This window comes from Alligator mississippiensis, chromosome 4 (assembly GCF_030867095.1).
Source record: "Alligator mississippiensis isolate rAllMis1 chromosome 4, rAllMis1, whole genome shotgun sequence".
Taxonomy (NCBI): Eukaryota; Metazoa; Chordata; order Crocodylia; family Alligatoridae; genus Alligator; species Alligator mississippiensis.
Window position 1 is genome coordinate 131,328,800 of NC_081827.1, and position 106,790 is coordinate 131,435,589.

The following is a 106,790-nucleotide window of genomic DNA, read 5'->3' on the forward strand; positions in this document are numbered from 1 at the left end:
GCCTCAATATGGGGGAGTAGGCAGCCTTCAGTTGGCTGCTCCCTTGTCTGCGCGTGCCTCAGGCACGTGGAGATGAAGGAACAGGTAGCCCTGGGTTGCCTGCTCCCCTGTCTCAATGCATTGTGCCCCAGCACGGGGGCTCTGCAGAGCACAAAGACAGGGGAGCAGACAGCCCTGGGCTGCCTACTACCCCATCTCCACATGCTGCTTCCCAGCTGGCTGGGGCACAGGGTGCCTCAGCACAGGGGCTGCCTACTGGTTAGCCCCACACTGAGGAAACTGAAGCCCCAGTCAGCCCCCTGCAGCACATGGAGCAGTGGAATGATGCGTCTTGCTGCAAAGCACATGGGTGTGCACTCCACCACAAAGTAGCAGCACAAATTTGTGCTGCTACTATTTGTGCTGCACGCCCCTGCTCATGTGGATGTAGCCATTATGGGTAACTGTGGAATAATCTGTTACTGGGGGACATTCCTTCATAATCATTTTTGTAGCTCACATTCCCCTCCTGCATGGTGGTCATACTCCAGTCTCATTATCCGTATAAGTATCAATCCCTATTTCCCTGGGATTGTTCTTTTCTTACAGTTTCCTTTGGACTTTCAGGACAGTTCCACCAGCTCAAAAATGGCAGGTCCCTCCCCCACCTAGCTTTCCTTGCTCATCCATCTCCAGCATCCACCTGTCTCTCCCCACACTATTCCTGATTGCAGAGATGAGAATGAGAGGGGCTTTACCTGCACAGTCAGTGCTGCCCCAGCCCTGGCTGGGAGGCCCTGGGGATGCTGCACTCCCCTGGGAAGGATTACACTGGCTCCTCCCTGCAGGCTGGATAGGTCTCACTGTCTCCAAACTTCTCTCTTTCAGGTGACTTGTTTCTAAGACACTGTTGCTGTAGCAACAGGATTTGCTTCTCATTGCTCAGAAGGCACTGACTGTGTAGTAACAATAAGCCTGTCCCTTATTGGACTCTAGAGTAGGAAATACACACATAGGAGTCAGCAAGGTTGGAAGGAGGGGAGGTTTGCAAGTTTCCAGGTGTATTGTTTTGCTGCTGACTAACACCACCCAGAGAAATGGCAAGAATTCTCTCTAATGTATAGGTAACTAGAAACCACTCAGAGCAGGAGGCAGACAAGGTTCTTTGGGTAAATTCAATGTCTTTTACTAGACCAACTCAAATAGTTGGAAAATCAGTAGTGTGTATGTGTGTGTGTGTTTATAAAATTTCTATATATAAATATGTATAAAAGAAAGAGCTAAGTTCTTCACATTCCCAAAGCATAAACTTTAAGAACAATGCCAAAAATCATGAGAGTTGGCAACACATTGTTCTTTGCAAGGTTTTTGGTGTTTGTACCCCAAAACTTGCAAAGAACAATTTTTTTTTTATTTAGTTGGTCTAATAAAAGGTGTCACATTTACCCAAAGAACCTTGTCTGCCTATGTCCTTAGACAAACATGGCTACAACCAACAGCCTCAGAGCAGGAAGCCTTTTGAGCAGGAGCTGAAGACAGTAATGTGCAAGGGGAGCAATGTGCTCCCCAGGGAGGAAAATCCCAAGGGGGCTGACTGCAAAAGGAGTTCTGCCCTCCCCTTGGAGGCTTGCAGCTTCAGTGGACTTCAACACCTGCACCAAGCCTCTCTAGCCCCTGCTGCCATTGTGGGTGGGTGGGTAGGTGCAAAGGAACCAATAAGACAGTGTGTCACCATCTCCCCTGTACAATAAAACCACTGTCATTTGCAACCCCAAGTCGGGCCATGTTTTACCGAATCCCAGTCCCTTCCTTATCTTAAATTCTAACCTCATTCTCTCTCTCTCTCTCAGCTCCAGCCCCCACCCCTCTCCACTAGTTTCCCGATCTCCTCTCAATTCTTACTGCCTTTTCCCTGTTACTTTCTGCTGCCTCTCTGCTTTCCCACTGCCCCTGCTGCCTTTCAGTCTCTCCTGCTGCTTTTCCTGTGATTTTCTGCTGTCGGTCTCTCTGTTTTCAGACTTCCCCTGCACCTTCTGTAGTCCTCGCCCGACCCCTGTAGCTTCTCAGCTCCTCGTGGCTGTCCTGCAGTTTTCTCCAGCTCCCAGCACCTACTGCCACTCCCTGCAACTTCTCTAGCTGCCCCAGAGCCATCTTCTGGCTCCCCACACCCAGAGCCCCTCTTTAACACCCACACTTTCCCTTAGTCCCATTTTCCCTCTCCCCACCTACCTTTTCAGCTGCCCCATAGCTCTGGCTCCAGTCCCAGCCTCTATGCCAGCATCACTCCCCTGTTCTGCAGGCTTGGGGCATTGTCTTTTAATCAATTAAGATCAATTAACCTAAAGTTACCCCCAGCCTCAGTTCTTCAGCCCAGGCCCCTCTAGTCTACCAGTTCTAATCCCAGTCCTGGTGGCTTTCACTCCCAGCAACTTTCACTCCCTACACTTCTACTTTCTTACTTTAACCTTTCCCCAGGTATCCCAAGTACACCAAGCACGTACATACATACATACATATACATCACAACACCCAACTTAGGAACTCACCTGTGTGTATGTGTAGGTGGGTTGTATGTGTGTGAACTGGTGAATGTGTGTGTGTGTGTGTGTGGGTGTGTGTATAATATGGTATTGTGTGCAGGATATACAAATTAGTGATCTGTGTCTAATTTTGGGGGTGTATAGTGTATGTGCTTGAATTGGTGGTAGGTATGCATGTGCCTAGGCTGGTTTGGATGTGTATGTGCCTGAGCTGGTAGTATGCGTGTGTATGCACCTAATTGATTTGTGTGTTTGTATATGTGCAATTGTGTCACATCCTTCTGTCTAACAGCGCAATATTGAGATCCTGAGCATTGGCCTGACCCCTCAGGGCAACAGAAGCAAAGCTTAACTCTGACAACTTTTGCTGCCATTTCTTGGAACCCTTAGAACAGCCCAGAATCCTGACATTTCAAAGACAAACTAAAGCTATCTTTGCCTCCATATGACCTAGGCTGCATTCTGGCACAAGCATACACCAACAGAATGCAGCACTGAATTTGTCTTTGTATTAGTGTCTCCCATACCCCACACACATGCTAGGACATCCTACATCTAAGCTGATCCTCCTAACAATACCAGTGTTAACCAGACAGCAGGTTCCAATCTTAAACTACTGCTGATAGCAAAGGGTTATGTGACAGGCTTACCAATTACATGCTTTGTTAAGGACTTTATTCAAGCTCAATGAAATCAATGTAAAGACTCACCTCTTCCTGCGGTGGGGTTTGGATCAGGCCCATGATGATAAATTCCACTTACTGATGAAGAAATTCCTATTAAATGGATCCTTAAGTATAGCGTACAATGGTCACAAAAAGTGGACTGTATCTCTACATTGAGGAGTATGCAGTAGAGTTACTAGGAGTGGGTAAAAAGAGCACTAGCTCCAGGCACTGACTTAGAGGGAGCATAAGGGTGCTCTTACGGGTTACTATTATTATGTTTTAAATCTGCAGAATGCTATGCCATCATCAAGTTAGAGCAGTTTCAGAGCAGTCAAAGGTTAAGGCTTAATGCCATCTCAGGCTTGCACAACTATGACATGTCACTAGAAGGCCTAGCAAGCAGAAGCATGGACAGGCATCAGGACTCTCTTGTTTCTCTGTTTAAACTATGGAATCTTATCTGAAAGCTCTGGGTCTATCTTGTGAGTCATGTTTATAAATTTAACAATTAACCCCTGCAGGCTCTACTCTCAGTGCAGAACTGCCACATCAGTTTCAGCAAGACCAAATAGCTGGGGAGCCTTGGTTCCACTGAAATTAGCTCCGTACCTAGACACCAAGTGGCCAGGGCAAACTTTTAGTGTAGGGCCCCTGTCACAGAGCATTGAGGTGCCCTGCTCCTAAAGAGGGGAAAACTGCTAGGGAAAGAGCCCTGGCAGTGAATAAGGAGCCCAGCTGTTGGTTGCCAGGGCAACTGGAGGGAGCAAGAGGTCACACCTGCCAGTGGTCAGCTGATTGAAAGGGGCAGGGCCTGGCTCCTTTATAAACCTAGGAGCTGAGGCCAGAGGGAGTTCCCTGCCAGCGGCCAAGGAGGAAGGAGCTCTCTGTCAGGGAAGAGAGGAGAAACCTGATGAAGGAGCAGTGTCTGACACGGTGATGAGATGAAGAATCCCCGGGTAGGCTTGAATGATGTTTTGGCCGGGCAGCTTCTGTTTATGTTAAAGCCAAGAGGCTTTTGTTTGTGTTGCTGTTTATGACCGGTGGTTTGGGTGAGGCTATTAGGGGTTGGAGGAGGCCTCATAGGGGACCCACAGCAGAGTGGGGACCCCAGTGAGGGCGCAGCATTGTGGTGAAGCCCCAGAGAAGGGGGCAGCATTGTGGAGGAGCCCCAGTGTGGGTACGGTGAGCCCTGGAGAGGGGTGGCATTACTGAGGAACCCCAGAGAGGGGGCACTGCTAAGAAGCCCCAGTGTGGGCATGTTAAGCCCAGAGAAGGGCAGTTAAGGAGCCCCAGAGAGGGGACACCACTGAGGAGCCCCAGTGTGGGTGCGGTGAGCCCCAAGAGAGGGCAGCATTACTGAGGAGGCCCCGAGAGAGGGCGGCATTACTGAGGAGGCCCTGGAGAGAGGGCATGGAGAGAGACAGGGGTGTGGAGAGCCCAAGTGCCAGAGAGGGCGTGGAGACAGAGAGACAGACAGAACAACGTCTGTTACACCTGCGAGGCGTGGGGCGTGGTATAGGGGTGGTAGGAGCCACGCATAGCCCATAAGGCTGGGGTGTACGGAACACCCAAGACAGGAGAACCGTGGTCAAGTAGACAGAAAGCAGACTCCCTACAGAAATATATAAAATCAAAGTCATGGCAGGTGAGAATTGGAGGGTACGAGTCGGCAGCTTGGCATGGTAAAGGAGGTGGCAGGGGAGACCACGATGACCCTGACCACCCTCCTGTTACAGCCCCCCTTCACCAGAGATAATGATAATAATAATCAGACAATAGGGAAAAAAAAATCATTTTGGGTCCCCTTTCTGTCTGGGCCCCAGGCAGGCACCCGGTTCACCCATGCCTGTGTCCAGCCATGGTTAAAATTGACATTGCGGCTCCACATTAGGATGGAGCCACTTGGGTTTAGTCCACCAGGGTTTAATCCACTCTCAGCAGGGGGATGCCATGGTTTGGCAAAACCAGACAGCCCAGGGAAGTATGCTTGCCCAGCTCTCTGGTCTCGCTGAAACTGATATGGAGGCTCTATTCTGAAAGCCACCCAGGATTCAGCCTGGCTGAGGACAGAGCCCTCGGGCAGCAAGATCATCCCCAGAATTTCCTGCACTGTCTCCCTTGAGACAGTGGTCTCATGGCAGCAAAACTCTGCAATGCAGGGAAGCTTGCTTCCCCTAGTTGCACTATCTCCCTTGAATTGAGTCCCAGGGGCAGTGAGATCCTACAGCCAGGGGAAGCTTGCTTTTCCCACTTCAGGATCTCTCTTGAATACAGCCCTTGGGCAGGGCCAGATGAACCCTTTAGTTGGCCCTAGGCAAACAAACTATGCTCTTAGTTGCTTCACATAGGGCACAGCAGCAGTCAGTGGCGGGGCTTGAAGCTGCAGTGTGCAGCCCTATAAGGGAAAAGGAGCTGGACACAACTGCAGCAGCATGGCAGCAGCAATGCTGTGGCAAAATAAGCAAAGGTGGTCCCCTTCTTCACTTTAGGCCCTAGGCATGTGCCTAGTTTGCCTAGCATTAATCCAGCCCTACCCCTGGGCAGTGAGATAATGAGGCCCGTGGAAGCACGCTTCCCCTAGCTACATGCTTGCTCTGCAATTATGCACTCAGGGCATCTGTTTTCAGCATGGCGGGCGGGGGGGGGGGAGGGGAGACCAGTAGAGATTTGGAGGGTTGGAAGGGGTAGAGAAGCTGGGAGCTGTACATCCTGGGATGCTAGAGGAATGAAAGTAAAGGGTGCCTATATACATGAGCCACAAAGCTGCTGTTAACTATTGTAATTACAACTCATTAAAGCAGATGCAATTAATCGAGTCTGCTGGAGTGTGGTAATTACCACACCCCAGCAGCCTCCAGCATCTTGTGTATCAGTGTCCCCGCACTTCAAAATGGTAGCAGGGGTGCTTTATCTAAAGCTCGTTGGACAAGCTTTAGATAAAGCACCCTCACAGCCACTTTGAAGCATGAGGCTGCTGATACAAAAGCCACTCCAGGCACTTTAATTACAGTGGCTGTCAGAGCCAGCTCTTCTGATGTAAACAGTCCCTTCGGCATTGGTGATGTGTAGGGGATGCATAGGGCAGCAGCAGCCCCCCTGAGATTGGTTGCTGCCAACGCTGCTGGTGGTGTCTGGGCAGTCACCGCTTGCCACCCCCTTACCCCCGCTGCTGATCACCACTTGGTGCCTGCCACCCCCCTAACCCCCGCCCCCAACACTGCTGTGGCCACCTGTGGGTGGTCCCCGCTCGGCCCGCCCTTGCTGCCAATATCACCGCAACCACCTGCAGGTGGTCCCCGCTTGCTAATGCCATGCCCCTGCCACCACCACTGTTGCCACAGCCTGTGGATGGTCACCGTGCCCCCCCAGTCTCGAGAGGCATGAGACGTTCATGCCCTTTGGTTTCGGTGAACTTATTTGTGTGAATAAAGACAGTTCTCAAAAGGAAGAATTTCATGATGAAGAGCAAGTCACCTTGAGTCAACATGGAACCAAAAAGGTATTTTCAAATATACAAAAAAGATAGAAAATGCTACCAGCAATACTGCATAAATGGAGAGAAGCTTCTGTTAAAATCCAAAACTGCATGATACTAATGTAGTTGCATTGCTATTATTCGTTAGCAAAATGAAATTTTGGGACCAGATCCTAATTCTGCATGCATATCCTTTAGTATCTTTAGTCAAGCTATTCACATGAGTACAAATTGTAAGACTGGGCTCCTGAACCTTGATTCAATATAAAACATCTAGCTTTCACAGCGTGGGAACATTACTAAAATGCAAGGTAAAGCCTCAAAAGTGTGTTTTTTCTTCATGATTTATGGGGAGTTAAACTCTATTTTTATTAACACTAACCTAAATTTTTTAAAAATAGTGTGTTTTGTCAAGTAGAAGAAAATTCATATGTGCTCATGCACACAAACAAGTGGTCAGTCTCCTTTATCTTCCGAGTGCCAGAAATTTGCCAAATATTCCAAGAGTTGTTGCTTGAGACTAACTTCCAGAAGACCTGTGGATATGACCTAAAGGCCTGAGCCTGCAAATACTTATGCACTTAGGTATCTTTATGTAGCCCCTTTGAATTAAATGGACTTGCCCATGTGAATGAAATTACTCCAGAATTTTTATGTAAGATTGCAGTCATAAATTTGCTTTAAAGAGACATAACAGCTCAGTTATTCTTTCTAAAATAAAGACAGCTGAAAACATGGCTTTAAAAATGACCAGTTGTGTCTGAGTACTTCAGTGATTAACTAGAAATCTAATAGGATCCGTCGCAGGGCACCTCGGTGCTCTGCTCCTAGAGAGGAGAAACTGCCAGGGAGAGAGCCCTGGCAGAACATAATGAGCATAGTTGCGGGTTGCCGGGGCAACTAATAAGAATCAGCTGGCCAGAAGGGGGCAGGGCCTGGCCCTCATAAAGCCCAGGGCTGAGGACAGGCTAGTAGTTCCCTGCCAGCAGCCAGAGGGGCAGGAGCTCCAGCAGTTAGGATGCGAGGTGAAGCCTAACAGCAAGTATAGCTTGTGAGAGCTCCAGAGGCTGGAGTGGTGATGTTGAATTGCAGCCAGGAGGCTTATGTTGTTATGGCCCAGTGCCTTAGGTTTGAGTTATATTGAGGCTCGAGTTTGTTTGGCTTTGATATTACACTGGTGGCTTGGGTGAGGCTATAGGGGTTGGAGGAGGCCTCATAGGGACCCACAGGGGGTGGGACCCTAGCGCCAGGAGGGCACAGTATTCGCAGGGGGAACCCCAGTGGTATGGGAACCCCGGCGCCAGGGAGGGCGCAACTTGTGGGGTGCGTAGACCCCAGCCCCAGAGAGGGGCAGCTTTGAGAAGCCCAGCATTGGCGTGGCGAGCCCCAGAGAGGGGGCCATATTATTAGGAAGCCCAGTAGGGGCACAGCAAGCCCCAGAGAGGGGGCCATATTTTCAGGAAGCCCAGTGCGGGCGTGGTGAGCCTCTGAAACAGGGCTAGTGCTGTGGAAAACCCTGCAGCAGGGTAGAGTGCTGCGTTGCCCCCAGAGAGAGGGGGTAGTGGCACGGTGAGCCCTGGGAGAAGGGGGTAGCAGCGCGGTGGGCCTGAGAGTCGGGGGGCGTTACCGAGAAGTCCCCAGAGTGGGCGTGGAGAGCCCTAGATGGGGGGCTGTATTTTAGAAGCCCGAGTTCAGGCAACATTGTAGGGAAAGCCCCAGGAGGGGGCGCTATTGTGAAGGCCCCAGACAGGGGGTGACACTATAGAGAAGACCCCCAGCATCTATCCCATCAGCGAGGCTTGGGGCGTGGTATTAGGGGTGGTAGGAGCCACGCGTAGCTCATAAGGCTAGGGTGCCCCAAGGCACCCATGGGTGCAGGATAAGACCCACAAGGGGTCCAGGAGTTTACGTGCCCAAGGAGACGCAAGGCAGCCTCCCGAACCTACTGAACATCAAAGACATGGCGGGCGAGAATAGAGGGTGCCCTTGGGCCGAATTGGCACGGAGAGAGGGCCTTAAGGAGATCGCGGCCCTCCTGAAGGACCCCGCCGTGACAGGTTCCTTCTATTCAGGTCTGAATCCTATTAACTATAGAGCTTTAGACTGATAATTATATGAAAAACCCTCTCATGACATTTCTAGTAATTCCTGTTTCCAAGAAGTTAAATTCTGCTTCATTTTTGGCTTTGGGTAGAGAGATGTCTTCATTATCCTCGTAACTGCCATTATATTATCATCATTACTATAATTCTTTGTTGTCTTTGGTGTCATCCTCATCGGCATCAGCATAATGTATTATCACTTATTTTTTAAGTCACCCATATGTGACTTAGAACTAAAATAAGAATCTCTTTCCTGTGCTGCTCAAATTTTTAAGACTTTTGGTTGGTTCTTATTTTATACCATTTGGCTCCCTCACACTGAGTTCTTAGCTCTTAATTATGGATGACTTCCAGAGTGGTGATGAAGCAGATGTAAGGACTGTCAGGCCTATCTTCTTATCATGTTGCTATGCCAGCTAGGTTATGGTTAGCCAAATGCAAGGATTAAATTGCCATTTTATGGTCAGCATTGGCAAAGGCTTAGTATGTCAGTGTTTGTGACTGTGAATTCGGTCTGCATGTGGCACGAGCTTCCAATACCACTTACATCAGGCTGAGCAGTGTGCTGCTTGCTTCTTCTACTAGAAGGGAACCTGAGCCTGCTTAGCTCTCTGTCTGTATTTCATAATTTTAAAAGGTATGAATGTGCAACTGGGCTACAGCCTTTTGGTTGCTAGAAATTAGCCACTCTGGCCCTCATTGTTACAAAGCTTAAGTAGCCAGGGAATTATCATTGCTTCTGCATTAAAAACAGTTGCCTCCCACAGCAGTGATAGGATCCCATTCTACAGAACATCTCTCTTTCAAAAGCGGATCCATTCCTTGCTAAGTATGTGGTGGACCAGTAGGGGGCACTTCTGCATTGAGCCACCCACCTCACTGCGCCCGACCACCTTCCAGGCTGAGTACCTCCCTGGGGGCGCCTCACGTCTGGCCAACCCCCTTCCTGGAGCAGACCCGCTAACCTGGGGGTAACACTGCCACCATCCAGGGACTGGCTTGATTCTGGCTCTGAGCACCCTGGGAAACACAGGCCTAGTAGCTCTCGAGGGTACTTGATTCACTTCAAGACCTTGGGATGCTTCCCTCAGTCGGAAGCACAAGTAGTGGTCTCCCTTAGTCAGCTGAAACAACGGGACCCCAAGGCATAATCTAGACCCACTCCCAATAAGTCTCCCATGCTAGGTACAAAGAAGAACTTTATTGGTTACAAGGGGTAGGGTTGCAATAGGGTACAGGGTAGAGCAATATCGGAGAAATCCCAGAGAACAAACTGGCATGGCTGGGTAGCCTTTGATCATGCATCTGAGTTACTGCAAGTTATATATCTAGTTAGATCTCTAGTAGCTTACTCACAAGTATCATCCAGAGGCAGGTGGAGATTCCCTCTGGAGGCAGGCAGTTCCTTGATCATGAGTTTTGAGAGAGAGAGCAAGTTTCAGATGGTCCAGCTCTTCTCTCTCTGAGTCTTCCTTATGGCTGCTGCCCCTTCCTCCTGGGCAGTCCTTAACTTATATAGCCCTTATGACCTCATTTACCTGGTCCAATGGAGGCCAGGACCTGTTGGCTGTTAGCCAACCAATTTGAAATGCATCACTAGTTGCTGGGCAGACTGGCAGTTCCTAGCTCCCCAGGGAGCCCAAGCCCCTCACCCAGGTATGTGATGCCAGTTACGTAGGCAGAGGGAGCAGGTTTCCCCCCTCCCTCAGGAATGTATCCAGCTCAGGTTACCTAAAGAGATAGGGTAAGGTGTGTACCTTCTGCAGGGCTCATCTTAACCAGACTGTCACAGAGCAGAGTTTTTGGGGAGAAACAGAGGTGGCCTTCTGCCACAAAGCACATGGACCTCTTTCTCTCACTTCTTCTTTATCCAAGCACTTACAGAAAGGCCTCATTCCTTCTAGGCAGGCAGAGTTCCATGGATGACTCTCACAATTCTTGTTTGGACCAGACAAATATGAGTAGGTGTCAAGCACAGGACACATTCTTTAGGTCTTGTGTTGCATGCATGATGGGAACTCCACTCCACTAAAATGCAAGGACACAACCATTCCAATTTGATAAAACAGCAGTGAGAGCAGAGATGGCTCCTCTTGCACTGTATGTTATTGGCGGAGCATGCTCTCTCTCTCTCTCTCTCTCTCTCTTTCCCTTTCCGTCTGCTTGAATAGGACCCAGGGCTGGAGATTGAACCCTATAGAGAACATAAGAAAGATCAGGGAAAGACTTCTTAGGGAAAATAAAAGTCAGGAGTAAAGCCTGCCAGAGAAAGGGACTGAATGAATGACCTTTGGATTTAGCAAACCAAAGCAAAGCTCTCCCAGATAAGCCACACTGGCCTCTGGCCTCCAGATGTACTCCCTGAGGCACAAATGCTTTCAAGGGGTTGTGTTGTCCAACTGTAGGGGGAGAAAGAGCTCCTGAGGCATGATGCTGAGGCAAGTCAAATCCACCTACCTGCCAAAAAGGCTCTTGCTCTGTTGGAATAGAACATAAGGCTTGAGGTTGAAGAGGAAAGAGGGCACAAGAAATGTGAGTGAAAGTTTTCTTTAGAAAGTGAAACTCAGGAGTAAAGCATGCCAGAGGTAGGAATTGAATCGGATAAGCCACATTGTCCTTCAGCTTACCAAGGGACTCCCTGGGGGTTGGCTGCTTTAAAGGGTTGGTGTTGTCCAGATATAGAGTGAAAAAGAGGTTCTGGCCGCAATCCTGATGCAATTCATACTCCTCCACCTGCCTGCCAGGCTTCCTCTCTCTCAGCTTGAATAGGACCCAGGGCTTGAAGTTGAACAAGAAAAAGGACACAGGAAACATCACGGAAAGGCTTGTTTGAGAAAGCTAGACTCGGGACTAAAGCTGTTCAGAGGCAGGGATTGAGGCAACAACTTTGCATTTGCAGATCAATGGTCACCCAGTGGAGCCACACTGTTCTTTGTCCTACAGAAGTGCTCCATGAGGGATGGCTGCTTTCAAGGGGTGGTATCGTCCAGCTGTAGGGGGGAAAAGCATGATGCTAAGGCAAGTCATTCTCCTCCCCCTACCGAAAGGTCTCTCTCTCTCTCTCTCTCTCTCAGCTTGAATGGCACCCAGGGTTTGAGGTTGAATGATAAAGAGGAACCTTTGGCCTACAGAGTTGCTCCCTGAGGGATGGCTGCTTTCAAGGGGTGGTGTTGATCAGCTGTAGGGCAAGAAAGAGCTCCAGAGTCAAGCCGTACTCCTCCACCTGCCAGAAGCACTCTATCTCTCTCTCAGCTTGACTAGGACCCAGGGCTTGAGGCTGAACAGTCAAGAGGACACAAGAAACATCAGGGAAAGGCTTGTTTGGGAAAGCAAAACTCAGGAGTAAAGTCTGCCCAGAGGTAGGTGTGCGGGCCGAGCCGAAACCCGGGCCCTTTCGTCGCTCTGCACGCGGGCTGTGGCCGGCAGCCCGGGCAGGCCGGGTTGGAGAGGGCGGGCGCCGAGCTAGAATTAGGCACAGACACGTAACGGTTGATTTTAAGATTGTTTACTTACACCGAGATGGTCGCGGTGCAGGCTGAGAACTTGCTTGAGTTGCGGTTACAAACAGAAAACACGAACAATCACATGGAGTTTGCTAGGCTCCACGCAGACAGAACTCCGGATGTCCAGGACAAGCGCGCATAAAACGCGTTGATACGTCTTATAGAAGGTTCCGTTCGAAGACGGGAAGAGGTGGGCGGTGGATCAGGCCGCCAAACTCCTCTGAGCAACACACAGGGTTTCTATTACCCTGCCGCGCACACCCAGAGTCCCCACGAGATGGATGTGGAGTCCTCTTCGGCTTGGGCGGAGACTGCTCAAGCCTCTTATACGGCTAGCAGGCCAATCGCTAGCCGCCACGTGGGAATAATTTAGCACTAGCCAATAGCGGGACACAAATTTGCAAACGAAGAGCGGGAACTCCTTTGCACCGTGCATTTCTGTGTTGCAAAGAAAATGCACCCTGCAAAGACAGCTGCAAAGTGGCGGGAACTCTCTCCTTTGCACGCGGGTTCTCTGTGCAGCAGAACTCCACCGTGCAATGAAGCTGTAAACCCACGGGGATAATTCTTAGTGCCGAAGCACACACAAAAAATCAGACCTTTGGGTCATGACAGTAGGGATCGAAACAATGACATTTATATTTGCACACCAGTTCTGCATCCAAACTGGGACAAAGAAATCTTGCTTCTTTTGCTACACAAGCACCTTTTTACTTTGAGAAAACTTGGAGCTATAATGGTGCTAAAAGGTATGGAAAATTTATGACGCCCACCTCATACACAGAAGCCAAACCCTCCCCATGAAATTGTACCATATGTAAGCATAAAAATGACTGGAAAACATTCAAACTTCAACTAAAAAAATGGGGTGTGGTTTAAGGAAATAGTGGAGTCAAGGTAATATGAGAACACTTCACGTGCTACCCTGGAAAAACAATTTATTGTACTTTGTTACAAATATGAAACAAACAAACAAAGTGTTGGCAGAGATCATCACCTCCATGTAGCACAGGAGCAAAGTCTAGCCCACAGGCCAGATTGTGCCTGTGGCAGACTCCATTTCCCAGCAGCTTCTCCCCACGTTGCTGTGGCTGGTTGCCATGGAGACCCCAGCAGTGGTGGGGCTATGACAGTGTGGGGCCAGGATTTCCATGAAGACCAACCCCAGAAGCACTGGCAGGGTGTGCGGTGGGCGGGGAGCTGCTCCAGGGCTGGGATCTTGTGGCGGTGACAGTGTGGTCCAGATTTGGGGCAGAAGTGTGCAGGCAGCAGATCATGGCTCTACCCCAGCTGTGGACCACACTGTCACCACTGCAAAAGCCCAGCCCTGGCCTTGGAGCAGCTCCCTGCCTAGCTGCATTTCCTGCCAGCACTGCTTTCCATGGAAACCCTGGCCCCATGCTGTCATGGCACCACTGCACCTGGGGTCTCCATGGAAACTGGCCACAGTGACATGGGGCGGGGGCTGGTGGGAAATGGAGTCCAGCCAGTGGCTGGATCTGCCATTTTGCCTACCCTGTTGTAGCACCTTAGAAATAGTAAATACCAAAGAAATATAAGACACATCTGAGAAAAGTTGGGCTGCATGGGCTTCATTTAAAAACTAGCCAGTTGCCCATCAAGAATGATGGTGGGGTGGGGGCTGGGATGGAGTGCTACCACAATGCCCTATGCTGCCACTGTTCTGCCTCTTGCAGTGAGTGGGGTGGGGAAACCAAGGCCAGCACTGCTGGCCTTGGCTCCCCCACCTTCTGTCCAGTCCTCAGCACGGCTTCAGAATCATGGCAGCACTCCTCCATGCGTGGAGCACTCTGATTGGCTGTTTCCGTCAGCCCATCAGAGTGCAAATAAAGCGTTATGGACAGACAGACAGACAGACTTAGGCTTTTATAATATTAGAATGTAAGCGATTTAGGGAACTGCATTCTCCACTGTAGCCTTTCATTGCAGATACTATTATTTTGTAGCAGTGCAGGACTCCTGATTATAAATATTATTTTTCTCATGAATGGCCATCACTTTTTGCAGCTCACTTTTGTAATCAAATTCCCTCGGGGCACAACTGTGTCCTGGTGCCCTTGTGCATGGTGCTGATCTATTGGACCTGCTTGCCTTGGGCATTGCTAAAATTAGCAGAACCTAAATCTCCATGAACAAGGATTCCATTTGGTAAAGGAAATCTGGGGAAGGATCATATTACTTTGTAACAAGGCTACTGGGTAAGTGGATTCCTTAAAGGAGTGGCTCTTCCCAAAAAGAAAAGTGCACATTTTTTAAAGCAGCTCTGAAAGGAACCTGAAGTTTGCTTCCTGTTTTGGGGAGAAAATGAAACTGCACCAACAACATATTTAAGGAAGCTCATTAGTGTAGATCTGGACAGATACAGTCAGAGAAGAGAATCGGCTTTGCTGAGTGACTCTGCCCTTCCATCTTTGGAAGAAAGCATAGGCAAGCAGCATGCACACACGTTTCTACAGTTGGTACAAATGAACATTACCCATCATTGTAAGGGTGACCAAAGTTTGCACATCTTGAGAATTAATTTTGCAGGAGATTCCCTCATTCTTACATGAAAAAGCTTATTTTCATGAACTCTCTCTCCATTATCAGCTAATATGCCACCATCATGTCCAAATACCCAGTTTATCATTATCTGGAAAGATAATGGTTTATATTTATTCTGCATCATCTGTTTTTCAAAAGGGAACAGAATCATACATGTGCGGGCCGGGCACCAACCCAGGCCCTTTGTTGCGCTGCACGCGGGCTGTGGCCGGCAGCCCAGGCACACCGGGTCGGAGAGGGCAGGCGCCAAGCTAGAATTAGGCACGGACACATAACGGTTGATTTTAAGATTGTTTACTTACACCGAGATGGTCGCGGTGCAGGCTGAGAACTTGCTTGAGTTGCGGTTACAAACAAAAAGAACACGAACAATCACGTGGAGTTTGCTAGGCTCCACGCAGACAGAACTCCGGATGTCCAGGACAAGCGCGCCTCAAAACTCGTCGATACGTCTTATAAAAGGTTACCGCTCGAAGACGGGAAGAGGTGGGCGGTGGATCAGGCCGCCAGACTCCTCTGAGTAACACACAGGGCTTCTATGACCCTGCCGCGCACCCAGAGTCCCCACGAGATGGATGTGGAGTCCTCTCCGGCTTGGGCGGAAACTGCTCAAGCCTCTTATACGGCTAGCAGGCCAATCGCTAGCCGCCACGTGGGAATAATTTAGCACTAGCCAATAGCGGGACACAAATTTACATCTGAATGGCGGGAACTCTTTGCACCGTGCATTTCTGTGTTGCAAAGAAAATGCACCCTGCAAAGACAGCTGCAAAATGGCGGGAACTCTCTCCTTTGCACGCGGGTTCTCTGTGCAGCAAAACTCCACCGTGCAATGAAGCTGCAATCCCACGGGGATAATTCTAGTGCTGAAGCACACACAAAAATCAGACCTTTGGGTCATGACAATACACAGCTGCAAAATTTGTGATTCAACCACTGGAGGGCACCAGGCTATACATTTTATACAAACAAGATGATGGATGATTTAGTGAGAAAATACACGGAGTACAATAATACTATTTATAACATTTCTGCTGTTTGTCCCCCAGCAACAATTTACATTTCCTGATGTAGGGACTCTTCTTTTTCCAGTGGTCATTGATTTTTTTACTATTAAATTTAGCTGAGTCTCTTTTTAGCCTTCCCCCTTTGATTATAGAGACTAGATCCATTTTAAAGCCTTTCTAAATATCTTCTTTTAGCCACTAAGTGGGGCTTTTTATAACATGGGCAAGCTTGAAGGAAGAATCTGAATGATCAACGGTACTAACAAATCAGAGCATTTATAATTATAGTCCAAGCAACTGAGCCTCAGTAGTGATTGCCGTATTATTATATATTTCCCCACAAAAAAGGACTGAACACTAGCAAAATATGAAAGTGTGAAAATTTCTCACACTGTTCTTTTTTCTGTATGTACCTGTAATGCTTAATTTAAAATCTAGTGACCATTTAAATCGTTCCTAGGCATGTGAGATTTTGCAAAATTACTTCAACTGTGCTAACATGCAGTGAGCTCCATGGTGGTAGCACTGTTGGGAGTCCTAGTTCAAGAAGGCTTCTGGTTGCTCCTGGCATGTAAACACTTTTAATTAAACCTGCTTTGAGCAGTTAGATAACAAGGAGCTGAAACCTGAGATATGCTGTAACAGAGCCTCATTTCAGCCCTGGGCCCTTTTGGGAGCTGTTTCATCTCTTTAAGGAAGCCTCAGTGTGGTTCTAAGGGCAGGTAAAGGCACGATGAGATGTAATGTAAAGTCCACACAATAGCGCCTCCTGCCATGCCACACATGCATGGCACGAGGCTTGATTGTGATATAATGAATCCGATCCCATCATGCCTCATTGCTGGTGCAGGGGGAGCCCGAGCTTAGGCTAAACCCTGCACCAACAAAAAGCAAGATCCTGTGGCTGGGAGCCCCCTCCACTGACAGGGTTCCCAGCTGTAGGGGCACCCCACGGGGTCCCCATGGCAGGGTGACTGCAGCTGATATTGTGTCCCAGCTGTGGTGCCCCAGCCATGCTTCATGCACTTCTGAAGCTGGAAGACCACAAATGATGCAGTGTCCCAGCCATGGGGTGCTCCATGTCATGGGGATGTCATCCATACTTGTGACCCCTCACAGCTGGGAGCTCCAATTTGCTGACAGGGCTCCCAGTTACAGGGGTCCCTGGCCACACATTCAATTAATAGCAGGATAGGAGGCAGCAACAAAATTATTACACATTTTGTGGAATAACTTTGTAGCTTGTTCCTCTTTTTATTATGCCTATAATTGAACAAACGTACGGCTGTGCAACCACTTAAGGCCTGATTAACTGGTGTAGATGGGGCCTAAATTACAGCAGCTTGGCATGGCCTCCTGTACAACTGGGATTAGAAATCAGACCCCCACACCCAGTTTTGTGCCTTAACCATGTTTACTCTGTCATACTTTATTTTCTAGATCAGGTTTGACTGTTTGAAAACTGCGCCCAGATCAAGGCCCTCTGGACCAATGCATAATGCATATCTGCTCAGTGGTGGACAGACTCTCTGAGGTGCCAACTGGCTTCAATTCCCATTAGGTTTCACCAAAGTTGAGGATGTCCGGTGTCTGCTAGGATGTGGGTCCTGAGAAAACCAGACTGCCATTTTATCTGTTAGTATATTTGTAGTATCACTATAATTACCGGTGTGAGACATCCAACTTCTTTTCCTGTGCTCTGCAAAATTATAACATTAAATGCTTCCCAAGTTGCATACATAAATTACAATGAAATTCATCAAAACTGACTTCTAATTGCTGTTCCAAGCTAGTAGAATGCTCTTTCAACATGAGATGAAAATATAGTTGTTTATAAAATGTTACTGGAATGATTGAGAAAATTTCTCCAAATACTCTGTTGATTTTTATAAACCTTTTTTCCTATTCCCCTCTTCTGTTGTCATCAGTTTTATTATATTTGGCTCAGAGAGGCATTCTCTGTGGAGAAAATTCAGAAAGCCATTGTGAAGACTATGCATTACCCCTATTTGGATTACACCTCAGAACCCAGATCCTCAGAAGTATTTGAGCACTTCAGGGTAAGTACCTAAATACCTTTCAGGATCTGGGCCACAGTGCTTAAAGGACAGTTTGAGGTTATTCTGGGCACAAGTTTTGAGCTGGTTCTCTTCTCAAGGATGAATTCTGACTAACACTGCAAAAATGAGATCAAGGACCATGATGTAGGAAAGAGGAGCTCAGGGCAACACTCCCCAGCCCAAGTCCTGGAGACAACACTCTTGCGTACAGCAGGTTACTTGAGTCAGAAATAAAGTCCTCCTGGACAGTAGGAGGAGGATGGTATTTCCTTAACAAAGAGAGTTGGTCTGTCTTTGAGGGGTAGCTTGTTTTTGACTTTCCTCCTTCCACCCCCCCATCAACATCACTGTCACTGGCCCTCTGTGTAGGCTGAATCTTTTAGCTACCAATGCAGTATATATGTGCCTCTGGCCTTTTGATACTTGACAAGAAAAGTGATCTCAAATGGCACTTACACATGTACCAGACACCTGCTCTGATGTGTGTTAATTAGCATGCGTTGGAGCAGACTCAATTAACCAGGTCTTCTGGAGCATGCCAATTAGCATGCTCCAGCAGCCTGAGCATCACAGGTATGCAGCATCCCCACGCTTCAAAATGGTGGCAGGGGCACTTTAACTAAAGCTCGCCAAACAAACTTTAGTTAAAGTTCCCCTGCCACTGTTTTGAAGTGTGGGATGCTGAATACACAAAATGCTGCAAGCACTTTAATTAGAGCAGCTCCTGAGAGCTGCTGCAATCAAAGCACCACCCCCACCCCCATCACCCTGGACCATGTGAAAAGCTACCCAAAGGGTAGATGTTTTTCAGCCTATACATTTTCATGAAACAAATGAACAAAACACCATGCATGGAACATGTCTTTATTAAATAAGCAAGCAAGCACAGAAGTATAATGTATAGTGCTTAATATTCATACAGTACTAAAAATATAAAAATAGAAATAAAGTTTCACTGATAGCAGTTTCACTCACAAATATACAAGGAAAAGTGCTGTCAAGCGACATCATGCTACACAATTTACCAACTGCTGTATCAACAGGTTATTTTCCAATAGAACTAAAATATTAAAATCTGCTAGTCCTTTGTCACAGCTTTTATTGAGCCAGAATCTAGGGCTAGTAAAATAGGGCCTCCTGCAGCTGAAAATGTAAAAATATAAATGCAATTAACTGAGGATCAAAAGTAAAATGATTCTGGAGAATCTCACAGTAATGGTAGACTGCTCCAGGCTAGGTATGTAACTACCTGATGGCAAGTTAGGGAACTAAAAAGACATACAGAAATAAACTTGAATCCTGATTAGAATTCAAACTGTTCATGGCTGACAATCAGTAACTGCAACTGTATCCTGCACTGCTGCTTGTGTTCTACTCCCCTCTACTGGAATATTTATCAAATATCTTCTCTACTGCTATTTCATTTATGTATTTGTACCAGCCTAGACATCCATCAACTTATGTCTAAATGGGTCCCATAGCGCAAAAACACTGAGTGCCCTCAAGTGCTGTGATTTCATTGAGATGAGAAAGCACTGTTCGTCTTGACATGTTCATTCTCAAACTCATGTCTCTACAGAAAACCAGGAAAGGGCATAGAAAACCGCAGGAAAAAGGGCCTTGTGAGCATAAGTCCTTCACAAGGTCTGTGCACCACTTAAATCACACTATTGTGAATGCCTGCATGAGACTCAAGTGGCAAAAGGATTCTTTTAATGGCCTTCTGCCCAAGGACAAACCTCATTGCGATGAATACAACTACATGTTGTCAGCTGTGAAAGCATGTGTAAGTGTATGTGTTGGGGGGGGGGGGGGGGGGCAGTGACCACAGCTGTGTCTCATGAACTGGCCAGTCTCGCCAGTAAATGGTATCCCCTCAGAAACCACAGAGATAATGGAAGTGCAGAAATTAAATGAAGTCCCCATCTTTGTCCATTACCATTTTGGGACAGGGTTATTTTGTACTTGTTACTCCAGCTATAAAAATAAATGTGACAACAAACCCCTGAGATCACTCTCGCATACAGTTTTGGCCTGTTACTCATTTCCCTCTGAAATAAACTTTTATTTGGTTTTCTAAAAGTTAATTAGGTTCCAATGAAAAGCTTTTATAAAATACATTAATAGTTGTGGGACTGAAAAGGTGTACATTCTAGCTGCATATATGATACATACCTTATATAATACATTCCATAACAGCTGAGTATTCTAATATTATCTAGGAGGTTCTTGAATGTGAATGAAGGATTAAAAGTACTAAAAGATAAACAGGTGTTCCAGATCAGAATCATATTCCCTGTGGTTCAAACTTTTTTGTTTTTAAATCTTGTTACACACAATAGCTACAGTAGTTTGTCCAGCAAGTAATAAATGAATGCATAAAGCACTTCTAGCTAGTATTTGAATATTGTATGCATGCATTTTTATAAATAAAAGTCAAATGTGAGGTCACACTTTCCCATCTTCTGTTTATAAACTAAATCAAACTTCTCATTCATTGAAACAGTGAAGATGTCTTTCCATAGTCCAACTCGTCCTGAAACACAGAGAAGGAACACAAGTCAGACTGCTGACATAGGGCAGAACACCAGCTTTTCTAAAAATTGGGTGTGCATGTCAGGCACCAAACATCTCCTATAAACTGCTGATCTCATTTAACTTAAATAAGACTCAAGAGTTTTCAGCCTCTGCCAGGAGGTATGATTCAGAATCAAATCATAATTAGTATCAGGCAACCCTTCAAAATAGGAACCCAAGCCTTGAGCTGATTGGGTGAATTATATCCAAAAGCTATTCAGTGGGCGTTTCTACATGAGACATTTATTGCGGAGTAGACTAATTAGCTCTGCAGTAAACATCTCCTGTCTACATGTACAGCCCTATTAAGCCACAGGAAACTAATTAATACAAGTACTATCCTGCTGCAGAGTTTTTCCATGAGCAGCAGCACGTGTGTAGATGTGACATGACTGGCTGTGGCAGGAGGGTGCTTCAGTGCAGGGCCTGTCTGCTGGCTAGCCCCACACTGGATAACCCTCATGGCCCAGCCAGACCCTCCGCAGCACACTGAGCTGGGTCAGAGATGCACTGAGCTGGCAGGCTGAACCACCCCGCCCTGGGTCCCTACCAACTGGGGCTGCTCTGACCCAGCTCAACATGCTACAATCCTGGGCACACATGTAAACATGGCATCCAGGAGCAATAAACTCTGGCATGACAAGCACTAGACTTTATTGCTTTACCTTAACAGCATGTGTAGATGCACCCAGCATCTTGCAAGATTAGTCCCAACATACTTAGAAAACAATGATGGATACTGAATTTAGCTTAAATATTAATTTACATGTGGATTTCAGACAATGGAATACAATGGTGGTTTAATTGTCTTATTAATGAACAAGAAAAGCATTTATATCAGTAAAATCATCATGTATTGATAGAACATAGGTAGAAGACAATAACATATCAAAGTTTATTATTAAGTTTATTATGTTATCTATCACAGGCATTTATAGCAATATACAATGCAGTAAAGCAGTTGATCAAATATGAGTGAGCCTAGATTGTATGCCAAATATGGTAGAGACCTGATTTTTGCACAGAAATTTGAGTTTTGTGTACACAATAACTGCATGCACATTTTTTGTAGGTGCAATTTAGGCATTCATGTTTGAAAAATTATTTCCTCATATTATTACTGCCCTGCTGAATTCAACTAACAAATGCATTAGAAAATAATGACAAAGTTGTCAATAAAATGCTCTAATTCTGATATACCACTGCATTTTTCCAGTTTAAGCCATATAAAATTACCTGGGGCAACACAATGGTGAATCAGGGCCATAAATTAAACCACCTCAAGTTGGGACTTCAAAAGCATGATTTCCCTCTAACTTACACTAACATGTATGAAGAGAGGCGCCATTAAAATTTAGAGTTATCAGGCAAAACTGAAGTAAAAACACAACCATGCTACTACATAAATAACTCATACTGTACTAACAAGAAAAACATAACAAGCACAAAACCTGATTGTGGATTTGACACACTGGAAAAACTCCCTTTTACCTTCATGCAAGTTGCTTATATACAGTGGCAAGGACAAAAACTGGCCTCCAGGATGGTCTGTAAGTTTTGCCAGAAAGCTATAGAACAGAGTCTCTCTCTGAACACACCTTGACTTTAGTCCAGAGGAAGCTTTGGTTAAGTCTGAGGGTTTCGGCAGATAAATATCAGTGCTCTCTCTCTGAGTCAAGCAGGCCAGACAGTACTATTATTAAAAACATTCTTGTAGTCATAAGACTGGTAGAAAATGCAGTTGTGACCTAGCAACTCTTTTAGGATACATACTGTATAGTGTGCAATATGAAATCATATGTTATCCTTTAAATCGTTTTTTTTTTTAATATCTTCCTTTGTTTAGCAAAGATAGACAAGAAACCTTGTTATTCCTGAATGTCTAATGATACCTTAGAGCCAAATTACAAGCTTGATAAATGAAAAACTGCAACATATTTTCTGAGCATCTATTTGTCAACTATAAGGATTGAGAGCTTTTAAAAAAGTCACCCACCTGGTTTAGGATTTGAATCATGAAACTGTGTAATTTATGGCGTGATATGAAGCAAATCTAAGTAACATAACTAATCAATGCTCTGCTTTCACAGCAACTCAAGGTTATCTTCAGAGTAAAGATCAGAGTGCTATAAGAAAAAGAAATTAAAGAACCAAAATAAAGCAAAAATAATAAGGTGGATGTAACAGATGGTAAATCAAAAATATTTTAAACAAATTGCAGTAAGCTGTTGTGTTATTGCAGCTATTCTATATCAAATAAATGAAGAGTGGCAGAAAATATGTTAATGAAGCTGCATTTTAAAATAGCAAAATAATCCAAAAGCCAAAAACAACAAACAAAATTAACTCAGAATAAGGAACTTTAATAAAAAGTAGACAGCAAAAAAACATGAAGGTGTCTAATTGACTACTATAGCGTCTTTCTTTTCTACCACAAAATGGAGGCTTACTTCTGTAAATGTTTACATACAGCACCACCACACGGGGGCACGGATTCCTCAGCTCTACTGTGAAGCAAGAAATAATAACAATAGCAACAGAATGGCAACAAACTTCACATATACACGTGCACACACACAGAAGACAGTTTACTTTTGTGTCTACTGTGACCTCCAGCAAAATACCAGGCTACAGAGTTCATACTATAGTCTTGCTTTTTCTCTCTAACTCCCATTGGAAGGTGTGTTGTCTCTACAAAAGCCAGTCAGCGAGACAGAGGAAGCTGTGACGCCATCCCCTGACCTACTGAGCTACAGCTAGAGAATTAAAGGAAGAAGTTACTTTTGGCCCATCCTGGGCAAGCTGAATGACCAGCTAAATTTTAACTTAAATTTCTTATTATACCACAGGGAATGATGAGTTTCTCTCCAGATGACCTCTCTTTCAATTTGCTTTCCTGTTCTCAACCAGAATGTTGTCCAGCAGTTGCGGCCTCACCACATACTCTACCCATTATGGGTACTGCATGCAGCTGCCCCACAGGTGTCAGAGCAGTGTGTATTTTTCACATATTATATGTACTACACCATTCCAGGATATGGGGAGTGACTTGACAATACTTTTCTTTTAGCGTTTGTGCTTACATAATTAATTTCATCTATGGATCTCATTGAGTGTGTTATGCATCACACATCTCTGTGCTCTTCATCAGGGGAAAATTGTGTTAACCCAAATGAGCTGTCTTTCAACAGAGAAAGCCTATTAAAAACAAGGCAGACTGTAGTCTTCACACAAGATAATAGCCAGAGTAAAAGCTTGTTTTCGTTGTCTTCCCACAGTAGAAACTGCAATTTGCAGTGAAAATATTGCCATAGACTATGATGTAGCCTTTACTTTAATTCAAGCTATGAACTCCATTGTCACCATTAGTATTTCACCTTGAGTTAGTTCATTGAAATTAGCTGACTCAAGAACATGCCTTCATCCCTAGTTAAAGCCTAGTCTGAAAATGAGGTAAGAATTATTAGTATAACTATTTTAGAAACAAACATGAAAGATTAGAGTAAAACGATGCTCTAGCAGGAAATAATTCTTTGCAATGCTGGTTCTCAGTTCCTACCTCCTAAATGAAAGCATATATTGTATCTTTTCAAACCAGATTTGCAAAAGAACAGATATTATAGACAAAAAAGAGGAGCTTTGGATACCAGCTGTTGCTTGAAGAGACCAATGCTGATTTTTTAGTAAGGTAGTACAAGTGGAATGACCCTAATAATGTATTTTAGGTGAAATAATGGGAAAGTTGACACAGAATTATTGAATAACAGTAACAAATTAAGGAAAGGAACAAAATTAATGCCAGTCAATATGATTTATGGAATACTGATCATGTCAAATAAATTTGGTTTCAGTTTAATGAGATTAAAATTTGGTTCGAATTGACTTTTGTAAGGTACTTAATGTTGCACCATATATAACCAATAAAGCACCCATTAAATAAATTAAGACCAACTATTAAAAACTAGCTGTCAATGGTGAAAACCCATAAATAAGGGTGCTTGTGGTAGAGTTCTGAGGAGACCAGGATTTACCCAATCCTAGTCAATAATTGTATCCATCATCTGACAGTAAATATATAATCAAGGAAGCTTGATTATATATATCAATTATATACATTATTACATATTACATATACATACATATATATTATATATACAATATTATATACATCTGTAGACACCACAAATACCATATTTACTCAAATCCAAGACAAGGTATTATTCCCCTACCACATGGGGAGAAAAAGCCTTGTCTTGGATTTGAACAACAGCTTGGGAAGGCAGTTGCTGTGGCTCCAGCCCCAATCTGGCCCCAGACCCAGCTGCCACTGCCACCTGTCCTGGGCTAGGGCCAGGCCTGGGGACAGAGCTGTCACCACCATTGCTGCCTGGCCAAAGTTGGGGGTGGCTCAAGGAGGCTTATGCGGAGTGGGGAGGGGGGGAGAAAGGGCTTGCAGTGCAGAAGCTCAGGGGGGACTGCATGGTGCACAGGGAGAACATGTGGGAGACCATGTAGTGTGGGAGCAGGGAGTACAGGGAAGACTGAGCAGTGTAGTGCACAGGAGCATGGGGTAGAGTACATGGTGCAGGGCGGAGTGTGGGTGAAACTGCACAGCGGCAGAGGATCTGTTACAGTTCCAGCTCTGCTGCCTGCCCCAGGCTGGTGCTGGGGCTGAGCTGGAGTAGAGTGGCTTCGGCCGCCACTGCACGGTGGGGGCCAGGGCTGGGGCCCCTGTATAGGATAAGCAAGAGCTGAGGTGTGAGGGAAAGGGCACGTGGTAGGGAGGCAAGTGTTAGGTCACCTGCCCCTCCACTGCTGTTTTCCCAGGTGCTTGCCTCCCCCCCACCTCTACTTTCCCTACTGCAGCAGTGAGGGGGATGAATTTAAGACAACTCTCTAATAATTAGATTCTATTCATGGAAAATTATAACAAAGTTATAGAATCTAATTATGGAGGGGTCTTCTTAAATGCAAAATCATCTTAGATGCAGGTAAATATGACTGTTGGCTACAAAGGACCAACTCATGGGATCATAATTAATTCTAGTCTATTGGACGGGATGTGAGGTTAACAATAAAATCATAAATGCAAACTTTGAGTTATGGGTGGTACTGGTCACCTTAGCACATACACACACACATGCACTCACTCATTCAAACCCATGTTATTCTAACCCATGTAGTATACTGTATAGTAGCTGCTGTACTGATTGTGAGAGCACTGGTGTCAGTATATCTACCTATCCAAGGCCCTGGAGTCTGCTGCTGATGGTCAGCTTCCTTCAAGGTGATGTAATCTCCAGAAGGGGGTCGCCTGCTTGTCCTTCTGTCTCGGTAGGTCAGGTGCTGGATGAGAGGGTGCCACTGAGGATCACACTTCACTGCCTTTTATCCCTTTTTGGCAGACTTGTGTGATCCCCCAGCATCATCTTGGCTAGCCAATTCCGGAGGTCGCTGTTGCAAGTGGGTCTTGAGTAGTACCTGACAGCTGTTAGTCACAGGGGTCTCTGCCTGCTGGTACTTGAAGTTTCAGGAGTCCACCCTTGACTTATTGACTTAATGGCTGTATTGTCATGGGTTACAGGAATAGTCCATAGGGTGAGTACTCAGTTCCAGGAATCAGTTCTTTAGCTTGATTAGCTTAAAATGGAGTTCCTTTGGCTAGGCTATTGTCTACTGATGATCATCATTCACTTGCATTCACTCAACAGATTTTATCACTTTACAATTACAATTTCAATGCAGTTTTAACAATGGTCCAGGGTGTAACTTCATTCTACAGGGAGTACATTCATTAAGGGTTTAAAAGTATAAAATATAAAATACAAAATGCCATGGTAAAAACAAGACAGATGAAATATGAAAATGCAGTGGGAAATATATAAAAATGCAATGTGAGGTAGTGAGGATCAAAGGTTACTGGGGACAGTAAGTGAGTTAAGTTAGCACAGGATATATTTACAGTCTTTGAAGTGGATATTTTAGTTCTTTTGTTTTCTTTAGTGACACTGAGCTTAATTGATATGTACATGTAGTTTCTAGGTTTCTCCAGCAGAAAGCCACTTCAGTTTTCTGGCTTGCTCTTAGCCTTGCCATATCTATGCAGTGAGTGTGCTAGGTCTCTGCCAATACTTAGAAAGAAAAGAAATGCACAAAATTGGCAGGTGCAGGCAAGAAGGGGCTTGTTATATCCATGTCCAGAAGGGAAATGTACAAAGGGGGCTACATGATAATAACAAAAAATGGATAGTCATTCACAGTGGACTGCCTGGTAGCCTAGCCCCACTCAAGCAAAGTGTATTTTAATATAGCCAAATGTAAGGCCATATATTTCATAAAGAATTTAGCCCATACCTACAGAATGAGCATCTCACATCAATGACTCTTAAAAGAACCGGGATGTCATAATGTACAAATAAAGTCAACAGGAGCTTCTGCTGTGATGCTATGGCAAAAAAGGGCTAAAATATTCATTGAATATACAAATGAGAATAATAAGTAGGAGCAGAGAAGTGGTTTTACTTCTGTATATGGCATGGTGAGCCTGATAATTGAAATCTGCATCCAGTTCTTATACCAATGTTTTAAAAAGGATGTTGAAATCTTGGAAAGCAATAACACCAGTGTGTGAAATGTAAAGTCAGATACATTCACAATGACAATGAGGCATATATTTTTAACAGTGTGGGTAAGTAACCATGAGAACTAACCATGGAATTGGTGAATTCTCCATCTCTTGGGGTCTTCTAATAAAGACCGGCTGTCTAGAAGGCATGCTTTGCTCAATCACAAATTATGGGGCTCTATACTCAGGTAACCCTGCAGGATTCTACAGCCTTCAAAAATAGATTTGATGATCTAATGATCTCCTCTGTCCTTAAAATGGACTCCTCTAGATTTCATTTCCCTGTTACACAAAGGTTGGTTAAGCAAACATCACTATGTAAGGAGGGTCAGCCCCCTTAAAGTTAAGCCTACCTCCATCAATGGTGAATTCTTTATCGTGCTAATGATAATTTTACCCACACAGTTTACATTCCAATGTTTTAGATTTAATTTTGTCTATTTTTATTTTGTCTAATTTGTCTATTTTACAGTCTATTTTTATTTTGACACTTTGTCGGCATGTTCTGGAAGATATTAAGCATTGTGAGTTCCACCTTAAAAAGGCACTCTGTATATTGCACGTACCTCTGCCAACAGGGAGGGCTTCTGCATTACAACACTGGTCAATGAGTTGGTGGCAATGTTCCACCATGGACTCCAGCTGGGCTTTGTCGTAAGAAACTCCCAAGAACCTCACCAGCTGCTCAACCATTGTCGCTAGGTCCTATAAGAGAATGTTTAAAACCCATTAAAAAAGTTAGGAGATGCCAAGATTAAAAGTAAAAATGCAAATGAATTTGTTGAACTAAGTTGCTGGGTTTTTGGTTGTAGCCATGTTGGTCTAAGAACATAGGCAGGCAAGGTTCTTTGGGAAGATATGACATCTTTTATTAGACCAACTGAGTAGCTGGAAAAAAGTTCTTAGCAAGCTTTCAGGTACAGTCACCCTTTGTCAAGCATGGGGATTCTCTGCTGGTCTGAGACTCCAAGGAATGAGAGAAGCTAAGTGTTGAGGGATGTCACAGTTTTACTGACATCCCTCCACACTTTTAGCTTCTCTCATTCCTTGGAGTCTCAGACCAGGAGAGACTCTGTATGCCTGAAGATGGGTGACTGCACCCGAAAACTTGCTAAGAACTTTTTCCAACTACTCAGTTGGTCTAATAAAAGTATCACATCTACCCAAAGAACCTTGCCGGCCTTGAACTATGTTGAACATTACAGAATAGCAGAACAGCATTTTGAGCTGTTCCTGAATGGAAAAATATGATTCCTCAAATTCTCATATATATGAAAATAAGGAAATACAAAGATAAGGACCCACCACATACTCTTCGCAGGACTATCAGAATTGTCATTAAGAAACAAAAACCCTACAAATACTAGAAGACAGGGAAGTGCAAAGTTAAGGTGTCACTTCCCATCTTAAACGACACCCCAGCATTAACTCTGTCCACATTGCAATGCCAGCATCTTGTTTGGGGAGTAGAAGATATGTATGTCTGTAATCTTTGAAAAGTAGAAGAAAGTAAAATTAAAACCATGCCTCCCACCCCATATTATTGTTGGCCTTCTTAATTGGATTTGTGTAGCTGGAGATTAAGAGAACACCTAGATGTGATCTTGTAGATCAGCAGTAATAGCATCAAGGATTAATGAGGCTCCCCATTTTGGAGAACCTTACTGAGCTGTATGGACAGGATTTCCATAGTTATACTGGGATTATCAGGAAGCACCAAGTTATTATAATGTTCGCTGTTCTGGCTGACCTCCCTAAAGAGGCAGAATTAAGACTGGGATCGTTTAATATGAGAGGCTGAAACTTATTCTGTAAGTGACCCATTAAATTTTGTTTGTTATTTTTTGTAATTCCATTGCATGTACCTTTATTATACAATTTTCTAATTCCCTAAATTATAATCGCTACCTATACCAGATAACAGAGAATTCCTTATAAAATCTGACTTGCCTTATGCATATCTTCATACTTGAGGAAAAGTACATTGGAATCCATGTGGTGTTCCCAGAATTCTTGTACATGCTCAAACCATGAACCATATCCTACTGCAGAGACAGAGGATATTATGACTGACAAAAAGAATGCGAGCAATTCTACTGTGAATATCTTTTGAAAAGAAACATATAAGGAAAACAAGCATTTTATACTTCCAAGAAAAATTTGGCTTACTTGCAAGCATTGAGGAAGTGACCTTACACATCCAAATATTGTTCTGGAAACAACAGTGAAAGTCAAAAGTGAAAATCTATATCCACGGTTAAATATTTCCCCACCCCAAAGAGCACAAAACTACTCTTTCTGTTAATTTTAGATGGTCTAGGAGTCCTTATGCTCATCCTTAGGAGTGGCAGCAACTTGCCTGAAGCATGACCTCTTACAACTCATGTAAATCCTGAACAGAAACATTGACTTTGGTCTGTTTACACCAGTGTACAGAAGATCAGATGGTGATCCTTGTTATCTAGATACACTAAGGAAAGAAATACATTTTTCAGCCAAAAGAAAGTGCATTCCGACACATGAGAAAATGTGTTTAGGTAAACAATCCAGCAAAAAATGCATGCTGAATATCTGAGTTTTTAGTTATAGCTGTGCTGGTCTAAAAACATAGGCAGGCAAGGTTCTTTGCTTAGATGTGATATCTTTTATTAGACCAACTGAGTAGTTGGAAAAAAGTTCTTAGTAAGCTTTCAGGCCCATTCACCCTTCTTCAGACATAGGAAGTCTCTGCTGGTCCATTTTATTTATAGCCTCCTGTTTACCTTATTATTACCACTGTAGTGTTTTCCCTTTGGCCTTTTTAGTCCCCTGTTTTTCTTTGCCCTCCCTTTCCTGCTTTACCTTTTGTTTTTCTAATTTCTGCCCTTTTATATTTTCACTGACATCCTGTCATGTTTTTAGCTTCTCTCATTCTTGCTTTCCTGATCTCCAACTATTCCCTTTTTCACAGACAGCCTCTTCTCCACCTTGTATTTTCACTGTTGTCTACCTCTGACCATTTTTTCCCCTCTTTCCCCCTGCTCTCTTTCCCCTCCCCTCCCCTACTTTATCTTTTGTCTTGCTTATCTCTACCTATTTACATTTTCACTGACATCCTACCACACTTTTAGCTTCTCTCATTCCTTGGAGTCTCAGACCAGCAGAGACTACCTATGCCTGAGGAAGGGTGACTGAGCATGCAAGCTTGCCAAGAACTTTTTTTCCAGCTATTCAGTTGGTGTAATAAAAGCATCACATCTAATGAAATAACCTTGCCTGCCTATGTTGAATATCTGCTATTCATTTATGACTTATCATTCATCTGTGATCTACCCTAATTCCCTATAAGTGTTAAAATCAAGCAGGAACTGTAAACATTAGGTGAATGTTTTTCCATGACATTTTATAGAAATATATTGTTAGCTAATTGTGGACAATTTATTTTCAAGTATTATTTTCCTTGAAGTTCTACAAAGCAGGTGTCAAAAACCTGCAAATGTCCCATTTTTGAACTTCGTTTTGAAGTCACCTTGCATTTAGCAAAAGCCTACACACATTTCCATTTCCACTTTAGCAAGGGACCCATTTTATGTGAAAATTTGCAAACCATGAGTAATTTCTTCTTTCCACAAAACAGACCCATTTTGAATCTCTAGAATGGCATAGGGAAAACTGGAACATTGAGCATTGTCTCATTTGTGATTACTTTTCCCCACACTTCTAAATAGGCAGTTTACATGTAGGCTGCAAATCATTTAAACAAAAACTGTTATATGGGGCTCCTAAACATGCCAAATACTTAAGATACAATGGTGCAGAGCAGGAGTCCATACAAAACAGTGCTGACATGGGCTACCATTTTGCTATGTGAGAAATTCCCTTGTGTTTTTTGAAGATGATGCCAAAGAATGATGTTGTTTCCTGATTCTGTCCTTTAACCCAACTAACCATGTGCCATGAAACAGTAGAGCCAGAAATGAACAGAATGTGTGTAAAGGGGAGCATCAGGAGGGGAGAAGGATGGAAAGAGTGATGTCATGTTTGCTCACTACTCCTTCCTCCAACATGACTCAGGCCAGATAAGCAGGTTTTATGCTCCTTTCATTCCACTTATGGAGGGAAAAAAACACCAGAGGATTCCTGAGTTAGATTTATTATTTTGTAAAAAGCCCCAGTTGTACAGCTGTAGAAAGACAGAATAGGCTGTAATATTTTACTGATTCTATGATGTTATGATAACCAATGCAATATCCACTGAACCCACTACAGGCACATGTACATTATATCTGTGAAGCTTCTGCCCACTAAAAAGGAGAGGTCCCCTTTCTCCCACCCCCTCACGAACCCCTTCACCAAACTCCATGCCAGTTTCCACCCTGAGGGTTTGAACAGAATAAAGTGCAATGCAAGTGGAATGGCACTTGAATAGAGTAGGGTTTGAATAGAATAAATTGCAAGTGGAATGGCACTTGCAGAAAACAGAAAAATTGTATATAAGAACCTGTTAATACCCTCCATTCACTCACTCTTAGGAACGTAAACTTGAAGGAACATCTTGGGTCACCAAGTCAAATCCTCTGATCCTGCAGGTACCACACCATGGGCATGTCTACATGCGCATTAATGTGCCGTTGTTACTGTGTATTAAGTTTAGTACCTCTAATATGCAGTAGTGCCAGTGCACAGTCATTAGCATGGCTTTTGCTGTGACATGCTAACGCACAGTAGAATTAATCTACTGCACATTAACTGTCTCGTGTAGATGCACCCCATATAATCTGTTTCACAGACTGATCAAACTCCATCTTAATACTAAAGACATTTTTCTCCTCTGCTATTTCTAATGGAAGGCTAGTATAGAACCTCACTGTTTTGATGGTAATAAACCTATTTTCTAACTTCCAGAGAAAATTTATTCATGATCAATTCACATCCAGTTGTTCTTGTGCCAAAAATATTCTTCAGGTAAAACAGCTCTTCTCCTTCACTGATATTCACCCTCAGATGTATTTACAGATGGCAATGCTGTCCCCTATTGGGCTTCAGTTTGCTAAACAAGCCAAACTCTTCTAGTCTTCTGTCATAAGACAGGCTCCCATTACCCTAATCATCTTAGTAGCCCTATCTGCACAGGATCCATTCTTTTACCCTGTGGAATCCCACATTAAATTTACAAGGTAGCTGCAACCAATACTATCTAGCTGTATAACCTGCTACCTGGGAGCTGTAGGTTATCTCTGTCAATGAATGATCACAGAGTCTTTGGTGCATTGTTAGGGGTTCATTCCATTGGATGAACTGTTGGAGCTCATGTTGTGCTTTCTTTACTGGATGAAGAGGAGGAATAAACCTCAGCACAATGGAAACATTCCTAACTTATTCAGAGTTGGACCCTTTCTCTTCCCAGCTTGAGTTATGTCTTTATAGAGTGTTCTTCCAAAAGGCACAATACCTCCAGCTCCTCCAAGACTATGCTGACAATACTCTTCTTCTGTGATTAACTCCACAGCAGGCTAATCTTGTAAAATACAAATACTACACTGCTGTGGAATTCTATTCAGCACATATGTAGATGCTGCCCCAGATGGCTGGGGAACGGGGTGCTTCAGTGTAGGGCTAGCTGGCAGGCAGCCCCCATGCTGATGCACACTCTACCCCAGCCAGCTGTGAGGATGGCTGCTTCGCCATCTCCACATATTGCTCTGTGGCTGGCTGGGGCTCAGCGTGCATCAGTACAGGGTCTGCCTGCTGGTTAGCCCTGCGCTGGCATGCTGTGCCCCAGCCAGCCTCCCTGCAGCACATGGAAGAACCCTGTTGGAGCAGCACTGGGCTGGCAGGCTTACCCCCTGGATGTCCGAACAGTCCAGACTGCTCCGACTGGGCTCCACGTGGTCTGCACAAATAATAAGATCCAGAGTTTATTAGTCTGCATTAACTGTCATGTAGACATGCCTGTTAGGGGCAAAGCTTTTGTTTTAGATTTTATTAACACTTCAGTGCCAACAAACCTAAAGAAACTGTCATAGTAAAACAAACTAGTGGCCAACCCGTTGTAGTTTCTTGTTTCCATCAGCAGCCAAATCCAGATATCTACATGGAGAAATGTCACCTGAACCCACCTAGCCCTGAGCAAAACACCTGTTTGCAGTGTCCATATAACATGAAAAATATCATCAAGAATACAAATGAACAGCAGTGCAATAGTAAAGTATGGAACACAGAGGTGACAGGTGACAATAAATGTTTAATGGCTTGTACTGTACCAAGAGAATAGTTCCTTACACTTGTCATTCATAAACCTCCTACAGAATTCTTGGAATGTTCCTCTGTAGCTCATGGTTCTAAGGGAGCGGTGAAACTGGTAATAGGAAACTACCAGGTCTTTGGGGTTGCGAGCCATGTATATTACCTGTGAAGTGAAAATAATACATCTTATTAAAATTACATTTCTTAAAGCACAGAAGTACCAGATGCTAGTGCAGATAATCCAATTTTCACTTGTTTTTACCTTGGAATTGCCATTATGGAGGTCTGAAGGCAAAAAACGATATGGTAGGTGGCTTTTTATGAGACGAGGACTGGTGAGCTCCTGAAACAAAATGGAAAGCAAAACCATTTCTCAATGCAGTTAAGCTGTCTGGTGTTATTTCCTAAATTGTCAAAATTAAGGTTCTTTACTGTACTACTTGACGCTCAGAAACATGCTGCTCAAATTAATGGAGACCTGAACTATTATATTTGTTTCTGAATGTCAAAATCATAAATATGAATCTTTGTAATAACTGGTCATTTGAAACCACTTACATATGGTTTACCAACTGTTTTTTTAAGATAATGGATGGGATATTGAAAAGCTCTCAAGGTTGGTCTAAAACCCTGCTCCCAATATTGTGTGCGCTCATGGAAACAAATAGCTGGAACAGGAGAGCTTTTGACAATACCAACTTGAGCTGCATTACTAAAATTACTTTTTTTTTTTAATTTCACTCATTCATTTTAAAATACATTCAAAAACAAGTCCAGGAAAAGCAGACAATCAAATGACTGTATTAATGTTTTCTGTCAATATTTTAACTTTTTATACCCTAATCTTTGAGACAATAATTATGCTAATAAATGAATAGCCTGCTGGCAGTTATACTTGTATGGCTATATATAATTCATGTACATAATTCTATGCAATCTAATAGCAAAAAGACTGAATGGTATTATTTATATCTTGGAAGCAGCTAGGACCTGCAGTCATGGACCAGGACCCCACTATTCTGGGTACTATACAAATACAGAACAAAAAGACAGTTTCTACCTCAAACAGCTTCCAGTCTGAAGCTGCAACTGCACTACATTCCCCACACTGACACACCTTCCTTGGCTCTGGGAGAGTAATCAGTGTAACAGCAGGAGCATACAGCTCAGCATGGAGCAGCCTCCTCAACACTTACCCATTCTCTCATGAGGAATTCGCAGTCAACCCTAGCCTCAAGAGAGCTACTGTAGCTACACTACCAGGAACACCCAAGCTAGCAGTTGGGACTAGCCCATATTTTAATACTATGAAAGCCTACGTCTGTCTGTCTGCCCATAATGCTTTATTCACACTCTGATTGGCTATTTCCGTCAGCCAATCAGAGTGCTTCAAGCATGGGGGAGCACCACTATGATTCTGAAGCTGTGGCAAGGACAGGACAGAGGATGGGGGAGCCAAGGCCAGCAGCACTGGCCTTGGCTCCCCCACCCCACTCCCTGCAAGAGGCAGAACAGCGGCAGCATAGAGCATTAGGTGGCAGCACTCCATCCCAGCTTCCTCTCCCCCACCACCCCCACCATTCTTGACTGGCAATATATGTACAAAGGTAGCAGCCACAAAAGTGACTGCAATGTAAACATTCCTTTAGTCACTAGTTTTCATAACTGCCTCTCAAGGACACAGGAGGTTTCTCAAACAAAATGCTCTGCACTCCAACTACTGGACAGAGATCACTGCAATAACTTCTTTGTAGAACCAGCAGGAGGAGAGACAGGACAGAGATGAGGGAGGATCTGCCTGATTTGGGTGTATACCTAAGCAAGTAGGAGAATTAGGAGCTTTCTATTTAGTATACTCCCTAGTCAAAGCATATAGGCCACTGAGGAACATGCCTAAAAACATCATAAAGTACACCACAAAATAATTAAATTAATTTAAAAACAACTTAATACAATTTGAAATCATTAAAACAAACTGACCAGGCCCAATGACAAAAAGGCAGAAAAATAACAAGATAGGAGGGAATGATAATAAATATAGAAGGTAAATAAAAACTACCTAACTGCTGGAAAACTTGCTGATAAATAATTTATACCTTGATAATGTCCAGACCAGGCTGAGGGTATTCCAGGACTGGAAGCTGTTCATCTATATTCATTAATCCAATTTCATCTGGATCAGCTCCCTGACTCACTAGATATACCACTTCCTGTAGTAAACCCGTGCCTGTAAAAAATAAACCGAACAGGAAGGAACATACTTGTATTACTGTCCTTATTTAAAGAGGGGTATATGAAAAGGAGCCCTATATATACAAATAATGATAATTTATGTCCTTGAGAATCTGCTGCAAGCTATTCTCTGTAGACACTATGAAGGTATTCTCTACAGATTCATATAACTTCAGTTGTCCTTTCATGTAAAATATATGAACTATTTCTTTACACTTCTTCATATAAATATGATAATCTCATTCCCAGCACTTTTAAGACTCTCATAGCACTTTACAAATTGATTAAAATTTGTAGCCTGAACATTATGTAGGTAAATATTATCGCCATTTTAGACATGAAAAATGGAGGTATGCTGTGTTTGTTCAGATTTAGTAAACCTCTCAGTAGCAGTAATATGAATAGAGCTCAAATGAATTAATATCCTTTTCTAAACATAAGGCAACTCTACCATTCTCATATAATAAAAGCCTAAGTCTGTCTGTCTGTAACACTTTATTTGCAGTCTGGTTGTCTTGGCTGCCAATCACAATGCTGAATGTAACAACCAATCAGAATGCTCTGCACAGACACACACACACACACACACACACACACACACACAGCGGAGTACTGCCATGACAGTGGGGACTGAGGGGCCGGAGCAGGGGCTGAGACCAGTGGTGCTGGCCTCGCCCCCCTCCCCACCAGCTCCTTGGAGGTGGCAGCACAGGGTGGTGGCAGAGCAGCGCTGGCCTTGAGCCCCCCACTCCAGCCTCGCCACTGCCAGGCCTCAACAAAAGCCGGCAGGAAAAGGGAGGTGGCGGGGGCAGGGGCAGTCGCGTTGCCCCGCCACTGCCGGGCCCTGAGAACAGCTGGGGGGGAGGAAGGAGAGCCAGTGGGGAGGTGGTTGTGTGTGGCTGGATGCACAGCAGCAGCAGTGCGGGGTGCTGGGTGGCGACTGTGGCCACTGAATGCAAGCTTTTCCCTCCTCCCCATGCCTGGGGGGCAGTGGTACCGAAGGGTGGAGAGGTGAGGGGCATGCATGGTGCCGGAGGCAAAGCAGCAGCAGCATGGGGCAGTGGGTGACAGCGCTCCATTCCACCCTCCCCCCCATCATTCTTGGTGGGCAATTGAATAATTGTATGTATATGGATGTCACAAGTTAGGAAATCTGCCTATGTACAACTTATGAATTCTAGTTAATTTTATGTCACTCATTCTGAATTCTGGTTAATTTTATGTGCGCTTAAATTAGTATGTCACTCAATATGTCAACATGTAGTGAGTCTGTCAACGGCTGGAAAGGACCTACTCATGTATGACCACAGTATCTGTTAGAAATAGAACAACAACTAAGAAAGAAATGTTTAACTCTCATGATTGTGCTTCCACTGAACAAGGAGTATTAAAAGAAAAAGGGAATGAACTGGAAAAAGAAGTTATCTGTAGTGAGGGAGTGTCACAGAGCATTGAGGTGCCCTGCTCCCAAAGAGGGGGAAAACTGCTAGGGAGGAAGCCCTAGCAGGAAATAAGGAGCCCAGCTGTGGGTTGCAGGGGCAACCAGGGAAGGTCAGCTGACCAGAAGGGGCAGGGCCTGGCTCTCATAAACCCTAGGGGCTGGGGCTAGAGGCAGTTCCCTGCCAGCTGCCAAAGAGGAAGGAGCTCTCTGTCCTAGGAGAGAGAGGAAATCTGATACAGGAGCTGCATCTGAGAGTTGAAGGATCACTGGTAGGACTGAATGTTGTTTGGGCCGGTTGGCTTCTGTTCATGTTATAGCCGAAGGGCTTGTGTTTATGTTGTTGTTTGTGACAGGTGGTTTGGGAGAGGCTATTAGGGGTTGGAGGAGGCCTCATAGGGAACTCACAGAGGAGTGTGAGGACCCCAGTGCCAGTGAGGGTGCAGCATTTGGGGTGCATAGAACCCAGCCCTAGAGAACAGCAGTTGAGAATCCCCAGAGAGGAGGCACTTACTGAGAGGCCCCAGTGAGGGGGCGGCCTTATTGAGAAGCCCAGTGTGGGCATGTTGAGCCCAGAGAGGGCGGCCTGACAGAGAAGGCCCTGAGAGAGGGTGGCCTGACAGAGAAGACCCTGACAGGGGGCAGCAGTATTGAGGAGCACCCAGAGAGGAGGAAAAAGCCCAGAGAAGGGGGCAGTTACTGAGAAGCCCCAGTGCAGGCGTGGTGAGCCCTGGAGAGGGGGCGGCACTACTGGGGAGCCCCAGAGAGGGGGCAGTTGCCGAGAAGCCCCAGAGGAGGGGGCATTATTGGGGAGCCCCAGAGGAGGGGGCAGCATAACTGAGGAGGCTCAGAGAGGACAAAAAGGGCATAGTTAGGAACATCTATTCCATTGGCGAGGTGTGGACTGTGGTGTAGGGGAGGAAATGGAGCTTCAGATAGTGCCCCCTGGCAGCGGGGCAGTACAAGGGCAGCCTCCTGCTAATTAACACCAATTAATTAATTAACAACAAGGCATGGCAGGTGAGTAGGTGGGCAGTTGCCCCTAGGAACAGGTGTGCGGGCCATGTTTAGGTCGGCCTAGATCGTGTACCTGTCACAGGGAGTAAATAAAATATTCCACAGAGGTGCTAGGTCAGGGGTCTAGAACAAGAAGGCCCTGACTTTGGTGAGAAGAAAATTTTTGTCTGCATGACCAGTCAAAGTTAAAGGAAGCTGGTTGCAGGATGCAGGGACTCTGTGAGTTGGAGGAGAAGCCATGTGCAAAAGGAGAATTCAGGATACCTTAGAGGACTCTGACCAAAACATAAAGAACATTCAACAGTGATGAGGAACCCAAGGCAGGAAATTATTTCACTTGTGTATTAATTTGTACATTACATTTCTATGCCATCCTTCCCAATAAAGGCTCAGGGTGGCTTGCAATAAGAGACAAAATAGCTTATAAAAGCTGAAAAAAATATTAAAATAAAATGTATAACAAAAACTCCCTAAAAAAGACTCAAGCTTTGCCTTACTTGATACTACTGAGAATAACATCCATGTTTCCATCAAGCGAACGTTCTGTGCTAGCTGCAGCTTCCAAACAGTCTTCAAGGGCAGCTTCACGTAGAGCACATTGAAGTAATCTAGCCTCAAGGTTACAGAGGCATGGGTGATGGTGGCCAGATCCCATTCTGAAAGAAAGGGATGCAGTCTTCTCACTATATGGGATTGGTGAAAGGCACTCCTTGCTATTGCCACCACCTGAAGATCCAGGTGCAGCAGATGATCCAGAAGCACCCTAAGGCTTCAAACCTGAAGTCAAGGGGTGGCTGAACCTCCTCAATGGTAGATGTCCCAATCCCCCAGAAGGTATGAGGTCTGTCCACCACCACTACCTCTGTACTCATCTTTAATTGGTTCACCTGCACACATCTAGTTCCCAAATGCAGTCAGGAACTGGGTGAAGACTATGTGGGCCAGGTGTAAAGGTATGAATGTAGATGCCCCTAAGCCTTATGTGACCAGCAATGGCTGCAAAGTTCCAACAAAATGGAAACACTCTCTGGTTTTCCCAGCACAGAAATGAAAGCAATGAATCCTCATTTAGGATTTCCCAACCCCAAATAAGAGGGGGAAAATGGTTGCTGCATTTTACGGCCTGCTGGGTAAATGCCTGACAAGTTTGACATCACCACAGGGGTTGCACAGTCCTGAGAATGGCTGTGCAAAATAAAGGTAGAAAGCAGGGTAAAGTTGCACCTTGTAGATTAACTAAATGAGAGATACATAAGCTTTTGTAACCAGAGGGCTTACTACACAGCAATATAAGTGTTAAGACTGATAACACTTGTTTCATCTGAGGAGTGGAGTGGAGGCTCAGGTGAAGAGCCTTTATGTTATGGTCACCCATGTGAGCCACAGTCCGACTACTCTTGTGCTCTATTCACATCAGACCTTCAAAACTGTTCAATCTGCACTCTAAAAAGTCCCAACCTGTATTTTTTTATATATGAAAATTAATGTGCACACTGTACTTCAGTATCAGCCTTTGTGACTCTGTGAGCATCACCCTTGTTCTCATTAAACATTTATGACAGGAAGCCTCCTGATTCTCTATAATTTATTTGTGTTTTTTCAGGTTCCACTATCAAAGAAAGATGCTATCTCAGTCCATAAGAGGAAAATGTATACCTGTCCTGGGATAAATATTAGCATCAGCACTTTGTAAACTCATCTCAAGCTCAACTACTCTCTAGGCAAACGAAGTCATGTTCACAGTGCCTGTATGAATTAGAGACAGACAGCCTGATCACGTGGAGGAGATACCTCCTATTAGACTCCTTTTAGGGCAGCAGGCAAGTAGCTGCAAGGAAAAGCAGCTAATAGCAATATAAATCCTGAAGCAGCCATGCTGCTATGGGAGATGGAGACCAGTAAGCTAGAGTAGGGCTTCCCTGGCAGTCCTGACTTCTCTTGAACTCTTAGCCATCCACTGATTTAAAGGGCCAAGCATTGTGCTTGTACCACGGGGCAGATCAGGAAAACACACTGTCCAATGAACAATGGTAAGTGGAAGAGAAAATCAAAATATCTTTGTTCTCTGCCTGAGCTGTACTATATGGCTCCTGCTTCCCCCATGAGCCCTTAGTAATGCAAGGACAGTAGCCACAAAGTAGCCGCTTAACATGGAAAAGTGGGAAAGTGGATCAAGCATAAAAGATTCCTTGAAATCTCTGAATTTCAGTGATAATAACACATCCATGGTGCTATGCATTTTCAAAGCACCATTTACATGGCAAACAACTCTGATGTAGTATAAGAGTGATGTGCTCAGGACTGTCCTGAAATTATGCAAGAGGCAAGGATTTCTCAGGGTGATATTTTTTTTGCACCAACAGTATAGTTGGGATAGTGTTAAAGAAGCTTTTGAATGCAAGACAATCTTCATCAAATCTAATAATTCTGATGACATTCCTGCCCTTGTGTTACAGATGGGGAAAAAATGGAGACAGCAAATATGTGGACTGGCTCCATACAGCCCTAGAACTCACAACTGTGTGGTCCCTAGACTTATACTGAACCAAGTTGTCTCTCTTTTAGAACCTTATAATAATTTTTGTTTTAATTTTCCAGGCCGTGGATCTAATTCTCATTTACATTAACACTCATTTACACAGTTTTGGCTGTCCACAGCTTCAATACATGGCAAAATTGGGCACTCACAATTAAGGAAAAAACAGTGCTGCTACTCTAGTGATCTTCCACTCCTTTCTATTTTGTCCACTATACCCCTCTTCATACACAACAAAAACACATGTCCATACTCTCTTCGGTGTATTTTTTAAACTAACACCTCAAAACATTATTTAAAAACAAAAGACTCCTTCTTTACATTTGTCCTGAAATTTAGGTTTAATTTATAATAGTTTAAACAGCTGAACATATACCTTTTAATTGATTTCAGTTTAGAAATGACAACTTTACTTGCTGTATGTGTAGCTATGCAAATAGAATCACAAAACATAGGGATATAAGAACAATAATTTGCTGCAACATCAGAGTAAGACTTGGGGACAAGATTTCCAAAGAAGTCTGGGTTCAGAGAAGGGCGAAGTACCACAGAGTAAATCTTTACCATCCAACTACTGTGCTAAAAGTATCATGATCACCAAAAAGAACTTCACCATAGTTTCATAGACTTCAAGGAAGCTTTTGATAGGGCATGGCACAAAGCAGTTGGCACACGACAAAGAAGCATAACATCAGCAGATCCCTGATAACACTAACAGAGAACTTTACAGAAATGCAAGCAGTGGATTGCCAATCGACAGCAACATCATCGAATGGTTTGCAACTTCAGTAGGGATGTGCCAAGGTTGCCTGTTCTCACCATGCCTTTTCAATCTCTTCCTCAAGCAAATCATGTCAGACACCTTAGAGAATTTCACAGGAGCTGTATCAGTTAGAGAGTGGAAGATCAACAACGTGCACTTTGTTGATGACATTGATCTGATACCAGGAACATCTGAAGAGCTACAAGAACTTACAGAAATGATAGACAAAACTGAAAAGAGCTACAGAATGAAAATAAGTTCTGAGAAAAGCAAAGTGATGACAACCTCCAAGACCACCAACAGCAATGTTGATGTGAAGACCAGCAATTAAAAACTAGAAAGAGCAACAAGTTTTAAGTATCTGGGAGCCACTATCACAAAAGACTTAATATCTGAAAAGGAAGTCAAGACCAGAATAGACATTGCTATCAGCCAACTAACAAAGCTAGAGAAAATCTGGACAAGCATCAATATTACAAGGAAAGTAAAGCTATAGCTGTTGTCCGCTGTGATCATCTCTATGATGTTTTATGGCAGGCATGGACGCTTAATAAGAGGTTAGAAAACAGAATTGAGGCATTTGAAATGCGCTGCTTTAGGAGACTGTTGCATGTCTGATACACTGAGCACTGGATCAATGAGTCTGTCAAGCAGCAAATCAGCCAAGAAATTGGAATCTACAAACTGTTGCTGAAGGTTGTGCAACGAAGGAAGCTGCAATGGTTTGACCACATCATGAGAAGGCTGGATACCCTTACCAACACCATAACGCAGGGCGCGGTGGAGGGAAAGAGACAGAGGTAGACCCTAGATGAGCTAAAGAACCAATATTAAGGACTGGACAGGGCTTCAACTAACAGAGTGCAAAAAGCTAGCCAAACACACAGCAGAGTGGAGGAGGGTTGTTACAGCATCTAAAAAGTGGCACAATTACAGCGGCCTTGGGACTGACCTGCCCTGACCTAGGAGAATAAGGTGCACAATTCCTATAGAACATTTCCTTTCCATTGCTGTTAATAGTCTGTAGCAAAATTTAGCCAGGTCTAAACGTGGCAAAAACTTTTTAAGAAGTGGGGCACACACCCTTAGCCGCAGACAAGATGCAGCCAGTGAGATTTTGTGGGTTGGAGAAAAGGGACTGAGAGAAACAGGCACAAAGGAACATAACACTCCCTTTTGAACTCCTTAGATCTGGGGTCATGCTGTATGTATGCCTAGGTCCCAGCCACAACTCATTGAGGTTTGAAGGTTACTTCTTCCCTTTTACATGAAATGGAAGAAATAAGGCAGCTAATTGCAAAGCATATGTTCCACAACCTCTTTACCTCATAACATAAATATATATACCAAGGCATTTTGCTCATGTTGTTGCACAAATGTAAAGAGTCCGTGACAGAAAGGATTTAGTTGCTGGCCTCTGGGAATGTGACAGCAGATGGTCCCCTAATGAGTATCCACTCCATCCACCCTTCCCCCAATCCAGCAGCTTTCTGAAGACCAGCATTACCACCTGAAGGAAAGCTGCTGGCCCTCTCAGCTGCAAGATCATATATCGTAACATGCTAATTGTGCATTTATAATTATTTCATTCTTATTAAAATAAAGCTAACTGAGTCAGCCAGCATCTGGGGAGCTTTGAGGCACTGTTTTAAAAAATTCCCAATCTTCAGCATTTTTTTAATGTGAACATGCTTTCCAAGCAGGGAAAATGGCAATAAATTATTCCAGTTGTGTATCAGAACATCTAGAAACATTTTTTGTGGGACAGATTGTGAGGTGAGAAAGGTTCCTACACAGGCAGGATTTAGGGTTTTCTTAGAAACTGGTACATTTCATTCATCTTGGACCATACATTCCCCTCTTGCATAATAACACATTAAAAAATACCTAATAATCCACAAGCAGAGTGGTTTTACAGTAGCAGGCAAAAAGGAAGTGGCCAGAAACAATGGGAGGAGCTGGTAGTTGAGCTACATTCCCTTTCTGACCAACGCCTGCAAGTCCAGAGCCAGGTCAGGAAAATAAGCAGAGGCCAAGAGTCTATAAGAAACCCTGGCCACAGATCTCCCAGGATGGCATGAGATGATGCTCCCCAAGCATGACCTTTCTAGAGCCAAAATTTTAGCAAGAGCAATATGGCCATCTCACTGTCCTGGTACCCGTGGCTACTAGCATGCATCCTGTGCCTACACTAAAGAGCATCACAAAGCACAAGAAGGCAATGTATGATGTCCCAGACCAGACCTTCTTTTTTTTTTACATATGTACTTGCTATAGAAAGAAGACATATATTTTAAGTCTAGCTGTTGCCCAGCTCCTCTCACTGTTTCTGGCCATTTCCCTTTTGCCTCCATGTGACCTTTGGGATTCACAGAAGTCTTGTGGAGGAGAAAATGGCAGCTCCAAGGAGGAACATCTCATGAAATCTTCTGTTCTACCTGGCCTACTTTAGCTTTTTCAAAGACTCTGCTTCCCCCACAAAATTAAATAACAGGTGGCAAGCAGATAACTCATCAGTAGGATGTATTTCTTTCTTCATCTCCCCCACAGTTTTGAAAGCCTAATGGAAAAAGTATAATAAAGCTGGGCATATTTTCTAGGGTTTCATGTTAATATCAGTACATTTTTAACATAGCCTGTGGCAGGCCAGTAGGGGGTGCTCCTGCGCTGAGCCACCCACCTCACTGCACCTGACCACCTTCCAGGCTCCGAGTGCCTACCTGGGGGCACCTCATGTCTGGCTGACCCCCTTCCTGGAGCACACCCGCTAACCTGGGGGTAACACTGCCACCAGCCAGGGTCTAGAGTGATCTTGGCTCTGGGCCCCCTGGGAAACACAGGCCTAAGTAGTCCTTGAGGGCACTTGACCCACTGCAAGAACTTGGGGTGCTTCCCTTAGTCCAAAGCACAAATAGTGGTCTCCCTTCGTCAGACAAACCAAGGGGACCCCAAGGCATAATCTAGACCCATTCCCAATAAGTCTCCCATGCTAGGTACAAAGGAGAATTTTACTGGTTACAAGGAGTAGGTTTGGAATAGGGTACCAGGTGGAGCAATATCACAGAAATCCCATAGAGCAAACTGGCATGGCTGGTTAGCCTTTGATCACGCATCTGAGTTACTGCAAGCTATATATCTAGATAGATCTCAGGTAGCTTACTTACGAGTATCATCCAGCGGCAGGTGAAGATTCCCTCCGGAGGCAGGCAGTTCATTGATCATGAGTTTCGAGAGAGATACCAAGTTTCAGACAGTCCAGCTTCCCTCTCTCTGAGTTTTCATCATGGCTACTGCTCCTCTTCCTGGGCAGTCCTTAACTTATATAGCCCTTATGTCCTCATTTACCTGGTCCAATGAAGGCCAGCACTTGTTGGCTGCCAGCCAACCAATTTGAAATGCATCACTGGTGGCCAGGTAGGCTGGCAGGGTCTCTAACCCCCTCTCAGTCAGGTTGGCATTGCTTAGAACAATAGGGAGCATAAGCCCCTCACCCAAGTATGTGATACCAGTCACGTAGGCAGAAGGAGCAGGTTTCCCCCTCCCTCAGGAATGTATCCAGCTTAGGTTACAACTCATGGTCACCTAAAGAGCCCATGGGATGTCTGCCCTCTGCAGGGACCATATTAACCAAATTGCAGAGTTTTTGGGGAAAGACACAGATGGCATTCTGCCACATAGCCCATTAGTCTACCATCAATTGATCTATCAATGGTCGATCAAATTTCAGCTTACACAATACAGTGATACCATTATGACTTATATTTTTAATGGTTTTGGTAAACAGAAATGCTCATTAAAATGAAAGCAGTTAAGGTTACTGAAAATGCCTTAGAAAGTTTTATTAAAATTTTTTCCACATATTTCTGCGAATTACGTGCAAGCTGATTTTCCCACTTAAACATACACTGCAGGTAGGAGTGATGGATTTATTTTTAAACGAACTAAGTGGGTAGACTCAGTGACTTCTCCACTGGAAAAAACCCCTAAAAATATTCTTCTCTGATCCATACACTCTTATTCTACTTCCCCTGAATTGATGGAATTCCCACAGATTTCAATGGGATATCTACCTGAAGGAAGGACTTAAGAAAATTTAACTCAGGATTTAAGAGCATACCCCTGTATGTTTAATATCTGGACAGCATATATCCATCTCTCTTTTGACTTTCCTATTCGACTCTCTGATTCAGAGGAGATTTTAGTCTGAGTTTGCCTCCATGTGAACTGAAGTCTAGATTTTCAAGTGATCATTTATTTTGCATTGTTGGGCATCCATCTTGAGAAACAGAGCCCAAGGCCCAGCACTGTACTGCTACAGCTTCCCACCACCTTCGTTCCAGGTTTGGAGTATACTAAATAGCTAGAAAAAGCTTATTTTTCAGCACTGCAGAATCAGTGTAGAAAGTCCCTAGATGTTTTGCTCAGGTAGTCAAAGTGCCATGAATTGAACCCTAATCTGCTACACCCCATTCCAGCACTTTATCACCCCACATTTAAGTCACAGGAGAAATACTCCATTTGCCAACGGGATGTATGTGGTAGCCATGTTGGTCCGAGACAAAAAGAAATGCAAAAATCTAGAACTCTTGGTTCCAAAATGATACCTTTTATTAGACTAACTGAGAAATTGCAAAAATATATCTTTTTCTGCAAGCTTTTGGGCTAATGCGCCCTTTATCAGGCTCAGGGAAAGTTCAAGATGGTAAACTTTCCCTGAGCCTGATAAAGGATGCATGAGCCTGAAAGCTCATAGAAAGAGATTTTTTTTGCTATTTCTCAGTTGATCTAATAAAAGGTATTCTTTTGGAACCAAGAGTTCTAAATTTTTGCATTTCCATTTGCCAATAACATTAATTCAATTTCTTTCTATCTTTCTGGATTTTATTGATCAATTGTAATTTTGCTTGAAGTTATGGAGGCACACACAGGAGCCACGTGACCAGCTCCTGTGCAAAGCTGGACTAGCCAGCCGCACAGGGCTGGGCTGGGTCCCTCCACGCGCCATTGCCCCACAGGCACAGCAGGGCAGGCAGTGCTAATGCCGGAGGCAGTACCCAGGTTGCACAGGGGCTGCACGCCAAACCCAGCCGTGTCCTGCTGACCCTGGGGATGCTCTGCTGCCTGGCCGAGCTGGTCCCATGGTGGCAGGAGCTGGCATGGCATGCAGGGACCATGTGCCAAGCTCAGAGGGGTCCTGCCTGCCCTAGGGCTGCTACTGTTGCCTGGCCAAGCCGGTCCCACAGCACATGGTCCCTGTGTGCTACAGAACTGGCCTGGCCCGACCTGGCTGGGCTCGGCACATGGCCCCTGCGTGCCGCACCAGGTCCTGTCACCATGGAAACAGCCTGGCCGGGCGGCAGAGCAGCCCCAGGACTGGCAGGACCCAGCTGAACTTGGCACGTGGTCCCCGAGACCTGGGGGCTGGCAGCAGCAGGCTTAGCATGCCCAACTCCTGCTGCTGCTGCAGAAGGTAAGTTATGGGCCTTGTGCAGGAGGGCTGCACCCTGTTGAGGTCAGGAGACCCATCCCTCCTAAGCAGCCCCCCCACAAAGTCTCCCACATCCACAGTCCCCCCAGCAATTGCCCCACACCTACCCACACACCAACCCATATCCCTCCACACCACTTCCCACCCGCTTCCTGCAAACAACACATCCCCCCATCACAAATCCATCGTGTGCGAAGAAAACCAAAAGCACACATGAACACATACAGGTATTTAGAATTTATTTATCATGATGATAGAGGCACTGGTAGGCTTTCAAATTGCTTTAACATTGTAAATATACCAATAAAGCATTGCCCAACTGATCGATCCCTCTCTCTCTCTCTTTCTCTCTCTCTCTATGTAAATGTGTGTGTGTATATATAGAGTGGCCTTTTGTTTTAGACATGGATTTTGGGGTATTTTTAAAACTGGATTTGGGATGCTGCAAACTCTTTCCAGGGTTTGGAGCTGAGGGAACAGGGCCCAATTGGGACTTTAGGGAGGGACAGAGCTGAGGACCACCCTGGTCCCCAGCTCTTCTAGAGGCTTGAGGGAGATGTATTCGCCCTCCACCATGAGCCCCATCTCCACCACCTTTTGTGCAGCAGCCTCAAAGGCAAGGAAAAAGACCCCCTTGCCATGAAAGTGGGAGGCTGCCATGATCTTGGGGCCACCCACTACCTGAGCCAGGGCCTGCACCCAGGTCTCAAAGTGCAGGTTCTCCCGCTTGGGCAGTTGGCACTTCACCCCATGCCTGCGGGTGAGTGCCAGAAAGAGGGCCCCACCACCCGAACTGGAAAGGCTGGTGGAGAGTCCAGGCCCCCTGGCTTTGGGTCCCCTTGCAGCTGCCTGTGCATAGCTGCAGTTCCCCCATTGGGGGGCTGCATTGGTGGGGCAGGAGCCAAGGCTAGGGCCAGGGACAGGATGAATGGGTGTGCTTGCTGGTGTAATGCACCTGGTCTCCTCAGGCACTGGTGGCCTAGGCTTGGGGGCAGGGCCATTGCCCTTCCCACCCCCCGGTTTGGAGGAGGCTGAAGATGAGCCCTTCCCACTGCCCTTGCCCTTGGTCCCTGATGATGGGAAGGGGGGCTTAGGAACCCCTCTGGGGGGGCTGGCCAGGGGAGACACCCCCCCCCCCGGCCCTGTTGGCTCCCTACCGGAGTCCCACCTGCCTCTGCAGTAGAGGTTGCAGATTTCTCCACCCCTGGAGGAGGTTGGTCAGACTCTGCCTCCAGGGTGGAGGCTGCAGGGGCATGCATCCCCTTAGGGGCTTGGCTGGGATCCGCCTCCATCGTGAAGCCCTGTGGGGAGCATCGCCCCCGCACCCCAAAGGTTCTACCCAGCCACTGTTTCACATGAGGGCAGGGAAGACAATAAAGAAAAACAAAATATCCCATGGGGCTGGTGAATCTAGTAGAGGCAGGCTGGGGTTGTGGGGGAGAAGTTGGGTAGGGAGGAAGGGGGCTGAAGCTCACTGAGCTACAGCCCCACAGGACAAAAAAGGGAGGCCTATGCTTTGAGAATGTGTGAGAGGGACAACCTCGAGCTGGCTTACTCAGCCACACAGTAAACACCAGGGCAGGGGAAGTAGACCACAAGACTTAACACACAAGGGCAAGAACACACAGGGAAGCATGCTGAGGCAGATGTAAAAGATGGCTGGATCAGTGGAGGGGCTTTTTTTGTTGAAAATCTGTCCACAAGCCCCTCAGGCCTCCAGCCAGGCTCTCAGCAGCAGAGCAGAAGGCAGGAAGACAAATCAGGATCAGATGCAGTGAGGTAGCCGTGGGGGAGGGCAGGAGCAGTCAGTCAATTAGGAAGTAATCCAGTGCAGGTGTGGTGTCAGGTGGTGCAGCAGGGAATCTCCCTCTCTCCTGAGAGGGGGCAGCAGGAGAAACAGCAGTGATGGTAGGAGCCATCCAGTTTAGCCACTCAGAGTGTGCTTTTGGTGAAAGTGGAGGTGAAGGTGGGGGTGGCCTGCCAAGGCAGCTGGGGCAAGCAAGGTACCTTTAGGCTCCGGCAGTGATGGTGGGGGAGGGGTTCACAGGAAGCGCAGGCTCCCTCCCTAGGCTGTCCCTTGACTGCAGCTTGGCAGCAGGCTGGGGAGCAGCCCAGAACAAGGGTGCAGAAGCTGGGGTGCGGTGCAGTGCAGGGGGCTGCTCCCCGAAGGGAGGGGCAGCAGTATGCAACAGAAGACCCCTCCGTTTGGGGGGGGGGGGGGGCAGCAGCAGCAGCCTGAGGCAGGAAGTGGTGTGGCCAACTTACTCCCAAAAGCTCTGAGAACAAGCCAGCAGCTAACAGTAGCCAGAGGTAGGAAATGGCCTGGCCATCTTCTCCCCAGAAACTCCTGAGACCAAGCTTGCAGCAGCAGCAGCAGCCTGGGACAGGAAGGGGCACGGCCAACTTCCTCCCAGAGATTCCTCCCCCAGAAGCTCCTATCTATTTGTACCTTCCAGAGATTGTAGGCCTTAAAGCCCACCTAGTTACCTAATAGCCCCCCCCCCCCCCCCCCCCCCCACTACTGTGTGGGGCCAAAGTTTGAAAGACACAACTAACGTTTAAAAAAATTTTTTTTTTGTGGGACAACTAAGGAAGAAAAAGGTAGGAGTGACATGGGGGTTATAGGTTCAAAATGTGAGAAGAAGTACGCTTGAGGGGGACACCAAGCAGAGCCCCCTGCGCTGTACCCACTGGTCCTCAAAGGCATCCAAGGAACTGGTGGATGCCCCCCACTGGTGCTTTGCCTAGAAACTTACACAGACAAGTGAGAGGAAAGTGGCCCCACAGTCTCCAGGCACCTTCCTAGCCAGAGCCTCCATCCTGGTGAAGTACAGAGCCCACTTGGCCACGGCCAGGAGGAGGTTGACCAGGAGGTCCCCCAGAAGCTCCTATTTGTATCACCCAGTTATCATGGGCTCTGAGGCCCACGCAGCTAACTAATAGCTCCCAATGTATGGGGCTCATGGATGGATGACACAACAAAATACTTGGGAAAACTAATGTAAAAAACCAGGATAGGAGTGTAGATTCATAGATTCATAGATGTTAGGGTCGGAAGGGACCTCAATAGATCATCGAGTCCGACCCCCTGCATAAGCAGGAAAGAGTGCTGGGTCTAGATGACCCCAGCTAGATGCTCATCTAACCTCCTCTTGAAGACCCCCAGGGTAGGGGAGAGCACCACCTCCCTTGGGAGCCCGTTCCAGACCCTGGCCACTCGAACTGTGAAGAAGTTCTTCCTAATGTCCAATCTAAATCTGCTCTCTGCTAGCTTGTGGCCATTATTTCTTGTAACCCCCGGGGGCGCCTTGGTGAATAAATACTCACCAATTGCCTTCTGTGCCCCCATGATGAACTTATAGGCGGCCACAAGGTCGCCTCTCAACCTTCTCTTGCAGAGGCTGAAAAGATCCAGTTTCTCTAGTCTCTCCTCGTAGGGCTTGGTCTGTAGGCCCTTAACCATACGAGTGGCCCTTCTCTGGACCCTCTCTAGGTTATCCGCATCCCTCTTGAATTGTGGCGCCCAGAATTGCACGCAGTACTCCAACTGCGGTCTGACCAGCGCCCGACAAAGGGGAAGTATCACCTCCTTGGACCTATTCGTCATGCATCTGCTGATGCACGATAAAGTGCCATTGGCTTTTTTGATGGCTTCGTCACACTGCTGACTCATGTTCATCTTGGAGTCCACTAGGACTCTAAGATCCCTTTCCACTTCCGTGCCACCCAGCAGGTCATTCCCTAGGCTGTAGGTGTGCTGGACATTTTTCCTCCCTAGGTGCAGCACTTTGCATTTCTCCTTGTTGAACTGCATTCTGTTGTTTTCTGCCCACTTGTCCAACCTGTCCAGATCTGCTTGCAGCTGTTCCCTGCCCTCCGGCGTGTCCACATCTCCCCATAGCTTTGTGTCATCTGCAAACTTGGACAGAGTACATTTCACTCCCTCGTCCAAGTCACTGATGAAGACATTAAAGAGTATCGGTCCAAGGACCGAACCCTGCGGGACCCCACTGCCCACACCCTTCCAGGTTGAAACAGACACATCCACCACGAAAACCGACCCATCCACCACGAATGTAGTGTGTGTCAAAGGGTCAAAACGTGAAAATAAGTGAGCCTGAGGGGGACACTGAGCAGAGCCCCCTGGGCCGCACCCACCGGTCCTCAAAGGCATCTAAGGAACTGGTGGATGCTGCCCACTGGTGTTCTGTCCAGAGTCATGCATGGACAGGTGAGAGGAAAGCAGCCCTGCAGTCTCTGGGCACCTTCCTGGCCAGAGCCTCCTTTCTGGTCAAGTACAGAGCCCACTTGGCCAGTGCCAGGAAGAGGTTGACCAGAAGGTCCCCCCGAAGCTCCTGAGGGCAAGCAGCCCTGAGCTTTTTACACTGCTGGGGACAGCACAGATGCTGGCCCCCTGGCTGCAGATCCGGGAGGAGCCAGGCAGGGTTATTTTGCCCCAAGTAGCACAATTTGCTCCAAAACAAAGTGCATGTCTGAGTATGTGCACTGAGCAAGAAGTCCCAGCTCAACTTTGCACCGCTTCTATCTGAGCTGCTGCAAACGCACATGCTTGCATGTATGGACGTGCCCATAGCATGCAATGGTGATAAGCATAGGATCAAAAAACATATGATAAAGGTATTGTGGAATCAGAAAAAATAAATGCCTTAAACTTTGATCATATGAGTTATAAGATGACATAACCACTTTGTGGGGAATTGCTGGGTCTGTATAGTAGAACAGATATGGGAAAGTGTTTGTTCTTTGTAACTCCTCTGCAACTGCTTCGCTCACCACGGCCTTGAAGATAGCAAAAAAGTAAGTACAACTCTGATTTCCAGGTGCAAGAAGGGAGTGTTATTTCTCCCTTTGTCTCCCTCATAGTTCTCATCCTTATAACAGCAAAGCAGTATGAGGTAATGTTTGTAGCTGCTTTTCTAGCTAATTCCACTATATGATCATGTGAGTTGTAAGCGACTGTTAAAAAGTATATAAGCCTCCTGATTTTGCTCTTTGGGGGGAACCCCTTCCAAGTGCTTGGGAAATCCATGTCACTTTGGGGTCCCCCCTACAGCTGTAGTTTCATTTAAATAAAAGGTTCTGCTGACCTGACCCAAAAGTATGCTGCGTGTGTTGCCACGACATTTCCTGGTGCCATGACTTGGATCCAGAACATGTGTTGAGGAAGGAGGACCGCGGACTGCACCCTCCCCCCCCCCCCCCCGAACCCTGAGGTGTCAAACTTGAGAGGTAAGAGACCTAATTCAAAATCTCTATTGGGGTTTCGGAGGAGGACTGCCCGTAGGCTCCCAACTTGGCCGTGGTAACTGGATCTGAACCTTGTTAAAACAGGTCAGTCTGAACCTTACTGCCGGCTAAATTTTCTATCTGGTAATCCTGTCTGGTAACGTACGTTCTGTTCAGGGAGAATCTGTCTGAATCACCTCCATCCAACAGCACATTGGGCTCACAGTTAGTTAATCGAGGCAATGTGGGAGGGGGTCTGGCTGACTGAATGGATGTGTGTGTGTGTATTTAGAAATATGAGCCACTAACCAGGTCTGGGACTATGGTTGGGTTCAGCCGCCCCAATTCTGCCTGACAGGGTACTTTTGAAAGCAAGGGGGCCCAACTGGAACCTCGTGACCCAGTGGACAGGGCATCAGAGTGATTTTGTCTTTTCCAAACCCGTTGTCCCAGTAGCTTTTGCCAAAACAGAAGTGAAAGGATCCCTTTTGTGTTTCCCTCCCCATTTCCATTTTATGAGCCGGTGTTGGGTCAGAAGCCTTTTGTCTGGGCAGTGAAAAACCGTGGGGCAAGGCACTGAGTGGCCCGGAAATCCTAAATAAGCCTATCCTACATCTCCCCGTGTGACTGAAAATGGGAACAGGTCAGTCAAAACAAGTTCCAGTCCCCCCTAAGGGGACTCCGGCCTACTTTATGTACACACACTATTCTCCTGAGGCTTGCAAGTACCTGGATAAGTGGAACTGGTATATTAAGGGTGATCCCGTGAAGCAATTTCCACAGGAAGGAACATTTGATCAGGATAAAATAGTGCACTTAAGAGGGGCTTTAGAGTCCCGTGGATCCAAAACACCACAAAACCAGGGGGATGCGTTCTTTTATTGGTATGATGAGATGTCCAAAAGGCGGATAGAATCTCAAACTACAAATCTAAAAGACTCTCAAGAAAAATTAAAACAGCAGTTAAAAGCTGTTCGGGAGAAATTGGCTGCTCCTCCAAATTACACGCCAGCCACAGCTCCGATGTATCCATCATTGCCCAGGGCGCCCCCACCGTCGGAGCCAGCAGAGGATATCCTTGACTTTTGTTCGAACCCTGCTCTCATGAAACTCCCACATCAACAACAACCGGTTCAACATCAGGCTGCAGCCCAGGCTGGGGACCCATTAGTTGAAGCTCCTTTGGTAAACTCATCCACAGAGCGTAATAGTCCAGACTCATCCACCATATCTGCCACTCAATCATCACCAGTGTGGCAATTTACTCCTGGGTCACAACCCACCACAGGTGTATGTAGAAGAATGGGAATAGGCACGGAAAGATCTCCCATCAATCTTAGATCCCGAGCTGCACAAGTTTACCCCCTAAGGCAAATGCCAGGCATTGGCACCAATGGACAAAATATAGTAACCATGCATGCACCCTGGACTCCAGGTGATCTCTACAATTTAACTCAAAAATTCCCCAAAATCAGGGAAGACCCAGAAAAATTTCAGGAAGAATTGCAGACTGTTATATCCAACATGGGCTGACATTAATCAGCTCATGCGATCCATTTTGCCCAAGGAAACTATGCTGCGTCTGTACACTGCCTGTACTTGGCCAGATCAAAACCCAGGGATTGTCCAAGACTTTATTGGCAAGAGAAATTTTGGTTCGGGCAGTTCTCACAATTTGCCCAAAAAAGGCAGACTGGATCAAAATAAATACCTGTAAGCAAAACAAAAATGAACACCCCAGTGACTATTTGGAACGCCTCAAACAGGCATTTGAATGATATTCAAGAATGGATGACCCGGTCGGAAATGCTAAACAAGCAATAGTGGCTGAGTTCGTCCAGGGACTTAACCCTAAAATTGCTGAGAAAATTCAAACTAATTATTGGCTGGGAAACTAAAGATTTGACTGAAGTCCTTGCTGCAGCTAACCATTTTCATAACAAATTGGAACGGTCTAAAGACAATGCCGAGTTTAAGTTAATGGCCTTACAGATTTCTCAGCTGCAGGGTCCAGGTAGAGGAAGGGGATGAGGATGGGGAAGGGGAGGCCCGGATAGATTCAGGGGAAGAGACAGATCCTCGGGCCCACAAAACCCAGGCTATTGCATTATTGCAAGCAAGAAGGACATTGGAAATCAGAATGCTCCAACTGCCCTGGCCAAAGACCCAGACCTCAGCCCCCACCTGTCAATTTTCCTAGTGTTGAATAGGACAGCCTGAGGGACAGTGACATCGCTCCTTTGCTTGCTACTGACCAATCTGGTCCATTTGTTGAATGCCTTATTTCTGGTAAACCTGTCTCCTGTCTTGTTGATACCGGAGCTTCCCGCTCCACACTAAAGGCTACTGAATTTCCTTTCCTACCTCATTCTCCTGAAACTGTAAATGCTGTCAGTATAGGCGGACAACCTATCCCACATCCCGTCTCTGAACCTGTCTCCATCTCTATTGGCCCTTTGTCTGAAAATCATGCCTTTCTTCTTAGCCCCTGTGCACCTGTCAACCTTCTTGGAAAGGATTTGCTGTGTAAACTGAGATGTGTAATTTATTGTAGCCCAGATGGTGTTTACCTTGAGGTACCGGAACATAGGGAAACTGAGCTTGTGGCTTTGCTAACCCAGGAGTACTCTGATCCTGACACTTCCTACTTGCAAGAGGAACTGTTGGCACGAGTACCTCCACAGCTGTGGTCCACCCCCGCAAACGAAGTGGGGCACATGCTGAGTGCTGAACCAGTGCGTATCACCCTGAACCCTTCCAAGCCACTTCCTCATGTTCCACAGTACCCCATCTCAAAGGAAGCTGAGGAAGGGATCAAGCCTGTCATTTCCTCACTCCTTGAGCAAGGGATTATTGTCCCAATACGCTCCCCTTGTAACACACCTATCCTACCTGTCAAGAAACCTGGTAAAGATACTTATCGCTTTGTGCAAGACCTTCGAGCTGTAAATGCTGCTGTTTTACCCGCTTTCCCCGTGGTCCCTAACCCCGCCACTATATTCTTTCCTGTATCCCTTCAGATGCTACATATTTCATAGTAGTGGACCTTTGTTCTGCTTTTTTCTCTATCCCCGTTCATGAGGATAGCCAGTATCTGTTTGCATTTACTTATCAGGGATTCCAATATACCTGGACAAGACTCCCTCAGGGATATACAGAGTCCCCCACCCTGTTTTCCCAGATCCTAAAGAAGGATTTGAATCCTATCACGTTCAAAGGGGGGTACACCCTTGTTCATTATATTGATGATCTGTTGTTAGCCACACCCAGTTTGGAGGCCTGTAAGCAAGATACTTTGACACTCCTCACAGCTTTAGCTCAGAAAGGCCACAAGGCCTCAAAATCTAAATTGCAGCTCTGTAAGTCTAAGGTACACTATTTAGGGCATGATATCTCAGCAGGAGAATGACACCTTTCCCCTAGTAAAGTTGAAGCTATCCTCAACATTCCCAAACCTATGAGTAGAAAACAGATGAGGGGATTCTTAGGTGCAACGGGTTATTGTAGACAGTGGATCCTGGGTTATGCTGCTTTTGCAAAACCCTTGCAAGCATTTACTCATGATGCCACCCCGGAACCCCTCCCTTGGACTCCTGAAGCCGAACAAGCATTTGTGGCCCTTAAGCAAGCCCTCACTGTTGCTCCCGCTCTTGGACTCCCTAATTATAAGAAACGCTTTACCTTGTTTTGTCATGAACGAGAAGGAATCACTTTAGGAGTACTCACTCAGTTGCATGGTAAAAAGCATCGCCCAATTGCGTATTACAGCTCTGCCCTTGATCCCGTGGCTGCGGGACTTCCTCCTTGCCTCCGTTCAGTTGCAGCTGCTGCCTTGTTGGTTGAAAAGGCAGATACTCTAGTTTTGAGAAACTCTTTAACCGTTGCAGTTCTACATGCTGTGATGGCCCTTCTCCTCAAGGGCAAAACTCAGCACATTTCCAATTCCTGTCTTACTAATTATGAGAAACTTCTACTGTCAGGTTACTTCTACTGTAACCTTAAATCGCTGTTCAATTCTGAATCCTGCGTCACTTCTGCCAATCGCCTCTGATGGTGAGCCTCATGATTGCCTGTCTATCACAGCTCAATTGTTAACCCTTCAAACTGACCTCAAGGACATTCCTATCCCGAACTCTGACCTTGTTTTGTTTGTTGATGGTTCCTGTCTTAGAAATGATGCAGGCAAATTAGTTGCGGGATATGCAGTATGCACTCAGTATACTGTTTTGGAAGCCTGTTCTTTACCCCAAGCTTGTTCTGCTCAAGTTGCTGAACTCATTGCTTTAACACGTGCTTGCATTCTTGTGAAAAATTAAACCACAACCATTTATACTGACTCTAAGTATGCTTTTGGTGTTGTTCATGATTTTGGACAAATCTGGAAACAAAGAGGGTTCCTCACTTCATCAGGGACCCAAATCAGTCATGGTTGTTATGTAAAAGTGCTCTTAGAAGCTGTTCAATTGCCTTCTGCTATTGCTACTGTTAAATGTAAAGCTCATGAGAAACCTTTTGATGTCACACGAGGAAATGATCTGGCAGACCGTTCTGCCAGAAACGCGGCCCTTTCTGGCCCACAGGCTCCTAACTCTGTTCTTGTTTGTTTTTCAGCAGACCAGTCTCCTTTGGCTAGCCTTTCAAGTCTGGCCCGTCTTCAAAATCAGGCCCCAAAAAAGGAAAAGGATGACTGGCTGCGTGCAGGATGTTCACTGCACCCCGACTCTCTCTGGCGCTCCCCGGACGGCCGCCTGGTGGTGCCTAGAAAGCTTTTGCCATATCTTGCTTGTCTGACTCATTCAGTAGCCCGTACGAGCAAGGGGGGCATGGTTGCTGCAGTACAAAGAGATTGGTTTGCCCCAAATTTTCCTTCCATGGCACAACAGTACTGTAGCTCCTGTCCCATCTGTTTAGCTAACAACATTGGGCAATGGGTAAAAACGACACCCACAGCCCATCCCCCTCCGTGGGGACCGTTTGTAAATCTGCAAATTGATTTCGTGCAGCTACCTAAGTGCTAGTCTTATGAGTACATTCTTGTTATTATTGATGTGTTCTCTGGATGGGTAGAAGACTACCCATGTGTACATGCTAATTCCATCACTGTAGCAAAAAAATTGCTCAAAGAATTCATCCCTAGGTTTGGACTGCCCCTCACAATAGATAGCGACAGAGGCACCCATTTCACAGGACAGATAGTAAAAAACATCTGCCAAGCACTCAACATACAGCAACACCTACACTGTAGTTATCATCCACAATCATGTAGTGCTGTAGAACGTAAAAACTCTGATTTAAAAACGCGCATTTCGAAAATTTGTGCTGAAACAGGCCTCAAATGGCCTGATGCCCTGCCCATTGCTCTTATGCACATTAGAAACACTGTTAACAGAAAACATGGCCTAACCCCGTATGAAATACTCATGGCATGACCCATGAGGATGCCAGCCACACCACCTGTTGCCCCACACCAAACAGACCTACAATTAACTGATGAAACTGTACTAAATTATTGCAAGGCATTAATGAAGTGTGCCAGGTCTGTTCATTCACAGGTCCAAGAAGCCTTACCTCAACCACCGAATGTTCCCTGTCACAACCTCGAACCAGGAGATTGGCTCTATGTAAAGGTCTATCAATGGAAAAACGCACTTCAACCCAGATGGAAGGGACCTTTCCAGGTACTTCTAACCACTAATACTGCTGTTCGTTGCCAAGGTCACCAAACATGGACTCACACCTCACACTTGAAGAAGGTATCACCTCCATTGGACCCCGAAGCAGCTGAATTCCAACCAAGCTTGGGACCTTTCCCTGAGGCCAAGGACAAAGACCCTCAGGACCTCACTCAGGCAAGTGAGGAGCATCAGGGTGCAAGTGCTAGTAACCTCTCCCCTGAACCCAACACCTCAGCCCAGCCGGATTCATCAGTTGAAGAACGAAGATATCATCTCCAGCCTCAAAGAAAGTGAATGCTCCCATTCGAAAGATCACCACCTTGATCAAGACCAAGAGCCAATGTTATAAGTCCTTTAAGTAACCTGAGCCCAAAGGACAAAAAAAAACTTTGGCTGCCGTCCTGGGTTTGGCTGGTAGTGTTCTTTTTCTTACTGGTGCTGGTTATGTTTGTTGTTGAAATTTTTTGTCCCTCCTGTCTCTAAAATGGCACTGATATCCTTATACATCACACTTGGGTATCTTAGTATCACCCAAGGCGGGTGGGAGGAAAATTTGTTCTTGCAGATCTCCCTTACGGTAGCTCAAGCTGAAAATAAAAGGATGGATATGCTCTCACAGCCCAGCGCACCTGCACCAAGGAATCCCAATGATCGGAGTACCAATATCCCTATAGCAATGAGAAAAAATAAAAGGCGGCTTCGTTAGACCCTACTCGTTAGCTGCCCATCAGTCTGCTCCTAAGAAATAGAGAGCCATCCCTGCTAACTGAATAATCTCCCCAAGGGTAGAAGCGCCTTTCTGTTACAAATCCAACAACAACAGAGCTTATAATAAAGCCACACTTGTAGGACACTACCCTCATTGCCTAACTACTCTAGACTATAGCCCTAATAGCACAAGTGGAATCCTGTTGGGTAATGTACCCTCTCTCAATTATACAGAATTCATAATCTACAACTTCTCTAATGAACCTCATGTTGCTCTCATTGCAAACAGATCAAAATTTTACATTCACTCCGATTTTACTTCTTATAATATATCTCGGTCCAGCAAGATAGCAGCCGAACATAGTCCATCCTATACAATGCATGTCAACCAAAAGTGCCGGATAAGGCAGAACACCTGTTCAGATTTGAGTACCCTTTCCACCCCAGGCCTTTACTGGCTCTGCGGAAACAGGGCTCATAAAATCTTGCCCTAGAATTGGATGGGGGCATGCACTCTTGGACGTGTTATCCCTGGGTTCGAAATGCATAGTGCAATATATCTGGAAAAAGTAAAAAAATTTAACCATCACATGAAAAGGGCGGTTAACCCCTTAGCTACCAGAAACACAAGGTTCCATCAATTTGTGAGAACCTTCATACTGTGGCTTGGAGTAAGAGAATTGGAACTAGCCATAATTAACATTTCAGCCACAATGGAAGCTATGGGAAATGCCACTGCGAATGCAATTCAGGCTCTGCAAGAAGAGATCTCCCAGATCTCACAAGTAACTATACAACACCGCATAGCCCTAGATTACCTACTGGTATCCCAGAGAGGAGTATGTGCCTTAGTAAACTCCACCTGTTGCGTCTATGTCAATCAGGACATGCGAGTAAAAACCGACATTCGTAAAATTCGAAATCAGTTAAGGGTCCTACATCAAGTGTCCTCAAAAAATACCGACTGGGGTCTAGAAGAAATATGGTCTTGGGTGACCTCCTGGCTCCCAGATTTCGGGGCCCTTGGCAAGAAAATCCTGTATGGAATATTGTTTGTCTTGATAGTTCTAACAATGTTTTATGTCTTAGTGCAACTGATCTTCTGCTGTGTGAAAGCCAGCAGGAGAAGCTTTAGCAAGACAAGTAAACACAAGGCAGAGTCTAGAATAATGGTGTTACAAAAGTGTGAGCAGATTGAAAGAAAACATAAAAGGCTGCATGATAAAATAGAGGGACTCATGAGAATGGAAGTTTAAGGCTAAAGTGAGACTAAATAGTCTCAAAGGGGGGACTGTGGAATCAGAAAAAATAAATGCCTTAAACTTTGATCATATGAGTTATAAGATGACATAACCGCTTTGTGGGGAATTGCTGGGTCTGTATAGTAGAACAGATAAGGGAAAGTGTTTGTTCTTTGTAACTCCTCTGCAACTGCTTCGCTCACCGCGGCCTTGAAGATAGCAAAGAAGTATGTACAACTCTGATTTCCAGGTGCAAGAAGGGAGTGTTATTTCTCCCTTTGTCTCCCTCATAGTTCTCATCCTTATAACAGCAAAGCAGTATGAGGTAATGTTTGTAGCTGCTTTTCTAGCTAATTCCACTATATGATCATGTTAGTTGTAAGTGACTGTTAAAAAGTATGTAAGCCTCCTGATTTTTTTCTTGGGGGGGAACCCCTTCCAAGTGCTTGGGAAATCCATGTCACTTTGGAGTCCCCCCTACAGCTGTAATTTCATTTAAATAAAAGGTTCTGCTGACCTGACCCAAAAGTATGCTGCGTGTGTTTCCATGACAGTATCCACACTGAAAACTTGCACTGAGACAGTTCCCAGCCTTTGCTAGGAAATCAACTGTCTCCACATATTAGGCACCTCTGGAAACATGTTTGTTGGTTCCGACAGCACTGTCCTGGCATTTGGACTCACAGAGCTCCCTCTTCTGATCAGAAAGGAATGTCTATGACCCAGTTTGAAAACTGCTTCAAGAAAGTCACCAGGCAAAAAGCCACCCCATGCTAGTTTGCATTTGCGTATACTTTGGGAGATGAATAGCATGAAGCCAATGCACATGCACAGTGTCACGTAAAAACACTGCAGGTGAGAGCCATATGTGCAAAACGAAAAAAAAGCAACTCAGTGTTTAAAGGTTTGACAAATGTTGCTGACCCTCCAAGCATGAAGCTGTTTAGGCATCTTCAGGCAGTTATTGAGGATGCCTAATTTGAGACAAAAGAATATTTATCTCAAATTGTGGTTCTCTTCAGAACAGTCAGTGATCGTATGTCACAAGAGCTGCCCTAAGTAATATTGATGTTTGCAAGATCCCCGCTCTCACTTAACATGCTTTCATTCTTTTTGACTTCTGTAGAACTCTTCACAATTTACTCAAATGAGCACAGAATGAAAAGCTGCTCTGTCAACTGTTCTGCATCAGTATTATTTTTTTTTGGTAGTTCTGCAGCAAAATCTCATGTCTCCAGTTCCATATTTTTAGAGTTAAAAACAATAATACTGGCTAGTTCAATTGAAACACTGAAGGGAATATAATTAAGGTAAGTCTGAGCAGTATGTATACTAAATTGTTCAATAACAAAATTGCAATGCAGCTACAACACAAAAAAGCACCAAGTCTGGCTTTCAACTGGCAATTTACCCAGGGGTAGCCAGAGCACCATAAAACAACCACAGCGTGTCTGAATCTGTATCTCAGCACATATAGTCAATATGTATATACCGAGCTTAATTCTAATCACTCCTCCATTGTTCTAGTATCATTTCATTGATTTAAATAAATTTACTATTTATTTACATGGATGTATAAGGTCATTTAATGCCATTATATGTTATCCAGAACCCTAAAACCCTGCAAATGGTGTATTCAGACATTTTGGCTGCTTGCAGACATAACGCCGCCCCCCCCCGAAAATGGCACTTTACTTTAAACTTGATGCACCCCTGCACTGAACCCAACGCATGCCCACAAGAGGTGATCTATACAGAAGCTGCAGAGCTAGACCAAACTAACATGCTGCCTCTTCCAGTAAAGCATAGGGTTTGGGGTTTTTTTTTAAATGTCCAACAGCAGCCTTCCATTTGCTGCCCATCTTACATTCAGAGTGAAAGTGGTCACTACGTTTGAAATCACATCCCATTTTCTAAATTATGGGTAGATTGTATTCTTTATGTATAAAATCTCTAATTAGTCTTTTGTCTTCCTTTCACTTCTTTACTCTTCACCCTCTCTCAGTCACTGCCTCATTAACTTTAGCTAAATCCCTGCCTTACCTCTTCACCCAGACAGGCTTCCTTCCTGACACACCCCACTTATCCCTTCACTCCAGTCATGGAAACTTTGTGGCCACAGCAAATTTCCCCAGCTCATCTCCTTATCTGATTGATGTATCTGTAAGACTGGAATGTTTCTCAGCCACCAGCCTTCCTGGCAAGCATGCACATAAATGCATATAACTCAATGAAACACACTGTTGGCATTGATTCTACAATATCTTATCAAACTAATCCACTTTTTGTCTAAATTATTTGATTTGGTTTGTCTGGAAATGTAACAGCAAAGGACTCTTGCATGCTAAAGTAACATTGGTTACTTACACTTACTGCCCTTTCACTGAAGCAACCAACTTCAGTCATCAACAGAGTGAAATCCAGGGCATATTTATTCTCCCCACAGTCCTCTAGAACTACTAGTAGTTAACATCACTTCCAGTTATCATACAGTGAGGTGCTGCGGGCAAGCTAATTAGCCATGCAAAGATACCAGTAGCTGGGCAGCAGCATTATCTTGTTCACAGGGCTCACAGCCTCTGAGCAGAGTAATGAGTATAGTCATGTTCATTGCTGCACTGAGAGGCACAGCTAAACAGCAGCTAAATAGCTGGCTTGGATGCAGCACTGCACCGGCACAACCTGCATCCAGTTCTCTAAACTGGCCTATGGTGGTAGCAGGTACCTACTTCCTGACCTAAAGCACAGCTCCATTCATATAGTACTATGGTGAATCGTCTTAGCAGGTACATCAGTACTGTGACCAGCACTGACTCAGGAACAATTTTTTAAATTAGAAGTAAACATCTTGTACTAAGGAGTCATTGAAGACGTCAAGACATAGCCCAAAAAGATGGGGACTGTTTTGGGGGTTGGACTCAAAAGCTCATGAAGTGCCTCCCAGCTCCATGATTGATGGATGCTATCTCTCAGTAACATTAGCCATCATGTATAGTCCTTGTGGATGTTCTAAAGTATTACAGAATATTCCCAAAGGGCTCACAAGGACTGTGGTCTCAAGAACTTTTCATTCTTATTTCTTTGTTGGTTAATCTCATCTAGTAAAAGAAAATACTTTATTAGCATGATTATATATTAGCATTGCATGAATGCCTACATATTCCAATCGCTTGTGCCATATTTTACTAACTGTTGTAATTGTGTATCATATTAGATGCTCCTTAGCCCAAAGAGTTTATCATATAAATAGACAAGACAGACAAAGCCTGGGAGAACTGAAATCATATTATCCCCATTATACAGATGGAGAACTGAGACACAAGCAAATTAAACGACTTGAACAAGGTCACACAGGAAGGCCACATTACTTAGACAAAAAAAGAAGTTATTTATCCCAATCTAGTGTTTTAACCACAAACTCAATCTTACAATTATGTGTCCAGTATTATTATTTGAAATATCAAACCTAAGAGCCCTTTGTGGAATAACAAACATCTGAACAACACTGGAGGTAGTGTTTTCCATGTGTCAGGTAGTATTGAAGCATAGCTCTGTCATGACCCAAAGGTCTGATTTTTTTTTGTGTGTGCTTCGGCACTAAGAATTATCCCCGTGGGTATACAACTTCGTTGTACGGAGGAGTTCTGCTGCGCAGAGAACCCGCATGCAAAGAAGTTTTCCCGCCACTTTGCAGGGATCTTTGCAGGGTGCATTTCCTTTGCAGCACAGAAATGCACGGTGCAAAGATTTCCCGCTCGTCATATGCAAATTCGTGCCCCGCAATTGGCTAGTTCTAAATTATTCACACGTGGCGGCTAGCAATTGGCCTGCTAGCCGTATAAGAGGCTTGAGCAGTTTCTGCCCAAGCCGAAGAGGACTCCGCATCCATCTCGTGGGGACTCTGGGTGTGCGCGGCAGGGTAATAGAAACCCTGTGTGTCGCTCAGAGGAGTTTGGCGGCCTGATCCACCGCCCACCTCTTCCCGTCCTCGAACGGAGCCTACTATAGGACGTAACGACGAGTTTAATGCGCGCTTGTCCTGGACATCCGGAGTTTGTCGTGTTCTGTCTGCGTGAAGCCTTGCAACCTCCACGTGTGTTCGTGTTTTTTGTTGTAACCGCAACTCAAGCAAGTTCTCAGCCTACACCACGACCATCTTGGTGTAAGTAAAATAATCTTAAAGTCAACCGTTACGTGTCTGTGCCTAATTCTAGCTCGGCGCCCACCCTCTCCGACCCGGCCTGCCTGGGCTGCTGGCCACAGCCCGCGTGCAGAGCGACGTAAGCGACCCGGGGTCAGACCCGGCGCACACAAGCTCCTTAACAAGAGACAGAGTGTTTTATCAGAAAACTCAATAATGAGAGTAAAGGATTTTGTTTTCACATGATCCACTTTAAAGCACTTCATCTTAGGGGATTTTGCTACCTTTTTATTAATTTATTGGGGATTGATGAAAGCCACTTCCACATAGTGATCCCTGGTAACCTCTGTGATGGCCAAGAACTCCCGAATCAACAAAAATGCCAAAGTGCACAAAGATAAAGCTACGGAGCCGGTTTTGTCATACGAAAGAAGAATTCATTTCTTCAGTGTGGAAGATAATCAATAAAATGAAATAGAAGTGAGTAGCTTTTGGGTTGGGACTAACTTAATGTGTTTTTTAATATTTTAGCCTTTGGAGCTAAGACAGGATGTCCATAAAAATTCTTGGGACCTTTTTGGCAGGGGAAAGGTGGGATGGTAGGAAGATAGGGACATTTTTTCTGTTGTCAAAAACGAAGTTACTTGAATTTTATCTTTTGCTTTTATAACTAGGAAAGCAATTATTCTTCGTGAGTATTCTATGTGAAGCCTGTTAGGTGGCAGCAAACATTTCCTCCCCTGAATTACCAGTATTTGTCATTCCCTTCTCTTGTTACTTCTCTTTGCTGATCTGCTGAGACAGGTACATGGCACAGAAACTGCTATCAAGTACAATTCTTCTTCATCCATGTTCAGTGGCACTCTACTTACGTGACCCACTTAAAAGGGTCTAATTAATCCCACTCCTTTTCTAGTCAATCAATGGTAACATTTCTAAGTATTTATTCATTAGCTAGTATTATTTGTCATTTATCTCTACTGGGGTAATGGCTAGGAGTCAGGGACCCTACTGTACTAGGACCATGGTTTCCAAACTTTTTTCATTTGTGAATCCCTAAAAATTTTTGAATGAAGGTGTGGACCACTTTGAATTGTAAATGTGGGTATTCACATGCTTTTGATTGATCACAGTCATCTTTTGTGGACCCCCAGGTGTCCGCAGACCACAGACTGAAAACCACTGTACTAGGAGGTGCACAAAGAACAATATGGTGGTCTGTGCCCAAAGAGCTTTCAAATGCAGGAGCACAATGGCCCTGATCTTGAAAACACTAATATACACAAGTTATGCTACAGCTCTGAAAACCTTAAATCAAAGCCATATAAGTCTCCACCAAAATCAACAGTTAACAATAATGACTCTCATCAGGTGCAGTCAGTTTACTCTTCCCTTTTTTTGTTACCATGCTCAGGGAAAGTTAATTTGCAGTGCTTGGTATGAGGAGGAGGCATACTCAAGCAGTAAAGTATAAAACACAAAAAGGAAAATCTGAACAAATGTATTGTTATAATAAAGCCTGGATGAAAGCTATCATTCTGATTTAAAAGACAATAACTAACTCATTATAATGTATGCACCTATATTGGCACCCACCCTGCAGTTCTCTTACACAAGTGGTCCTCAGTCATATAGACTGAAAAGTCTCACTTGAATATTTCTTATTACTTAGTCCTTTTAGATTTGAGAAATGGGTGAACTGGAGGTATTAGGTTCTATGCCACAAAGATCACTAAAACCAGCATGTTAGATATAAATTGATAAATCATGTATCAGGGGTCAGCAATGTTTTTGCGCAGAGTGCCAAAATTACGCTCCCAACCCCAACTTGTAACATGTTGGCATGCCATGGGTGGATGGTAGGGAGTCACGAGAGGCCCAATCCATGTCCAGTGGCACTCTACCTACTTGACCCTGCTGTCTGCCCCAAGGTGCAGACGCCAAGCAAAATGCCTTAGAGTGCCACATGCTAGCATCCATGCTGGGGGTTGCCTACCTCTCACATACTCTATTAACAGAAGCGTATCTAATTAAATAATGCCAAATCATAAGCATAAACTAACTTTCATCCTGCAGAACTTCAAACCACTTTTTAGATGACACATAAGTGGGGCTAGAATTGTCCCTCAGTCTGTGAACCTGTTCAGGGCATGACGGAAATTTCTAGACTTTGTGATCGTGAAGAAAATCTTAAAAATGGTCTTATTAAAAGCCAGAAGGTAAAAGTAAAAACCACCAAACTTATTACTTTTGCAATCTCATAATTTTTTTAGCCCAAGTCATCTTATTGACGGCCATGATGCTCAGTTAATAATACTGCAATTCGTTCTTTGAATTAGGTCCAATTAAATTAAAGCCAACCAAGGTCCTGAGAAGAACAGGACATTAAAAATCCTATGACAAAGCTGAAATCAGCTAATTACTTGTCAACAGAATCACAGCAGGAAAAGAAACTGCTGTTAGAAAAATATTCTTTAGGTCTATATCCACAGTGCAATGCAGAACCATGTAGTAACATGTAGCTCAGTACAAGCTGGCTATGTACAGGTTAGCTCAGATACTGTGAGCAGTGCAGCTGTGTTAGCAAATTGTTCTGCCCAGGCAAATTTACCCTGATGAGGGTAGAGCCAACTGGGGTATCTGTACATAGCACTGTGGGCAATAACAGACAAACCCTTAAGGCTTGTTAACACCGGAACTTTCAGAATATAACTTAAAGCACATTAAGGACCTATGTGAATACTCTCACCCCCTGAGAAAGACTGAGCCACAGCAATGGAAAACTACTTTCTACCATTCCCATAGGAAGAAAGCATTGCAGTCCACTGCAGCCTACAGCTGACTCATCCAACTCTGCTCATCTGACCTGTTCCTGGCATGCAACCCCACCGGCTTGGACAGGCTGCCTGGCAACCTTTCAGCCTGATTCTTCTCTCATTTATGCCTGTGCAAACCAGAAGGAACTGCCAATGGAGTTATACCCGTGAAAATCTAGTGTAAGTGAAAGGAGAACCAGACCCATTGTGTTTTAGCTTATCACTCACTCATACCACGCACAGGCTGCTGGCATGGACTAGCCAGTTGGGCGGTAAGCCAGGAGACACAGAGAGAACAGCTTTTGAAGTAGCAGCCTGTGGAATGATCATGGACAGATAAGGAAGAGGTGCTTATGACCATGGCCTACTATTAACAGGAAAAAATAATATCTTTTAGCCCCATACAAGCATTGAAAGATCAGTTGTAAAATTCTCTAGTTGAGTAAAGGGGAGTCAGAGGACTATGAACCACAGCATCCCTGGAGGCATGGGTCCTATGCAAACATGATAAAACTTATGCAACGCTATCACTACCATTTAGCATTTATATGACGCAAGCATCCAGAAGCTCCTGCCATTGTGCTAGGTGTTTTACAAACGCATATTCCATTCCTAGGAGAACGTATGGTATGAGAAGGGACACAAATGGTAGCATAAATTTATACAAACATAACATTTTTTAAAAGAGGTCTTAACATGCAAAACCATTTTTCTGTCTGCACTGTAGTAAGGTTGACTACTGTGTACAATTAATTCTAAAATTTCCTGGAAAATTATAGGCATCCATAGGCAGAACCTATTTTTGGTGAAAATCGGAAAACCAGAAGGAAATGAGCTCCCACATTTGTGTAACCCCAGCTGCTCCAACCACTTCTACAAAGAACCATCTTTGGAACAAAGAACCAGTTGAAGACAGCCATTGACACCTTTCCCCACAACAATCCTACCCTCAGTTTTGCCTGTTTTACCAACAGAATTTAAAATACTGATGACTTGAACAACTTAACTATTGATAAAAAAGAAAATATATAAGAATGAGAGGGAATGAGAAGACATTAGGTGACAAATTAGATAGGCCGCTGGCTGAGAAGGAAAGAATACAAATTATGATGAGCACACAGACCATCTGGGTTTTTTGTTTTTCTTTGGTGGGGAGAGACATGGAATGGATCCCATGGCAAGAGGACTCTGATAAGAAATAAAGAGAATAAAGAGATTTCATGGGGGAGGAGGAATGGGAAGGGATGTGGAAAAAGAAAGGAGGGAATGAAAGGCACACTAAACCTGTAGAATGGGGCAGAGCAGGCAACAGGGAGGAGACACAGAGCTCCTGTCATGGCAGGAAAGAGAGAATAAGGGTGCACACAATACTCTTGACATTGGGAGGAAGAGGAATATATGAGGACATCAGAGATTTGCAGAGCCTGAAGTATGGGGAGAGGGAAAGAATGAGGGACACACAGAGCCCCTGGAACATAATACAGTGGTAAGAGGGGCACAGAGAGACCTGTGATGAACAAAGGATACAAGGAGGCATTGATGTTGGACGGTAGTAAATAAGGAGCTAGGGGGAAGTGCAAGCAGATGCTGGTGTGTGCAATGAGCTTGAGCTACAGAAGTAATAAAGCATGTGACACCCCAATATACATTTGCAATTGTTTACATTATTTCTAAATAAAATTAGTGACCAAGGGGTTAGCCTACATCCATGTGATTAACTCACCTTCACTAGCTGATTTCTTAGCAGCACCATACCAGGGTGAGTCTTGACAAGGGATATGAAGGAGAAGAGCACCGTGAATTTACAAGCTAGTAACACTTTCCTGCCTGTAAGTATTCTGCCCATCCTTATTTAAACAGAAGGCCTACCATGTTCCCAGGGAATGAACTAAACTATATAGCCACAGGAGTCCAGCACTGGAGGAAAAGCACAAAAGATTTAGTATTAATATAGCTTTGGCTAGTAAAAGGTTATATAATTAGAATTTGATAGTGACAACAGCCATCACCAGTGTTTGCCACTGGATAACAATGCAGAAAAGTGGGAGTTTGCATGAATCACTTGGGTAGTTACTGAATACTGCTATTTGCCCAGCGCCGACATTTTCCCAGACAGAACTCTAGCTTATTATTTGGCAGAACAGCCCATGTGGGAAGACAGTTTCATTATTCATTTGAATAGCTGTTTTCTCAAATTACTAATTTTGCAAAATGTAAGAAAAGAGTGTATTAATTTACAGGCTATGACCCAAGAATGTAAAACACACATTCATTTGGAAAAGATGCAGCAGTGACAACCATCAAGAAGGGAACTACATATCAGCTCTGAAGTGAAGCAAATACATGGATCCAAAATGATTATTGTTTATATCTAGCTAGTGCAGGGAGACAAAAGATATGGGTCCCTGAACTGAAGCTGAACTATGCTTCAGAGTCCAACTGCACCCTTGGAGTAACTCAACTGAAGTCAATGGAGTTTAACCAAGAACAGAGCTAGCTCTAAGTATAGTGACTGGGGAAATGCCTTGCAATAAATCGGTTATTCATTATTTCATAACATTTACTGAATTTATTGATATTTGGGGGGGAGGGGAGGGAAAGAGTACATTAGTCTGCTATATGAATATGTATATTAAAATAAGGTTTGACAGGTTGTAATATAGTGGTGCCACAAGATTCCAAATAGGACTCCACAGTGTCAAAACCACTCTGGCCTTTTGTGGTTTTTCTGAGTTCTTTGCAACAGAAGAACTGCTCTATTATTTTTCCATAATCAAAAAAGGGCATGTCTACATGAGACACTAACTGTGCAGTAGCTGAATAATACTGCGCAGTAACGTGTCACAGCACAGTGTTAATATGCTACTGCTACTGTATTATTAGGCTACTGTGCAAAAGCATCGCTAAAAAGGTGTTCATCAGCACTGCTGTGCAATAACTCTAGTTACTGTGCATTTATTTAGTACTTAATTATACAAGTACTAAATAAATGCACATTAACATCTTGTGTAGGTGTGCCCAAAGACAGTAAAAGTTAAGAGCTGGTATGGCCTGAAGGGTGCTTTGAATCTAATGAAGGGCTCCTTGAGTCTAAAAGGTTTGAGAACCACAGGTTTAATCCAATATATAATGGCATTCCATTTTCTGTTCTCAACCAAAACAGCACATAATGGGCCACTCTCATCCATAGTGTACCTCTGTTTCAGTCAAAAGAGTTACAATAAAAGGTCAAATTAGTGACCCTTTTCTTTAATGCCTTGGAATTTCATGAAGTATGGGTGTTTTGGTTGCATGCATGACATTTTCATAGATTGGGAATTTCCCAAGTTTAAGTAATTTGTTATAGGAAGGTGTAGGACTATAAGGAACTATGAACATTAATTTAAGCTGCCATCATATTAAATACATTTTTTCATTAAATGTATTACATTACTGCCAGTAAATCCACCATAGTTCAGAAGTCGTTATCTAAGATAATTCCCAATAAATGTACTCACTTCAATTACAGAATAGTTTATGGAAGGTGGTTAACTAATTTTTAGTTAACCATTGTGCACATTCAGCTAGTCCTAGCCAGGAAATATGGCCATTACAGCCTAATGTAGCTATTAGTTTATGTTCTTTGCCAAAAAAACAGCCATATAGCAAGCAGTTATAGATAAATCCTTCTGTCATTATACTGTAGCACATAGCTATAGAAATATAATAGCTAGAAGCAATGACCTCCATTCCAGGGCTAACAGATAGCTTTGTTTTTTGTAAACAGTAATGAGTAGGATAAGTTAAACCAAATGCACTGTCAAAAAAAAAGGAAGGAAAAAAAGGAACAAAAATGGGAAGGAAAAAAAAGTTGTTTTCCTTTGAAAACATTTTAAATTGGTGCATTTTTCATTGTTTTCAAATTGGTATGACTTTTTTCTTCAAAATGTTTATCAACAAATATGGAAATGTTATATTTATGAAACCTGACAAAAAGCTGATGACTAATTTTTAATATTTTTATAATACTTTCCATTAAAAATGGTTAAAAAAATTAGAAAAAGACAAAATGTTTCAAGAAAAAAATGAAAAAAAATTTTACATGGTTGATAATCTTGCGTGAAATTGCATTTTTTTTTAGATATATCTTTCTTGGATGAAAAATCTTTACATATGAAAAATTCCAATCAGCTTTACGTACCAGAGGACTTTTTATCAATGGTTTATACTGAGAAAGAAAGATAAACTCTCAGGTTTCTAGTTAAGGCACTAAATTAAGGCCCAAAAAAGCTAGATTCAGTTTCTGGCTTTGCTACAGACTTCCTGTGTGATCTTGGGCAAATCACTTAACTTCTCTGGGACTCAGTTTTCCAACTTCTTTTCACCTGTCTTTCACCTTGACTGCATCAATAACTTTTCTGGAGCAAGGGCTATCTGCTACCAGGTATACATGCAGTACCTAGCATAATGGAGCCCTGATCTCAGGAAGGGCCTCTCAGTGCTACTGTGATGTTGCTGCTCATCATCATCACCATAACTGTGGGTGAAGTATGACTATACATAACTGCTTATCCATAGTGATAAAGTTATGGGCATTAAGCTATTGTCCCCAGACCCATTATATTGGCACAGGGTTCATTCCAAGGTGAAGCTGAAGATAATAAAGTGAATTTTACAGCTTGCCAGTATACAACTCAGGTTCTATAATAAAATGCATAACATTCAGGACTGGTAATACTTTACAAAACTGAAATATTAACAAGCTGAAAAAATGTAAATGGTGCCTTTATTGCTTCTTGCTTCTCATAAATCTTTAAAGAAATGGGTAAAAAGAACAATGAAGATGTAGGTTTCTGTTCTCAATCCTAGCTTTTTGGGTCCACTGTTCTGTCTACACAGTTTACTGTAAATATCTGCCAAATATTGACTAGAATCTTTTAATGGCAGCATTATTAGGTAAATATTAAGAAACAACACTGAACTAAACATTGAAACATCCACTGAAAAATGACAGGACGGTATGTCTTCTATTCTGAAAGAGTATATATACAATTTCACATAGCACTTCAAGAAAATGAAGAGACATAAGGCACTTTCATATAACAGTCAAAGGAAAAAAAGCCAGTAATTAATTTACTCTGATAAAATACCATGATTTTGCCTTTGAATTGAAAGAGATGACAGCTCTGATCTCCGGCACAATGGTCTTTGAATTTTCCAGAAAGGAACTGTTTCACTGCCAGGGAAAAAGTCATTCATTGATTTGTATATAAAAAAAAAAAGTCTCCATCCCTCTCTGTTTCTGGCTTTATCAGGTAGGCTGTGAAGCTACCATACTGTCTCCTTCCTTGCTGTCAGCACTGTATCTATATTAATTCAGCCTGAGCATTTTTTGTTTGAAAACAGGGAGAACAATATTGTGTGAAATTCTTAGATCCCACACTAAAGAACTCAAAGGTTATTTTTATGGCAGAAACATACTTATGGGACATTTCTTGAGATTCTATTTAACCAGTTTAGTGGGGATATACATCAAGCCTAGGTTCTCACAGAAGGCTCTGCCTTTTCTTTTCATTAGTGACTGATTGTTCCTATCACCTGCTTTTACATGTTTATTTTAGCCTAGACTGTGACACAAGTACCTCAACCTGACTAGTATCTTACTTGTGCAGCAGGCCACAGTCATAAGAGTCATAGAATAAGGTGCTTCACCACAAAAATAGCCCCATCCGGCCCTTCTTTTTATGCGGGTAAGATATGTAGGAAAGGGATAGTCATTCCCCGCACCACCCAAAATAAAAACATTCAGGCTGTAGAGCTGTCCCTAGTCCTGCAACTTGCTTTAATATGCCTTAAGAAACGTTTGAAAAGAGGGCAGCCTCATCACCCTCACTAGCTAAACTATTTCTCCATAAAACATGTTGAGATTTCTACAGTTCAAAAAACCCCCATCCCAAGCCAAAGTCTGCCCTAGTAGGGAGGCCAAACCCCACTGACACTGCTGAAGCAATTCAGTTGCCTACCATTCTGCTGCGGAGTCTGGTGGCTCAGAAAGCCCTTGTCCAATGCAAAATCCCATAGGAGCCATAGATGCAACTTCCATGGGTGCAGGGAGGGTGCTATGCAGGGAGAGGGGGGGAGAGAGGTTCATCTGGAGACAAGCCAAGTCCTGGTGACCTTTAGAGCACTCTTTGGGGTCCCAAAGCGCTGCAGAGACATTGCTCTGTGTGTGTGTGTGTGTGTGTGCGCGCGCATGCGCGCGCGCAGAGGGCACATTTGCTCTGTGTATGTGTGTGCATGGCACATTACTGTGCAAGTGCATGGCACATTGCTCTATGTGTGCATGTGTATGGAGGGCATGTTGCTCTGTGTAGGTGCATTGCTCAGTGTGTGTACGTGGCAAGTTGCTCTGTTTGTGTAGCACGAATCTGTGTGCAAGTCTGGAGGGCACACTGATCTGTGAATGGCACATTGCTGTGTGTAACGTGGCACATTGCTCTGTGTATACATGTCTGGGGGGTGCATTGTTCTGTGTATGTGCACGTGTGTATAGGGAGCGTAGGTTGTAGCTGTATTGGTCTAAGGACAGAGGCTGGCAAGGTTCTTTGGGTAGGTGTGATCTCTTTTCTTAGACCAACTAAACAGCTGGAAAAAATGTTCTTTGCAAGCTTTTGGGCACAAACACCCTTCAGTGAGTCTCCCTATGCCTGACAAAGGGTGTTTGGGCTCAAAAGCTTGCGAAGAACGTTTTTTCCAACTATTTAGTCGGTCTAATAAAAGAGATCACACCTACTCAAAGAACCATTCCTGCTTGTGTGTATAGGGCACATCCTTTTGTGTATGTGTGTGTGTACATGGTATACTGCTCTGTGTGCATGGCACTCCTCTGTGTGCATGGCACAGTGCTGTGCGTGTGTGTGTGTGGAGGGCACACTGTTCTGTGCATGAGGGCACAGTTGCGTGTGTGTGCATGTGTGCATGTGGAGGGCAGACTGGTGTGTGCACGTGTGCATGCACACACCCGGCCCACCCCTGCCAGCTCCTCGGCCCAAACCCCCCACTCCCCCCGTGCAGCCCAGGCCGGGCGGCGCCCCCCGGCCGTACCGGACTTGGGGTAGGTGACGATCCAGACGTCGCTGTCGCGGACGGGGCAGTTGGCGATCTCCTCCATGCGGCCGCGGCAGAAGGGCGGCAGGCGCACGCCCTGGTACTCGAAGTACTTGCTCTCGAAGTCGCCGGGCGTACCGGGCGTCTCGGCCTCGCTCTCCGCCATCCTCCCCAGCGGTGCGGCACCGGCGCTGGCTCTGCTGCGGGCGACAGCGGGGGCAGGAGGCGGCCGAGAGGCGCCGCCCCGCACACACCCGGGCTCGGCAGAGAGAGCGGGCCCCCGGGGCGGTGGACGCAAGGAGAGAGAGGAGACCCCTCAGCGAATGGGCTCCGGCGCCGGTGATGTAATGCGGACGCTCGCCGGAGGATGCGGCAGCGGCAGCATCATCCTCCGCCTTAACCCTCCGCCTGCCGCCGCGCCTGGGGTGGGGGAGGAGGAGGAGGGCACACGGTGCCCTGCACACACACAGACACCAGTGTGTCCTACACACACACACAGAGCACAATGTGCCATGCACACACAGCAACACGCCATGCACACCCAGGAACGCACCATGCACACACAGCAGTGTGCTGTGCACGCACAGACAGCAGTATGTCCTATACACACACACACGCACACACACACAGAGCAATGTCTCCTCCACACACAGCAATGTACCATGCATGAACAACTGGTGCCTTCTGAGACCGTTTGTAGGTAGCAGCATCAGCGAGGAGCAGGGGGAGGGTGGCAAGCAGCAACCGCCCGCAGAAGCCAGTGGCGGTGGCATATGCCCCCCCATGTCTCTCCCACGCGTTGCCTATGGTGCCATGCACACACACACACACACAGACAAGCACATATAGCAGTTTGCCTTCCACACACACACGCATGCACGCACATACACACACAGAGCCTCAGCTACAGCCTGCCCCACCCAAGCTCCCAAGGCTAGTGGCAGGGGATGTCAGGGGCATTGCCTCAGCTCAAGTCCCTCAAGAGGGAGGAGCCCTGTTCAGCCCTTAGGGTGCAGTCAGCCTAGGGAGCCCCAACCCCACACCACTCCACCAGAGGACTGCCCTATGAAGGGGTCAACTGAGTGGCACCTTGGAAACCACCCAAAGTTCCCACTTGGAGGGGGGGCGTTATTAAGGCTACCCCTGTTCCTTTCCCATAAGCCCCTGAGCTTGATTCTCTCTATTCCCTAGGTCTGACACTTGTCATCAACCTGCAGTTGCTCAGTGCCCTTCACAAGGACTCCTGGCAAAGGCCTGCAGAAAAATCTGGGCTCCAGGTCAGTGATTCTCAACCTTTTTTATATGTAAACATTTTTATTGTAAACATCAATGGCCAGTCCTGACCCAGTGCCCCTCACTCCTGACCTGCTGCCCCCAGCCCCCAGTGTGTGTGTGGGGGGGAGGGGGTCTGTGGGGCATGGGGGCAAGGGAAAAGTCACGGTTTCCCACATTTTTCTCCTTTAAAGGAGAATCAATTTTTAAAGTTTGTTCACAACCTTTTCATATGTTCTGGCAATGGACTTTTGGGTCATGACCCACGGGTTGAGAAACACTGCTCTAGGTGACCAAGTGACATCAGTAAGTTGCCCAGGCCACAGTAACACCAGATGATGTTGCTCTGGCCACAAGAGTTGTTGTTAGAGTGCTGACAACTGTGTAGAAATTTCTCCTGATAGAGGCAGTCATTAAATCCATCACTCCAGGAGATCCAGGAGGGGGTGACTGTCCTTATATAGTGGCTAAGGAAACCTTTTGTTATAGCCCAGTGTCTGAAACTAGGAAGCATTGGGGGTCTTACCCCTCATTTGCGTCAGAGTTATGGGGACTGATGACAGCAGTTTAGGTGGGAATTAAAAAAAAAGAAACAAAACAAAAGTGCTAGATAATTCTAGAGCATGCAGTTGTGCTCACAGTACGTACACTCCAGAGTCTAAGTACAGGCAACCCCTGCTTAGCACTCTTAATTGGTTCCGGAAAAAATGAGCACTAAGCGAAACCGTGTTAAGCAAAACCCATTTTCCCATAGGGTTTAATGTAAATAAATATAATTGGCTCTTGCGCTCCTGCCGGCCCTGGCCCTGCTACAAGGCACTGCACGGGCTCTACCAGGGAAGGCATCAGCTCCTCCTGGCCTCATTGTTCCATGGCCATAATGGTCCCTGCCGGCTCTCACGTGCTGGCCACATGCACCTGTGTGTAGCCCCAGCTGCCCTGCCTGCGGGGCATGAGTTGGGGACCTGCCCACCCAGGGATTAACAGCGAGAAGGCAGGGATTAATGGTCAGCAGTAGGGCTCCAGTGGATGACTGAGTGACCGTGTGGAATGGGTCACGAGCTGCAGCCCAGGGATGGGGGGGGGCTCCTCAGGCTTGACTCCACTGTGGGCTGGGGCGGGGGACACTACACATGTGTCCTTGGACACTGGCCCCACACTCCTGCTGGCCCTGGCCTCGGGCCCTGCACTCCTGCAGCCCTGCCAGAACTGGCCCAGGCCCCACACTCATGCCTCCTTCCGCCACTTCTCGCCACCACCACCGCTCCTCCCTGCCTGCCTGCCGCTCCAGCACCATGTGCCAGAGCGGACCCTGGGCTCCTGCCACCCCACCCTGGGCCCCACCAGCTGCCACTCACTGCTTCATTCGCTGCTGCTGCCACCAACGCTACTGCCACTGTTTCTCCCTACCTCCTACACTGAGCATTATAATGAAACGGCTAAGTGCTAAGTGAAACCAGGTAGGTATTTTTAATGAGTGCTATAACAAAACCGCGGGAAGCGAAACTGCGTTAAGTGCGGGTTGCCTGTAAAAGATTTCACATGCACTCTAATTTTGCCACTAGAATTTATTTGGCATGACAATAACAGTGAAGTAGAAATGTAAAGGTTTATATATGTAGCCCTCACCCCTGGGTTGCTAGGGATTAAGCAGAGAGGGGTGGGGCCACTCCAAACCCAGGAAAACCAGACCAGAGAGCTGGGTTCAACTACTGCCTCCAAACTGCTTTACGGGCTAGCTGGAGGGGAAGTGGGAAAGAGGAGCAGCAAGGTGGGAGCTATTTTGCCTGGAGTCAGGTGGAAGGAGCTGGTGAGAGGCCTTGCTCCCTGATATGCTCCATGCACCACTGAAAGAGGCCCACAGGGAGACAGTGGAGGAGCCTGGTCTGAGTGTCAGTGGGAGAAGGAGCCATTTCCCCACTGTGGAGACCCCTGCAGCGAGAGAATCTGACTGCTGTGACAGAGGAAGGCCTGAGTTCCACTTAAAAGGCTGCAGAAGTTAATGCAATCAGTTGGTTGTGGAGCAGTGAAAGTCCTTGTGCCATCTGGAACAGCTGGGGTTTCGCACAGAGTGAAGAGTTTCCCTCCAAAAGGTCCTTACAAGACTGTTGGAGTTGGGTTTTTAAGCTGTAATGTTGAAAGGGGTAATTTTGTTATCAGGTTTCAATGCCAGGTTACAGCTTGCTGTTTGCTTATGTGTAAAAATAAATCAAACTTGTTTGTACCCTCCTGTTAAATTGAGATACAGTTGGGGAAACTGAGTCACTGCTGCCACGTATATGTAGTTTTGTGAGAGGGGTTACATATACATGGATCTGCCTGCAAGCTGGGGCCTCATAGATTTGAACTCTATGTAGAAAGGTGTGTACCAAGTTTGCAGGCATATCAGTGGAGGTTGGTCTTTCAGAAGCTAGCCAAAAAATGTATGTAGGTTCTGTACTATTTTGTTTTACAGCCTCTTATACCGTCCAGTCCCTGCAGGTACCTTGGAGAAAAGAGCACAGGTAACAGGAGAGAAAAGTTTAGACACCAAAATGCCAATTTCTCTGTATTTGGCTCAAATGCTAGCTGTAGTTACAAGACCCCAGTAAATGTGTTTTTTAATAAAATACTCATTTAGTTTTATAATCAGGGAGTAGTAACATGACAATGGTGTCCAAGGCATAAAAATAACAGCTCCTGCTACAGCTGGCTGGTTGTGCTACTGCTGCTGGCAGCCAGGAGCTGCTGCTGCCCTGTGTACCAGCACAGTTTTGGGTGCTGAACTGCCCTGTTTTGCCTCTGGCAAGCTACCTGTGACAGGGCATGCTGGCAGTCTAACAAAATGGTCAGAGCCAAGGGTGTGTAGCCAGGAATTAAGAGTAAAGGACTGGAGTCAGGAGGCCAGTCCTGGGCAAGGCTGAGAGCACACAGAACGCACTTGTGTTAAGCCACCAATACACTATGCTCACAGATGATCTTAAAAAGAGCCCTAAGGCCTCTTTCAGCCAGTTGGGTAGCATACAGACATAGACAGCCTGACATGGCCCATCTGGTCCATCAGAGTAGGCAGGGCTGACTATTAGGGTTCATGACTCATGGTGCTCTTTTTTGTTAATAGCTTGTGCATGACTATGAAACAGATATAAGCACATCCAAATGCCTGTATGCAGTACTGAAATAATGCTGCAAAATACTGAAGACCTGGCTGGGATTGTGGAGGGACCACACTGCAAAATGAGGTATCAGGAGTGTTTTCTATTGAATCAATCAGAGTTCTTTCAGGGACTCCTGGTGACTGCAGCCTAAATCAGTGACTACTTTTTCAAATCAGCATGTACTTCAAGCACACGGGGTGGCTCAATTTAGCTGGGCACTGTGGATGAGGATCAAGACTTTCTTGGTCCCAAAATCACCATCCTTTTTCAGATCTCAGTACCTGTTAGATTTTTGGAGTTTCTGTGCTTTCCTGTTATTCAGGAAAAACAGGGGTCAACTCCCTATGTAACTTCCTGATGAGGTTGAAGTTGGTTGCTTATTACCAGTTCTTTACTCCCGATTTCCTATTCCTTAGTCCCAGTTCCCTATTCCTTATTCCCGGTTCCCAGTTCCTTTTTCAAAGTGAATCTAGACCCAATAAAAGCTTGTTATTAATAAATTGCACATCCTGAAGAGAGAGAATTTCATTAGATATGTATATGTACTAGTTAATTTGTAAAATAATATCCCACATCAGTTACAGAGCCCTAAATGAAGGTCAGATTAGGATGGGATTATGAGGCAAAATACTTCTTGGGCCACCACAAACTTCCTGTTGATGCCACTGGGGGACTGTCCTAAAGAACCCTGACCACAGTCCCACCTGGCCTAAAGCATGGTTTGGCCATGCCAGGCTACCAACTGACAGCACCCATGCCCACTATACTAAGTATAATAGCTTGAATAAAGAACTGTCTTTTGGGCTGGGATTATGGCTAGAAAATCTGCTTGGGCCACCCATCAGAATACCTCTTCATGACTGGGGGACTCTACCGGACATATCTGACCAGGTCTTGCCCAGCTCAAAACGCAGTTTGGCCATGCCAGGCTGCCAACTGACAGCACCACAGCCACTGTGCTAAGTATATGGACCCAAATAAGGAACTGGATTTTTGGGCTGGGATTATAGCTAAAAATCCTTCTTGATCTACCACACGCCATGCCTCTGTGCCACTGGGGGACTGTCCTGGACATCTCTGACCAGAGACTTGCCCAGCCCAAAGTTCACTTTGGCCGTGCCAGGGTGCCAACTGACAGCTGCCCCCCCCCCCCCATTCCCACTCTACTAAATGCATAGACTTGAATAAGAAATTGGCTTTTGTGCTAGGATTGTATCTGGGAAACCCTTTTTGGGCCACCCCATGGCACACCTCTATGCCACTGGGAAACTCTTCTGGACATCTCTGACCAGAAACCTGCTTGGGCCAAAACATGGTTTGGCTGTGCCAGGGTACCAACTAACAGCACCCCAATCACTGTGCTAAGTATATGGATTTGAATAAGGAACAGGAATTTGGGCTTGGATTATAGCTAGAAATCCATCGTAGGCCACCCCAGACTATGTCTCTGTGCCACTGGGGGACTCTCCTGCACATCTGTGAACAGACGTTTATCCAGCCCAATACGTGGTTTGGCCATGCCAGGCTGCCAACTGACACCACCCTCCGAGACTCTAACCAAGGATATGGACCTGAATAAAGAACTGGATATTGGGCTTGGATTATAGCTAGAAATCCTTCTTGGGCCACCCCATGCCATGTCTCTGTTCCACTGGGGGACTCTGCTGGACATCTGAGACCAGAGACTAGCCTGGCCCAAAGCGTAGTTTGGCCATGCCAGGCTGCCAACACCCCCCCCACCCCCAACACTGTGCTAATTATATGGACTTGAATAAGGAACTGGAATTTGGGCTGGGATTATGGATAGAAATCCTTCTTGGGCCACCCCAGACCACATCTCTGTGCCATCAGCAGCAGAACTCTCCTGCACATCTCTGACCAGAGATTTGCCTGGCCCAAAGTGCAGTTTGGCCATGCCAGGCTCCCAACAGACAGCATCCCAGCCACTGAGCTAGGTATATAGACTGAATAAGGAACTGGAATTTGGGCTGGTATTACAGCTAGAAATTTTTCTTGGATCACTCCTAAACACATCTCTGTACCACCGGTAAACACTCCTGAACATCTCTGACCAGAGACTTACCTGGCCCAAAGCGTGGCTTGGCTATGCCAGGCACCCAATTGACAGCACCCCAGACACTGTGCTAAGTATACAGATCTGTATAAGGAACTGGATTTTGGGCTGGGATACCTAGAAAGCCTTCTTGGGCCACCTTCTGTGCCACCGGGGGACTCTGCTAGACAGCTCTGACCAGAGCGTTGCCCATCCCAGTGCACAATTTCTTCATGCCATGCTGCTAACTGCAGCCCCCCATGCCCACTGCACTAAGTATAATGGCTCGTATAAGGAATTTCTTTTGGGCTGGGATTAGTGATACAAATTCTACTTGAGCTACCCCATGCCATACCTCTGTGGCACTGGGGGACTCCTCTGGACATGCTGACCATGTTTTTGTCTGGTCCAAAGAATGATTTGGCCTTGCCAGGCACCAATTTTCTCACCATCTGCATGTGCTGTTAACATGGCTGCCAATAAGGAGCTGCTTTTCTGCTGGGTTCATGGGGCAAAACCCGCATGGAATCATCCCAAAACATCGTCCCCTCTACCAAGGAGCATTCTGAAGAAATCTGGGCATGTCCCTCCCCAACGCAATGCTAGCTTTTTGAGTGTCAACCTGCCAGCTGATACCCAATCTTTAAAACCTTTATGTTGCTTGTTCCACCAGGACTGAAGGACGAATGGCTGCGTGCAAAATAGGACACCAGTGACAGACCTCTGCTCCGATGCGTGGTATTAGCACACTCCAGGAGCCTCTGCATCGCATATATTCACTGTGCCTGTGTTTCAAAACGGCAGGAGCAGCACTTTAACTAAAGCTCTTCAAACCAAATTTGTTAAAACACCCCTACTGCCATTTTGAAGCGTGGGATGCTGAATACTCATGACACTGCAGGTGCTTTAATTACAGTGGCTCTTAGAGCTGTTTTATTTAAAGCACTCCTCTCCCCACCCCAGGGCATGTGTATAGAGGCCCTTAGGGATTTTTCAACAGTGTTTCACATTTACCTTCAGCCGCCACCCAGAAACTTGGTAAAATAACTTAAAAATGGGTGCTGTAATTTAAAGCAACCTGCTCACTCACTAGCAAATGTTAAATTAAAACAAATTTATTACAAGGGAAAAGGAGAACAGTGGTACTCCCTAAGAAATCCTTAACTATTAACCTTTAACTGTAGCTCAAAATGGATCACAGTCACAGTCAGTGGCAAACCAACCTGGAGAGCTCCCTCCTAGCCAAGTCATTTTGGAAGGAAGTCTCACCCATGGCTCCCATCCAGGGACTCTACCACTTGCGATCCAAAAGAAATTCCTTATTCAAGCCAGTATACTTAGTGCAGTGGGCATGGGGGGTTGCCAGTTAGCAGCCTGGCATGAAAAATCTGCACTCTGGGCCAAGCAAGACTCTTGTCAGGGGTGTTCAGTAGAGTCCCCCATTGCCACAGAGGCATGGTGTGGGTGGCTCAAAAAGGATTTGCAATCATAATCTCAAGCCAAAACCCAGTTCCTTATTCAAGTCATTATACTTAGTACTAGCAAACTGCCCATCGAGAATGACGGGGGGGACAGGACAGGACAGAGCCCTGCAACCCCCCACTCCCCGACCCTGCTCTACCCCCACCTCCCTCCCAACACTTGAGGTGCGACCCCAAGCCACCCTCCTGCATCGCTTCGGGTCTGACCCCACTCCCCCCCATCCCTTCCGCCACTTCAGTCCAGTCCTGCTCCCACCCCTCCCCACTGCTTCAGGTCCAACCTTGCTCCCCTCCTTTCTCCCCACAGCCACTTTGGGTCTGCCTGGCCCGTGTCTGCCTGCCTCCCCTCCCCTCCCCTCCCTCCCTCCCTTGCCCCGCTCTTCCCCTCCCTGATGGTTGTTCTGTGGAGCATCCGGGATGGGTGGCCACCATGATCCCCCCATTAGCCCTCAGGCAGGGAGGCAGAGGGCAGCCTGGCTTCTCAGGCAGCTGGGGCATGTTCCCCACTGCCAAAATTCCCCAGCAGCAGTGCAAACTTGGGCCTGTGCAGCCAATCACCACCTGCCTTTTCGGGGGTACATGCACAGTTGGCTAGAAGCATTACAGACAGACACACAGACAGTCAGACTAAGCCTTTTATTATATTAGTGGGTATGGGGGGCTGCAGTTGGCAGCATGTCATGAAGAAACTGTGCTCTGTGCCAGGCAAGTCTCTGGTCAGGGATGTCCAGGGGAGTCCACCGGTGCCACAGAGTGATGGTGCGGGGTGGCCAAGAAGGATTTCCATCTCTAATCCCAGCCCAAAAAGAGTTCCTTATTCAAGACATTGTACTTAGTACAGTTGCTGGGGGAGGGGGGAAGGGGGGCTCTGAGTTGACAGCGTGGCAGAGCCAAACTGCACTTTGGGCTGGACAATACTCTGGTCAGGGATGCCTGGGAGAGTTGCCCAGTGCCACAGAGTCATACAGTGGGGTGGCCCAACAAGGATTTCCATCTCTAATCCCAGCTCAAAAACAGTTCCTTATTTGAACCATTATACTTAGAACAGTGGCTGGGGTACTGTCAGATAGCAGCCAGGCATGGCCAAACTGTGTTTTGGGCCAGGCAAGTCTCTTGTCAGAGGTGTCCAGGTGAGTTCCCCAGTAGCACAGAGGTAAGTCAAGGAATGGCCCAAAAGTATAAAACCAGCCCAAAAGCCAATTCCTTATTCAAACCAATGCATTTCATACAGTGGGAATGGGGGGCTGTCAGTTGGCAGCCAGGCACCTCCAAGCTGCACTTTGGGCCAGGCAGGATTCTTGTTAAAGGTGTGCAGGAGAGTGGCCCAGTGCCACACAGTCATGGTGTGGGGTAGTCCAAGAAGCATTTCCATTCCTAATCCCAGCCCACAAGCCAGTTCCTAATTCAAGACCATATACTTAGCTCAGTGGCTGGGGTGATGTCAATTGGCAGCCTGGCATGGCCAAACAGCAGTTTGGGGTCTCTGATCACAGATGTCCAGCAGAGTCTCCCGGTGGCACGGAGACATGGTCTGGGGTGGCCCAAGAAGGATTTCTAGCTATAATCTCAGCCCAAAATTCAGTTCCTTATTTGGGGCCATGTATTCAGCACAGTGTCTGGGGGGTGGTGTCAATTGGGAACCTGCAACGGCGAAACTGCGCATTGGGCTGGGCAAGTCTCTGCTCACAGATATCCAGGAGGGTCCTTCAGTGGCACAGAGATGTGGTCTGGGGTGGCCCAAGAAGGACTTCTGGGTATAATCCCATCCTAAAATCCCATTCCTTATTTACTTCCATATATTTAGTGTCTGGGGGGTGGTGACTGTTGGCAACCTGGCGCGGCTTAATCGTGTTTTGGGCCAGGCAAGTGTCTGGTCACAGATGTCCAGCAGTGTCCCTTGGTGGCACAGAGATGTGTTCTGGGGTGGCCCAAGAAGGATTTCTGGGTATAATCCCAGCCCATAATCCAGTTCCTTATTCAGGTCCATTAATTTAGCATGGTGGCTGGGGTCCCCCAATGGCATCGCCATGAAATTTGTGGTGGCCCAAGAAGTATTTTGCCCCATAATCCCAACCTAATCTGACCTTCATTTAGGGCTCTGTACTTGATGTGAGATATTATTTTACATATTAGTACATATGCATAGCCAATGAAATTCTGTCTGTTTAGGATGTGCAATTCATTAATAACAAGTTTGTATTGGATCTAGATTAGCTTTGAAAAAGGAACCAAGAACCGGGAATAAGGAACTGGGAATAAGGAACCAATTTCAGCCTCATCCAGGAGGGCTGGGGTGCTGTTGTGGGGGGAGTGAAGGGCATGAGCAGGGCTGCGGGGACTGTGGGGAGAGTGAGGGGCACCAGTTCAGTTGCGGGGCTGTTGTGGTAGGGCATGAGAGGCACGAGCAGGGCTCTGGGGGGGAGTGAGGGGCATGAGCAGGGCTGGGGGGCTTTGTGGGGGGCCTTTAATTTTAATAATGGATTTTGGGGTTTTTATCAGAGAATTTGCAATTTATGTATGTATGTATTTATTTATTTATTTAAAAAGAGGAAAAACCAGGATCCCTGGGATCACTTGCCTATCTGAATATTTCTCCAATGGACATCAGCACAGTTCACACTGTACTACTTTCTCTTAGAATGTCAAATTTTACAATTTTTAATAAGAAGCTCTATTTAAAAATGGGCCATTATATTTTATAGGAAGCGCCCCAAAGTGTTGCCTTGTCAGGATTATATATTTCAGTGTTTGGGATAATTATAGTAGTCTGTTATGTTATTTGTTATGTGTTGGAATGAAACCTGTCCCTGGCAATCACAAAATACCAGTTGGCAGCACTTACATGTTTAGTCTGGTTTCTTTTCAAAGCAGTGTGATCTAGTCAGGGCAGGGAAACAGAACTTGAGAAACCTGTGTTACATTCAGGGCATGCTAGCTATACTTGAGCCAGTCACTTCACTTCTTTTGTCTCTTGGCTTCTCTGTCTGTAAACTGGGGTTGACCCCAATTTATATATAAGCATTCAAAGAGCCATGCATGAAAACTGCCATAAAAGGGCTAAGTATGACTTAATTTAATTGTAAAGGTGATGTCAAGTTTGTACTGTAATCTATGTACAGAATAATTCAAAATGGTAACCTAATAATGGGTGATTAGTGAAAGTCTGACAATTAGCAATTAGTGAAGGTTTTCTTCATTTTAAAAACAATAACTACTTGTATTCAGCTCCTTGGGTAAACAAGGAGAAAATATAATTAGCTTCAAAGATCTGGGTTTTGCTGTCAGCAAACAGGAACCTCCCATTAGTTAAATTTGTAACTGGGGTGCAGGGGGAAAGGGGTATTGGATTACAGTCCTGATTTTGAATCTTCCCATATCCAGATCCCCAAAAACAGATAATAGACTTTCGTAACTGTGGTCTCATAGCACAGGACAAGTTCTAGCCAAATTTGATGTGAACTGGATATACTACAGATAGTTGAATTGGATGGTTCTATGTGCAGGATATGAGAGCAAGTATTATTTTTCTTTGACAGTGCCTATGACTTTATTTTTGAACCGGTGTTCTCCAAAGAAGTTGGCTTAGAAAATGCACATTATATCTCTCCTAGATGGAAAAATAGTGTCATTGAGCTTTCTCATGTATATTATTAATAAATATTATTTTATTCAGATAGGTTGGATGGTTAGTTTAGGAGTTATGGATCTTTGAACTTCTCAGAAGTTCATGAGTTTGCTAATGCACTTCCTATACTTAATACCAGCTCTGGACTGTTAAAGCAACTATAGAAAAATCAATGAGAGTTGAGCATCTAACTCATGTAACTGTTTTCATAAATCCATATATCTAGTTCTAGTTTGAGGCATCTTTGAAAACCTGGTCTTGTGTTATAATCTCCAAGGGTGCATACAAGAGAAATTAGCAGCTTGCATACAAAACAGGTTTGTATTTCTTTCAACTCCCCTTAGTTGTACAAGCTGTTATTAAGAAGGAGACTACCAGCTAACTACAAAGGATCCAATGGACACAGATTGGGGAATAAAGTACTGGAAAAAGGAGCAGGACAGGGATGTGGTTAAGAGAATTACTGTACAGCTGGAATCCTTAGAAGTGCACAGCAATCAGACCTCCAAACAGGCTGTGCTTGTCTAGTCAAGCTTCAAGAACAACTCACTCAGAGTGCAAGGTAAGTTGAGAAGATACAGCACAGTCAGAGGCTTCACTGCACATTCATTACAGAGACTGTCTCATAAGGTGCCTGTACACAAGCATGGAGCCTGCTCCAACAAGCTGTAATGACGGGGCATTGTAGTGGACTTAATTAATCCAGTCTGCTTGAGCGTGGTAATTACTAGGGCTGTGCGAAATCTTGCCACCGGTTTTGTTTTGACGCTGTTTCAACCCGTTTCGAGGTTGAAACACCAAGATCAAAACAGAACAGATATAGTCAAAACAGCCTTGAAACAAAATGAGGCAAGTCGAAAGCTTTCACTGTTTCGACACTGTTTTGACATTTAGCCCATAGGCTGTAAAGGGGGAGGTTGAAACAGCCTATAACTTTGTAATTTCTGGCCTGATTTGGATGAAACTTCCAGAAATGGTAGCCCCCTTCTGAGGGCATGAAGCCTGCCAAGTTTCAAGGAGGTAGGTGCAGGGGGTTCAGGGAAACTGCACCTCAAAAGTTTGAAAGCAAAACTTGTGTCATGTGTACGTGTTAAGCCACAGTGGGGTCAAAACTGCAAGCTTGCTAGCCCCTGTGGAGGCCACAAAGCCTGACAAGTTTCAAGGAGATAGGTGCAGGGATTTGGGGGAAAACTGTACCTCAAGCGGCGGACAAGCAAAACTCGTGACATGGGTGACACTGTGTGTGTTAAGGTGCAGCAGGGTGAAAGCTGCAGGCTTGCTAGCCTCTGCTGTGGCCACAAAGACTGCCAGCTGTCAAGAAGATAGGTGCAGGGGCTTCTGAGTTCTGGGGTCCTGCACTCCTAGCTGCTGACAGGCAAAACTCATGACATGGGTGCTTGTGCAACTGACTGTCTCTATCTTGGGGCAAAAGCAGTTCCCTGCTCTAATTGATTCTTTCTTCTCCTTAGTCTGTGGTTTTGTAGGTGTTAATCCTTGCTCATTAACTCTTTGTGCTCGCTAGCTACTGTTACGCAATCAATCATTATTCACTCAGGGACCAGCTCAATACACAGTTTGGGGTGCAGTTTCCCCCAAACCCCTGCACCTATCTCCTTGAAACTTGGCAGGCTTTGTGGTCTCAGCAGGGGCTAGCATGCCTGCAGTGTTGACTCCACTGTGGCTTAACACATACACGTGACACAAGTTTTGCTTTCAAAATTTGGGGTGCAGTTTCCCCAAACCCCCTGTACCTATCTCCTTGAAACTTAACAGGCTTCATGCCCTCAGAAGGGGCTACCAGTTCTGCAAGTTTCATCCAATTCAAGCCAGAAATGGCAAAGTTATAGGCAGTTTTGTCCTTCCCCATTATATTCTATAGGTGAAACGTCAAAACAGTTTTGCTGTTTCGACAGAACGGAACAGCTGTTTCAAATCGAAACAAAATTTGAAACGAAATGTTGTTCCATGGAAATGTCGAAACACTGGTCAAAATGGAATGCTGCTGTTTCACCCAGCCCTAGTAATTACTCCACTCCAGCAGCCTCCTGTGTCTGTTTCTTGTGTATCAGTGTCCCCACACTTCAAAATGGCAGCAGGGCGCTTTATTTAAAGCTTGTTCAACGAGATACATGAGATACTCTTGCCACTCTAATTAAAGTGCTCTCCCCTTTCCACTCGCAGTGTGTCTATAAAAACCCACAGTTTTTAAGTTACGCTTAATGTGCATTACCCTATTTTAATGTGCATTAACTAAATAGCATGGGATTTTTTAGTGACACTTTAATGCACGTTAAAATAGGCTAATGTGCATTAAAGCACATGTATAGGTATGCTCACTGCCACTCTGTTGCTCATCCTCTTCAGGTTACCTATGCAAGCCCAGCTTTCTCAGACCTTGATCTACCTTTTTTGTCACCAATAACAAGTATCAGATTTTTCCTTGAACTCACTGATAAGCTACAAGGTCATCCATGGAGTGATTCCTGTCTGTGCTCTCATGCCCCATACCCTCCCCTCCCAAAATGTACACTAAAACTGTACAGTCCTCTGGACAGCTCACAGTGAAAACTGACCTTTCAGTGACATTTGTATAACTTTGCATTAACAACATTTATGTGCCTGCAGACTTAACAAATGTGGAGGGGGTGAGGGGGCAGCAGACACAAAATCTGATCTACCTACCCTTCACAATTGCACACATCAATCTCAAACAATATAACCCAAGCCCACAAACAAGAAAAACAGGTGTGAGTAGCCCCCTTCCCCAACATGCATTCTATTGAGGGTGTGCAGATAAAGAATACACAAAGTTACTATTATAGAACATATATGTAGAACATAAGGGTTACACCAGTATATACTGCCTCAGTCACTTAGGGATGTAAGAGCCACTCTTCAAACTTCCTCTGATTCACTCTGTGCTTTCTGTGTTGCCCAACAACTGATGCAACAGTGAGGATGTATTCAGGGACAGTTGGCTGGGGTCAGAAGACTGAGAGCCACAACATGTGGAAAGATGTAGGGAAAAGGGGGCCAGCAGGATGATCTGTGAAAGCATGCTATAGAGTGGATTCTTAACCACTCCCATTCCACCCTCAGATGCTGCTGCTAATAGCAATTTCACCTGCTTGGATAAGATAGGACTAAAAACAATCATGAGAGGGGCAGCTCTCCATATCTTGCAAACTTGCAAATATGCAATGTGGCTGGACACCACCTGATCAGGCCCTCATTGTAGTTGCAATGTGAACTTGATTATTAATAGTTTAACAAGATTCAGAATCCATTGGGTAAGTTGTGTCATTAATAAAACACAAATTGACAATCTGAGAAGCACTGGGTAGAAAATCAGATAATTTCTCAGAATATAATACCTTCCTACTCTACCGGCATGTCCTAAGGGTACCTACAGCTGGATATACCAACCAGTGGCTAACAGTTACAAAGTAAGGGGCTGCATTTCAGACTGCAGTCTCCCCTCAAGATGTAGGCTCCTGACCAGAAGTTGAGCTTACCATGTATTTCTTCTCACAAATAAATGTTCCCTATTTTGTCCAAGGTAAGAGACCCCAGACTTTAAGATTTCCACCAATAATGTCTAACCTATGCAAACCAAACCAGCTAATGAAAACCATCTCAGTTCATAAATGAACCTGTATGCACATTTCATTGTACATGTTGTTAGTCTTTTGCACAAATAGATGACTTATTTACTTAAGTAACTTGTAATCATCAAACATTGGGGAACTTTTATTCACCCAATAGCACTATATATTGTAAGCTTGCATTATGTTATTGCATGTAAGTGTCCTCATTAATAGAGGGTATAAATGCACCATAATCTGTAATCATAATCACCTCATTTTTTCTGAATTTATACTCATACCTAGGGACCTATCAGGCATCCTGAAGCATGGGGGAGGGGAGGAGAGGGAAGGGAGATTTTAATAGTGGAGCATGGTGGCCCACTCTGCCTACACCTCTGATTGGCTGAAGGGCCTAGAAGTCCCACCCCTCCTCAAAGATTGACAGGTGGCCATTTGTCAATCTCTGGGGAGGAAAAGGAGGGCCTCCATGCCTCTGATTGGCCAAGGGGCCCTGGAAGTCCTGCCCCTCCTGAAATTAACAGGTGGCCTTCTGTCAATCTTTGGGAGGGATGGGAAATTTGGAGCTTCTCAGCCAAGCAGAGTTGGGGGAGAAGGCAAGAGAGACAAAGGGCTTTATTCCTGGGCTTGCCAATCTTACTTTGAAGGCTACTTAACTATTTTTGGAACATATGGATGAGGAACAGAACGAAAACAAGCTCAGAAAACCAGGAAAGGTAAAAGATCTTGAAAAAATACCATTAAAAATGTAAGGAATTTTTTTTAAAAATTTTGCTTAGGCCCAGGAGTTCTCAACCTTTTGCACCTTATGTCCCACCAACCATTTTGTCAAAAAGCCCTGGTACTACTATGATAAAAACAAAACCTCACTTTTCCCAAGAAGTATATTTTTACATTTACATGAATTTTAGTATTATATTAATCATTAATGGAAATTTTTAAGGACATAAAAATTTAAGAATTTAAGTCCCACCTACATGACCTTCACATCCCACCAGTGGGACACATCTGTTCTAAACTTTAACTCAGGGAGTGGCTCTACCACCCTCACTGCTGAGCCTGGACCATTGCAGAAATGCATGGCTCTGCCCACTCCTGCTTTGCAGGTGATCAAACTCAGACAACTGGGTCATGTGTAAAAAAAACAACCCCCCCTCCCCCCCAGGACTGCCCCCTGAAAGATGGGTAGCTTGACAACAGGGTGCAAGCATTTGTTCAGGGTTGCTCCATGACATCTTCACTGCCTAATTTGCAGGCTTTCTCCCATGCTGCACAAAAGCAGGTGGATGGGTCTATGTTTTTCATTTGGTTTAGGGAGGCAGATGCAGATACAGCCTATTTTTTCAGCTTGGTCACATATTAAGTGTCATGACCCAAAGGTATGATTTTGTGTGTGCTTCGGCACTAGAATTATCCCCGTGGGATTACAGCTTCATTGCACGGTGGAGTTTTGCTGCATAGAGAACCCGTGTGCAAGGGAAAAGTTTCCGCCACTTTGCAGCTGTCTTTGCAGGGTGCATTTCTCAAGTTGCAACAGAAATGCACGGTGCAAAGGAGTTCCCGCCACCCGTATGCAAATTTGTTCCCCGCTATTGGCTAGTTCTAAATTATTCCCACGTGGTGGCTAGCGATTGGCCTGCTAGCTGTATAAGAGGCTTGAGCGGTTTCTGCCCAAGCCGAGGAGGACTTCACATTGATCTTGTGGGGACTCTGGGTACACGGCAGGGCAATAGAAAGCTTGTGTGAGATCCAGAGGAGTTTGGTGGTCTGAGCCACCGCCCACCTCTTCCCGTCTTCGAACAAAAAATTATAAGATGTATCTACGAGTTTCCATTTCGGTGGCGTGCTTGTCCAGGACATCCGGAGTTCTGTTTGCGTGGAGTCTAGCAAACTCCACGTGATTGTTCGTGTTCTTTTTGTTCGTAACCGCAACTCAAGCAAGTTTTCCAGCCTGCACCGTGACCATCCGGGTGTAAGTAAACAATCTTAAAATCTACCATTACGCGTCTGTGCCTAATTCTAGCTCGGTGCCCGCCCTCTCCGACCCGGCATGCCCGGGCTGCCGGCCACAGCCCGCGTGCAGCGCGACAAGGGCCGCGGATTCGCACCCGGCCCGCACATTAAGCAGGAACAAACGGGTGGTATCATGGTTTTTGGCAGCAGTCCTGGGCTCAGCACCAAGGCATATAGATATACCCTTACTTATCTCAGGAGGTGTGAGTGATAGTATGCTCTTGAAGGTAAAAGCAATCAACTTGTGAGTTCAATGAATTACTTATTTTTGAAACTGTCCTTGGAAGACTGGGGAAAGCTAGAAAAAAGCAAATGTAACATCACGGGTAATTATAGATGAGTCTACTTGCTAGGAATGGTTTTCATTCTTGTTTCTATCTAGCAAAATAGAAAATATTAAACACCATTCTATTCTGAAAAGGACATATGTAAAGTCAGTAGCTCTGATTATTACAAAGTCAATAGCTCTGCTTCATCTCTAAGTCACACCTATTTAGTGTCCAAACAAAGTGGTTTTATCTGAGGTAGCGGGTTTTTAATTCTTATTCTTTCCAGCCCTGCAGTGTTGACACTACACAAGGAGTGAGAACTAGTTTCTATCTTTTGTCATACCTCATCACCAGCACTATTAACTGGCATAAAGAAAACCAGATTTTTTCTGTTATACTTGAGTAACCAGTTCAGGTGGATTTAATTTCATAAGTGAACTATGTATCATCAAATAAGGTACAGGTGAACTTGATGTGTGTGTGCTATTGAAGAGTCCCCATTGTGCCACACACTTAAAAGACAGTCCCTTTCCTCAAATGCAGTATTTATTTGAATCTAAGAAAAGGTTTCCCTTCCCTCCCCGCAGACAGCAAGGTGGCGGGGTGTTCCTCATCTTAGATTTGCATACAAAGCAGAGGCAGGGGCAGACCTCTGCTACAGCTCTGACTTTGGCCCTGAGCCCAGGTCAGGTCAGGACCAGAGTCAGACCCATAGCAGCCTCTGCAGCTTCTGTCTGCCCACTTTGCCCCACAACCCCCCTTTATTGCCAGGCACAGCTTGGTTCTGTCTGACTCTAGTTTGGGTTGGGTTGCCTCCTGGGCAGGAAGCACATGGAAACTCCATCTCCTGCTTATGCAATCAACAGCATCAACACCACTTTACGGCCTGGCAAGGGTTGTATTCAGGGAGAGAACAGAGCTGGAACAGCCTCTGACTGTAAGTGGGAGGGAAGAGGCAGAGACTGCAGAGAGCAGGGTAAGGTAGAAGAAAGCTGCTATCTTGGCAGGTCATGGACTAAGATCTATCACTGATGTAGGTATACCTACACGGGTGTAGGTAACTTGATCCATGAGTTACTTTGTAGATCAGGATTGGGACCATAAATTGGCAATAGAAGCAAGCAGGAAGACCCTCACTAATGAAAGAGCTGTATGTAGCAATAAGCTCTTCAAGGCAAGCACTATGCTTTCCTACAAGTCTGACTACTTTCTTAAGAGGAGCTGGATAGTTCTCCTGCTCTTCCTGAGTTGCTCCATACTTGCACTAGTATGGCAGAATCTAGTTCTGAGTTTATGGAAGGTATGCGGAATGGGGGAAGCTGTTCAGTGAGATGACAGGGAGATACTAAGCACCAGAGATGTAAGAACATCAAGTATGCCAGCCATCTGCTGCAGCATTTGGTAAGCAACCTGGCAGCATCCTCAGCAGGTGACCCACCATCTTGAACAATCAAGACTGTAGAGAGTTCACTAAGATTTCCCTTTTCACTAAACTAGTCTGACAGATGAAGATAATCTGGAAGAAGATCTTAATTTAATCCTCACTTGAACCTTGTGAGTGGTGCAGGAAGGAGCTATAACATTCATTTGGGAGCACTAGGAGTAAATCTCTGCCAGTCAACAACTGATATATTCTGCCTGCTTCCAACATCCCAAGTACCTTTAGTGATTACTGGTAAGTGAGCACAGGTTTAAATACATGTGCAATCTGAAAGTAAACTGCTAAAATGACCATTGGAATTTAAAATTTAGACCAGCGATTGTTCCCATTGTTGCCCTAAATTCTTAAGTTCTAAGTCTGGTTCTAGGACTCTTGCCTTGGAAACATCACTGACAGTCTTTGCCTTTACTTCCTTATCTCCTTCCAGGAAAAATTACTTATCAGGGCTATAGCATACATCTGTTGACTGATGTAAGCTAGATATTTTTCCTCTCTTGAGAGAGCAGGGATCATGTCTGTACCTTTACTTTTATGGGGCCTAATAAAATGTGGCCTGGGACCTGACTGGGGTTACAGGGAACTTCTGTAATTTTTTTTTTCAATCATGATATAGATTGTCACAATGTACCACTTTGAAAATATGGAATCTAGGGAAGGTATAAGTATTATTAGTCACACAATGAGGGAGAGGGTTCTATTCTTGTACAGTACACTGTCTGGGTGGGTCTCTTAGCATGTGCTGATTTAGAGCATACAGGAGAGTTCTTATTTCTCTATGTGCCTCCCTCAGGACAGCACAGTAGAACTATGAGCTCATTGTTCTAGGCACAGTACAAAAGCTGCATAACCTATTATTTAGTATTGCAATAGTGGAGGTACACTCTTAAAATGAGGAAAGCTAATATCATTATACTACCTACTGAATGGAATGTTTTTACTCTTTCATGGGTGGGGTCCAGATGCTATTGTTGTAGATTGGCTAGCTGCTTTGTGTGCTCTACCCATTGACTCGTGCCTATTAAGCACCAGGATTCTTATATAATAAAGGGCTTAGCCCGTCTGTCTGGCCATAATACTCTTGGAGCACTCTTGGATTGGTTAGTGGTTGGTTACTCTCTAGCAGTAAAATGTGCATAAAGCCTACTGTAGCTGCTTCACAGGATCTCAGGAAGTTTGATCATTGACTTACAGCAGCCTGTTTATAGCTAAAACAGAGATTATGCTTTTTGTCAAAGACTTGTTTTAATGCATTATGACTAACCCTGATTTTTGTCTTGGGTGTCAGGGATGCTGATCAGGCAGACCAGCCTGGGCCAAGTACTGGCAGGGACTGTATGCAGGCTGGTCAGCCTAAGCCAAGTACCTCGGGAGCCACAGCTGCAGTAAGCTTCACCTGATGAATTCTGTGTCAGTTTAGGAGGTGTAAGCATCCTGAATGGCTCCTGGGAGCACCACCTATCCATTTAGTACCAGCTGGGGCCCTGGGTTTGCAGGCCAGTCAACAGTTCTGTTGTGGCCAGCCTCCTGGCTCCTGATCCTGGTTTTTGGCTTATTTCTGGACTTTGGCTTTTCCTGTGGTTTTGTTTTTCTGGCTCCTGACCCTGGTTTGGCTCTGTTTTTGGATGTTGCCCTGTGGATCACTCCTCAGACTGGTACTTGACATCTGACCCTGGACTGTGTTGTGGACTGCTTCTGGATTTCCTCTGGTTTCAGTATATGGCTCCTGCCCTCTGACCTAGCCCTAATCCCTGCTTTCTATCAGTGACCTAACCATTAGGAAAGACTGCCTATGCCCTGGTCCTTTATATTGGGTGGCTCAAGAACTCCATGTCTGCTCCTACTATCCTGCTGCATATCTTTGGGGATTCAGGATGTCTCTTGCTGCCAGGCACCCTGCAATCATTCTTATTACAAGAAAAAGTATATGGTAAAGTCAACACATGTTGCTTATGTAAGCCAAAAGCATAGGACAGAGACTCCAAATTGGAGACAGATATGCAGAAGCCTCATAGTTACCTTCTGACCTAAAGCTACTTCTCAGTGTTCTCTTTCAAACAGCTAGCAACCTGTTAACTTCTGGGGAGATCCTCCAGACTCCTTGACTGTGTTTCCTGCTTTCCATAGATTTGGGATGTCTTCTCCCCCACTTCCCACAAGATACCTTACCTTAAATCCACTGGGTCCCTACTTCTCTCATCTCTTCTCTATTTAGTTTTCCAGAATATATTTTTCTTTGATGATGACAGAGCTTCTGTTTACCTGATGCTTATGTTAATGGAGTTCCTTTTGAGATGAACTACTGTCTGAGATTATATGATATTGGAGTGCCCTTTGATATGGATTTAGCTACTGTTGAGGTGGGGTGACCTTAATCTTGAAATCTAGTGCCAGCACTGAACATAAATCAATCTTGTTGATTAGGTCAGGCAACTAAAATTCATCTTATACTGAATATCATATTTGATACAACCATATAAATGATAAAAATGAACACTGCTTGCCGGTAGCTGTTGATGGAGACCAAACAAGACAGTAGTTAACCCAGTGTTGGGGAATACCCACATGTGTGGAAACAGTGTACCCCAAAATGAACTACTACACATTTAGGTATCTTGACACACCCACTTCTTAAATTCTCAAGAAGTGCTTTTTCCATCCTAAATATTATTGGTAAAACTGACATCACACACAATCTGAAAGGTTTTCTGTCTTCTGTTGCACAGTATGAGACACTTAAGATGCTGTGAGGAAATAGGTAACCATTTCAGCACTGCAAATTACACTAGCAATTTGCCAAAATCCCATTGATTTAAGTGTCAAAGACACCACTTAAACAGTTTTAGGAGTTTCTGCAAATTTCTTTGGGAACGGCATGCATTCCTAAAATGTCACTCAGCTGTTCACATCTCATTAAAGCTCCTTATCTTGCAAACAGCAGTTTTGACAGAACCTAGCAAATTTCTGAGCCTAATCTATAGCCTGGGTTTTTGGCAGTCTCCTAGAAGTGGAGGACTGAGGAGGGCCTAGATCCTAAGACTCCCAGTTCCTGGTTGATTGCTCTCACCATTTGGTTAATATGGAAAAGGTAGACACCACCACACTATTACTTCCTTCTCCTGTTCCTCCAGCTGCGTTTTAAGTGAACATAGCTGTGGCTACTGTGCTGTGTACTGACATACCCTGTCAGTGTGTGCCCTAGAACACACTTACAAAATCAAGCCCCTCTGGGGATTTAGGTAGAGGATCACCTAGCTGATGAATCCCAACCAGGTTTAGACAGAAGATGGGTCCTAAGATGCTCATTCTGGACAAGATGGCTTGTGCAGCAGCAGAACTTTAGCAGCAGCAGAACTTAAGGCACAGAACTCTGTACTAATGAAAAATTATGCACTTCCAGCTCCCAGGCACCTAAGGAGTTAGGCAGGGATTTTCTAGATCGTGCTATTGGTCAGAGGTGCTTAAATTCTATCTAAATTGTGCTTTATCTTCTTAAGTACTTTTTTTTTTTTTTAATTTGCCCCTGAGCTTCTCTGTGCCTCAGTTTTTCATTTGTAAAACAGGAATTTCATAAGTGTATTATAAGTACAATAAAGACTGAGAGAGACTCAGATACTTTGGTACTGGAGGCCATTATAAGTATTCAATAAAGATGGATCTATGTCAAAGAAAGTAGTCTTGGGAAAAGAAAGTAATAGTTTCCCTGTGGATGTTGGCTACCCTGGGTTGTTAGTGCTTGCTGTGGACTCTCATTAACTGCTATCTTAGTGATGACTTGTGGAGAAATACAGTGCGTTTCAGGGCTCTATGATCAAAATGGAAAAGCATTGCTCTGAGATGTTGAAACACGGGATTCCTGAAGTAGGTTAGAACTATTTCTCGGACCACATGACACCCTGTAGCTGAGCTGATCCAGGATTAAATTAATAGAAAATGTGACCTTTCCATTCCTGTCCAAGCCCTTGGGGATCGCTGTGGATGGTTCCTTGATCTTTATGTAAGATGAAATATTGGCAATTAAAAAAAAGAACCCCCACCTTCCCAAGCTGTAGATTTTTCCATTGTGAACGCACACACTCTTTTCATCCCTTATTGATATGAATGGTGCTCATATCCACATAATGATGCTTGGTGACCCAGTGTGCCCAGACTCAAGAATCTATATCTTAGTAGAATATATTCATACAGGTGCTGATTTGGAAACCACTGGGCTATCTGACAATACACCTTAAAGTGAGGACATGTTTATCGATATGGTTCTAATGGGTCATCAATAAAGTGGCTATTTCCTCCCCCTTCCTCTCCCCACCCCACACACAATCCCTTATCTGCCTATTGTACTCTGAACTGTGTCTGTGGGAGGTTGACTTAATTCAGTACAGCTATCTGTAAGAATGTACATTAGATCACAGTTGCTCTGTGCATATTTTGCAAGTGCTAGGTGAGCACAGGTAGTGCATATGCTTAATGTAGACTGAAGTAAATGTCAGCACTTTGGGAAATTCACTATTATTTCCTCTGAGGACAGATTTCCTATATTTTGCTGTAGGTATGATGACCTGTGTATGTTAACTATTCTAGACCAAGTCTTTCAAAGTAATTAGTGAGTTGGGGTGGCCAGTATGGGTCATGTTCTTTCTCCACAAATTGCTAGTTTCTCTAGAAAAAACTTATAGATCAAGTCTAGGAGAGGAAAACCATGTAGTAAATGAAGTAGGGATGTGTCCATAAGATAAAATATCCATGAAATATACTAGAACCAAAATTAAATATCAATTGAGTTTATTAATCACACACCCACAGATTGGCTACAATAAATAGTAATTATAAGAGGCAGGGGGAAGGTTAGGAAATGAGGATACATGTTTTCAAATCATGAATAAGGACTTGAAATGCATGTCTTAGAGATACTAGTTTTCTTTAACCTCCTCTTCATCAAAAATGGTATAGCAGGCACATGCACAGGATTTTAAAAATTATGAGACTGGTACTGTCCATCGTACTGTGCGGACTTGAAACTGGCATTGGCTCAGTTATCCAGTTTCTGCTTCTTGGCACCTTTCTCAATTGGAGCTACGGAAGTAGCACTTTCTTTTGTCCTCCTTGCCCTCAAAACCATGGTAAAGTACACCTGTATCTTGACCTGTACTGATGGATAACCCCTTTGAATATGGTCCAGTCCCTGCAGAGGTTTCCCTTCCTAATCCAGTTTGGATGTTATTTCAAGACAATAGATTTGCATCCCTTTTATTTTGATAAAATTGCTTCATGGATTCCAAGTGCAGCAAACGAATCAGACATGGAGATATAAACTGGGTATTATAAATACTATTTCAGCAGTCACTGGATCTCCTTGTCACTCAGAAGTCCACAGGTACCTGTCTTGGGCCAGCTGACCTCATGCTTAAAGGGGACTTCTTTGAACACGTGCTAAGAAATCAACTTGCTAAAATACAATGATGGAGTTGATGCTGAAGGAAATATCTGAAAATGAATTTAATACTACATGCTGCATTGTCAGTACTGATAAGAGGCTTCTGGAAAACTTGACCCCAGGCTCACAGAGTACAGAAATTAAGGAGACAAGCCACATAATCAGTGACAAGTGTTTTGTGGTATGGGAGGAAAGACTACTTTCACTGTTAAGGCTATATATACAACTCACTGTTGCTTATAGCAGCATTTACATCTACAGAGATTGTCATGGAGGGCAACACCTTGGTTAGACATTCTTAAAGAAAGTCTACTAGTCTAAATGGTACCTCCTCACTGTTTTGAGCAATTTTGTTTATGGGCACATGGTGTGCAAGAGACATGTTAAGAGAGCTAAACAGTGGCTGTTGCATCAAATTTCTCTGATACAGAAAAAGTCTGATGGGGGGGAGGGGGGGATGCTGTATGGCCCATGGCTATAGATTTGATAACTGTTAAAAAAGACACTTGTAGCAAAAGTCATGTTAGGTGGTGTTATTTGCAGAAGCTTTATGGTAGTAAATTGCTCCGGGTAGGTCTTTCATTGTTAGAGTAAAATGTTCATTGTTATGTGTGGTCTTAGTTGTGTGACACAGTGAGAACAGGGTTATGACCAAGCTGATTTTAAAAGTGCACTGAATTTAAAATGCGTTTCCCAGGCTAGACTCAGGCTTGTACTAGAATGGTTTGCCAGTATACCTACCTGTCGACGAAACACTACTAATATAGACACTAGTTATGCTGGGATGTTTTATACTAGCTCCCTAAGCAAAATAAGCTATATTGACAAAAGCACCTGTGTTAGGATGCTAGCTGGTACAGAAATGTATTTAAAATCAAATGATGATTAACTAACATTACTATGCCAGCTTGTAACAGTGCCCCTGCCCCATTATTGAGCAAAGAGAGGAAAAATCTGGGGCCTACTGGCCAGCCAAGCCCTTGGCGACAGACTTGAGGGTGGAAGGGATTGAGTAAGCACTCATCACAGAACCAGTGATGGCAGCAGCATCAGGGACCAGTGGCTTGTGCAGAAGCACCACTGGGCCCAACAGTAGTGAGCCCTCCTGAGCCTGAGCTGGCAAGCTGAATCAGAAAGCACCTGTGGCAGCTCAGCAAGGTAGGTGACCATCAGGGAGCAGGGTTGGGGAGATTATATATAAATACTGGTCCTGAGCCAAAGGAGGGCAGTCTGGCCCTGGAGGCTGAAGGTGAAGGAACCCCACAGCAGACAACTTGCAGAGGAAAGCCTGAGAGACATCCTACTATCCCAGAGAGAGGCCAGTAAGGAGCTGAGAGGGCTATCAGGGAATGAGAGTTGGTATGGACGCAGGGTTTCAGACAGCCAGTACGCTGAAGAATTAAGTTGGAGCCATGGTGGGAAGGGGCTTGGGGCAGTGCAGCCCTTTCCCTGCCATCCGCCTGGGTGTGTGCATGCATGCACTGTCAGCAAAAAGGATGAGGCCCCTCATGGCTTCTCCGCCTTCTACCTCTGGCATGCCAAACTGAGTTGTGGGTTGAGGTTGGGGTATTTTTGGCACTCCAGCCAAAAACATTACCGACCCCTGACCTATGGCCTGTTTCTGAGAAACAAACCTCACCCTGTTTCAACAAAATCATTGTAGCATGGGCTGTAGCTACCATTGGTTCCTATTTGGGATAACACTATCCATAATTGTTGTTGGTAACTGATGAATTTGAGGGTACCCTAACTTATGCATGCTTGGATGTTCACCTGGGATATATGAATGAATAAATATATTGGTTTAGGTTTAGTTTTAAGAGTGCATTTTTGTGTGGGGGAATGCAATAAGGTAAAGAATGGCTCAAGGAAAGCCACCTGTCCATAAATACTTAACAGTTGATAAAAGATAATGCTGAAGCTTAATAATACTGAAGAACGAGAGAACTATTGCTGGGCTTAACATGGAGCCCTTTTTTAAGAAAAAGAATAGTTGTGAAAGTGAACCAGAATGAGATGGCATACTACTGAAGCTGTCTGGAGAAGGTAGGTCTACCTACATTACCATCTGGGAATAGTAAGTCATTAGGTAAGATAAACACACACGTAGACTGCTTGTTGTTCTAAAAGACACTTTTTTCCCCTTATATTTTGTTCACAGTGGGCACATCTACACATTGTCCTGCAGCAACTTTGTTACTTCCAAAGGAAGTACTAAAACATGGCTCAGTAACTGCCTGTTCTATGCTGTATGCACGCTTCACAGTTATTTTTAACTGCTAATTTGCCATAGTGGCACGCTATAATGAAGGAATCTGTCACTATGGCTAAGTAGCTACCGGTCACCTACAGATGCATGTGGTCGCTACATGTGTAGATGCGCCCATTGTAAAACAAACATTTGTGTTTTTAAAAAGTCATTTGGTCACTGAGTGTGTCAGTAGTCACAGCCTTCCAAAGCACCCCAGACACCCAAACTCAGCTGGATCTCAGCTCTGGAGCCAAGAGCCAGGTCTAGAAAAGGGAGAATTGTGAATTCCACCTTGAGACAGGCAAAGGTATGCAACCTAACACAAGAGGGGGAGCACTCTGAAAAAGGCCTAAGGAGACAAGGATGCATCTACCCTTGTAGCCAAGACAGATGCATCACAAGGATATACCATTCAGCAGTGTTATGAACTCTTACTTTTTTTGTGTACAAATGGACCAATGCATAACTTTTCCATCCTCAGCATTACAGCTCAGTCTTGTGACAAGTAAGGGTGGATGGTTTTCCTAACCATGTAAATTAAATTAAGATGACTGTGTGTGCCCTTCAAGACTTTCCATCTTTGGAACAGGAAATAGAGAACATGAAATGGCTTCATATTTTAAATTGTTCAAGTGGTGGGAGGCCAATACCTGTGGATGTCCATTATTATTTAGGAGTTTACTAAATACCAAGGTACAGGGCCTTACTTTTTACTGTTGCAGTTGTGAAATATTTGCTCAACCTATTATAAGCTGTTTTCACAATTAGTCCTGGCTTGTACTCGTATAAGTACAAGTCAAATCAGACCCACTATGTTTTGGCATTCATGTTCTTTCAGATTTGGAAATCATGAGGCTGTAGTATACCCTATATTTTTCATTTATAGGAAAGAGGCTTTTTGTAGCTGGAGAATAATTTTAATGGCAACAAAATGCCTTAAGGTAGAGTTCCATTTGAGTTATTTTCTTTCCTGTCTTCAGAGGGCTTCCAACCTGGGGAGTGGCGGGAGGTTGATATGTACTGAGAGTACTGGATAGAACACAGGGCACACGTCTACATTAATGTGTCATAATTATACTACTTCTAATAACTATAATACTTCTACTATAATACTTCTAATAACAGGTACTAACTTAATGTGTGGTAATCGGTGCAACTGTGCAGTAGCACCAGCACACTTCTTTTAAGTGATGCTAATGTGCAGTAGATTAATTCTACTGCTCATTAACATGGCTTTCATCATGACATGCTAAAGCACAGTAGAATTAGTTTACTGCACTTTTAGCATCTTATATAGATGCATCTAGGATTCTTTTGTATTGACACTGGGAGCTTACATGGCAACTGGAGGGGAAGAGGGATAGGAGTGGGATCTGGGGAATTTTCTCTAAAATTTAGCATTCAAAAGAAATGTTTGGGGTCTCCAAGCAAAAAGAAAGTAAGTATTCACACAGACATCTGAATCACTGAATAGTATATTACTGGCTTGACTGGCCACTCCAGTATCTGTTGATGAGGATTTTATTCTAATTCTTGGACTGATTTGTCTGGGGTAGAAGGGAGAAGAATGCTGGGGTTGAATTAGGCAGTAAAGCAGGGCCTAAGTGACCTGGGTTCATTTCTTTGCTCTGACAAAGCCTTTTTCCATGTCAGTGGGCAAGTTAGGACGTTGTCACTCATTACACTGTGAACTGCTCAATGTTGATGGGTGTTAGTGTTAGCTTGAGTTTCGAGCAGTCATACATTCAGGACTGCAGGGGCCTGGAGGCCTAAAAGGGGCTCCCCCCTGTCTCTGGGGGTTCTCCTCTGTCCCTCCCCTGCTTGTGGCTGTCTGCACTGTCTGTCCCAGGGGAAAAGGCAGGGAAGGGTTAACCTACTTGCCTGGCTGTCACTGCAGGCTGCCCCTGCCCCACTGTGGTTGCTACTCTTCTTTGGCTACCTAGCTCAGAGAGAAGCAGGGGTGGTGGCTGGACAGGCAGGTTAACCCTTCCCTGCCTATTCCCCTGGGGACAGACAGCACAGGCAGCCATAAATAAGCAGGCAGGGGGGCAGTGAGCAGGGATCTGGGGTGGGTGGGAGGACAATGGGCTCAATCTGGGCCAGCAGAGCAGGTGCGATGTTTTCACTAAGGTGTGGCCTAAAGTGGCTACACCTTAGTGCAATGTAAGCTGGTAGCACAAATTCTGCTCTGGAGTGGCATCACTTTGAGACACCTAAAGAGTGTTTAAAACTAGTTTCAGGTGTTGATGTGTGGACAATCCAGGGGTTAAGAGCTCCAGGAGCTGCCCAAAATTATCATGCAACAAGGCCCTCATTTAGGTCCAGTTTCTCAAAGGTATTTAGGCACTTAATTTCTACTAATTTGGGAATTAGGAGGCTAAAGACTTTTGTCTCTATAAATGAGGATGGCCATGATACTTTCTTTGCTTTGACTTCCTTCCTGTACTCACAAAGGCTGTGTCCATACAAACGTGGACACTTTTTTTCCCTGGGGACAAGAAGCAGAGAGACACCTTTTGCCACTGATCCCTGTCCATAGGGAATGCCTGTGCCATGCGTGCTCTGGCGTGTGGCAGGTTACCGCAGGTAGGGCAGGGGAGGCTGGGGCCAGCAACTGTGTTGGTTCCAGCAGCTTTACCTGAGGGCAGCTGTGGTACTCCTGCAGCTGGGAGCCTGCTGGCAGCCAGTGTGGCTCCAGCTGGCCAGGCTCCAGTTCTGGCCAGGGCATGCTGCCGCCACATGCACCGCCCTGCTTTTTTTCTGCATGTGTTTTTTTTTTTTTTTTACCCCAGGATCTCCTGGAGTCAAAACCCTTGCCCCATGCTGCAAGATAGAAGCTTGGGGAATGCCTGTATGTGCAGTATGTGGTGCCCCAGATAGGTCTGTGGTGCCCACATAGTACATACCCATGCTCATCTGGATACAGCCAAAGAGGCTGCAATGTAGTCCTTGGTATATTTGCCTGGATAACAAAGCTTTGCCATGATTGGAGGCAAATGTGAAAAAAACTGAAATAGTTACTCTTAAGTAACCTATGAGGGTACATCAGGAGAAATCATGCTTGGCCTTCTGTGAGTTAGTCATGACCAAAAATCCTGACCTTGTAGCTGTTATCCTGCTGGTCTTATGCTGGTCTGACTCTTCAAATGCACTAAACTCCATGCATTTGACCTGATATTTGTTCACTAGGAAAAATAGGAATGTGACATTGTAAAGATAAATAAAATGCTCTTTGAGTTCCAAAGGAGTCTGAAAAATTTACATGGACTCTCCAGTAAAAATAAATAAACAATACAAATCTTTTTTGTGTCAGGGATGAATTTGAATGATGCGGTTCTTATCCAGGTAAATTCTTATAGGCTTTTTGGAGCAGCCAGAGAAAATAGGATCTGTCTTAGTAACAGCTTACTTATTAAGAATACTGGGGTGAAGGTGAGACTAGGGAGAAAAGCCAAATGGCTTTTCACTATTTCTGTTGCTTTGTGGACAGGGACAAAGCAACTCTGTGGACTCTATTTTTTTCTCTGCTAGGAAATAAGCCAGGCTTGTCTGAATAAAGGCACCAAAATTTGGCCTTAAGCCCTAGCCAGAAGACAGATAACCTGACTATTGATTGAAAGCTTTTGTGCATGCTGCATGATGATTAGTTATCAGAAAGTTGGTGCAAGTCGAGGGAACTGTACTGAGCTCTCTGAGTAGTTCTGCTCGGGCAAACTGAAAACAGGATGAAGTGGGTTTTTTTTGTTTTGTTTTGACTAAACAAAACTTCTAGTACATGCTGACACTGAGGGAAATAATAAAGGGTTAGATAAGCCATGCAAAGACTAAATACATTTCCATACACTGGGGTTTTTTTCCAGGAACTAATCTTCATAGGGACAAAAGTAGTATTGTTCCTTTGTGCCAGAGCTAGCTAACCTGTTGTAGAACACCTGAAAGTGGTGGAATAACTTGTCTTTGGTGCTTTTAATAAAGGATGCTTGAAATAATCTTACTCTTACAGGCCCAAATCAAAGCTACAACATGCTGTACCTGTGTGTGTGGGTGTGTACAGATGCATGTGTGTGCATGTGTATGCTGAGATGGGGAAGCAGAGACTGGATATGTGTGTTGCCTGCATGGTGTTCATCACCTGTCCTCATTACAAACTTCCTGTACCTTAGGGAAGTTTTAAAATGGTGTATTGGGAGGATGGGATTACAGACGTTGGGTAAACAAACATAAATCCACCATGTTGTAGAAGATGTATGACCCCTGAAGAGGTTACAAGGACATGGATTATCTCCCCCTGGCTAACCTATTAAGCAGGCTACACAAATGCTTGACTGGGATGGTTTAGTCGGGGATGATCCTGCCTTGAGCCAAGCATTGGACTAGATGACATCCTGAGGTCCCTTCTGTAGTGATAGAAGCTATAATTTAGTAATGCTTCCTGTCACGGGGTCTTCCCCAGAGGTGGCCGTGAAGTCCCTGGACACCCCCCCCCCCCCCCCCAACCCTTGTCACCTCTGCTTTCTTTGGGGCCAATCTCCCCTTCAACTTTCCTGCCATGCCTTGCTGTAATTATATCTTTATAAGAAGAGAGGCTGCCCCAGGGCTCTCCAGGCAAGGCCTCACACTGACGAATCCAAGTGTCACTGCTCATCAGTTTAAGGGCTAATTACGTGGCCTCATCTTCTCCCCTTATAGCCATGATCAAGCCACATAGATGTTACCGATCCCTCACTCACTAGCTTAGGCCTGCATCCTTTGCACCTGCTGGGCTCAGGCCTCTGTCTCCTTCTACCCACACCCAGGCACTTTGCCCATCTTAGCTACTCCCAGGCACTGCCATGGGTCCCTGACCCTGTTCCCACCTTTTAGAGGCACTGGGCCCCTAGCCTGTCTCCACCCTCCTTTGAGCTGTGGGTCTCTGCCCCTATCAGTCTCTGGCTGTGGCCCTCCTTTTGACCCCTCTTCCTGGGCTGTAGGCCAGTTGAGATCTCCGAGTTCCTGGGCCGTGGCAGTCTCCGGCTATGACCCTTTCTCAACCTTTAGCCACTAAACTGGGGCCTTGACCCCACTCCTAGGCCAGTTGAGACCTCCTGGGCTATAGGATTCCTGGCCCTGCTTGTTTTCACCCCACACAGGCTGTGGGTTCTTGACCCTGCTTCTTGCTTCTCACAGGCTACAGATCTGTGGCCCTGCTCCTTGGCCTTGGCTCCTATCCAATGGGTCCTGGCCCCACTTCTGGGCTAGTTGAAACTTCAACTGCCCCTACAGTCTCAATCCCTAAATCACTAGTTTTGCTTAACCTAGCTCGGTATCAGTCTGGAGCCTTGCTACAGCCCTGCTGCTTCAGAGCTCATCTCTCCATGGTTCTCTGGGCTAGACTGCCTGCCCTGCTTTTATTCTGCTAGTTCAGACCCTTTAGGTCATGTGGCTCCTAAATGCCCCCTGTCACACCTGCAGGCTAGTTTTCACACAGCCTGCCTTCTCTTAAAGTAGTAAGAGCATTAAGCCTCCTGCTATGCCCCGTAACAGAAGATTACAGAAGTTGGGAATTGGGACATACATGGTCCCTTAGCTAGCTAGTTAGTTAAGGGACATGGGTCTGCAGAGGTTGCTTACTGCTCCACAATAAAGTTCATTGTTTAGTTCTTCTCATTCATGTATGCCTGTATTTATTGAACTGGGGGATCACACAGATCAGGAGTTGCAAATGAGACAGAACTTGAAAGGTTTTGAGTTCCAAACTGAAAAGGAAGTTGCAGCCACATGGAAGGACAAGGGTCACTGTAGATGATCTTTCTGCACAGTGATAGTCTAAGGACTATACTTGCCACTGGTTGTGGATGAGGATGAAGTGGATCACAGGCAATTCGTAGGGCATGCACGTGGGTGCACATGCACCTCGAGTATGGCAGTGTACCCCCGCCAACAGCGCTGGCGGCATCTGCGGGAGCTTTGCGCTTACTGCTGCTGCACTCCCACCGTCGCACTCCTGCCACCGCTGTGTCCTCCTAGCCGCTAGGGGCTTGCACTGTTCATGAAGTGGATGATTTGTGCAGCATGTTATACAAATATTGATGATGTTGGTCATAGAAGTGTTGCAACCTCTACCTGCCCTTCTACTATCAGGGAATATAGAAGAGAAATGGAGGGTCTTCAGACAAAGGTTTGAGTGGTACCTAGGAGTCACAGGGGCAGAAGAAAGAACCAAAAAGTGCAGAGTAAAATCCAGACTTCAGAACCGGCATTAATTTTGAATTGTTAGCTTGATGCACATAAGATATGCTTATGGATTGGGCTCTGGGGCATCCAGCTCTATGTGCTGGGATCAGGAGGCTGGGGCCCTGTGCTACCTCCCTATGGTCCTACATGCTGGGATCAGAGTCCTCTGCCCCCTATGTCCTGTCCCACTTGCTGGGATTGGACCCCAGGGCCTAACACTGCCTCTGCTCCATCCTACATGCTGGGATCAGGCTTTGGGGCCCTGTGTTGCTTCCGTCCAGCCCC

The 106,790-nt window shown here is 45.1% G+C and overlaps 1 protein-coding gene and 1 long non-coding RNA gene across 3 annotated transcripts; one reads left to right on the top strand and one right to left on the bottom strand.

Annotated features, from left to right (window-relative positions):
• The first annotated feature begins 4,051 nt into the window (after window positions 1–4,051).
• LOC132250207 (uncharacterized) lies at window positions 4,052–17,749 on the top strand. The gene is made up of 3 exons (XR_009461846.1): window positions 4,052–4,143; window positions 11,839–12,123; window positions 17,280–17,749. It is a non-coding gene; the product is annotated as an uncharacterized LOC132250207 (long non-coding RNA).
• Window positions 17,750–18,747: 998 nt separating this feature from the next.
• SULT4A1 (sulfotransferase family 4A member 1) lies at window positions 18,748–74,042 on the bottom strand. Of its 2 annotated transcripts, XR_009461845.1 has the most exons (8): window positions 73,712–74,042; window positions 35,423–35,553; window positions 33,589–33,669; window positions 33,363–33,489; window positions 29,052–29,146; window positions 27,668–27,806; window positions 22,473–22,602; window positions 20,348–20,435 (listed from the first exon to the last, which is right to left on the bottom strand). XR_009461845.1 is itself a non-coding variant. In XM_006264668.3 (7 exons), the coding sequence occupies exons 1-7, from the start codon at window positions 73,878–73,880 to the stop codon at window positions 20,323–20,325; spliced, it is 855 nt and encodes a 284-aa protein (XP_006264730.1). In that variant the 5' UTR covers window positions 73,881–74,041; the 3' UTR covers window positions 18,748–20,322. The 2 variants fall into 2 exon arrangements, 1 of the variants encoding a protein (XP_006264730.1); XM_006264668.3 differs by lacking the exon at window positions 22,473–22,602 and having other exon boundaries at window positions 18,748–20,435; window positions 73,712–74,041.
• Between the last annotated feature and the right edge of the window lie 32,748 nt (window positions 74,043–106,790).

Coding starts and splice junctions, on each gene's coding strand:
- SULT4A1 (XM_006264668.3), bottom strand. CDS start 73,880: ATGGCGGAGAGCGAGGCCGAGACGCCCGGTACGCCCGGCGACTTCGAG. Junction 33,670..35,422: donor CTGGTCTGGACATTATCAAG/GTATAAATTATT, acceptor ATTTTGTTTCAG/GAGCTCACCAGTCCTCGTCT. Junction 27,807..29,051: donor AGTATGAAGATATGCATAAG/GCAAGTCAGATT, acceptor ATTCTCTTATAG/GACCTAGCGACAATGGTTGA.